The sequence below is a fragment of the Phalacrocorax carbo genome, chromosome 9, assembly GCF_963921805.1.
Source record: "Phalacrocorax carbo chromosome 9, bPhaCar2.1, whole genome shotgun sequence".
NCBI lineage: Eukaryota > Metazoa > Chordata > Aves > Suliformes > Phalacrocoracidae > Phalacrocorax > Phalacrocorax carbo.
Genome location: NC_087521.1, coordinates 20,825,526 through 20,969,704, shown reverse-complemented (window position 1 = coordinate 20,969,704; position 144,179 = coordinate 20,825,526). Strand labels below are relative to the sequence as shown.

The 144,179-nt window shown below is 42.5% G+C and overlaps 3 protein-coding genes across 3 annotated transcripts; 1 reads left to right on the top strand and 2 right to left on the bottom strand.

The window, feature by feature from the left end:
- Positions 1-6,136: 6,136 nt before the first annotated feature.
- GOLGA5 (golgin A5) lies at positions 6,137-24,663 on the bottom strand. The gene is made up of 13 exons (XM_064460610.1): positions 24,491-24,663; positions 23,062-23,677; positions 20,025-20,246; positions 18,762-18,981; positions 18,060-18,183; positions 17,040-17,243; positions 15,696-15,866; positions 14,911-15,039; positions 12,956-13,054; positions 11,078-11,303; positions 9,716-9,821; positions 8,430-8,493; positions 6,137-6,797 (listed from the first exon to the last, which is right to left on the bottom strand). Exons 2-13 carry the CDS (start codon positions 23,624-23,626, stop codon positions 6,717-6,719), a joined length of 2,211 nt encoding a protein of 736 aa, XP_064316680.1. The 5' UTR covers positions 23,627-23,677; positions 24,491-24,663; the 3' UTR covers positions 6,137-6,716.
- A 15,092-nt stretch (positions 24,664-39,755) lies between these two features.
- On the top strand, positions 39,756-65,623 carry LGMN (legumain). The gene is made up of 14 exons (XM_064460609.1): positions 39,756-39,904; positions 45,423-45,603; positions 52,886-52,983; positions 53,838-53,919; positions 54,456-54,541; positions 56,995-57,070; positions 57,551-57,613; positions 58,521-58,587; positions 60,308-60,426; positions 61,092-61,181; positions 61,864-62,061; positions 62,708-62,878; positions 63,993-64,060; positions 64,869-65,623. Exons 2-14 carry the CDS (start codon positions 45,466-45,468, stop codon positions 64,906-64,908), a joined length of 1,296 nt encoding a protein of 431 aa, XP_064316679.1. The 5' UTR covers positions 39,756-39,904; positions 45,423-45,465; the 3' UTR covers positions 64,909-65,623.
- A 6,617-nt stretch (positions 65,624-72,240) lies between these two features.
- Positions 72,241-143,675, bottom strand: RIN3 (Ras and Rab interactor 3). The gene is made up of 10 exons (XM_064460604.1): positions 143,355-143,675; positions 123,361-123,547; positions 119,666-119,780; positions 99,930-100,002; positions 96,819-96,910; positions 90,567-92,042; positions 87,807-88,115; positions 79,246-79,377; positions 75,701-75,864; positions 72,241-73,428 (listed from the first exon to the last, which is right to left on the bottom strand). Exons 1-10 carry the CDS (start codon positions 143,399-143,401, stop codon positions 73,120-73,122), a joined length of 2,904 nt encoding a protein of 967 aa, XP_064316674.1. The 5' UTR covers positions 143,402-143,675; the 3' UTR covers positions 72,241-73,119.
- Between the last annotated feature and the right edge of the window lie 504 nt (positions 143,676-144,179).

Below are 144,179 nucleotides of genomic sequence, written 5' to 3'. Positions count from 1 at the left end.
TGATGAGGTGAATATTTCTGAGTTGGTGCACCATCATCTCGTCCCGCTGCCTCCACAGCGCTGTAAGTGGGCAAAGCCAGGGCAGGGCAGCGCTTGCCTGGACACAGCAGCAACGGGCCTCATTGCTGGCTGTGTTTACAGGCTAACCCGGGCTGCGAGTGCACAGCCCCTACCACAGTGGCAGCTGTACCACTTGCTTTTATTAAAGTCTTTTGTTGCGTAATTATCTCTGTGTGAACCCTTGGGAAGCAGCAGATGCAGGAAGTTCAAACCGATGTTTTCAATAACCTTGGATTAATGATAAATAGTCATGTATAACTGACACAGGTGATCACACAGCTCCGCTTTATGCCTATGGAAGTGTCTGTTCTGCCCGCAAAGCCAGGCCCCCAGTCCTCGGACAACCTTTATTTCCCTCCCTGACCTCTGCAGGCAGAGGCAGGATTTTTAGTGGGTAAACAAGCCCCAGCTGTGCCCAGCCCTGGTGGGTGTTCAGCCCGTGTCCAACAGCAGAGGTGGCATCAATCGTCTCCTCCACAGGCAGCACTACTTTGGGTTCCAGCTTGGAAGCAGAAGTTTGGACAACTTCCCGTACTGTTACCCTGCAAAACCACCATGTGCAATTAGACCCTCTGTGTCAAGGTTAAGACTTTATGGCCACACATGTCACCGATGAATCATCGCATCTTGCTCCCTGCTCTCATACTGCTTGGGATGAGGCAGCAGCTCCTGCTCCCGTGACTGCAGGACTGCAGGACGGAGTCACCTGACCTTGCGATGCCAGACTGGCTGCCTGGGGTCTGGCAGCAGCCTCCATGGGGCACGGCTGCACGCTTGCCGACCAAGATACCTTCCACCATCTGCACAGCTCTCCAAAGAAGGGGTCTCAGATGAGCTCTGTGAAAACAAAGCCTTCACTGGTTTTCTGAAGTAAAGGCTGGAGAAGTTCATACGTGAACAGTCTGAGTGTCCTGTAAAGTTCAAAGTCATGTCCCACTAAGTTAGCAGGGCCCAAACGAACCAAGGCTTTCCAAAACAAAACTCAGGCTCCTTCCTTCAGGTGCATAAATACATATCTAGGAGATCCCGCCTGGGAAAGTCTCGATCCGCATACCCAGTTGCCAGAAACTGGTAGGCAATTCAAGCTGAGCTGGCTTTATTGTACAGGGAAGCTTTGAACATCAGCATGAAACGCTGGGGAAATACTAATTTCTGCTCTTTGTTTCATCTGCTGCATCTGTGCAACCTACCAAGCAGTTGCAGCAGGAGTGAAACTGGAAGGCTCCCTCCCAGCTTGCCAGGGATGCTGCAATGGAGATGGCATGCTCACGGGATCTCCTCGAGCACCTACCTGTTTGGGCAGAAAACTGGCATTTCCCAACTCTCATCCAGCAGAATGTTTTCTAATTACAAACTAAACACTATTTGTGAATCATTATGTTTTCTTGCCACTAAAGCTATCAATGCAAATGCTTTCAACAAGCTTCTTAATTTTTTTTAAAATAGAGCAATTTAGGACTTAATTATTACTTGAATTTGCATAAAAATAATTATCTCTATTCCAGGTTGCTGTGATACACTGCTGTTCAGGCAAGATTTTCTTTGTAAGTTTTTGAGAAAACTTACCAAGTACATTAGCACTGGAGAAAGATCTGTCTTCAATAATGTTCCTCTTCAGTATGAATGCCAAAACAGACTCCTTTTCTGTGGGAATAAAACAACATTCACTCTATCCCATTCCTCCAAGCCCAGATCTTTTCTATTTTGCTACAACTGATTAATTACAGCTTTGGTAGCTATAGCAAATGAGAACATAATTTTCTTATCAAAGACCTTTATCAAACACACCTGCTTGATTTTGCAGAACATTTGGAGCCCATCCACTTGCTGCTACAGTGCTCAGACTCCTGCTTATTTGTGTCCTCCTCCAGTTTCTCTTCAACAAATGTGGATTCAAAATAGAGTTTGCCTGATTTGAACTGAGCATGCAAATGTGAAAAGCTGCACATGCAACTTCTCTCTGGAAAGAGTTACATTCCAGCAGAGGAAGGGTCAATTTTAGACAAAACACCCATCCATGCTTCTCATTCCTTGTTTGGAGAAGTCCAAGTCATGGGACAAAAAAGTTATTTCTTCTCTTATCTTTTATTTTCTCACAAGAAGTCTTTTACATGAGAGTTGACCCATCAGACTTTTAACCACTTCATTAGCATAATTTATTTAGCATAAATCAGGAGCTCTTGGTTTTTCCTCCAACTTGAAAAGTGTCTTTATACCCCCCGCCCAAGCTTTTCCCTCATTCACTTATGCCTTCGATCTATTCAACAGTCCATGACTCCCCCAGCTCCTCGAGCCACCTGTAGCATTGGCTACTTTCTCTGAACAGCTTGCACTGACTCCTTGATATACAAGCATTTAATTCAAGCAATACTGGAAGGAAGCAACATCAGGTAGGGAGAGCTCAGAAGATTATTCCACTATTTGTGGAATTCAGTGGTGGGGCCTGGTTCTGCCAGCAGCCTAACATGAGGTACTATAAGATACAGATTAAATACATGAGTGAATATTTGAAAGGAAACTATATATCTAAGAGGATTACTTAGACAAGTGCATGCACATGGATGCCTGTTAGAGTAACACAGATAATTTTGGGAGCTACTGTTCATCTCTCATAATTTCTGGTTTGCTGATATCTGTCTACCTGTTTCCAAGTCAAGGCTTTCTAAACTCAAGCCATAGGGCAAGATGGTAACACACAGAGGAAAGCAATTGAAATTCTAATGAATTTCATTTAAAAATGTATTTTATTAAATATTTTATGCAGTATTACTCATAAAAATTGTCTTACAGTTTGGTGGTTAAATATATAGAAACACATCCACAGCAAGTCTCACAACCAGGCTGCAATCAGTCAACAAAGAAGAAGGGAAGCAAGTAAAACCATTCTCTGTGGTAAAGCAACATCTGTCTCACATATACCAATGAGAAATTAGTAAATTAATTACCATGCAAGTCTGATTTCCCCCTTGTTAATGTTATCTGCACTCATGCAATAAAGTCACTTCCTTTCTACAGGGTCTTAGCATACAGATGGCTGACCTAGTACAGTAAATAAGGCAGAGAAATCAGATATCAGCAAACCAAAGTGGCAAAGAAGAGTTTGTTGTCATGCTAGGGCTTGGACTATTCACAAAGTCCTCTTTTGCAGAAACCCAGCTTTGGTACCAAGTGCATCTGTCTAATTGAATGTGTACCAAGATGACCAAGATAATTTTCTGAAAGAAATAGGCCTTTTCTAGGCTGCAAAATATCAGACAAAGAGTAGTCTTGCTCTTGCTACCCATCCTACCCCCCTCCGCAGCCTCCTCCACCTGAGCAGCTCCCACCCTTGCCTGCCATCTCTGCCAGCTGCTCCCCCGAGGCCAGCTGCCGGCCATCCCGGAGGGGACATCTCCTCTTACTCCCTTCCAGAAAGGTGGCATAATGGACTCTGTTCTTCTGACCATAGCATGTAAATTGCACATAAATGGGGAGGGGGGGAAAGAAATACAAATAAATAATCTGATGCTCCCTATCAACCCTCTCTTCCTCATTTTTAATCTTTTTTATTCTTCCAAGGTATATGCTTGGTACCTGGAGCAGTTTCAGTCCTAGCAGGAAAGAAATGAAAATGGACTTTTCTTCAGCCACACAATAGTTTATTGTGCTCTCAAGGCAGTGAGATACTGCAGCTGGGAGACAGATATTCCTATTTTCTGTGAGTTATTATGGCCATTTATTTCTGGTACCAGGCTACAGAGTGTGGAAAGATAGGCTCAATGTTGGTAAAATGTTTTTGAAAACCCTAAATTGCTATGCTGGTCTCTGAAGTCAGGGTAGTTTAGCTGTCCAGTGGTATGACAGTCCCTCAAGAACAGACTCGGGGCTTGGAATATCCTCCTGCCACTTAAGATATATGCTAACGGAAGCTTCTTGTTCGCTCCAAAGCCATCTGTTCAGTAAAGCCACCTCCTGACACCATTAGGAGCTGCTTGGTGAAATGGTGTCCTTATGTCACCTTTGACCTGCGGCTGTGGCACACTTCGCAAATCTCTACAGATGATGTCGGAGCCCAACACTACTAATCTGAGGCAGGAGGTATATCTTACTGTTCAACTCAAAATTTGACATTTATATTCAGATAGACTCCATCACATGCTCTTGTGTGTTCTTGCACTGCATCATGTGCAGCTTATTAAAATGAATTATGGATGCAAAACTCCAGTGTGTTTAAACAAAAGCTTTAAGGAGCAGTTCTTTGTATTTCTTGTGTAGTTCTGAAAGAGTTTAACACTATAATAAAGGATTTTCATACCCTTCTATGCTTTCGAGAGCTTTGAAGGTGTTTACGTAAACTTTAGTATACCATTTAGTGTCACAGTAGCATTTATTTCCTCAGCCCATGATACTCTCCACACTGAACAGCCCTTTCTCTGGCAAGTAATTGCAACTATAAGCTGCCTCCTTCCAGGCTTTTTACTCAGTGAAAACACACTGATTCACAGTTTGGTGGTTAATATCGCACCTTTTTAAAATCAGAATATAATCAGGTACTCAAACAGCTATGCCCTTCTTTTACAAGTATTAAAAAAAAAAAGAGGGAAAATTAATAGATGGTAAAGACGTGAACTGAAATTGCAACAAGAGAAGTATGTTATACATCATTTCATGGACAAGGAATAAAAATAGAAACATCAGCAACAGCAACACACAGAGGTCAAGAATGCAAAGCTGATGTTACTCCAGTGCCCTGACATGAGAGGGGTCAACACTAGCTAAGCCCAAACTGATACTGGAATGCAAGAGCCTAATTCAAAGCCAGAAGTCAGCAGGAATCTTTCAGTGCTTACCTCTGTAAAATTACTAGCATAAAATCTGGAAGAACTGAAGAAAAGAATACTAATCTATGAAAAAGGGTTCTAGAACTACTGCAGTGGCGTAGTAAGTTATGAAAAAAGAAAACCAAAACCAAACCCCACACAAACAAACAAAGAAAAACCCCAAAAAGTATCTGTGGATTCCAAAACGTGACCTCTAAGAAAAAAAATAAAACTCAAAAAGGAAGGAAAAATCCATAGGGAGAAAGGAAGCAAGAATAGATGTGCCATCAGTGTGATGTCCGCAAAGCTGGAAGGGGTTTATACCACTAAGAATGTTCCCCCCAGATTGTCACAGCATACTGGCGTATCCAAAGATTCAGTGGTTTGGAGGTTTTAAATGAAAAAAATACATGTGTAAGCAAAAAGATTGTACAAAGGACCTTACCTGATCTCCTCCGATAGCAATCAGCTCTCCCGAGGGTTCAGAAGTGGCTTTAGTATCAGAACTTAAAACAGGCAACAGGAATTCGGCAAAGTGCAGCAAATGTGACAGGGCAGGGACACAGTTTACAGTAAATGCTGTCTTTTATTACTTAGTTCATCAAAACATTTCAGTTTTCTCTGCAAGATCTGAGCCAGAGCAGTGATACAGTCACTTGCCTACTGCAACATTTCCATAGGAGTCAGCGTGACAGGCTTCATGCGCCAGACTGATGCCTACTGTGTTCAAGTCACATGAAAACTGAACTGTATTCTTAAGACCAGGAGTGACAAATTGCTTGTAGTCATCTTTTCATTACGCAGCTTTGAGCGCCACACAAGAAAACAAGACATTTCTTAGGGAAAGAAGGTGACCTTGTATTATTGTGTATTGAGAATTCATAATTATAGAATGCCACGGTCTAACGACAGAACTGTTACAGCAGGTTTCATTTGGTATTATGGTGTTTACAATAAATATTTGATGAGGTTTGTTTATTAGTTTATTTGGTGTTTAGAAACAAGAAATCTTTGATGTTTTGATAGATTTTGTAGATAAATAGCTTTAAGTACCCAAGTATAAGATCTGATTAAGTCACGTAGTAATGAGACAGGTATAAGAAAATGCAGTTAAAATGTATAAATTTCAAGTGCAAAGAGAAACACCATTATTTCTAAAGAGTTTGAACCTTCTTTCTCAAAACCATCTCCTTCTCTGATAAAGCTAAAATACAAGCCTTTAAATAGGCAGTGCCACTATTCAGCTGGTAGAGAAGATACATCTGTTGCACTAGAAGTACAAAGCTAAGAAGAATGCATAATATTTTATTTTTAAACTTATTTACAGAGAGATATTGCACCAATCCATTGTCCTTTTTTCAGTTTAACATGTTAAGGAAAAGCCTACAATTTACAAAGTTAAAAACAGAAGTGCAAAAGCAGACTGAAAGAAACCAGAAAGAATAAAGTTTATTTCAATTGCTAAGTACAGTTTATTACCTGACCATAGCCCACATCCAGTATGATCTAAAAGAGCTTGTATCATATATGTCTGTAATTTCAGAAATCCTTGCATTTCTAAGTAGGTGCCACCCTTATCTTTTACACTAACCAACAGAAGGTCTACGTAAAACGTAAAGGCCAGCCATAGCTTAACTTAATAGCTGTATTTCTGTAGGAAAGTGACACTCCTTTAGGTAAACTGAAAAAGCTACATAGTATTATACACGTATTTGAAAAGTAGTGATAAAACAGGCTTGATGGTTTTCATTCTTCCTAAAAACCACGAGGAAAAGTTTGCTGATACTGGAGGACTGATTATTCTAAAGACCCTGGCAGTCCAAATTACATTAGCACAGCATGTGGTCTTGTCTCAGTCTATCTGCCACTGGGACTGTCATGATGCATTTCTGGGGTGTAGGTAAGTAGAACAATCATGACCCAGAGGTGAAGCAATGCCTGGGAAAAGAAAAGAAAGAACTAACTTATCAGCACTGACAATCATCGTTCACAGCAGCAGTAAGTATGAGAGCTCTCAGTGAGAGCTAATAAAACCTAGTTTTGTAGAAAAGTTTTGATTAAATATTTTTCATATTATTCAGATACTCCTAAAAAAAGAATTCTTATTTGCATGATGAAATGTAGAGTCAGATTCTGAAGAAGCCATTTGCAGAAAACTAAAGATTTTACACAAACAGCAAAACTAAAGCAGCCTGGTTTCCTACAGATTTATGTCCTCTGGCTTAGTTTCCCTCCAATCCCCAGTAACTGCAGCTGTTCTCTCTGACATCCAGCCCCCAGCAAGTACCTTATGTGATCCGCCTACAGTGACTGGTAAGCCACCACGCCTGTGCCAATTCGCTGATACCATACTAAACCGTGTAAAACAGCTGAGTTGTGCTTTCCTTACCACAGGCACTGATCTGAGGCATTTTTATTAACATTTAAGGAATGCTAATTCTTATTCAAATTTGGCTGAAACTATCCAATTAGAATAGAAGCTGCTGGGGGTGCAATGAGGGAGATAACTGACAGAGTACCTAAACCATATTTCCTTTAAAACAACAAATCAAGTTATAATTGTCATAATTAAGGTTCAAGCTGAAAAATGGTAACTGCCCCTGACTGCCCAGCACATAGCTCCTCTGCAACCATCATTGAGTTTCACTTCAGACAGCAGCTTAGGTGGTAGCAGTCTTCAGTGCTCTGGTACAAAGCATTTTATTGATAAGTCTAAGCCACGAACAGGAAGAGAGACATTAGGAATTAAACAGTCCTGTTCCTTCCAGTACCTAACAGGCTGGGAGAAGCAATTGGAGGGGGAAGCTGTCGTTTCCTTTATTCATGTGTGTCTGTCTGCTTTATATCCCAAAATAGCGACAGCTGTTCTCAGAAACTCTGTTCAGAAGAACCATTATGCCTTCTCAAGCACCATTTTTTTTTCATTTCAAAGACTCAAAGGCTCAACTAGTGGAGTATTTCCAAGCAGGATAGACTGCACACCGACCTTACCAGAGCTCACACAAACTGACAGACTTCTGCCCTCCAGTGGAAAACAGAGGAATTTAATTTTTATCAGTTCCAAGTCTGACAATCTCACCTGGTATGGATGAGCAACTTTTTACTATTTAAGTCTAGCAAGAAAAACTTTTCCTGCTGCTTTTGCAGCTACTAGAGAAGTGTGATTATTAGTCACTGAACAAAAGGTGAAACACCAAATATTAAAAAAGCTGCAACAGATGTAATTTTCCTAAATGCAGTGCACACAGGTGTGGTAGGTTAACTGTGGCAACAGGTCACTATGAGTCTGTATTTCAGTACTAAAACTCTACTTTTACAGACTTTTAAATGGTAGTTACGTAAATGTCTTTAAGATTGCTAGGAAAAACTGAAAACTGCCAAGCAACGTGACTCCAAAACACTGTTATGTAAGTACTATTTAGTCTGCTTTACAAAAAAATACACTGAGTTGTTGAAGTTAATTATATAGCCTTTTGAACATCAAACATCTTGCAATTTAAGAAGTATTATATCAACTGGCTATAGAAATCTTGCACTAAACTCCTTACTCTCTAAAGAAAGTTTACTCACCATGTAAATGATTACAAAGACTCTTGCTATGGGGTACCGCCTTAGAAAGATTCCCAGCCGAATGCTACACAACAGAAAAACAAAACATTCAAGTTAGCACTAAGCAATAAAATCCTGCTCCTCTCATTCCAGTCGCCACAAACTCATAAACATCAGCTGATGTGACACACATGGCTTTGTTTCTGACTTGAGTTTTACTTCATGTATTCAAGACATCAGATGGAGTGAGAAAATTCAGAATTCAGACCATAAAACATATTCTAAGTTTCTCTGTTATATGCTAGGGTCAGAGTTTGTGAAAGAGCTAAGACTCAAAACTTGTACAGGTATTTTAAAACTCACAAATATGCTAGATATATGTCAAATTTTGTTCTCGAGAGCCGTCATGAATCTTTCAAAAAATTTAAGCAACTAAAACCCTGGATTTCTTTGAACAAAATGATAGATCACTGCCATGCTTATGTTTGATCAGATGAAAAAGAGACAGGTTTGCCAAGTTTACTGCTACAGTGCTACAAAGCATGCTGCATTAGATGTGTGCTCAGTGACATCTGTTAAAAAAACCCCATGCACGTACTGAAGCAAGTATGATACTGCCAAATGAAGTTTAGTATTAAAACATCACATATAACAGCTCCCAATCACTGAAATCCTGATATTCGTCACAAGGAAATTAAAGTACCATGGAAGCATAAAGGATTTTTCTATCGAGGTATCTTGCTTTTAAAGCATTAAGAAGTATTTCCTGATTTTGTTTTCTATTGGTATTTGATTCAAGTTTCGGAGCAGGCCTTTATTGTGAATATTGACAATTAATCTAACTGCTCAGAAAAGGAATCAAAGCAAGTCTTTTGCTGGATCCAGAATGATTTTTGTTTACTAATTCCTCAAACAGACTATCTTTCAAGGTAAACAGCTGCCCTGGGTCAGAACCAGAATCTTGTCTTCATCAGGACACCTAAACAGGAGTAAAATAATACATATGATGCTCCCCCACAAATACACTTAGTGTTTATCACAGATACAGTCAAAGCCTCTGAAAGTAAAAGAGGTCAAAGATGGAAATGAAAAACATAGGGTTTTTTGTACATAGTTTAGTGATTCTCTTGTTTCAACATCTACAAGAGCCTTGTTTAAATAATTTACTAGAATTTGCAAAAGCCCAAGGATATTAATATCATAGGAAAGCACAAGTGAGCTTTTTACAGAGAAGCAATTCAAAACAGAAGGTGTGCCACTTGAAAACTGTAAAAGGATTCCACCAATTACAAGATGTATTCCCTTACCTAAACTGATCTATGCTACTGGCAGCTTTGCGAACTCTCCCATACATTCCTGCCATGCTAGTATCCACGTCACCGAACAGGACAGGAACATTACGCATACGAGCACCTATTTGAAGGGAGAAAAAGCAAAAAATCTCATTAGTCTAAAAGCAGCTAGGTTGTTGTTTAAGTAAAACAAATCCATAGCAAGTAACAAAGGTACATAAAATAATATAAAAATAGTGAATAATCTGATTTGTTAGTGCCATTTTGCTGGCGGCAGAGGAATGTGTTTTGAGGGCAGGATTCTTGATAAACTTACAAGCCAGTCTAATGTTTCTTCGATTTTGTTTTAGTTCGCTAGATGGACATCTTGATATTCAATTTATCATGTAATAAGAATTCTATTAGGTGTGTAAAATGATGGGTTTGATACTGTCACAGTCTCTCCATTTGCTTTTAATTCTCATACAGTAAAACTTCAATACCATTTCTGACACTAACTTCTATTTTCCAAAAATTTCTACTTTATTTACATTTTCACTATGCATCAACTTTTTTTAAAAAAAAAAGATTCTCAGATATTACCTTTGTGCAACTACACCTAAGCTTAATGAAGTTACTTAAAAAACAAGCCAAAATACAATGTATTTAAAATTTGCATGTTCTCCTGCCTTATTTCTTTAAAAGTCTTTCATAAGCAGAGAAACAAAAGTCCAGATTGTCATTTTACACCTCTTAGTAATTGTCCATTGCTTTTAAAGTTACTTACCATATGTACAAAATTACAAACTTTGACTCTGAAAAGTAACATCTCAAAACCATGGATCAACTGCTAAGGTTCTCCTAGAGATACAGAATGATCGCTACATAGTACACGCAAACCAACCTCAGCAGAAGCACCATATTTTAAGCTGCTTTTCAAGAAAAACAGAAAGCAAGGAGGAAATTGATTTCAGCCAGAACTCTGATCAACTCTCAAAAGGAAGTATCCCGTTCTTGCTCACCTACCAAACCCTTTTTAGAAAGGAAGGCTTACATCCTGCTTCTGACATTCAGTTTAAACACTAAAATACAGATTCATTTGCACCTGTGACAGGATTTGTAAATATGATTGTTCCAATAGTGCCATAGTATTGAGAATTAAAGATGAAATTGGCTTTATTAAGTTTACTTAAAGTCCTTTACACACAAAAAGGAGCATCTACTTAACTACTTTTTACTATGCTGGCTGCTATTGACAAGGTCTCTGGCACAAGCTGCGTATTTTCAGCATTTGTTTTTTTCCTTATGAACTCAGACTTTCAGGGAAAGGCATTAAAAAATATAAAAGCCCAAACTGCAGGAAGGACAGAGTTTTAAGTATTGTATTTCCTTATTTACCTTCAGCACCATCCATGCCTGCCATATTAATGGAAGGTCCATTAGTACTAGTGCCTTGGATAGCCTTCAGCTGTTGCTCAAGTCGTTCCAGTTGATAGACAAGTGAGTTTTTCTCTGTGCTCAGGCTCTCTAACATGGTTTGCTTCTGAATTAGTGTTTCTGTCAGCTGATGAAGACGGTTTTCTAATTCTGTCTGACTACTACTACTTAGAGCCTTGTTTGTGAGCTGAAAAACAAAGCAAAGACAAAAATCAGAATAAGTTCAAAGTCTGACCAACTGACCTATTACAAAACACTAAAAAATCCAAGTCCTCCAAGAACCAAGTTACTGTACCTCATTTTTATGGGATAACCCTTTCAAAATGATCACTAAAGAGAACAATAAAGAAGAAACTTAATTTTGACAATTGCTAAAACAAGATTTTACATGGAAAAAGAAACTCTATGTAAAAACGTATTCCTATGTTTTCCACCTCTAATCATATGAACATTTCTGTATAATCATAAGTATGATCACAAAAATCAGTGCTATGTCTCAGAGCTGTTTAAATGGTAGGCAAGACAATAGCAAGATAATCCAGTCTGGCTATTATACTTGCAACTTCACAAAACGAGTACGTAAAATGTTTTCAAGTGAGGAAGGAAAAACTCAGTACAAACTGGAAGAATCTGATGCCATTCTACAGGAAAGCTTGAATGAAAATGGTGAAAATGCAGGATACGTTGCAGAAGAATTGAGGAGCACTGAGGCAGAAAACATGATTGTACTATCAAATAGAAACTGCAAGGACAGCAAATCAAGACATGGATCATGTCATTTAATTTGCAGAAAATGTTTAAAGTAAATGGGAATCTCCAGATTAGCCATATGTGCAATAGCTTGTCTATTCGCTACAGCCTTGGACCTCAGCCACTTGTAGCATCGTATACCACAAAGACGTAGCTTCAGTGATGAAAAAACAGAATCAGCAGGAACCAGAGGCAGTGAGATATTGAAAATACAAATTAGATACAATGCACCAGGGCAGGTGCAGGTAGTCCTGAAGCCAATATTACCAGAAAAATCATCCATCAACAGACTAAAGAAATTTGTATCACAACACAAGAGTTTCCAAATCTGATGACACTGTCACTGTACAGCTGACCATAGTTGACTCTAGACTATCAATTTCTCTACATATAGACTACTTTTCATTAAGCTACAAAAATTTACACAAAACGAGGCCTATGCCTTCATGCTGCCCAAGGAGGCTGTGGGGGCTGACAAGTATCAGAAGGTTCCAAAAGGGATTAGATTGATTCAAGGAAAATAGGTCCACAAACATACTGGTGGGACTTAATAGGGACTTAAACACTAAAGTCCCTAATTCAACTGCCGATGCTGAGCAGGTACGAGGGAGTGAAGAAAGCGGCCAGGCTCGTATGCTGGCCCCATTGCCACTGTCCAGGATAGAACAGTGGGCTAGATGGATCACTGAGTCTGTAGGACATTACTTATGTTCTTACGCCCACTTAAAAGGATCTTTGCAGAAATCATGATGACCTAACCAAGCACCAATGACTTTTCCTAGTTTTCAAAAAGAATGTGGATCCAGCAACACCCCATCAGGTCTAGGTGGGACACAGATTGATTTTTTTTTTCTTTCTCCCCTGAAGACAAAAGCACATGCAATTATAAATTAGGTTATTTACTACTTCATGGTTCACTTCTTGTACCCTCTCCACTTAAAACTCTACTCTGTATTGAAAACAAGTACACTGTAACTCATTAGAAGAGAAAATTTATGCTTCTTTTGTACAGTTTTATTGAATTAGTAGCTCTCATCACTGTTCTCATAACTGAGGGTGATAAAGTTATTTTCTATCTGCACACAGTACCTGATTTCTGAGCTTCTGAATTTCTTCCTCTCTGTCTTTTATTCTGCTTTGCAAAGTACTCTTTGTTCGATACAATTCTTCTTCAGCATAATGGAGTTCCTATAGAATGTATCACAATCACAAATAAAAGATTTTATACATATGTATTTTGAAAGACATTCTCTTATCTAGAGTTTCACAGCAGAACACAAGAAGGCAATACACTGTGATCAGATATAAACTAGAATTTAAGCTTAGTTAAGTGTCTGGCTAGGATGGGGGCTGGGAGGGAAGACAGCTGAGTATGAAGACAACCTATAAGACTTAAATTCTTTTGTAGAGACTGACCTAATATAAATATTAAACCAGACTAGTTTACTACGAGTCACACAATTTCATTGGGAGCATGATTTATCTTCCTTATACTCTCACTGTTTATTATATTGCTATCTTGAAACAACATCAATATTGTAACTTAAACAATTAGGAAATACTTTAAGGGGGAATCTGTACTCCTAAAATAAACCCAGCAATCCAAGAAAGTTGTTTAAAAACCCTTGGCATATCTATCTATAATTTTGTATGACACAGATCTTTAAAGTTTAGGATAAATTAACATAACAGATGTTAAAGGGGAAGGAATATTAGTAAGGGACAACTTACTGAACATCAAATCTAGCCCTAGATTTTGTTACTCCCATTATTTAGTGGCTATTTTAACTTCGACTTAAAGATCTGCTGTGATTATCTTTTAAATTAAGACAGTCTTCTAATCACTGTATCTCTTCAGCTGTCAATTGCTACAGAAAACAGATAATCCTATTCTCCCTTGAAACCATCAGATGTACAAGAAATAACTCCTTTACTTATTTCCCGTCTTCAGTCTCAGAAACCTTATGGCAATAATTAAAATAATGCCCAGATACTTAATACAACTAGTCTGTTGTATTAACACACACTATTACTTTAAAAGCACATGTAAATTTCTCATCAAAAGGAATACTTCAGTTTCTGTAATAACCGATAGTGCCTTTTAAAAAAAAATTCACCTCACTTTTTCTATATGTAGTATTGATTTAAAGTGTACCCCTCAGAAGGGCAGGAGTAACAAAATACCATCTACCATCTGCTTTGAGATAATAAACATCAGCTATCCATCAAGAGCAGACCTCGACTTCTGCCTTTTAATTAGTTCAAGCTGCTAGCATCTCATTAAAATGCAATTTCTGGAAGGACAGATAATCCTATAAGATAAATTGTTCCTAGCAGATACAGTGTACTCTCCTGCTTTCCTCATTGTTAATTCTCTTTACACGAGCTTTTTCTTACAGAGAAATTTTTTAATAGGGTACAAAGCATTTGTCTGATTTCTACTGAATAATAAGTTTGTTCACATGAAATATGAGTTTTCCTATTTCTCCCTCTTTTTAGCACAAAACTGCTTAAATCAAGGGGAAGTTTGCTTGTAAAGATGACATAATCTGACAAAATTAATACAATTCTATCAGCAACTTGTCTTACAGAGCAGTTTGGAAGTAACAACATTTAGATTCAGAATTGAGTAATAAGTGGTTTAAAAAACCCCTATGAATTCATACTACAACAACATAGGCTTACTAGGTACATCTTATGTAGTAATTGAGCAATTGAGCTCTTATTGTTTGACTGTTCCCCTGCTGAATAAAATTTAAGATTATGATTAATTTTGTGCACTTCCTAGGGTCATGTTTATTCTTTAATGTATCAGTGAGATCTCTGTTTATCAGGAGTATCCAGAAAGCCCTGTCCATTGCTTGGTACTGGTTGCACTTCACTTGGCCTAGTGATATTCATTAGGTTTTGGTGATATCTTGGGAATACTAGACAAAAAACAAACTAAATACTGTATAAGTTACTCTCATATTAAGCCAAATGCTTTACAGATGACATCACATGGGGCCTAAAATAAGACCAATCCACTTTCAAGAATTCCTTACCTGTTTTTGCCGCTCTAGTTCAGCTTCTGCCTCTTGCTTGGCCATTTTATGTGCTGCTATTTGCTCTTGTAGGTCTTGAAGCTGCTCTCTCACTGACTCAGCTTCACTTACCTGCTGAGTCTCCATATCCTGAAATGAACAGAAATGTTACCATTTCACTGATATTCAAGCAATGTTGCAACCTGTCATAGTTAACAGCAAAAAAAAAAGTTGTATCTGTAATATTGCTTCAAAGAAAAATGAAGGTGAGGGTGTATTGAATAAATGACATTTAGCCATTTTATACAGAGTATTTTTACTAAAATCGTAATAAAATAAATGCATTCTGTGAAAATGAAAAGCTTCCACTTCTTCCATTCTACTATCTAAAGGCTAAAACTGTGTAAACTAGTCTTGCATGCGACGGCTGGCTTGAGTCAATTCTGCCAGCAGACGACTTGGATTACAGCTGCTTCAAGGATTAGTAGCCCTTGCAGAAGGATACAGGTGATCTCTCAGAAATCACCATGCTTGTTTGGAAAGGAATGCTTCCCTCATAGGAGCACACAGTAGTGAGGGAAGAGAGAAGTGGTATCTATAGTATTCCTCCCACATGACCTGAAGTGGTGAGAGAGAACACGGGAAGAAATTGGGTATCAATAAGCACTTGCCTCAGCTTGAGCAAAAGTTGGCTTATTTTAATACTAGGTCAAATAAACACTAGAAGCAACAGCCCTAAAGTATACAAGAAAACTGTCCTTTGTGAATGGTTAATTACAAATACATGTGTACATAACCATAGCTACCTGCAGCTCTGTTCTCATCTGTTGTATTTGCCCCATTAGTTTTTGTATTTCTTCTCTCTGAGAGTCTCGCTCATGTCTCAGTTCTTCTAATTCCATTGTGCTTGCAGTGTTGCTATCCAGGCCTTCAATACCAGAGCCTTCTTTTAAGCTGTTTATCAACTTTTCTTTTGACTGAAACAATAAATCGAAGTATTATTTATTGCAGTATTTAACAAGTGTTCAACTAAAATATGCCAAAATTACTTTGCTCTAGAATTCAAATGTAAACATACAGTAAAAGAACTGCTTTATCTGATCTTTTAGACAAGTTAATAATGACCCTACGTATTTTGGAATGAAAATGCCTCCCCTTACTGATAACTTTTCTGACTTCCTGTATGCCATGAGCCTGTGCTAACTGAGGAAGAGTACAGCTATTTTCTTTAGAAGTGCCTGTAATGTTAAACATGCCATGGATAACAATTTTGGCTTTCCAGCTCCCATAAGAGCAAAGAAAGAGACTAACTAACAAAGACTAAAGACAAAACTGACCCCCTTTCAGTCCATCCTTCCTCCTGTCAACAAAGCCAAATAAGAGACAAATATACCAGTAACTATTCTGGGAAAAAGGATGAACCATTTTATTCAGAGTTAACCTAACGTTAGCTTGACATTGACTTCTGATCTCATGCATTTTGTATTTATCAAGATGATTTAAAACCTGTCCTTGGATATCAGACTAAATTAATTATTCTAAACAGACCCCTTTATCTTCAACTTTTGCTAACTTATAAACAAGACTAAAATTGACCACGTTTGGATTTGGTATCTTTGACAACTGAAGTAGCATAGAACTCTGCACGAAAGACCTGATTTTACCATTGTTTATATAATGCTGATCATGTGCAACCTTTCAGAATATATAAAAATATTTTCTTTGGTTTACACATAGTATCCATTATATGATGTGCTTTAGCCTCAAGCTGAACAGAGCAATATTCTTGACTCCAGAATACTGGGTGTGGAACAAATTGTAGATTGCATCTATTCATCTGTCTGCCTATGACTGGACTCTTGGATGCGGAGCACGCTGACAGGTATCGCACAGTAAGTGCAATGGTTCACTTGGATTTTTCTTTAAGCGCAGGACCTGAACTTACATTCCAATTTCTTAACTCAATCTGTAAACTGAAATTTAGAAAATGCAGACTGGTAGCTGTTCTGTGTATGTATTATTATAGATACACCCCAAAATATATTACAGGCCACACAAAAAAAACCCCACAAATCAGATTATTTGAAGCACAACACCTTAAAAAAGTTAAGTGTACAAATCAAACTTGATTTCTTTACAGGAATGCTTACTTGGAGTATGCGAGTAGCTTTCTGCTTATAGTCTGTCAGTTCCTGTTTTGCAGATTCTAGGTGGTTTTTAGTTACTTTGACTTGCTGCTGAAGCTCATCAGCTCGCCTCTTCTCATCTAAATACTTTCTTTCTGCTACAGTTATCCCTTCTGCCAAGTTCTGACGTTCTGCTTCCATTTTACTTAGACGAGTCGCGAACTCATTCTATTAGCAACAAAGAAACAATACTTTGCGTTTAAACACAGTCTCAACTCTAACCTAGAAAGGAAAAAAGAAAGTTTAAAAGCAACTACACATGATACACCACATCATATCTATCACCTCCAACTTAAAGATGAGGAAAGAAGCCCTGCTTGCTTAAGCAAGTGCTAAATAATATCAGTAAAAATATGCATTTCTTTCCCTCACCAGACAAAGCGAGGGAATAACAATCCTCCTATCATTTATGTTTATCTGGTAAACAAAAAGCAAGCTTTCCCCTCAAGAAATATTATCGAATGCAGTCTGCCATATTTTGATGTACTTTAAAAAACCAGATGCTCTGATAAAGATTTTCAAAGATACTATTATACATAACAAAGGCCAAGCTAAGTGTGGAAAGCAGTTTCTAGCAATGATGTACTCACATCTTTCCCACAGAAGTAATCATCCATATTAATACTCTTAAGATTATATGTTAAAATTGTGTAACAATTTGTTGTGTAACAACATAGCATGGAAAATTGAACTGATTACTGATTTAGTTTTAAAGCACATTTTAACATTGAAGTTAGCATGAAAAAAAACAGTAAAACTCATCAGCATTAATCCTCAAAAACTTTTCCATCACAAAGCTTTCAAAATAGCATAAAAAGTAAACTAGCATCACAAGGATACTTAGTGCAGCAGACAGCACATCCCTCCAAGCACTTAGTACCCTGAACAGGAACTGAAGTTAAGGGCAAGAGAGAGCAGTTTGAATCTCACAGATCTGATCTCAAAAGTAGAGTGTGAAACCCTTCCTTACTCTTCATGTCTAACCTGCATTTGTTTGTAACTTTCTTGCTCTCGCTTGAGTGCGGAGTCTGCATCACGCAGCCTCTCCTGAAGAGTTTGAAGGGCTTGATTTTGCAAACTGCTCCCTTCACTGTGGTCTTGTATTATCCTGAAAGAGCAGTAAACATATTAATTGAAGAAGAAGAAATCTAGTGTGATTTTCAGGTAGAAATACAACTACCTGGTTTTCAGACCAGCTTTGAAAATTTACCCAGGAAATTATTGTATATGGCTGGCTACAGGTGTGAGACCTGGAGTTAATGACTCATGCATCTCCTCCCTGTCCTATATTCTACAGTATCCAATGCCAATTCGTATCCCAGCACTGAGATAAGTCAGAAAAGTCTTCATTTTTGTTGATAAGCAAGTGTATTTTTCAAGACAAAAACATTTTTCTTGCTATCTTCAGCTTCAGGCCTCTGACACAACCATAAATACTTCATACAAAATGGATTTCAATAATTAGGTGACAACTACCCCTATTTAATGCTCATTTGCCCTACTCCCACTGGCAGCTATGTTATAGCGGACTCGGGGCAGACTTTAGCCCTCATATTTCATATCTTGATATGATCCCTTTCCCCATTAGTTTATACATTTTTATTCTTAAAGAGACTAAATTATCTGCCTTGCATTTTCAAACTTATTACTGTTTGCAGAATTATGAAGTATAAAATTATGAAGTACCGTGATTTTTCACTCTGCAATGCTTCCAAAGCTTCTGTCCGAGCACTTAAGAGCTGATCAGCTTCTTGCAACCGTACTTTCAGCACAGCTAACTGTGAATCCTTGGCACCAACAGCTTCTGTCAGATCATCAACTCGAGCTCGAAGTTCTCTAACCATCCTGTCACTCTTTGAATGGTCAACATTCCACTTCTCGACCCTTTCCCGGGATTTGTTCAATTCTACAAAACAAGAAGTCTCTTTGAAGTTTATAAAAGTAGGTATGGCCAGGCCTTGTAAATGATCAGGATGCACACATCACATTTTTTGAAGAAAGAAATTAAATACAACCAAGAAGTAACAAGTGCCATACTGGCTGTCAGAGCACAGCCCATAAAATTTTGCAAGTCATCTCAAAATAGGCATTTCTTTCTGTGTCACACTGTAGATGATAAATTTTACCTGCCCCACCCCTGGCAACGGCCTACTGTCGAATACCCCTGTGCAAGCAAGCCTTTGGAAATCTCTGCATAAAGCACCTAGTTCAACTCAATGTGACAATAAGCTCAACCTAAAAAAAAGTAGAAAAATACACCAGTGTTGAAATAATCCCTCAATACTTACAGCAGCTTCTGTTTTTAATCAAACATCACATATTAAACTTCAAGAGAAATGCAAATTCTCTGACTCGCACAGTTACTTTGAAAAAAATTCGGTCCTTCTGTTGTATGCCTAACAGCAGGAGTTTGCTAAAGGTTTTATCATTTACATGTTTAATCCATATTCACATTTTTTATATTTGTCATTTCACCTGGTTTTGAAAAGCTAGCAAAGACATACAAAAATACTACATTTTATATTTTTACTGTCAGTTTCTAGGCATCAGAGATTATAGCCTACAGCCAGATAGTCAGATTTTGAAGTATTTAAAGGAAGTTACTAATTTTAAAATAAGTACTTTGCAATAGCAATTAAAATGCAGGAAAATTATTTTAATACTGATAACAATTACTAACACTGTTTTAATAAGATATACATTTTGGAACTAACTCGGCTGCACCATTTTAATCAGCATTTGTGTTATCTTTGTGGTTGAACAAGCCTTTTAGTTTCTGCTAACTCATTATTCTGAAACCAAGAATAATTGTGCTTGGTAAGTCATACATGCAAATTTAAGGAGAAAGATTTTATTATAAATATGAAACACTAACACAGAAACAGCGTTGTTTTCTAGTTCACTAGCATTTTAGTAATATGTTATGGTTGAGTTTCCAAACCACAGTACCTTCTTGTGTTTCTTTGGACCTCTGAATTAACGAAGCCATTTCTTGATTTAAAGACTGAACTTCATTCCGCAGCAGCTGATTCTCCAGGCGAAGATTGGATAGCTCATGTGATTTCAAATCATCATTAGCTGAAAGGCTAGGATTAGTTACTGCACTTAGTGATGAATCCTTCACGCTGTCCCCTTGTGCCCCCAGTCCAGAATCTGAACTGTCTGGAGTTTCTGTACAGAGAGATGCAAGTTAGAACTAACACATGTATCTGTAAGTTGCCTTGACATAAACAGCAATTCCATGTTCTGCACCAGTGGTTAAATGCATAATATAAAATAATAACAATAACAACAACAATAAAACCAAAATAGTTTATATTGAAATGGAACATGGAGCTGCTTCTCCCAAGGGACTTGCACAAAATAGGACTATTTTACAGTTTACATGCATCATGCAGTGTTTTTGTTAATCCTGCAAGACAAGACATGGAAGTTACAAAATTTCTTATTACATTAATGTCAAATTTAAGAATTCAAAACATTAATATTTTCTATTACTATGCTGCCCAGAGATGTCTTCCAAAGCTGAGAGAGTAACAGAAGAGATTAAATACACGTAGCAACTAACTAGGGGAATTTTTAGTATAAGCTCATTCTGATACTCCATTAAGATGTTGGTTTTGAGGATGTAAATTTTATATTTATAAAATCTGTCCCAATGACTATACTTAGTCATTTTGATATCAAACCTAAATATGTAACTCAGCCACATAGCTACATGTTTGAATTATCTTTATGTAAAAAAGCATTTTAAGAATAATTTCAGTCAAAACATCATTTAACTGGTAATTCTGTATTAATAATTCTCTCAAAATATATTTTCAAAAGCACTTTTACTAGGAGAAATCAAGTTGCAGCGATTTGAAGCAGAACCATGATCTCTCCTTTCTCTAATGAAAAAAACAGAAGGTAGATATACTCTGCCAAACTGTTAAAAGCTTTCTGCCAATACAAACTATAGTTCTCTAGATCATGGAAATCAAAAGACAGATTTTTGGTTTGGTTTTTTTGAATCTTAGAAGCTCAGTGAGAACAGTAAAGGAGCTCCTGGCAGTATTCTGAACAACAGTCCCTCACAGGGAAGGAGGAACCAACAGCCTTTCCCCATCATGCACAAACCCACACAGAGGGTGCTGGATTAATCCTGTGAAATTGATACAGCCATTGTAACAGCCTTGATTCCAGCATGCAGATAGTTGGAAGCTTTACAGCAGTGTTAAGATAAAACAACATGGTACACAATGAGCAAACAAGCAAGCGATCAAAAAAAAAATTAATTCTGAATTTAGTATGTCCCAAACAAGTAACTGCTGAAAACCCAGGGGGACAGACAGCAACTAATTCTATGTAAGACTGCAGTTTAGCTGTCGCAGTGCTATTTACTTCACTTTGTGATCACCAGCCAGCCTACTCCACCTTCCTTGTTACCATTGCAACACCCCCTATCACCCAGAGCCATGGAGCTGGGGCAGACTATAATTCTGAACACCACCACACCGACCAGCAGCAGCAGTGACAGCAAGATTTCTTCCACATTTTCTCAAACCCATTTCCTATTCAAGCAGTTCTAAGTAGTGTAATTTCCTTCCTTTTGATTCATTTACACCGTTTCCAAATTATCAGACAATTTAACCTCATTCCTTTGTCTGGAAAACTCAGCAGATTAATGAAGCTAATGAAGCAAGAAATTAGCCATTTATAGCACATTAGATTATATCCATACCAATGCACAAAGTATATGTTTTTTGTGTCTATAGCTAATGTATCATAAGCTACTTCAACATATGCTATACAGAACATTTAAATGACACAGATATATCTATACAGTCAACTTTGAAAGCAGCATGCTCAAACTCTATGTTATAATTGTGTGCTGCTTCATTTGGCAGCCCGCAATGCAAACTCTAGTCAAAAATCCTCAGAAGAAAGTTTAACAGGCCATACTAAGCAAAACAAGTATCTTCCTTAAGCACCAATGAGCAAGGCCATATAGCCAGGTCTAACATATTTTAATTATGATTAGTAGTAGTAAACCTTATTGAAAAGTTACAGACACAGAAATACAAAGATATTCACATCTTTGGAAATGATCCCTTTTTACATCTAAAACTTTTCAGTGTCCTTAATGTAGTAAGTAAAAACTGGCATTTACAATGCTTTACACACCCTAAGTACTGAACAAATAATGAAGTATAACTACATTATTAAGAAATAATATAACCATTTGCTTCAATTTTATAGAATAAACAACAGCAAAGTAGTACAGCAACAGCAAGGATTGAGTACAGATTGGATAGTCTGATAGAGAACACAAGCTTCTGTGACACTTCCCAGTCACGTTCTTCTTTGCATTGACTTGAGAAAAGCCCCAGCTTTTGACTGCCTGGCCTGGAGGCTCTTTGAGGCATCTGGATTTAGACTGCAGTAATGAACTACTCCTGGCAAACCTGAAGGCTTCATCTATCTAGCTCTCTTGTGCCTGTAGCTCTACACCAGCCTATCCACATCCAACTTCCCACTCTCAGGACAAGCAAGTTTGACAGCTTACCCGTCTTCCATGGCAGAACAGAGGAAACCTCACATGGCGCACTGGGCAACAGCCAGTGAAAGTGACTCACACTCCTACACAGCAACAACAGGTAAGGGCCCCTGAGTGATCAAACAAATGCAGCAGCGCCTCTGCTTCTAAGGGGGCTGATTCAAGGTTATGTCATAGCTCAGGGAGGTCAAGGTAAGCAGTAGCAATGAGATAGATTGAGAATACAAAAGATTTAGGTGTTAATTACGCAGTTTGTCAAATTAGCATGGTATCTAAGATTATCACAGTGATGAAAAAATGTTAAAGACCCTGCTGTACTCCACATATTTGAAATACTACTACCACCACCACCAAATGTTTCATGAAGTGACAGTAAATTCATTACCTAGCCTTACCCTAGACATACTTGGGTTTTAAATATCTCTAGGTTCAATACTATTTAACTACCATTGCTTTGGCTCCTGATGGAATTATCTTCAGTAGTTTTTGCACTCTGTGTACTGGTAGACACAGAACTAATGCTTGAAGTCCGAGAGTGATTTTGAAGAACAGGTGCCTTGCTCTTCTCTTTTACAGAGTCCATCCTTCCATTAGGCTCTTTCTCTGAACTGTTGAGAAAATCAAATAACAACTCATCATCAGGTTCCGACTTTTTTCTTCTCACAAAATGTGAGGCAGCTTTGGGTGTGGAAACGTTTTCTACTGGAGAAGCAACCTCTGAAGTTGTCCTACGTGCTGGTTTAACATTTGCTGTTCCTGCTAGAATTGTGGCCTTTTGATGTTTAATATTACCAGCTGCTGAGGAGATGTAGGCTGCTTTGGATGATGCCTGATATTTCAGTTCTCCAGTATGCTGGCGCAATTCAGAATACTCATTGGCAGAATCAAAATTCTTATTATCATAAACTGCGCTACTTGTTGTGTCTTTTTTGCTCAGAGCCGATGCAGCTCCTTGATCAACCCTGTTGAGTAGATCCTCTGCCTTTCCAGCGAGATCAGCAAGCCAAGACATGATGGATGTCTGTTGATAAACTCTATAAAATTAAAATTTCAGGATCATATGCTGAAAAAGACAAGAAAACAATTAGAAGTCAGACTGGTGTTGATAAGGCAAGATGTATGGGTTACCTAAACAACTGCTGTGTTAACCTATTAGTGCTGTAATTATTTTAATACTTTTCTCCTACTTGCTTGGTATTTCGCTGTTTTGGTAACTGATGGAAATAAAAAAAATCCACTTCTGAGGAAAACAGACAAAATCAAGGCTTAGCTATCAGACCACCATATCTGTTCCTGGTATCAGCACCCACTACAGAGCCTCCAGCCTGCTAGTTAACCTGCAACACTAACAGAAAATAAAGTCTACTCGCACCTGACAAAACCAAACTCAGTTGGAAAAGAAGTGGTCAGATGTTTGCTACAGGCACAGATAACAACAAAGCCTTAGATGCTTGGTCTGCAGATGCTTGGTCTGCAGATTCCTAATCTGGGCCAGAGAGAGGAACTCCTCCCCAGCAAGTGTCCCTTCTGTGACACCAACAGGGGAGACAGCTGCATGCCTTCACTCGCACCAAGACCTGCGAGACTACACAGGCGACGCGTGCCTCCATCCCAGCTCCCGGGAAGGGCTCCTTCAGCCCAGGGCAGGCTTGTGGAGGGTTCCTCGGCCGAGCGCACCCACAGTGGGAAGGGGGAAGCGCAGAGGGAGGCGAGGCCGGGCGGGAGGGCGATAATGTGCAGGCCAGCCGCTGACCCCCCTCCCCGCCCACTCTTAGACCGGCCGCCTGTCCCCGCCCCCACCCCCCAGCCCGGCCCGGCCCGGCCCCACCCGCCGGCCCTCAGGAGCGGCGGAGGCCTCAGCACAGCCCGGCCTCACCTCCTCCCAGCGCGGGAGACCCCCCGGCCCGAGGAGAGTCGTGGCGGGGCAGGAGGGGAAGGGGGGCCGAGCGGCAACGGTCACTGCGAAGCGCCGGGCCGGGCCCGCCAGCGCAGCCCCATCTTCCGGCAGACGTGGCCGGCTTCCGGGAGGCGGCGCGCAAGCGCAGGAGGAGCGGTGCGGTACGTGAGGCGGTGGTGCGCGACAGGCCCCGCCCCCCCGGCGGGCGGGGCAGCCCCGGGAGCGGGGTAGTGGAGCGATGCCCCGCCCCTCCCTCCCGGTACCGGCCCGTCCGCGTCCTGCGTTTCTGCCGAGTGATGGCAGGAGGAGCTCCGGCCCCACAGTGCCCGGGGCTGCGCCGTGGCTGTTGCACCCAGCCGAGCGTGATCTTGCCTTTCCTGACGCGGGGTTTAAGGGCGGTGGTTTATAAATGGCTGCTTTACCTGACAGAAACTGCCTCGCTGCCTCTGCCCAGAAACGGGGTGACCGGCCCGGGGTGTCCCTGGCCCGCCCCAGGCCCGAAAGCCCTCCTCCTTGTCCCTGTGCCCCAGGCCAGGGCGTCAAACCGTCATACAGGCCCGCTGGGAAAAAACACCTTGGCCTTGATAGTGACAGTTACAGGAATTTTGACCAGAAGAAACTGCATCGGGCACTTAATTTCTGTTCTCCACAACCTGGGGAAGATGTGAAGGGAATGACCTGATCCTCAAGGGTAGCTGCAAGATACCAAGGAAGGTGGGATCCTGCAGATACAAATGCCCTGCCCAACAAATACAAATAACTAAAGGTGTCCTTTTAACCTCCTGAATTCACAAAACTTTTATGAGAAGCTTTGATGTTCAGGCTCACCGTTACCCTGTTGGTACAATCTTTCCCGTACATTTGTCCTGTATGATAATACTAGTATCACCTTGTTTCTGCTGAAAAAAACTTGAAAGGTGCTGTGCAGGCACAGGTAACACTTGGGTTAACAGGTAAATATACTGAGGTTGTCTTAACTTTTTTTTCAGATTAAGTTCACATAAGGTATCATGACTAGTGTTAGAAGATAGTTGAGGTTCAACACAGGGGCTTCCCACATCCTTACGGAGTCCTTTATAAAAGAATATCCTGGGACTAGTAAAGAAATAATCCAAGCTCTAAAGCACCAATTTTTTCACTCTTTGGTTTCCCTTCCACAAAAACCATCAGGTTTTTATGGGGCCATTTCCTGATGACCCATCCAAGTGGGCCATTTCCTTTTTCAAAGCTCTGTGATTTAGAGGTTTGTGTTACAAAATAAAGGGCACTTACCCAAGCTGAAACCAACGGGCTTGGCAAAAAGAACATGCTCAGCACTCTTTCTGCATAGATTTGCACCATTGGGCAAGTTTTGCCCCCACCCAAAGAAGAAAGAAAAGACTTTAAAAATTACTTTTGTTAAGTGAAAACTACTAATGACCTACAAGGAATAAAATACTGCTCCAACAGTGAGTGATACTTATGAATATTTATTATCATTACTTACATACAAGGACCATTTAGGAGGAAGGAAGGATTCTGACTTTTCAGACGGATATACAGGAGACTTTTACTATGGCTTTGTGTGTACGGGGTTGAAGCAAACAGCAAATAACAAAGCTAATTTTGGAAGAGTTTTTATAGAAGGGTAAGAAGAAAAGAATTCTTCTCCTGTGATGTTGTTTCATCTGTCTTGAAATTACTATACTCAACTGAAAGGGCATGTGGAGCCCCAGACATCTATTTTGCATTTTAAGCACATGATGGTGAGCGAAGAAGAAGAAAACAAAACTTTTCGTGGAAGGCTATCTCGTAACTTCAGTTGGAACAGATAGTTTCAGGAATACAGCTCATGTCACATGCAAAAGATTAAGAACTCATCTTCTTTCACAATTGCTCCAGTCCTAAAAGCAAATGTATAATACAGCAAATTCTCTTGACAAAAAACGAACTTCACATTTATTTACTCGTAACAAGTAAGTTTACTCTGACTTAGAGACAGTATTTTCAGTAATTTTCAGTCACTGTTTCAAGTCAAACCCTTTTGGTTGATGTCAGATTTAAATGTGAGAGCTCAAGATCTCATATTCTTGTCGATATCCATTCTACTATTTACACTCTCTCTCAAATGGGGTGTTTGAATGAAGACACTTGGTGAGCACTGTTTAGAGAGTCCCGCACTGTGGATATCCCCATACTTCTGACTGTTACTTCTTTCCCTCTCATCACCTGTGACTCAGTGTCCCAAACCTGTGGTACTTGAACTCTTTCAAGGTTTATGGCTGTTACCTCTCTTCTGTAAATGCTTACTCTTAGTAAGGATAGCTGTTAAAGTGTACAATATATTAGGTTAAGGTGGTTTTGTTGTTGTTCTTTCTCCCACCCTCCCCCTTTATTTGTTTCCTCAATCAATCTTCTGTGCAAACATATTGCAACTAAACTTCTACTCATGCCTGAGGTACCAGCAAAAATGTGAATGAAGACAACTATTACAGCTCCTGCCACTTCAGATACTTCTCTGCTGAGGACCTGTTCTTCTCCTGAATTTCTGACTATAATGCTGAATGCATTGTTGGTGGTTTACATCCACATTTCCCCAGAGATCTAGATGTCATCTTGTCAGATCACACCTTACAAGTATTCTCTGGTTAAATTCACAGGCATGCTGAATGTTGTTATCAGGTAGCCTCCTCTGGTCTACAAAAGTTTCCTTACATCTTATCATGGTAATCCTCTTCCTATGGGGTACCCACAAGGTTTGGGAAGATCATGGAGAGCTCCTGGGTAGGACAAAGACCCCAAAATGTTTTACTACAGGTATGAATTATCAGTTATCATTAGGCCTCATTGGGACTTAAACCCAAGGAGGAGATATTAGCTCTGCTGCATATTCGGAACATTCTCACAGCACTAGTACTGGCATGAGTTAATAGAAAATCCATCTTGCCTCATGACAGATTAAGCAACACATTGGAAATAATAAACATTGGAAATGAATTCACAACCTTCAACTGCTATATCATGGTACTCAGCTGCACAAAATCATAATTTCATTTTAAAAACCTTCTCCTACACTAAGAAAAATAGAGTTCAGGACCCCACAGAAGTCCAAAAAATGTAGAGTATCTTCTCTTCATGTAATATGTAAAATGCTAACAACCAATGCCACCAGTGTGGGACGGGAAGCTCATCTAGACCACTTAAGTTAATCACAACATCCTAGAGCTAAAGGCATTCGTGGTATCACAGAATCACAGAATCTCAGGTTGGAAGGGACCTCAGGGGTCATCTAGTCCAACCTTTCTAGGAAGAGCACAGTCTAGACAAGATGGCCCAACACCCTGTCCAGGCGACTCTTAAAGGTGTCCAACGTGGCAGAGTCAACCACTTTCCTGGGGAGATTATTCCAATGGTTGACTGTCCTCAATGTGAAAAATCTCCCCCTCATGTCCAATCGGAATCTCCCCAAGAGCACCTTGTATCCATTCCCCCTTGTCCTCTCCATGGGACTCCGTGTAAAAAGGGAGTCTCCATCTTCTTTGTAGCTGCCCCTTAAGTACTGGTACGTGGTGATGAGATCCCCTCTGAGCCTCCTTTTCTCAAGGCTGAACAAACCCAGTTCTCCCAGCCTATCCTCGTATGCCAGGCTTCCCAGTCCTTGGATCATCTTGGTGGCCCTTCTCTGGGCCCCTTCCAGCCTGTCCACATCCCTTTTGTATAGCGGGGACCAGAACTGTACACAGTCCTCCAGGTGTGGCCTGACAAGCGCTGAGTAAAGCAGGATGATGACTGCTTTATCTCTGCTGGGGATGCCCTTTTTGATGCAACCCAGCACCCTGTTGGCCTTCTTGGCTGCAGCAGCACACTGTTCGCTCATGTTGAGCTTCCTGTCCACCAGGACCCCCAGGTCCCTTTCCACAGAGCTGCTCTCCAGCCAGGTGGATCCCAGTCTGTGCTGCACTCCTGGATTACGTTTTCCCAGGTGCAAGATCTTACACTTTTCCTTGTTGAACTTCATAAGGTTCTTGCTGGCCCACTCTTCCAGCCTATCCAGATCTCCCTGCAGAGCAGCTCTCCCTTCTGGAGTGCCTACTTCCCCACTCAACTTGGTGTCATCAGCAAACTTCATCAGGCTACATTTGATGCCGTTATCCAGATCGCTTATAAAGATGTTGAATAACATTGGGCCCAATATTGATCCCTGAGGGACTCCACTAGTGACAGGCTGCCAGTTTGAGAAAGAGCTATTTACCACCACCCTTTGGGTGCGGCCTGTCAGCCGGTTCCCCACCCACTGCACAGACCACTTGTCTAGGCCATAACGCATCCATTTCTCCAGGAGGAGACTGTGGGGGACCATATCAAAGGCCTTGGAGAAGTCTAGGTAGACAATGTCCACCACCTGCCCCACGTCAACCAGGCAAGTCACTTCGTCATAGAAGGCCACCAGGCTTGTCAAGCACGATCTGCCTTTAGTGAAGCCATGTTAGCTTTTCCCAATCACGTGCTTCATTTGAGTTGTGATGGCCCCCAGGAAGATTCGTTCCATAACTTTCCCAGGGACTGAAGTAAGGCTGATGGGCCTGTAGTTACCCGGATCCTCCCTCGGGCCCTTCTTGTAGATAGGGGTAACATTTGCCTTCCTCCAGTCCTCTGGGGCATCCCCCGTTCTCCATGACTTCTCGAAGATTATGGAGAGTGGCCTTGCAATGATGTCAGCCAGCGCTCTCAACACCCTTGGGTGGATGTCGTCAGGGCCCATTGATTTGTAGGGGTCAAGCTCCTGTAGTAGTAATTCATATACTAACTCTTCCTTCACTGATGGTGGGTCAGTGTTTGGATCAATCGGCAATTTTGTTCCCAAAGCCTGGGACCCTACAGTGCTGGTAAAGACAGAGGTGAAGAAGGTGTTGAGGACCTCTGCCTTTTCGGCATTGTTGGTGATTGACTCTCCTTTTCCGTTTAACAGTGGGCCTATCTTTTCCTTCTTTTTCTGCTTATGGTTGACATGTCTGAAGAAACCTTTCCTGTTATTTTTTATGTCTACAGTCAGTTTCAATTCAAATTGGGCTTTTGCTTTTCTAACTGCGTCTCTGCACTCTCTGGCCATGCCCTTGTAGCTCTCGGCGGATAATCCTCCACTTCTCCATCTCTGGTATGCTTCCCTTTTGGATTTGAGTAGACACAGAAGGTCATGGCTGACCCATGGGGACCTCTTGTTCCGCTTACTTCCCTTTCCTTTGTAGGGGATAAACTGGCTTTGTGCTTCCAATAGAGAGTTCTTAAAGAATTCCCTGCACTCACTAGCTCCTTTGTCTTCCATGGAAGCGATGGTATGTTATATGTTATATGGAATATAACATACCATGTTATATGGAAGGTATGTTACAGGATTATTTTTTAATTGTTATAGTACCATCTGTTCAGATTTCAACAGGCAATGGCACAATTAATTTTCATGTAAACCAATAAGGAAGAGGAGATTTTTTAAGAGATTGTATTCATTACACATTAATTCTAGTTTTATTCCACTCGTTTGGTCTTCAAAACACATCACAAATCCCGTCAGTGGAAAGTTCACCAGTGACTCTGAATGTTCAGTGAAGTATTAGATCATTGAAGACCAAAGTGACATGAACAGATCTGTTCCCAATGTTGGAAAAAACCAAGAAGGGCCAAAGCCAATGCCCTAGATTATCTCTGTTTTTACAGGGGATACAGACAAAGCATTTTTCAATCCAGAAAATATGCAATTGCATCACTGAATCTAACAAGCTTTTCTCTGCATTAGTTAGAGTCTGAAAACGTTTTTAGGAAATATACCCACAGCAAAGACATATAAGCAACAAGTGGAATTCAACACACATTTTAACAGTGCTATTCCACTCTACAGCCATCGCATGGTGCTCATTTGACTGAGTCATCTTATAGATGTAATCTAGTTTAGATGAATGAATGGTTGGAAAGAAGTGTCTTTTATTCAATATTACATTGGCAGACTCCTAGGACCATGTATGAACTGCCCACAGCCTCAGAATTAGTGGTTCTTGCAGATGACATAGTTATTTACCTTGAAGTAAATTCCGTGGCAACCCTCTTTCCTTATTAATGCAAAACCTTAAAAACTGGGATCCCATATTGGTAAAGGGATTGGGTGGGAGTGGAGGTAACCCAATCCTGAAAGTCCTACATAGATTTTATATTGAATTGTTGGTTTATAGAATCATTCCATAAAAGTAATCATGCTTTATGTGTAACCTGGAAAATACATTTATTCCCTCTGAGCGCTCTGATAAAATGTTGTAACCCCACTACAATTTTTACCCATATTTGTTACCTCCCAGTACGGTGAGTAATCTTTGTAATTGCCTGATCTTCAAGAAGACATAAAGTGTACATCAACATTATTAAAGTTTGTTCCATTTACATTTTCACACTTCCTGATGGTCTCAGAAAATGTTTCAATTTACAAAATTAGGAAAAATAATTAAGCAGAAAGTTCAGTGGTTTAGACCCTGAATAATACAGAAAAATCTGGAGTAGTGATATCTTTTTCTTTGGTACTTCTTTGAGGTGTGTATTTTTATTCCAATAATTGACGTTCTGAGGTTGCAAGGATTTGCAGGGTGGCAGGGAATAAAGAGGAAAGAAAGAGAACTGCCTGTTTCACTGACCTATTTACAACGTCCCGTATGTCTGCTGTATTGACAGCTGCTTTCAAGAACCCTGTAACTGCTAGGCTGAGTAGTGAGAATATTTAATTCTGTCACAAGGGGCATACAGGTTCATTAACCACCACCGAAAACTTTACAGGTGCCTTTTTAGTTTAAAGGTGCCCTCCCCAGAGTCCAGGCCTGATATGCTACATGGGCTGCTGCACAGTTTGAGAGGTTCTGGCTGCACTTCTCTGTCTGCAAACATGAAAAGTTTCCTATCTAGCTGTAGATGAAAAGTTAAGACTCTCTGTACAAAGCCTTTAGATCCCTATTCATATTCAAAGTAGAAGTAATTTTTACCAATAAAATGCACAGATTATTTTTTCCTAATATAGCTCTCATTGTAAGGAGATTTAAATAACAAAGCTAGAAAATATCTGGCACAATAACTATATCACAGCAAGATTAAGTAACTTCCTCAAAATTCATAGCAAGAGAACAGTTGTGGCTTTACTTTTGATTTTTTTTTTAATTAAAAAAAGAGGCAGTTTTTGCAGCTTTTAAAAATGACCATTTTCCTCTTTGACAAGATTCCCAGGTTTTTCGTTGTTCATGAAGAGAAATTGCTAGGAAGCACAGGCAAAACATATACATAGTCACACAACTTGTACTTAGAAAGTTATTGATTCTCTTTTCTAAGTATATTGAAATAGGGCTTTGGCAGTTATTTTCTATATTAAAATGTGCTGAAAAACATGAAATTACAAAATACAGTAACAAAAAATATAAGTTGGTCATGTCATATTAATTCAGCCTTTGTTAGCATATGTGTTGTGATATACACAACTATATATCTGGACTAAAGTCTTTGCTTCATGCAGTATATTGAAAATATACCAAATATCAAGGATTGGAAAACAATGTGAGAGTCACTGGGTGAGTTGTCATTTAAGGTTTTATTCCATTCTCAACACTCAGTGTGTGGCCTCACTGCATTCATCACTTAGATGCATCACTGAATAAAACAGCAAGAACTTCCCCAGAAATTTGTATGACTGTTGTCTATGGCTGTGCAAGGGCAGAGAAATCACTTGCTGTAGGAAAAGCTAACGTGGAAAGTTACAGCTCTACGCTATCTGCCCATGTCCCCACATGTACTTCATGGTGAATTAAGGTACCTACCCTCTTCCTTTAGCTACCTTGCACGACCTCACTTACACTTCCAAGCAAGCCCGCATTCACTCAAGCTGTCACGTTAGCCCATGATAGAAGGTTCACACACCCACAGCCCCTGAGGCAAGTGGTGTTACTATTTTTACGTTCCAGATAGGGAATTGACGTACAGTGAGGAGAAACTAAAGAGGAAGTCCAATGCAACAGACCGAGGCTAGAACACGTAGCCAATTCACAGCTGGTATATTTGAAGTTAGACCACTGCTCATTTACACCCTGGAAAGGTTGCTCTGTCTCCACTGTTGCATTCTCACTTTTGCATTGAAATGAAATACACAAAGTTAGTCTGTGCTTATATTCCTTCTCCTACAGTATAAATCAACTGTATTATGCACACACATACATTCTTGCAATCTTTCTGTTGTTATTGCTTTCCTTTTCTTTCCTGACTCCTATTTCTTTCTTTTCCTGTAATAAATCATGATGAAGCTTTTTTCTGCAGTGTCCTCACTATCTTATTTCCTTTCTCCACACACAAATGACGGAGCAAGCATATTATTCTTATAACAAGAAACAAAGCCAGCCCTCCTAGATGCTGCCAGAATTATCAAAGTAAGAAGACCAAAAGTGCCTAGTGACATTTAAAAACTAGCAACTTTGAAAATATGAAGTCTGGAGAGTAACATCGCATTTGAGGATTTGGGGATTTATTTACATTCAGCTGTATGCCTTTCTTTCTTCATGCATTTTCATGCATAATTTGTCGAAAAGAACTCAAGATGCTCTAAAAGGGTAGAGGTGTACCTCTTCCAAGAGGATGCAATTTGATGTAAAGAATGAAAGACCAATGGCAGTTCTCTTCTTTCTTTTTAGATACTTATTGAAGCCTGATAAGGCAAAACATTCTTGTGAAAATGTTTGCAAACAGGCTTTTTTCAATTAAAAGATTTTAAGTAATTGAACCCTTTTGGTGTTCACATCTATTTTATTAGGCTCCTCTCTCGGTTACCAACTTGATATTGAAGACATTTCTCCTTTTTCTTTCTCTCAGTGAAGATATATGTTTTCCCTTTTTGGCAGTAGAACTGTGGAAGACAAGTTTAAAAGGTCTTATCTATCATGAAGGCACCTAAGTTTGCATGCAGCATGTCCCTAGGAGGAGTTTTTGCTAAGAAACTGTTACCTTCTGCATATATGCCCTTACTCCTGCAGGTGAAAACTCAGCAACTCCAGTGTAGTATAACTGCCCAAGATCTTCCTAACCACTCTCGGCTGAAATGGCCCTTATAGGCTATGAGAAGTTTTGAAAAGAAGGGTAACAGATATGAGCCCACCATAAAATTCAACAGGCTGCCAGCACAAAAGGCAAGGGCAGCTGGTGATGTGAGTTTGGCGTGGAAGGTCTCCACTGAGCCAATTTGGCAATTTCCTGGCTTAACTGTGAATTACATGGATTAATCCTGGAGCTGTAAGTGTATAGATTGACTGGACAAGCCTGAACCTAATATGGAAGGAAGTGTATTTTAACCAACAGAGAGAGTAAAAAGCACTCTTCCCAACTGTGCCAATGGGTTATTCAACTTTTTGGAATCTGAGTGCAGATATCCACAATGATACTGCAAACATATCACATATTTAGACATTAATTGTGTGCAGGAAAAACATCATTATCAAGGGGATGCATGCAGTGAGGTTTAGGAAGTATGTCAGTTAGATATGAGCATTCCCACGATTGCCTGAGATGAAGAAAGAAGACAACAGAAGTTAAGTTCAGAGAATTCTGTTCTGGGTGTATACACTTCATAATTGGCATTTGCTTTCACAGTTTTCAGTGGATACTTTATAGGCATGAAAATGCTGATGAACTATATTTGCAATAAATAACATCATTAAGCCTACTGCTGGCCATTACCTTATTCCACAATTTTTTAAATACATTCCCCACTGTGGAGTCACACAGGTTATTTGGAAGTCTGCAAGGACACGTTTGTAGTCTTTTAACCTTTAGACTTCTTCGCCTTTTCCCTCCTCTCTGTTTGTTTTCTCTGGTACACAATGTCCTTCCCTTGAACTTCCGGATCATACGCATATTTGAGGCTATCACCTCACACCTACTTTATTCTACTCCAAACCCTTGTTTTTCCATACAACTCACTTAACACTTGGCTACAAAGGTAGAAAGATGTCATCTGCAGAAAAGATGCACAAAGGGATAGGAGTCTTTTTCATGTCTTCTGTAGGATAAAAAATGAACCCTAAACTGAGTGCATTTAGCTTTTGTGATGAGCCTTTTCTCAGCTCTCTGCACCAGCATATGTTCAAGGAAGCATTTCTCCATTTGAAGCTGATGCTGTTCTGTATGTGTAGGTTTGGACCCGACTGTCTTGCACTTCAACTCTCTGGCATGCTTATTCTGACTTTCCCAGGTACAAATATAAAACTGTTACGCGCAGACAGATCCTAGATTAGGATGTCTCTGAGCTGTGACTTTTCAACATCTCTCTCTCTATGTGTTCCTATTCCCCTGCTTTTGACACAGATCAGGTTAGAAGTATATGCCCCAAATCCTGTGCACCAAATTTATACTTCCACCATAAAGAAAATTACCAGGTGTATTTCAGTCATATCTTTACTCTTCCACTGAGTGTCAGGGCTGTGCATGCTCCTTTTGCAATTATGCAGAAATCAGTGACTTACTTCTCCTGGCATGCTTTCATATTCTTGCTTATTTATTTACTTTTTGGAACAGAAATGGACACAAAGTCTCACAGAGTAAACCTCAGCTCCTCCTTCCCTGGCAGGGCTCTGCCTTGAGAACCAACCTGATAGAAACAGTACATTTCCTGGGAGATTGTTGTCTTTCCCCAAAAAGCCCACAGGAGGAAGGAACAACAAAAAGTATCTAACATCTTTTAGTCTTGGAAGAAACTGTGTTTGTATGGCCCTGCTTGTAGGCTTCAATGTGAAGGACCATTCCTAGACCAATGCTTCAGTACCTTATAATTGGAAAATATTTTCCACTCTCTACAGGCACCTGTTGCATTTTAAGGCTGTTATTTCTTGTTCTGTTTTCTGGAGACATGAAAATACTTTTACCTTCCTCTTGCAGTGTCATGTTAGAGTGTCTCTCCTGGATCTTTGCTTGTCTATACTAAATTGCCCCAGGTCTTTCAATCTTTCCTCATAAGCCATTTTTCTACAACCTCTAATTGTTCTTTCTACACTACAGTTCATTCAGTTATTTATTGACCTGATATACACAAAACTTAACTAGGAACCACTAAGTGCTGAGGAGCTCTGCATGTTGTGAGGCTCTGATCTGCAGATCTTTCCCCCAAGTTGGAGTGTTTATGCTAATGAATAAAATTAAAGTATATACAAATATATGCATAGCATATAGATATACTATATCAAGGTACATACATATAGATTTTTCTCTCTAAAAATAGATCTAAAAGGAACAAACTGGTAATTTGCTCTCACTCTTCTCACCTTCCTCTGCCTTCCTCTAAAAAGGGTCATTGTGTTCACTGTTTTTCCCTAGTGCTGTCTCTAGCCTCTCCCCTCTACTTGCCCACCTGTTTCTAAGAAAAATACAGGAACCCACTATCTTGAACACTGTCAAATGCGGTTAAACCTGTCATAAGAGAAAGCATGTACAAAACTGTAGGGATGAGGTTTTCCCTCACTCCCTCTCAAAATGTATGTGTATATATTCTCCTAGTGATGTAAGTGAACTGAACCTCAGAATCCTTCTGGCTCCCAGACTTGCTTAATCTCTGTTTATCTCCATGATGATATGCTTGCCATTAACTGTTTTTCTTTCAGAATTAAGGTCATTTCATGTAAGTCTCTTCTGATCATCCTTCCAAAATAAAGATGAACATTGCCTTTTCCTTGAATCATTTGATAGCTAAGATCACCCTGTTATTAATCTGTTAGTTTTGCTAAGATGAGAACTAAATCTTCCCTCTTTTCAAACGTCTGGGATAACCATGTCTGATGTCTACCTTTAGTCAAACAGGCAGGCAGTTAGGCAGGCATTGTTACTAGTCTGACAAATTTAATCTCATTGCTGGTGAAGATTTTGAAAGACCAGGCTCAGCACATTGTTTTGTTAACCATGAATCTCTCCGATTCTTTCTCTTACACAGTAGCTACTTTTCTTTTTTTCAGAATTTCTTGTTTTTAACTATTTGCTAATAGTTATCAAGTTAGTGCAACTACAAAGAATTAGCATTCTTTAAAATAGGTCAGGAAAGCTTAAAATTACACAAATATCTGCAATCTAGGACTAATGTGTAATCTATCATTTAAATATGGATAAAGAATCCAGTGTTTAATAGAACGTGATGATCTTGTAGAAGCAGTTTGTTGTTGTGTCGGGGCTGCAGGCAGCTGACCATGCTGCCTGGGTACAGGGTGACTCAGGAAAAGAGGAGATGGAAGAGCAGAGACTGCCTTTTATCTCCCCTATTCAAGGCATCATCCTGGTAAATATTATGCAAATATACAAAGGGATTTTTATGGCAAAGGACTTTAAAGCCTAAAATGTCCTGAAACAAGTGACTGCATGAGCAAACCTGTAGTTGAGTGCCTGAATAAACATCTGGGTATCATGATAACAGTATATTAATCAGCTCTGGATCCAACACAACTAGTGTGGTTTTGGCCCCCTGCATTCTTAAACATTGTACTGAATCAAATCATTCAAAATCCTCTTTTAATGGATAAAATTATTTTTTCTCTTCTGTTTCCCAGATTCATCCATGTGGGACATGTTTATGGATTCATCCTGTCTTTTCCTTTGAAAATGTTCAATAATGTTTGGTGACAATTTTTCCAAGTAGTAGAAAACATTCTTTTAAAAAATTCCCTACAGAATTTATAGTTTTACAGGAGTGTTGTGGTTAATTAGCTGGTTTTTAATCTAACAGTCACCTGGTTCACATTCACTTACTATAAAAAGCGCATAACCCCTGCATCTTGCTCCCTCGTACATGCCCTAGGTGAGCTTGAGTCATGATTCCAGTCTATTTTTTTTCCCAGGTAAAAATGTCCTTGACTCACTAAAAAAAATTCTTGATCTCTTCAGATGCTGTTAAAGGAGAAATGTACGTGCAGTCCAGAACGGCTTCCAGTACATAAATATCTTTCCTGGCAGATTAAAAGCAAATCCAATGACTTTTCAGTCCAAATTTCATCAGCTGTAAGGTTAGTAGCATGGTACCATAAGCACCTGTGTTACAACACATCCAGAGTTCTGCTGGAAATCTGGAAAACCACATTGGGGAAACGTGTGCTTTACCAGAACTACCTACTACCGTGCCAGCACTGTAAGCCAGCCCGATGTCAGCAATGTCGGAGGTAGGAGTGAGAATCCTCTCAGAGCACTCCTGGGAAAACAGGATAGAGCTAAACTACCCACACTTACCATACAGCTGCCCTGTGGTCTGTAGGACTTCACATCCTTGGTTGGCAAAATCTCATTATTCAGAAAGAACCTAATTTTCACATCTGAGGTTTTTTTGTTCTCATTTGGTCAACACTTTCAGAGTTCGCTGGCGTCTTAGTTCTCATTTGTAGCATGTGGCTTTGGTGTGTTGGTGGAACTGCATTCAAGAGAGTCGAAGTTTTGTTATGAGACATGTGGTGATGGTTACTTTTGCTTTTCAGTGCTGTCAGAGCAAGGAGCAAAACGTTTCATAAATGAATCATGCTTTTGCCTACTTATGCGCTTTTCTCTTTTAAAAAGATTGTATGTATGTTTATTTACATAGCCATAAAATGTGTTTGTGTGATTGACAGAGCATTATTTCTTTCTTCTCTTCCATGGTAGCAGTGGCTGCAAGGATCATGCTGGATTCCTGTTGCAGGAGATCTAGCCGCTTCTGTTTGAGACTCCCCACAACTGTATCTTGGCAATCTCTCTGCTTACTTCAGCCCACATACCCAGCAACACCATTCATATCTTTGCTTTACACAAACTTCCCACCCGATTCAGGAAGGCTTGCTAACTTTCTAACGCCATCAAAGAAGTAATTACATTCAGTAGTAAAAATCTGAATATTACTTGAGTGTCTTTAGTACCTGTCTGATACCTTTAAGTGAGATGCAGGATTCCTGTAGAAGTCTTCCCATCTATTATTTTTTCACAATGAGGAACATCCTGCTGATGTTTAATGAATGTAGAATTTCTACACAGGCTATTTGGTAATGATATTAAACTTTTTAGAAGTGACAGCTGACATAAGGTCTACTTACCTCATGTAGCCCAGTGATGGCAAACAATGTGAAAAACACCTTTGGACTTGGATGACGGGTCAGCAATGCTCTTAACTGATATTAGATAACTTTAAGGACTGGAGGATACTCAAAACATAAGCATAACCCATCTGCTACTAAGCTTAAATCAAATTGAGGGGTGAGGAAGGTTTAGGGCTTGTTTTTTCCCATTGGATGATCAGCGTGATGGTCTTGGTTGGGTCAAAAAGGTAATCTCTGAACCAACCTGAATTTTAACAGCTTGACTGTGTCAGGAGGCATGCCAGGTTAGTGGGGACTCCAGCTTCTACAACGTGATCATTAACGTGTCATGACCTTTTACATGTATGATCATAAGCAAAGCTGAGATCATAAATGGTACAAATTACGCAGAGGTCAAACTCAGAGCAAAACTATGACTTTCTGCAGATGTTCAAAAACAGAGTTGGTCGGAAACAAAATGCAAACTTGTTTGTTTTTTTTTTTTAACTGGTAGTCAGCACGCAAGGGGGAAGCTGGCGTGCTCCTTTCTGTGTGGTTTATTAGGCAAAAAGCATGTGCCTCTACTTTTCAGAAAGGATCCTTGCTTTTCTTTCTCACATTAAAAATGGAGCAGACTTTACAGCAGCGTTTCTCAGGCTTTTTCGCAGTACATAACCGAACCCCGCCAAGCCCTCTCTCCACTGCTAGGTGCGGAGTCCCGCACGGTACCAGAGCCAGCCCTGCGCAGGGCGGGAGCAGGCCGGGGCAGGCGCCAGGGCTCTGCCGGCCAGCTTGGCTGAAATACGCAAGGGCGATGCGGGAGCATTAGTTTTCTTCCGTCACTTCACGAACTACCCTTTGGCACATTCCTCCACCTTCCCGTTCCGGGCCTCCTTGCCTCCACCCTGCCCTGAAACAGCAGGAGGACAATTCCAACGGGAAAGAGGAGCCGGCGCTGGCCCGTTCCCGCCCAACGCAGAACACGCACGAACTGCCACGGGCAGGCACGGCCCGGGGGGCTCCCCGCGGCCCCCAACCCCGCCGCGCCACCCGGGCCCCCCGGGCCCCCCGGCCGGGCGAGACGCGCTCCGCACGGCTCGCCGGGCAACCGGCGGACTACAACTCCCGCCGTGCTTTGCGCGCAAGGCCTCGCGGCCGGCTGAGCGGCGGGGCGCGCCGGGCTCGCTGGGGCACGTAGTGCGGCCGGGCGGGTGTCCGGCCGCTCCGCAGCCATTGGCCGCCGCCGGTCCCCGCCCGCCGCGGCCCGCGGCGGCTTCGCCCCGCACGGCGCCTGCCGCAATCACAGCGGCCGCGGCGGCGACACCTCCGCAGGCGCGCGGTAAGGGCCGGCGGGGGCTGTGCTGGGCGAGCCGCGGGGCCGCGGTGGCCGGGAGGGCTCTGTCGCGGCCGGCCGCCGGCGGGGAGCGGGCAGGGGGTACGCCTCAGCGCGGGGAGCCGTGAGGGGGTGCCGGCCCGGCTCCGCGGCGCCAGGGCTGGCCGGGGTACGGACGAGAGGCCCCGTCGGCGCCAGGGGAGCGGCCTGGGGGCGCCGGTTTCCCTCCGCGGCTCCGAGCGCTGCCGAGCCGCTGCCGCTCGTCCCGGCGCCCCGTTGTCCCCCGGCCGGCGGGGGCTGCTGGGGCCCCACCGTTAGTCAGCGCTGGGGCGACGGCTCGGCGGTTTGCCGCCCCCCACCCCGGGTCGCGGGCGCGCGAGCCCGCCGTGCCGCCCCTGCCTTGCGGGCACGGCTGCGGAGCGCCGAGCCGCCTCCTCGGTGGTGCCTTCGGTAAAAGGGGTTTGGGCACGATTGTCCCCCCTGTCACGGAGCCCTTCTGGGAGGGCTTCACCCGGGGGAGGCGGCAAAGGGGCTCCTTCGGGGGCATCGCTCAGGGCGGGCGCGGGGAGAGAGCGGGGTCTGGCACAGGCGGGGGCAGCAGCACAGCTTTAGTCCCCAGGAGTACGTATTTAACGGGGGCAAACGGCGGAGTAAGAATGTACGGGTCTTCTGCGAAGAGCTGACGATGCCCGAAAGGTGCTGCACCGGGCTGCAGTTGTTTCTAGCTGGTAGACAACCTTGCCGTAACAGGAAGGTCTGCTCGAAGTCAGCAGCACCACTAGTTCCTGATTAGGATGGGACAGGACTGTGTTGGGGGTCCGTATTTGGGGGTTAAAACAAAGATTGCAGAGAAAATCTGAAACGCTAAGATAAACCATAGTAAAAGGCATGTGGAGTGCAGGAATCTCAGACTTTCTGCGTAATCACTTCGCCAGAATTTCATTCTGTCCACGCTCCAAACGTTTTCATGTTTATTGAGCAGAAATGCTTACCCTCGTCTGACTTATTCCTCTACCCTCAATGCCTCCCACCCCAAATCATGCAATGTAATAAAGTGATCCATGCAGTGTTGCACTAGTTTGTTTGGGGTTTTTTGGGTTTTGGTTTTTTTTCTCTACCATCAGAATGATTGCAGAGGCTTTCTGTGTGTGTTTTATATTTTAATTTTTATTTTTACTCTGGTGAATGGTGCCATCTCTCTGCTGCTGAGAAAGACAAATCTGCAAACAGGAGAATGAACTTTATTTAAAATGACACTTAAATACCTTTATTCAACGTCTTTAAAATGTTTAAAACCATTCTGAGTTAAAATAATTACAAATTCTTGTTTTTACAGTAAAAGTGACTTGTACATCTTCAGCAGCTACACTAAACTATTTTAATACAAGTTCTAATCAAATTAATCTGATTCATAAAGTGGTTACTAGTAGACTTTGTAAAGAATTGTTTTGCAATAGAGACCACAATCTCCTTCAAAATGTAGCTTATCAGAGTTTACATTGATAAAGAGTTTTTCTTTCTACCATACAAGTACGTAATGAAAATCAGACTAATTCCACAGGGACTTAATCACGGGTTTAGGTGCTTCAGTTTGTGTAGCAGCTGGCATGACATGTAGGCAGAACATTGCTGACAGAGACTGCAGACGTTAGTTTCCTGTGAGGAGGGCCATCCTGAGCCACGTATTTTGTGGAAATCCACATCTCAATATTCTGGCGACAGGGAATATGCAAGCACTGTGTGGGAAAAGGAATTGTGACTCGGTTCTGGAAACTGAAAGTCTAGTGGTCATAAGAAGAACAACTGGAAAGAAATAGATACTTCCAAGAAAAAATGGAATGGTCAGCTGATTAACTTAAGGCTGTTATTTTTCCCCAGGATTACTAATAAGTCACTTATTTCACATGAAGGAAGAATGGCTATATGGCTTCTGTTTATACAGCTCTTAGAGGCTCTGCTTGAGGTATTTGGAGTTTAAGCTACTGAAGTGTCAACATCATTCTAAACTAGTGGAAAATACATTGATCAGCTCAGACTCCTTCCTTTAGGGTGGTATCCTGTTGTTCTGAGATTTTTGATCTTAGTGGACTGTTTTCCCAAAGGAAAGTTGGGAACTCGGGGAACAGGCTGTTAACCTGAAGAATTGTTCTAGCAGCAGCTGGCCACTTCCAGATCTGGTCTTTCTTCAGCATCCCTCTCTTATCGAGTCAGATGTGTGCTAGCCATGTAATGGGAAGTGGTCAAGGCACCTCTGTCAGGAAAAACAGGTTTTAAGAGCAGAGTAAATTGTTCTGGCAAGAGCCACCTGGTTCTGGCCATGCTTCTTCCAGGGACTGTGCAAACTGCGCAGTAGCCTACCTGTGCATGTACATGCTCTGTAGATCTGATGCTGAACCCCCTATGTCTGTGAGATGTGCCTTTTTCCTGACATGGTCTCCAAAGCAAAGTTAATTGACTCTTCTACCAGAAAGTCTAAGCAGAGCTGATCAAATCATCTCATATTTTTGGGGGTCAGCCAAAGCTCTAAAATGATCTTGTGATAAATTCTTAGCTCTTCCATGTAATCTCGCTCTGCACGCCTTTAGGATCACATGACACATCTTTGATTCCTTTCTTTCAGAAAAAGGCTTTTTATGTACCTGTGGTAAGCTGGTCAGCTGATCTGGTTTCTCTTTGAATATGACCTGAAGATATAGCATGGGATGGATAGAAAAATGTCTCTTCCCAACTGTAGGTCAAGAACTCATTCAGTGTAACTCAACACAATCTTGTAAATTGCCTGCCTGAGCACTCAAAGTCTTTCTTTAAAACAAGTAGAAATATGGGGGGTTTGGTGTCTGTTTGGTTTGGTTTGGGGTTTTTTGTTGTTTTTTTTTTTTAAGTAGTTGGAAACAAGCAATGAAAGATCTACTCCCACTGTACATGTGTTTAATGGTTAAACCTATTTTAAATGCTGCTCAGAGAACCTTGAGGAGCTGAGCATTTATTAATCATGGCTTATTAGTGCATTGTGGTATGTCTAGGGTTTTTTCCCCCCCTTCTTTCTGGTGTTAATTTGATTTAGTCATAGTATAGGGAAAGACAGATAAGTGGGATTATGTGTCATTAATTAGTATAAAAGAGGAGGTTTTTTTTCTATTCTAAATAACCCATGACAAAACCTGTGGTTTTCTAATACAATGCAAAAGTTTCATGGTGTTTGTTTGGTAGGTTGGTTGGTTTGTTTTCCCCTGGGCCCTCTGCATCACTCACAACTTTGTCTCGGCAGAGGATCTGGATATCTGCTTACCACGTGGGAGACTGTTCAACCCCTCATGGAGGGGCTGCCTGAGGGCTTGATAACTTCAATCTTTGTTCCTGTCCTGGCCCTGAGTTTTTCAGTTCTGGACCTGTGTGCAGGCAGAATGCAGGGTTGGTATCTCATACACCTGTGTCCTGCACAGCATGGTCCCGTGCAGGGGTCCTGGCTGGGGTCCTGAGAGCTAAAGATCTGTGTGAGCGTAGTCTGGAGTGTGAACTTGTCAGGAAAGACAGTCCCATCAAACTGTTTTCAGTTCAGGACTTAGCACTCCATAGCGTATTTTTTTTTCTGAAACTACTTTAGTCTCTGTTGCGTGGTATATCAGTAACTGACAGCTGGTGTCAGTGACTGTTTCCATGTGATGGATGCCTGTCTGCTAGGATCTGCCTTGGAATTAGCTATCACGTTATACAGTGAACAGCTGGCAGCAACACAGGTTCTACTGAAATATCCTGGATTTGAATTAATGATCATCATTATATATCTTGTCACTTCTTCAGATGATTAAAACAAATAATGTACTAATGACTGTGTTGAAGATACACTGTGTTTACAACATCCACAAACCCAGTCTCTTCAGTTGTCTATAGCACAGCTAAGTTGCAGACCAAGTTGTTTAAAACTTTACAAAAGTTCCACAATATGCCATGGGCCAACAAGCCTATTCATTCCCATTGTACGGTTTCAGGTATATCTAACACCTGAAATATTAGACTATCTGCTCAGACTTACTGGAATATGGAGATTAATTTCGTGCAAACAGATCCCTCAAAGCTCAGAATCTGTTTCATGAGAAGAAACTTTCTTCCATGTTCATTAAAGCATAACTTCTTGTTTCTCCAACTAAAATCATACTTACATTTACATGAAAAATACAGAGAGAAAATAAATGGTTCAAATGATTGCTGAAGAGCTGGAGATCTTTTCACATAATGCTTACTTCTCTATTTCTGCCTCCTTTGAGTGGCTGCAGATGGATGGTTTGGCTGTGAGGAGCTGAGGCTGACTTAGATACTGCTTAGTTATTTGGTTTAGTGTTTAGCTTTGACATTGTGCCTTGTGACCATGTCATATGCCTTGGGAGTTTCCAGTTTTTATTCCAGGGAAAGCCATGCTCATGTAGACTACTCCACCTCTTACTGTACCACCTCTTACATACATATCAGCAATGATCAACCTCCAGAATCTCTTTTGTAAACAGGCCAGTGTAAAATCCCATGTCTCAGAGCATGGAGAAGTTGTGTAATTTTTGTGCATGTGCCAAGAGCATGCAATTCTTCAAGGGAGTTTGCTTTATGAGGACACATTGGATGCAGCAGACCTGAGACTGTGACCAGTATACATATCACCCTGCCCTGCCCCCCCCCAAGCCCACCCCCCAAACCCAACCAAAAGCAAGCCTTTGGTTAGATATGGCCAGATTGTTTGAGCTGCGTGGGCTCAAACCTCCTCTCTGGTTCTGCTTTTCTGAATTTGACATCCACGGCTCTGACCTGAGCAAGCACTTAACCGTTGTGCAACAGAGACGACAATGCTGCTCTTTCATGTGGTACCAGTTCACATTTGCTCTCCACTAGTATAAGAAGTTGCACAAATAGCATGAGGCTCTCACAGTCTGCACTTCCCCCCAGCCCCAGCAGTTAGGGCTGTATCTTGTGCAGAACAGCAGCACGGCCTCTCTCCACCCTCTCAGGCTTTGCAGGCATGGAGAGCTTTTGTGACACTGACCTTCCAGCTCCCAAGCAATTCTCCATGTCTGTGTATCATTGTGCCTACATCACTTGGGATTTGGCTCAATAATAATGGGCTAATTGCCAGTGAGTGAGAACTAAGTAAGCAGAGACCAAGAGACTAGTATTAATCTGAAAAAGTTTTGTCTGTGAAACACTTGATAGTGATGCTTGTTCTGTATTTCAGGCTTATTCATTAGCATCTATTTTAGAGAAAAACAACCAGAGGGAGCTGAAAGACTTGGTTGTCCTATTCAGAATTGCTTTCAGTTGGATTTAAAAAGCTGACAGAAAACTCTTACAACTAGTAGCAGCTTGGTGCTATAAAGGAAGACATGATCCAAAATTGTATTCTGGAGTGAATGGTCTGTAAAACAAAAAAACCCCACAAACAAGAAAAGCTTCTGGTTGTGATATTACTGATATTTGTTCTGTATTTGTTTTGTTTTTGACTAATGTCTTCTCATCATCTTCTCTCAAACTTCTTCATTAGGGATTTTTTTTTCTCCCATTTGTGGAGTAAAGAAAGGAGAGAGATGATACTGAAAGCAGTTGTGCTCCTGGGCTGTGCTCTGAGCATCAGCACATTCCCCATGGAAGATCCTGAAGATGGAGGCAAGCACTGGGTGGTGATTGTTGCAGGTTCAAATGGCTGGTACAACTATCGACACCAGGTAAGGACCACTGGTCCCTCATGCTGATGCTGGCCACGCTCCGAAAACTGCCTGCTCTGGGGTGCAGGAATCAGAGTGAATGGCAGAAAGAGGAGAAAAGGGAACAGGAACTCCTGAGTTTGACATGGCTGTCAAAGCCAGGGTGTTGTGGAATTGTGGTCTGAGTGTCAGGATGGACCAGATTAAACCCAAGTGACTTAATTCTGATTAAATTTAAGACTTACAATGAGCAGACTATGGCATTTTTTCCCTTTGGGGAATTCTTGGGCAATCCCTTAAACAGATTAATCTACACTTAAATGCAGTCTTTGCTGTAACCTTGGAACTACCTCTTGCTTTCCTGGAGAACATGATCCCTTTAATTCTGATTTATCTATAGATTTGTATATGTCTAAATGTTAGAAAAATAATTTACTAGACTATTATTGGTAAAGGTGAACTCTAACAGAGATTGAAACACTAGTGTACAAACACAGCATTTTAGAAGTTAAACTGTATTAAATATACTGTGTACATATATCAAGCTGATCTGCTGAGCACTGAAACTTTTAAAGTATTTATTATTTTTAATGTAACTGCCTGTAAAATCTGGAGAGGCTTCATCCTCTCTGTGTTGATTGAGGAATAAATGAGCTTTCCACGTGTTGGGCACACTGGGTTTTATGTTTATATTTCTCTTCCCCAGCAGCTCATCAGTTTGTAACTTTTAGTGCAGTGATGAGATTAGAACTATGTGAACCAGACTGACAACCTTGTTGCATCTGAAGAAGAACCTGTTACCAGCAGATGCTGCCTCAACACTTTGACAAACCACTTTTAGGGATTTTGCCTGCTCCTTGCACTGTAGCTATCACCTGATAACCATAGTTGGGATATTGCAGCCTTAATATAAACCATTCATATTTCAAATTAAATCTGAAAAATGAGATTTTAAGAGTTGAAATCAGAAAACAATTATACAAATGGTAGTGTTCTACTTGATCACCTACCCCCCCAGGGTGTCTAAATATAATTACTGAGTTGTGCTTTGGTTGTTCCTACTGTGGTATAACCAGTCTTGCTGGCTCCCCTCCACTCTAGGAGGAGTTAATATTGCAACATTCATTCTTTAAATAAAATTACATTTATGAAGCTGTGGCTCATGAGAATTACTTTTCTACAGTTGCCCAAGCATAGAGTTTTTAACTTTTCTGTCAGTGAGCCTTTGATGGCAAGTATATCTGCCAGGTAAAATTGAGTTATGAAGAACACAAGATGCACACTTATATATATATATCGAGCAATAAGTCTTTTGAACATGCCAGTTTGACAGAAGCAAATTAGCTTTTCAGTGTGGTTATGTTTTGCAGACAGGTATTAAGTAATTGCTTTTCAAGTTTAGAAAAATTATAATGGGATTTCTTTAAACACCTTAATTTTGAAGATAACATCAACTAACAATGCAAAATGTCTGCAATGTCAGATTGTTCTGAATTTCAATCCTAGAAATTTCTGTATTTTAACCTCTACTGCTTCATTTGAGTACAGTATTAACATTTGGAAAAAAAGAAAATTAGAACTTTTCATTACTTTGATAGGATTATTAGTAATCACTGTCATAAAATAAAAGAGTCTGTGTGAAGGATCTTTCAGAGTGGGGCTCAGCACCTACTTACCTGTCTTGGGTGAGACAGCGTGCCTCTAACTTGTTATGAAAAGAATCAATTCCCAGAAGATGCAGTGCATCAGCAGCCTGTGCTGTCTTGCCTAGCAGCCTTTTGTGGCTGACCTTAGGGGCCTGGCAGGAGTGAGCACCCGTGGTGGGAAGGCATACTGTCAGGCAGACAGCTTTTCCATGACAGTTAGTCATGGAAAATCCACGGTGTGTAATCCGTGAAGTGTAATCTAGAGAAGGATGCCCTGGGTACCAAAACATTGGGGAAAATCGTTCCCAGCAAAACTGGCTGAACTATAGAATTTTAGGAGAGTTATACAGAGGAGGAAAGGTACTACAGATGTCTCAGGAGTTATAACAGATTTGTTGAAACATTATGCAGACCGATCACTATGTCTTTGCCTGTGTCAGTACTCCCTACATTCCAATGGTGGAAGCAAAAGCACTGTAAGTATTTAAATTTTTTGCTCAAGTCACTTGCAGTGGAACCAGGAATAGGACTCGGACTTCCAGTTCCGTGCTTCAACCATCATGAAAGTCATTCCATAGTGAACACATGTAGAAACACATGCCATTTTTCAGCAGAATAATACCTGTACTGTCAAAAAGCAGCACTCCAGGACTGCAGATTTGTATAATTCTTTGCTTTCCAAGGGAGAAACTGTGGAAGAAAATATGTTGTACTTTTCCTCCTGCCTTTATGACCTACCCTGTGTACAAGTGAATTTGTAGATGTGAATGTTCCTGTAAGTAGTTACTCAATGTGATGGGTTTTTATTACTGGACTGGTTGCTATTCCCTTCATGCAACTATAAGCACTCATAATATGCCTTTGTTATTTGAGACCTCAGCTGACACATCTCTGGGTTTCAGTTGCTCCGTTCAGCTGTTCAGGGTACAGTTAAAACATGATGTTGCATGTTTGTATTACATTTATATTTTTTGATATATATATATTACATACATATTTTTGAGCTCCAGTCTGCACACAACCCAGTCAAAGCATACTCTGCTGCCTTCCAGAAGTTACCTGACAGCAGGATGTGTTCATCTGACTAAAAAAAAAAGAAAACATGAAAGGAGAAGAATAATGTTACGCCTTCCAAAATGTCTCTAATGTCACACATGAAAATTCGTGGGGAAAATAGTCCATCATTGTATGCTGTACAGACCTCATGAACAGTAAGTTTGTGAAGACCGTGCAGACCCTGTAAATGTTGAGTTTGCACCTGTAACCTCAAGGAATCTGAAACTCCTTCTAAGACTTGTAACTCAGCTGTCAGTGGTCAGGATCCACTATCAGTGGTGCAGACAAGGTGAGGAAAAAACCCACTGTTTGCATTTATCTATGAGTGAGATTCACACCTTGCAGGCACTTGTTTCCTCTGTGATGGTTGAAATGGGACTCTTTCCTAATCAGGATGATCTAAACTTGCTTACACATTTATCTCATGAGGTTCCTAAAATAAATGTTAAGTGTTTTGAATAGTATACAGCCTAATGTGATAGGCTTAGTGTCAGTGCAAAGCTAGCCTGTATATGGCCTTATGCTTGTGGCTTCTCAGTTCTTTGGTATTTTACCCATATCTTAGTGTTTTTGATTAGAGTTGCTTGGGCTGTGGAAGGACTATCGATGCACTTCTCTCTGCTCCTCAGCAGTTATTCTGACTTCTCTATAGCAGCTTTTTTATTACCAGACTGGCTGCTATTCTCTAAATGCAAGCAAGCACTCACAATACATACCAGAAAGAGTACTCCCCCTGTTTCTTGGCAAAGCGTCTCAGCTCTCTACAGTGCAAAGAGCTAGATGATATATATCTGGGAAGTTTAGTGGCATACATGAGCAAATACAGTGCTGAATGCTACTGGTAGATTTAGAGAATGAGCCAACAAACTAGTTCTCCTTAAGAGGAATAGAATTTTGTGTATACTTCTGCCTCTCCCAGGAGATGATTGCACCAGCTAACTCAAACCTAAAGCTGGCTTCACAAACAGACCAGAAAGACAGACAGACCAATACTTTCTGGGTACTCCAAAAGCCATAGTCAATGGAAAAGCCTGATAAGAAACACAGTCTTACTAAAGGTGGAGCACATACTTGAGGAGAAAAATAGCTGAAAAAAATCTGGCAAAATTAAAATGTTGAAAACAAAAACATTTGAATTTGCATATGTCGGTCTGTTTTCAGTTGTTTTTAGTATTATACTTATTAAGCTGTATGGGCCAGGAACTGTATTTATTCAGAATTTTCAACACTACCAACCAGAGCAGTATTTTATTCCAGGACAGTCCTAAATTCTCCAGTCTTGCAGGTAACAGACATTAAAGATGCCTTGGTTATTTGGCTTTAATCAAAATTTTCTCACTGTGCTTACAGAATTGTAACTGAAGCTATGGGAAAACCTTTCCTAAGTTCTTAGTATAGTTACAGTTTTTGGCTGATTCAGTAATGTGCGTTTAAGCAAGGGAATGAAACACGGCTGGCATTTCAGACCTATTCTTCTACCATGCTTACATATTAGAGTTCATTCTTTTTTAGGCCATGGAATTTCAGTGTACCTGTAGTAGGAACAGTACCACTTTGCAATGAAGCTGATAGTTCATTATACATGCTTTTTAGCCATGAACCTAGCAGTCATAAGACCAAAAGTAACCAATTTCACAGAAGTCCAAGCTTTTTCCCTTTAGGAACTTTTTATGCATGCGTGTGTCACAAAAAAACCCCCATGATTTTTCCAAGGCCACCCTCACCCCCAACAGAAGTCTGCTTGAAAACTGTGTCACTCAAATGCTTAAACAGCTGTATGGCAGAGGAAAGTTGGGGTGTTGTGTTTTTTTTCCTTTTAGAACTTCCCCCAAATATACATTTTAGGAGACAAAATGCCCATCCCAGGAAAATGGGAATTCCACCTCTGACCCCCATGCTCTCAAAATCTAGGAGTTAATTGTATAAGCAAATTTAAGCATAGATCTTCTGTGGAAATTTGCTAATGTAGTAACAGGTTTAGGCTAACCTGGGGATGGAAAGTCTGAACCATGCCATTAGTGCTGTCCATTTTGGAACTGGCATGTGAGGTCTGTTGTGCAGTAGCAGCTCTACAGCTACACCTTCTCCTATTCTTCTGTGCAGGGCAGCTGCTACCCACCCTAAATTGTGGCTACAAGAGTGTGATTTTAATTGAGTGATGATTTATCCAGTTCATAGCATTCTTTTCACATAGTAAACCAACAAGAATAACACCAGCGAGAGATCTGGAACGATATTAGCTGTCTCTTTTAGGGTGGTTTACAGATTAGCTATGCCAGAAATATTTCTGGAGAAAGAAGGCTCAAATATTTGAGCAGTATTTGAGAGGCAGTTACATATCAACAGGAAATCCTCTAGATTCACATACACCTCTGTACTCTAGCAGCAGACTGTTTCTGTTCTGGGTTTATAGAGATTTTCTTATGTGTATGGGAGGGAAGAGGAGGACCATGTGACCAGCAGCAAAGGTGGCTAGTCAGGTCTGCTAATTCTGTGCAAAAACCCCCAACCGTTTACTCAGAACTGTCCTACCAATGGAGTTTTAACAGCAAAACGTGGTTTTGTTGCTCTAGCCTATGCTGGTGGTATTTTGCTACCAGCAGGTACAGTTCCCTTAGCAAAAGCCTTAAAAGGCTGGGACAATCCCCAGAGAGGTGTAAGTCAAGGTTCAGGGGGATTGATTACATTGATCTGTTTCCCTCCACACTAGCGAATTTAGCCCATTTAAATTTACCACCAATGTCTACTTTACTGTTTGCTGAAAGACAGGACATAGTGAGCAACCAGTCAATGAATCAGAAGGAGACAAAAAGAGCTGATAATATGTATTTTCAAAGCTTAACTAATTTGGGGTAGTTTGGTATTAATTAAAAACACCTCTGAAGTCCCTATTGGCCAGCCATATGTCTGTGGGAGCACAGATACTTGCTGGTTGAATATGTTGATATTAAATCACTATAGTACGCCTAAACATTTCCACGTGTGCTAGCCTATAACTGTTTCTGTCATCATAACAGAAGTGTATTATGTCTTGAGAGTGAGAGGGAATCTATGATCTGCTCATCAATCAGTGTAGAGATGCCCTGATGGGTGTTTTCTTTTACTGTTCCTTGGGTTGCTTCTGAAAATCAATTACATATTTAGTCAAACTGGCACTCTGCTGTTACTTATCAGATGTGATGCCTTTGTAACTCTGACCTCTACCTTTTGACTTGTTGCGGCAGCAGCTGGTACAATGACATGCAAGGAAATGGAGAACTATAAACAGTGGAGATTGTCTGGGATAGGTGGAAGAGAGCATAGGCTGACCTGCATAGTAGGAAATGGAAATGCTTTAGTAAGGACAGTTAATTGTTCGGTGTTAGTCACGTGAAGAGATTTTGCTGCAGGAGAGTTCATTACTGTTGAATGTGCTTCACCCATCACAGAATCTTGGAAAACTACCCTCTCTTTTCAGCATCAGCCACATTTATTAGACTAAGGTTTATAAAGTGACAGGATTTTACAGTGTCCTTTCAGTTAAAATTGTCAAAATCACTAACACGCCTAAGTCATCTGAACTTATGTAGGTTCCACTTCAGTTTGGTTTACAAACTAGAAAATTAGATTAGTTCAACAGAAGTAAGCTTTAAGGCTTGCTTCTTGCCTGCATTTGTAGAGTGCATTTGTTAGAAGAGATTTCTTCCATTAAATCTGCTCAGCTTTTCTAGCATGCGGTAGGTTGTAGTTCTAGAGTTTAGGAATGATTGTTGATATCCCATTAGGTCATTCACAGACTGCAAATCTAAAAGAAGATAATTATTTGGGTTGAGATTAATAGTTATATATTCTGATAGAGGTTTGCTTTTATTGCAATACGACTTTGATGAGTACTGTTATTTCCGCATGATGGGAAGATGGTTCTGTAAGAAAATCTGCTTATTCATATCCTGTACAAGTCAGGAAAAGAGTCTGAATAGAAATTCTGCAGTTCTGTTTTCCACTGAAATCTGTTTTCTTGCCCTGAAGTTGCTTCAGTGTTACTCTACAAGAAATATGTAATGAAAAAGGAAATTTTCCTTAACCAAAATTCTCATCTAGTAAAACAAAATTTAATAAAATCTTTGCAGAGATGAGATTGGTAAACCATGTGTGGTTAAGCCAAGGTCAATCTTTGATGCTTAGTCATGCAGGCTTGGTACAGAACTAATTGAAACTGGTGGAAATGCAGCTCTCGTTTTCTTCTGCTTGGCACACTTTGGATTTGTCTGTCAGTGCACAAGGTTTTCGTTTAGATTTTCTGACAGAACACAGAACATTGCTGAGAACCTTTTGTTAAATTTTGTTATCTGTACCAAGTCTGAAGTAGCGTTTGGTTTCTGTTTAAATAAGAAATCAAAATAGGTGAATGAGAGAGAGATTTTAACCATAGCCTCTATTACTAATTCAACTACAAACATTGAGTTTTGGTTTAACCTGTGCATTTCTGCCCTCTAGAAACCCTTAATCTCTTATATTTGAATGCGGTTTCTTTTGGACAATAGCCTGCAAAACCATTTTTCTTCTGGTCTCAAACATAAAATCTCTGTTAAAGCTAGTAACGAAAATCTGCTTAATTTCAGGCAGATGTGTGCCATGCGTACCAGATCGTACACCGAAATGGAATTCCAGATGAACAGATCATTGTCATGATGTATGATGACATTGCTGATAATGATGAGTAAGTGATGAATGTGCATTAGTCACAAACTATATGGTTACTACAAAGGTGCCATAGTCACCAATGTGTTTCAAGTTTGTGGTAGTTTTGTAAGAAAAGCCTTTAAAACCACCTGTGATATGCATAGAGATGTTTTATCCATTGCACAATGATTCTCCGTTGAAATGTGCTCATGAGCTTTCTAAGCCTTGCTCAACAGCTTAGCATCTGTTGTGGCACTGAGTACTGCAGAGCTTCATCATTATGGGAGTAAGTGATCTTAACTCCCAGGCGTAACAGTTTACAGCAGATAAATAGCCTAAACCCACAAACATAGGGAAGTTCCATGTATGACTTGCAGGGCTTTTTTGAAACGATTTTATCAGATTAATTCCCAGAATGCACATTCAACAAAGAAGTGTACACATCCCATTCTTGGTGACTGTCTGGAGCATATAATTGCTTTCTGTATGAAACAGTTCAGTTATACATCCTCTAATTCTGAGACAACTAAAGCAGAAATCAGCGGGCTTCATGTGCACAGCAGCACTGGGAGCAAAGACGAAAGGGGACTAAAGGCAATACCGAAAATAGAGAGATGATAGTGTAAAAGACCACCTGCCTACATCCTCAGATTAATCAACACGATCTGAGGTGGGATACTTGAAGGTACTCTGACGGTAAGGCGAGCATATATAACTGACTGAAGTGAAAGAGCCTTTATATTCTGAGATCACTTTATGACACATGGTGCAAGTACCCGTACTCTCTCTCAGGCAAGCTGGCCAGTCAGGACAGTTTAAATGGTTTCCTGGTTGTTCTGTGGTCATTGTATGTGGCTAATCCTTCTTATTTATGTTCTGTTTAACTTTCAGAAATCCAACAAAAGGCATTGTCATTAATAGACCTAATGGCACAGATGTGTATGCTGGAGTGCCCAAGGACTATACAAAAGAGGTAGGAATGAAACACCATTCCCCAGGGAAGGTTCAGTATTAGCCAATGTTCTGAATAAATCCTTTCAGCCTGTAGCTTACACTCCAAAATGCACATAGTGTAAAGCCTCTTGCTTGTGCACCTGCACAGTGTGGCATGAATTCTGGTGTTCATAAGATGAATGTAAACAACAGATGCTTTCAAGTGAAGCAGGGGTCATAAAAGTAAACCTTTACGCAGTTTCTGTGTTGGCACGAAATGAAAGAAGGGGAAGTCTTGCATTCATAAGTGTTGTAACTCAATCTGAAGAACAGATGTGTAAGACTAATTGTTTCATTAAATCAGATCAGTAATCCAATTCCTTGGTGATTTCACGAGTCAGTTCCTGAGTGAGCCATCAGTGGCTAATATATTTATATAATGATAGATTGAATAGGATGGCCAGCTAAACTTGCCATCCATGCATGGATTCTGACTTTCAGAAGCCATCCTTGTAAATGAAGATTTTATTGTTGTTTTTATGATCAGATTTAGCTTTCATCCTCTTAAATCCCTAGGATGTTACTCCAAAGAATTTCCTTGCTGTTCTCAGAGGAGATGCAGAAGCAGTGAAGGGGGTGGGATCAGGAAAAGTACTGAGAAGGTAAGAGAGATTTAATTTAGAAAATAATTGCACATGTAGTTCCACAATGGTACTGTTTTCAACAAAAGAGGGTAAGGTAGAGCAATTTGAGAATCCAGCAAGACTATTGATGGCAACTCCAGGTCATCCACATTAGAAATACAATGGTGCTGGTTTCTTAAACTATCCAGCACCAAGAAGCAACTGCTGATATTTGACTGGTGTGGAGTGCAGTATTGATTAAGGTATAAAAGCTCTAGAGGATAGTGTCAACTGTATTAAGGTACTTGTTATTTAGACTATTGTCTTTTGCAAGAATGGCTCTTCAAAGAGAATTTTATTAAGGTTTGGAGACCTGTAAGAAGGGTTTGCTAAGGCTTGGCTTAATGTACATGAACAGTTGTATCAGTCAGCTGAAGTGGTGAGACTTGGCAGTCAGTGGCAGAGGGACAGGGATAGCTTAAACAGCTCAATAGCTGAAAGAATTGCATATCTAATCCCAGCTGTGGTCTTTGTGGGATACGTAAGGTTACTGAGGTTTTGAATGTAATGAAATGGAATTAAAGCTTATATTTGATGCAAAGAAATCTTTGCGATTGAGAAAGTAGTATAAGCATTTAACCTTGTAATTGATGTATTATGCTAAAGTTACATAAATGATTTTAAGTTTGACAATATTCTAATATATGAACAATAATTGTAGACTGGCTAAGTAGGACATAAAATCTATAATTAATGGGTGTAGTTTATAAAGCCTTATATAATTCAGATGATTCAAGAGTAAAAGCAATATATTTGGGGGCCTAATTAGAAGATCTCTTGGAAAGATACCTCATGTCAGTTGTTCCATCTTGCTTCTACAGAGTTTGAGCTATGAAAGTATGATGCCTGTTTACTAAGGTGTGTTATATTTGTAACTCAGTACTGCTGGTAAAGAGTTCTATTGTTATATTTTTCTGTGCGCAGCATTTCCTGTAAAACCTCTAAGAATTAAAATTTGACCATTTGGAAGAACTAGTCTAGTTCATCATCAAAAGCTGAGATAGAAAATGATATATGCAAGGCATATAAGCAAAAAGTTAATAAAACACAGTTACTAGATTGTTCTCTTCTAGCAGCTGGAATGAGTCAAGAGGTGACTATGAAGCATTTTTCTTTAAAAAAAAAAGGTACTTCAGAGCACACCTCACCTGTGAAAGCTTGATGTTAGAAGTCAAATAAGGGAGTGGCTGTGCAGAGGGCCAAAGACTCTTAGCTGCTCAGGAAGACAACTTGAACCCGCATAAAAAAAGTCTTAGTTATTTACATTCACCTTGGTCAAATATTTTGCACTTACGGTCAAGAGTGGGAGCCAGAAAAACAACACCCAACCCTTCTTTGTTAGGCTCTGTGGTGTAAATTACCAAGTGGCCTGACTTCCACTATTGAGCGGGACAAGAACTCAGTTATCCTCTGCCTAAAAGGCTACAGATTGTCTTCCAGGTTGTTCCCTAACCAGCAGGTTATTGGACAGGCAGAAGGCTGGACAATGTACCCTTGAGCTGCTGCAGTTGTATCTCTTTACAGTCAGGAATGAGCAAGAGCAAATACAGACTTCTGGACTGCTGATACAGAGGAAGAGAAGAGGGCTTGGGGACTCCTCCCAATCTGTTCACATTGTTTTATATTTAATTATCCCTGGATACAGTTTTAAAAGCAAAATCCCTTTGCAGATCTGGCTGTTAGGAGAAGACCTTAATATCACCCAAAGATGATCTATTTGGTTTAAAGTGCAATAAAAATCTCCGGCAAACTGTGCACTACACAGATGTTAGGGAATCAAAGCCTGTAAGCGTGCAGTGCTCAACCAACTGCAGAGTAACTTAGTTCAAATGCCAGTCTAGCCTACAGGTGAGTTTCTGTATGGATCAGTTCTTCATGGAGATGTAGACTGGCGCTGATTTGGCTAAGTATGGCCATACAGGTCACAACCAGGTAGTAAATAAACATACCTGAGGGTCTTATTAAAGAAGCTTTTATGGTTTTATCCCTGTGCTATTGGTTCATTGGCGTAACATAGTTATAAAAGTACTGCTTTTTTACCAGACTGCTACAGATGCCCACAGTGTAACAGATTCTTTAGATAGGCATTAAAAAACAATATTACTCCTGCCAAACTCAACGTAGCAGCCCCTGCCTAACCAGCAATCAGTGTACAGTTTGAAACATGAGTTATAGTTGCTCAGTTCCTCGTACCTGAGGGACTAGGCTGTAACCCTGTTTTCATTCCTCTTGCAGATGCTAATCTTCTCTCATAAGCACCCAAAGCAGTATGCTTTGGGAGCAAAAAAATATTACCAAGAGGAGGAGGTGCTTCAGCTGTATTATTTTCAAATATTGACTTGTCTTGGCATTGAAAAGCAGATGATGTTTGTTGTAGTGAAGATCAGGCTGGAGTTGTTAGAAAGAATTTGTTTGCAATTTTTTCATTACAGTGGTCCCAACGATCATGTGTTTGTTTATTTCACTGACCATGGAGCTCCAGGACTTCTGGCTTTTCCTGACGACGATGTAAGATTTCGGGGGGTTACTTTGTCATAAAAACCATCCTTTTAGTGACATATTAAATAATAAGTAATAAATGTAAAACACAAAAATATTTGATGCACTGCCATATTGGGGGCGGAGGCAGAAAAGAAGGAATAGTCTTCTCATCACCCCAGTCTTGATTTTTTCCAGTTTGAATCTGGAGCATTCAAGCCGAAATTAAGTTATGTCATTTAATATTTCATTGGACTTTGGTGGTCCAAGCAGACTGTTTCACACAGGTATGACTTGGCTTTCTAGTGCACTATACATATCATCTGGGACCATTACTCATCTTTTCTGGAGTGGTAAATACTAAAACGTTGTATTCCAGAAGGGCAAACACTGGATATATTTCAGGGGAAATAGTAAACATATTCACAACAGTTAGTATTTATTCCTATTAAATGAATTCTGTGTCTATTGAACATCAGTGGTTTTAATATAAGCCTTCTTACTTTACAGCTTCATGTGAAGGACTTGAATAAGACTATTTGGTACATGTATCGTCACAAAAAATACCGGAAGGTAAGCAAGCATATCAGAAGTTGTGAGATTAAAAGAGCAGCTGGCATGGAAGAGAGAGATTTGTCTTCATTTTGAGAATTCTTTAAAGCAGGAGGAAATTGTTGCCATGCAATGAAATTTGGATTAGGATTTTTCACTTATAAGGACTGATTCTCTCCAAATTTTCTCTTTTGATTTTTAGTTTACTGTATATTTGCAGTCAGTGTTGAAATGTAGTATACTGCCTTTTGATAACGGTATATATTCTGACCAATGGTGGAGAAACAACATCTGTAACTACCGCACCCTCATAATATGTACCCGGCTTGTCCTTCCTGTGCTTTGTTCACTTCAGACTGCAGTTACTACAGGAAGTTCATATATACCTCATGTTCCGCTTACAGTCACTAATATTGTTTAAGAGACTGTACCTCTTGTCAGAAAATTCTGTGCACTTATTTCATCACAAGTAGTTTTAAGCAGAAAAACTAATATTTGGAACATTTTGGTAGATTGCCTTTTTTAACCAACCTTCTGTGATAACCTGTCTACTACAGCTGGCTGTATTTAGGAAGACTTAAATGGCCGTTGGTTCCAGAAATACCACATTCAGTAGTTGTACATTGCTGTGCCTAAAGAGCAACTGTGTATTTGATTTGTGCTTTTTATGTTAGTTGGTAGATCCCTGTGGTTTCTATAGAGATTAATAGCATCTTTTCATTGTGATTATGTTTCCCTTTTCCACATAGTTTAGTTCCCAAAAACGAAAAATTGACCTATTTGCTTTTGTGTGTTATTTTATAGCATTATGGATAGCTTTTATTTCAGGGATAACAGTACAGGCCGACTAGCTACAGCTGAAAAAGCACTGAAGGACTTTTCTCCATTTCCTCATGGAATTTCTTAAGGTCGCTGATTTATTTTATAGATGGTGTTTTACATTGAAGCATGCGAGTCTGGATCTATGATGAATCATTTGGCTGATAATATCAATGGTGAGCATTCATGTAACTTACTGAACTTCATTGTCACAACTTGTCACAGGCAGGACCTAAACAGACACTGTGTCCAGGATAGCTTCAGGGCACATTTATGTACAGTTATAGCAGGGGAGCACAGAATTAGAGGAAGTAATATTTTTCCATTTATGGGAAGTTGCTTTTTAAAGAATTAGTGGAGTTTTATAAAGACTATCAGGTCTTTCAGTTTCTTGCAAATGAGAAGCTGAAAAAGTATTTCTTTTCAGGAACTATATGGTTGCCCTTAACAGGTAGCAGTTAAATTTCACTGACGTTTCTCAGCCTCAGCATTGCTAACAGCAGGTGTGAAGTTCCTGGTGTCAGTTTCATTGAGTAGAAAAGGCGCTTTGGAGACATCATTGCCAGGCAATTTCGCTATATTTATTTGCACAGTAACCCAGGAAGTGGAACTCAGATTTTTTCAGGGTTTCTAAGCTCTCTGCTGCAGAGCTGTGAGCCCATCCTCAGTTAGGATGAGAAATCACAACCATTTCAAACTCCTGCTCCATGGCAGGGAGGCAGGGTGCTCTGGCTTTCTTCTAGTTTTGAAGCTGTGATTCCAGGGAGAACCAACCACCTGCCTATCCATGGCTTCTTGGGTCTTTGGCCTTGGAGTATACTGTCTGGCACCCACCTAGACTGCTTACAGCCCTGTCAAGGATTTACAGAAAGCGCACACAGAATGTTTCATATTGACATGAATTTATTTATCAATTATCAATTTATTTATCAATTTATTTTGATTGCTCAAAATAAATGCTCAGTGAATCAGCATTTTTCAAAGTTTGTTCTATTAGAAATTTCCAGTCTGAGAACTCTGGTTTTACTGCCAGCTCTACCACAGACTTACAAAGGCAGAAAATTGACAATTTATGTATTATACAATGAAGCTGTCTTTTGCAGGCTTCCATGATGAGCTACAAAGCTTAACTGATTACTTAGTAAGCATTTTAAAGGATGCTAAGAGCAGCACTTTACTACAAAGACAAGATTTAACACTTTTTTTGGCTTTTGAACTTCAGCTACACTGAGTAGAAACAACACTGTAGCTATATAAAAGCATCCCTAACACTTTTTCACTTTGAAACTTGGACTTTCAGTTACACAAGTATGCTGTGAGTTAACTGTGGCAAAAAGCCAAAATAGCTTTTGTCTTAGTAATACCTGTAAAGACATGTTTACAGTATTTCTCTTGTGTTAGAGATGGCTTACTGGGAACACTGCTTGGGGCAGATGTTGTAGAGGCTTGTTTTGCTTTTCTCTCAGTGTTATCCAAGAAACTATATTACTTAGAAGGTGGCATTTTCTGTAACAAAAGATAATTTAGGTGATTTACTCCAAGTTTGGGAAAAAGTCCTCATTATTGTAATAAAGAAAGTGAATGTATATGTGGTTGTCAGTGCAAAGTGTTCTCAGGCAGTTCTTTCAATAGTACATTTTGCCCTCAGAAGTGCATATTCTTCTTTAAACACCCCAGACCACACATTTGGCAGCAAGAAAGGAGCTCTTCAGTCAGCCTCAATGCTGTTATAAGAGAATGATTAACAGGCTTCTTTCCTTCCTGCTATTTAGAAGTAAATGATGAAAAGCCAAAACACTTAGGCAAATATATCACGTTCAGCAAGGTACCAAATCATGATGGGGGGTTAAAAAAAAAAAAGAGGAAATAAAAAAATACTTTCTATTTCTCTTACAGTTTATGCAACAACAGCTGCCAATCCCAGAGAGTCATCTTATGCGTGTTACTACGATGATGAAAGGCAGACTTATCTTGGGGACTGGTACAGTGTGAACTGGATGGAGGATTCAGATATGGTAAGTTACTTTGATGAGGTTTCTGCATTTCTGTGCATGAAAAATCACTAAGCTTTTAAAAAATAGTTCCTTTACAGGATTTGTGAAAATCTTTGTTTCATGTGAGACTGAAATGAACAAACTGAATCAGTAAAAGTATTTATCTACTACTCAGAACCATATATAATCTTTATTTGTTTGGGCCACTAAATTTATTTCTGAAACTAACTTTCAGAAGCATTGTCTTTTTTGGTTATAACACTAGAAACTGTCTAACTTCTAGTTTCAAATTCACATAATCTTGATTTTTAGGTCTGAGATCCAAATTTGTTAAACAAATTGGGCAGTAGGTGTAGCTCTGATTCAGGGATCCTTAAGCACTGAACTGTAGCTGACCCATTTATTAGCGTAATGGAAAACAGTATTAATGAAACAAATCTGGGATTTGTATGCTAGCCCATTCTCTTCTTTCCCATTTGCTGGGAGATTAGGAGAGCACTAAAAGCAACCTTAGAATATGCTGTCAAATCTTCCTTTCAATTTTTACTTTTTTTCCAAAGGTTGTGTAGCTCTTGCCCTGTACTTCCTTCTACATACTGGCAGCTAAGACCCTTTCCAGGTTTCCTTGCATTTTTAGAATAGCTGAATTTAAGTATCTGTGACCACATGGAAGTTTCTTCATGCAGGAGGATCTAAGAAAAGAAACACTTCACAAGCAGTTTCAGCTGGTGAAGAAACGCACCAACACCAGCCATGTGATGCAGTATGGAAACAGAGTATGTATGAGTGGGCTTCCTGGTCAGATACATCTTAAAACCTTTTGTGCCTTATACTTTCATACCTTAAAAAAAAACACAGGAAAAAAAATCACTGTAAACTGGCAGGGTTGGTTTAGAAATTTAAACTGTTCATCTCAGAAGACAACTTAGCATTTAAGAGACAATGATCCTGATGCGAAAGGAAATACAGCCTTGTATTATATTTTAATTCAAGAAGTCGGGATATGAATTTTCCTCCAAGCTCTGCCAGTGATCTAGCATTTCACTTCAATCAAGTATAAGAAGGATATTTACCACTTCCAGGCATATTATGAATATTAATGAAATGTTAATAAGTGCATTGATCCCTTGAATGGGATGAGCTAAGAGGCCACGTACCATTTATAAAGTCCTATTATTCCAAAGATTAAATATTTGTTTAAAAAAAAGAAGTCAGGTTACTTAACCTGATGGTCTTTTTCCCCATGGTGAGTTTTTGAAATAGAAGTTCCCTGATTTTTGGCAGGCTTGACCTTGTATTAAAAACCCAACACATGTGCACACACACATTTACAACCCTATAATCTCCTTTATTTTCTCTAATAAAGCAAGTTTAGAGAGTCAGGTTGCATGGCAAAGCAAAGACAGTACCTACTGGAGGGGATTCACGGTTTCCATTTGTTTACTTTCTAACCTTTAGAGCATCTCCTCCATGAAAGTGATGCAGTTTCAGGGCATGGGGAAGAGAGCTATCCCCATTTCTCTGCCACCTGTAGAACACTATGACCTGACACCTAGTCCTGATGTGCCTTTTGCAATCATGAAACGAAAGCTGATGGCTACCAATGATGTTCATGAGGCTAAGAAGATTGCTGCAGAGATGAAAACACACATGGAGGTAAGCAAAAGAAAAAACTTGAGCTACACATCAGGTCAGATTCGCATCCATCATAAGCAATGGCAGAAGTAACACCCCTGAAGCCGATGGGATTGCTTCCAGTTTTTGCAAATTGCACCAAAGTTACTCTTCAGACTGGTAACCTCTAGTTGATGGTTTACTCTTCCTTTAAAATCCAGTGGTCTGTTCCACAAGGCACATTCAGTAGCAGTTATCTGGGCAAATATAAGTAAATGAAAAAGTCAGTCTCACGGCTTTTATTGCCAGGAAAATTCCTCATCTACATCCATAGGGATTCTTGTTGGGAGGACTTACTCTTCGGCATCAGAGAAGTGATCAAGTCTCCCAAATCAAATAGCTCCTGCAGAATGGTACTCAGTATTGGTGTTGCTGGTGTTTTGTTTCTCTGGCAGAACACTAGGACAGTGAGTGATTTCAGGTGCCAGGAGTCTGTCTTTGTCTTTCTAGTTTTCATTTGTGTGTTAACAGAAAGGTCCAAAAGACTGTGCTAAAAATAAACAGCAAAACTGGGTTCCTTAAGGAGCCCAAGAGTTGAGGGAGGTTTAAAGAACGAGAAGTTTCATTCAAAGTCTTCAAATTAGCTTTAGAAAAAGCATGTTTTAAGTTCCTGCTGTTTTATGTGCAGGTGAAAGAATTTATCCAAGAATCCATGCGAAAGATAATCACCTTAGTAACAGGATCAAAAGAACAGACCAACCAAATTCTGTCAGAGAGACTGACCATCAGCAATTATGATTGCTACCAGGCAGCGGTGAACCACTTCAGAGCTCATTGCTTCAACTGGCACTTACCCTTGGTAAGTCAAGCATTAGATATAACCTGATAAATATACCGGTAAAACAGGCATAGTAGTCATAAGCATGTCTGCGAAAACAGCTTTTAGTAAAAAGCTAGCTTGGGGGCAGTCATATGGCTTAGTTTTGGAGAAAGGGTAAGGAAGGCTTTTGGAAGCAGGAAACCACTTCTACTGCACCTGTAGATAAGCAAGAAGATTACTAAAAATACTTTATTAAAAACAAAACCAAAAATAATCCCTGATTTTTGCTAGTTTGTGTTGTCCCTTCATCAACTCCCTCCCCTAAAATCCCAATATTTAATAAGTCATGTTGTATTTCTGCCTGAAGCATCTCTAGTGGCAAAACAGAAACACAAGCGCCACCACTGTGAACTCATAATCCTGGGACATTCAGATTTCTGTATTATGATTGCGTGTTGCATACTTCCTTGCAATAGCCTAGCTGCTGCTCCCGTGGTCTTGTTGAATTCCTGGGAGCCACTTCCCAGTTTAGGGGTTTTATTACTGTCTACTCTCCCTGGGATCCCAGCTGAGGACCAAATCCTGTTGTGCTAAGCACTGTTTAGACAAGAATAAGAGAGGTCAGTTCCTATTCCAGAAAAAAACAGTCCTGATGCCAGGCAAGATAACCTAAGCAGGCAGTGGTGTGTGGTGAGAAGAGTCAACAGCAAATTAATTGTTTTTAGCAGAAAGCAATGGGATTACTTGGTAGTCAGCCAAGATATAAGTACTGTATACAAATCAAAAGCAGATGCGCTCCTTCAGCTGGAACTTCTAATCAACCAGGCTATTAGGAGGCCACCTTGCTCTATTAAACTTTTAGTCCCTCTTTAGTGTTTTTTTTTGTTTTGTGTTTTTTTTTTAATGAAATTGGTTAGGTGGGTGAGCCTTGCCTAAGGGGCCAGTGTGCAGCAACAGCTGAATTTACCTAATGAACTTCAAAAAGCAAAGTGCAGAGAAGAAAGATGCATTTAGCCTAGTACTAGATTGTCAAGATCATCAATTAAACACCTTGAACATTAATAGGATCTCTAAATTACTTCCAGAGTTCAGTTTGGATAAACAATATCGGCTTTTCATCACTGGAGTTATTAACAGTGTTCATTTATTTCAGTATGAATATGCACTGAGACAGCTGTATGCCTTGGTCAACGTTTGTGAAGGAGGATACCCCATTGACAGGTAATGAGGTTCCCAGACGTGCTGTGTAGTTTTATCTGTGGCTAAGAAAAGCAGAAGCTAATAGGCAAATGAAACCTAATGCTAAAAGCTTCTCACCTTTTCTGCTCTGTTGACAATTTTGTCAGTAAAGTTCTCACTCCAAAGCTATGAATGCTTATTTTGGAAGACATATCATTATTAGTCCCCTCCCACTCATAATGATCCATTTCCCCAGTAACCCTTTAATTTCCTTGTTGAAGACCCTCAAGGGAAATCATAACCAGTCAGAGGATCCCACTGCACTGTGCAACACAAAGTAGCATGACCAGTGCAGGTGTTGCCCTGAAACTCCAGTATGATCTTACACGGAAGCAAGGTTGGGAACTGCTGTATTTTCTCTGCTGCCCCCTCAGCTGCTGGCTCAGAACACCACAGCACTGCTGGGTTCTGGTGAGGAAAGGGAATACGGTGCAGGGACGTCATCTATGAGGGAGTGGTAGGAAAGCAGGGAAATAATGGTCCAGGCTGATCCTTATGGTGGTGCGGTAGGGGCAAGGGAAAAACAGTGTTGAAATTCTGTCTTGGGAGTTTGTGGTAGAAGATGGGATCCTCACTTGTGAGTCAGGCAAGAGGAAGAAAAAGGAGAGAGGAAGGCAGGGGGTAGGGAATGGGAAGGTGGACTGGTGCCTTAGGCAGCATGCCCATGCAACCCAGAAGGTGAAGAACTGCTTCCCCCAGTCCTGGTGGCATCACGCTGTTGTCAGTTTGGGAAACAGTTTGAGAGCAGAGCACCTCAAAAGTTTCGCATCTTTATTGTTTTCTGTTGCAGAATACGCCTGGCCATGGACCAAGTGTGCCTTGGGTATTGATGGAAACACCAGTCCCTAATATAATCCTTACTACAGTGATAACTTTTCATAACTGTAATAATCCAGACTTTACATGCATGCAACATGAAAAGAGTCAACCACTGTACTGGAACCGTGCTGGGAGCTGAGCCACATGGCCATGCCAGCACTCTCCCCTGCATCCCCACCTGCTGACAGCCTGCTGGTTTGACAGAGGCATTTTGGCAGACCACCTGGAGCTTTCAAGATGGATGATTCTTTTCAAAGCACAATGCTCTTAAGTGCTCGGGATGAACACTACAAGCCACCTGTCATTGATTGCTAAATCTATGCTAAATTTAAACATTTAGTCATTAATTCTGGAAAAAAATTTTATACTATTGCTAACTATGAGCCTTTTAAAAAAAGTTAATGAATTCCATTACAGTGACTAATTTGCAGAGTGGTTAAAGAGTGAAGAAACCAAAGCTTGTTCTTTAAGCTTTAACTCCTTAACAGTTTGAAGAGATGAATTGCATTCAAGAACTATCAGATGTGAACACCACTGTTAACTGTGAACAGTAAAAGTCTCTGTGGGTAGAAAGCACTGTTTCCCAAAGAAAAACAAAAATATCTAATGCTGTAAATTTAGCACCAGTATGCTGTAATTAAAGGTATATACACACAAACCTGTGGGAAGTCATAGAGTACAGGATTGTCTGTGAATAGAAATAAATTTGATGGTTTCATCAACCTATAGGGCAATGTAGTGTTAGACATCTTGTGTCTTGAAAATGGATGAGAGCAAATTAATTTTATGATATTGCATTAAAGGGTTATCTGTTCCCTGTAAGGCTTTTATAAGACAGGTCATCCCCCAAAAAACCCTGAACCAACAAAAACCAAAACAACCCCCAAATCTCAACCCAAAAGCAACAACAAGAAGAAATATCAAAAGCCCAAAATCACACTTGAAGGCACCACTCCTTAGAGGCGACTCAGTAAATAACAAGCAGGGGAAAAATTAGAGGTTATGAGATGACTCAAAATAGTTTCAGGTTGTCCATAGCTTTTTACATGTGGAGACAGGAAGCAAATACTTCAGGCTTCTTTCCAAGGTGTTAAAATATGCAAAATTACCTCATCTGTATGGGAAAAGAACAAACTTCAGCAAAAATTGGACCAGCATCTCCAGAATGGAGAGTGTTCTGGGTAGCTCTACTCAGAGGAGAGAGGTTGTTAGGGGTATAACTGAAACTACTTTTCTATAAAGAAGAGCCAGATAAAGCCAGGAGCATTAGCACTTCCAGCTGTCTGCTGAGAGAGGGAGATCAATCCCAGAGCACAGCTAGTGTCAAGATTTACTGAATTAAGAAATGGAAGTTTGCACCTTGGGGGTTGTTGAAAGTGCAGATATGTGCTGCTTTTGAGTTGCTTCTTGTTTCTTTTCAGCTGTAAAGCTGGGGGTTTTAGCAGAAATCTAAAAATAAGAGTATGAAATTCTTGAGTGCCTGAATGTGTTGCAGGTGTTCCCCTGATGTCAGGAGGAGGGGCTGGGCACACAGGACAGCATTTAGGCAGCCTGGCTGCTATCATGAAGCAGTGTACTGACAGCCCCCAGTCACTTTGAAAGAACAGGAAAAATGACCCCCTCAAAGGCCTGTTTGAACATATACATTAAATCTGCTAAGTTTTACACGTCTCTGCTTTTAGAGTTGTTCTCTGCCCTAGAAATCCAGCTGGCTTCTCAAGCAGTTAGCATCATTGGTTTTAACAATTTTCTTCACCCTTTAGAAATACCCATTTTCTTCTGAAGTATTCAGAAAATACTTTTGGTCTTCTGGGTTTTCATATCTAGAATGCAGAGGGGAAGAAAAAAAAAGCCCTCCAGGTTCTTCACAGATGGTATCACTTTACAGCCAAGAGTCTCCAGCCATACTAAGTAGGCCTCAAAAAATAACTATCAGATGAAAAATCAAGCACAAAGATGAAAACTGCTAGCATGTATTTTTATTTGCACACATTTTTATTTTCACATATTACTGATGCCCAGGTGGCACTTGCACCTCACTTCCGTCATGTGCCCTGGCCCTCCTGTAGGCCCTTGTAGCTCTGAGGATGCAAAGCTGAAACATGAAAGAGTAAGATTTTGTTCTGTCCATCTTCCTCCTGTAAGAGTGATTTACAGACCTTCACCATCCAAAATGACCCATGGTGTTGTTACCCCTTCCCTCAGGGATGTGCCGAAATGAAAGAGGTAATCTGCTGTGGATGTTACTGCGCCCACATATTGTCTGAGAGGCAGCAGGTTCTTATCCATGCGCTGCAAAAAGCATTAACGTGCTATTGAATTTCCAGTTCATATCCAGAGACCCATTTTACAGAATCACGCAATCACAGAAGGGTAGGAGGTGGAAGGGACCTCTGGAGACCACCGTCTCCAACCCCCCTGCTTGAGCAGGCACACCTAGAGCAGGGGGCACAGGACCGCATCCAGGCGGGTTTTGAATGTCTCCAGGGAAGGAGACTCCACAACCTCCCTCAGCAGCCTGTTCTACTGCTCTGGCACCCTCACAGGAAATAAGTTTTTCCTCTTGTTTAAGTGGAACTTCCTGTGTTCCAACTTGTGCCCATTCCCCTTGTCCTGTTGTTGGGCACCACTGAAAAGAGTCCAGTCCCATCCTCTTGACACCCACCCTTCAGATATTTACAAATATTGATGAGAAACGCCCCTCAGTCTTCTCTTGTGATGTCTGAACAAACCGAAGTCAGCCTTTCCTCATAAGGCAGATGTTCCAGTCCCCTGAGCATCTTGGTAGCTCTCCGCTGGACTTGCTCAAGCCGTTGTAGGCATGAAGGTTTCCTTTGCAGTCATTCGGGGAACAGCCCCGCAAAAGAGAAAAAAAACAACCTTCACCTGCACTGATCAATACATTTGTTTTAAGACCTCTAGCATCACACTGGCTTAGTGCCTGCATGGCAGGCTGTTTATTTTGGGATGGTAATAGAACCTGATGAGAAAATATTTTTAGGATTGTGCAAGGTCTGTCTTATGCCAGAGTATCTTGTGGTGTATTGGGCAAGCGCAGACACGCTTGCTCTTCTTGCAGGCACGCAGCTGCTATTCCTAGAATGCTGGGGTACAGGAATGACTTCTGCAGACTATAGAAAACTGTCAGGTTCGCAGCAAATTGTTATCACCAGGCAGAAGAGGGCAAAGTTGAGGCTGTGTAATTTACAAAAACCTTTCCTGAGCTGAACAGTTGTGTATATCTGTAACCCCTGGCAAGACTTGTTTACACCGGCCAGGGCTTCCTGTCCTCCTCCTCCTCTTGCTAGGAACAGAGTTTAAGGTCCTTTTTCCCAGCTGTTCTGTGCCAAATCTGCCAGGTGTTTCTACCCAACATTCTGCTGCATGCAGCAGTCACTGCTTTTTCCTTTGAGAGGACCTGGAGGGCAGGAGGCGTGATCAGCCTCCATAGTACAGTGTAACTTATATGGAGATTCCAGTAAGCAGTATTATTTTAGCTCTGTCCAAACCAAGTTGCACCTTCTCTCACGAGGATGGCTTAAGGTAAGTGCTGATCAGCTGTGCCCATCTCAGGGCAGGAGGCTGAAGGCCTTGTTCCTATGCTCAGCCTCTGCCCTGTGAGAACAGGGATGGAGAAGCAGCAGAGGGAAAGGGCACTTAAGCTAAAGTTCTGATTAAGCAGCATTTTGTGCCACGAGGTCAGGCAATTCTGAATCAGAGGCCACTTCCTTTCTAGGGACATGATACTGGAAAAGAGGCAGGAGACAACAGAACTATTACAAGTCTGTAATCCCATGCACCTCAGGCAGAGTTGGCCAGTATCCCACAGTAGCAACACCCATCCAAGGAGGGACTCTGGTGGGAACAGGGAGGGTCTTAGCACCAGCTGGATAGGAGGAAACTGGTTTTTGCAGTGCAAGGCGTTGAAGTGCTGGACCAGAGCCTCAGTGAGCATGTGGGATCTCCAGCCCCAGAGACCTGCAGCACTGAAAGGCTGGGGCCCTGAGCAAACTTAGGAGGCAGCCCCATGCGAGCAGGGATTGGACTGGTGACCGCCGGGGGGGTCCTTGCCAGCCCGAATCACTCCACAAGTCCATGGAAAAAAGGCAGTCTTGGGGCAGGTTTTGAAGTACAGCTGGTGACTGATGCATGATGAGGCCCAAAAGCTCCTGAATTCAGCAGGAAAACTGCCTTTGCTTTCAATGGCTTTTACTTTAGGTTATACATGACCTGCCAGTGTAATTATTTCAGTGAATAATTGACAGATTGTATCACTGCGTGCAAAGTGGCATTAAATCGGCTCCGTGCACGACATGGCCACACAAGCTTTTTGGTTTTTATTTGCAGAAGTTGCCAGGTTCAGCAGGTCTCCCTCTTCCTCTCTCTCATGCTGCAATCCATTCCTTGTGAGTAAACGAACGACCATTGCACAATATTTCCCTGCAAATGTGTGTTTGAGGCTGCCTTGGCTGGATTGCACAACCCTACTTGATCAAAGTGTCCTGAGACACTCCTGTCTGCTGATGGCTCATGTGAAGGCCAGACCATGAGTCACAGCGTGACCATCTTGAATAACCAGGGGAGGCCACAGAGCACCAGACTGGGCTGCTTCCTCCTCGCCTGGGCTGCAGCACAACAAAGCAAATTAATAAAATCCCATGGAGCAGTTAAAAACACCCATTTCATTCCCACATTTCACTTTTTCATTTCTCACCACCCACAATGTTAGCTACCAGTCCAAAGCAGCGCAGGGCCCTGGGCACCAGGGTCCAGAGGGAGGGACATGCTTACCCCCTCCAGCAGTCTCCATGCTGGGGACTCAGAGCTTTGCCAGGGTCACCAAAACAATAGCAAGTTTGTTCCAGACAGGCTGTTTCTGCATGATCCTGGCACATGCAGAGCCTGAGTCCCACTGCTGAGCTGTGAGCCTGGAGAGGCCGCAGCTGTCTCTGTCCTGGGTCCTCTAAGGTCCCATCATTTGGGTCATCTCCCAGTTTGCATTCCCTGACAAGGGACAGCTGTGGTAGAGCCCTGGAGGAGCCTGTCACCCCTGTACCCCAGAGACATATGTTTAGCAAAGTTGTTCTTGGTAGTTTATATGTGACCAAACAGGACAGGTGCCCCACAGCCTCTAAGCAAGCCCTGCTCTACACTGAGCCCCAGCACCGGGCTTTCCTTCCAGGCAGCTCGTGGCCAGGCGCAGTAACTCACATTACTATCAATAATGTCTGAGATCAGGAAAGCCATGGCAAACTTTGCAAAGCAAATCAGAGCTTTGCACTTGTTATGCCAGAGGAAAATGTTGCTTGTGCAATTTGAAAGCCTTTGTGAAAGCCTTTGTAAAACCTACAGAAATTCAGCTGGCAGTCCTTGCATTTTGAAAAATGGGGTTTGCAGCTCTGATTTTGGGACAAGGCTTTGTAGATTTTCGTCTGAGCCCACTTAGATTTTATTGATTTAGCACTGTCACAGTTTCCCCAGGCTCCACTGACCAGCCTATAATCCGTGGCTCCCCCTTACCCTGAGGTCCAGCTGCTGACTCAGACATCTCAGGACACTGCGAGGTGCTGGAGCACTTCACTTCATCAATCTGTTGCTTGACCCTGACCGGTGCAAAGTCCGGTTGCTCTCTGGAAATATCCAGCAGAAGATCAGTCCTAGCTTCCTGCCTTGCATGGTTTTACTTTAGCCTCATCCCCAACAGATTACTTTAGGCTCATTAACTGTGAATGTTACAGTATAAAGATAACCTGATCAGGCCAAGGATTTTGGCAGACATGTATGTCTTTGCCCCTGGGGCTTAAAATAACTTACAGCAACACTAAGCTGCTGGTCAGACCCCCCACATCTCTGGGTCTGGTGCTGGGGATCCCCAGTCCTGCCATACATGGACCCCCTGCAGTGTAATACCTGGACATAGGTGCATAGCTGTATCCTGAAGGATGGACATGGGGAAGCTGCTGTTGGGGCAGAGAGGCCAGCAGCTCCTGGGTCACGCTGGGCTCCCTGGGCACCTGACACACTGCTAAAGCCAGGAGTGGGACAGTGGGGAGCACCAGAGGCAGCCCCAGTCCTGGGCATCAGGCACCTCCCTGGGGATGGGGACAGGCTGAGGCTGGGCTGGAACAAGGCTATGGGGAGCTGAAGACCAGCCCTGCTGCAGAATCACTGGGGCAGGAGCTGACAGCCCTGGTAGGCTGAAATGGGACCCTGGGCCATGGGACGGGTGGGGTACCCCTGGGAAGGCAGTGGAGGCAGCAATGCCTGGGAGTGCCCTCAGGTCCCTGAGAGCAGCATCTCCTCTGTCAGACTAGAACTGGAAACCTGTGTCTCAGGTTTGGTCATGGCATCCCAAGTGCCACCCAGAGAGAATCACAGGCTCCCAGCAGGAGCACACTGCCCTGCAAGAGGCTAATCGCAAGGTGAGGGAGGGGTTCAGCTCCACCAGCCTACGTGTGTGCTGCCCAGAGGCAAGGCAGAGGTGCTGACAGCTGCACATGAGCAGAAATAACCATGAATTTGGAGTCATCTCAGTGCCAATATCACACACTGAAAGCTCTGCACATGATGTCCTCAAAATCAAAATTGCTGTTATTCACTGTTCCTCATTCTTGGTTGTTGTCCCTTCCTGACAAGACATACACGTAGCCCAAGCTGACAGATGCACGGCACTGTTTTGCTATCTGCATGCAGATTTGGCCAGTGCATGCTACAGCTGGGACATGTAGTAACAGATGTTTCAAGCCCCTGAGACTGAGAGATTGACCAGCTACATGTGATGCCATTTTACCTCTTGAGCTTCAGGAGTAATGCGGGGATGGACCTTGGGCGATTTGGCCCAAGGTGTCCCAGTTCTTTTTTGAATGCTAATGGGAGGAAACAGCAGCAGCTTTGAGCAAAATCCACAATAAAACACCTTTTCTTTCTGATCAGAGGTTTTCTAGGCCTGATTCCAAGTTTTTGTAGCTGCAGTGGAGGTTACTTGCCTCCTGCATGCAGACAGTCCAGTATCTTGTGCTCGCAGTGGGAATCTTGCCTGAATGAAGGCACCCAGAAGACATGGATCTGTCTTGCAATTAAGGCTCCCGCTTCCATTGTCCAATCCTGAAAAATTGTTTTCAGATTTCATGAAATGCATTTTTGCATTGGTTCAATTTAGGTTTGCAGGGAAATTTAAGTCTGCAATTACTGAATGACTGAAATCACATGTAGAAAGGAAAATTAGCAAGTTCTGTCTGCATCAGCCTGAATTTATTGAAGTAATAACCTGGTGAGACTTATAGATATGAATATGCTAGAGAAAATGACATCTGGGTAAAAAGGGACAGATACATAATTCTAGCTCTTTTTGACTTTCAAATTTTAATCTGGCTTGCTACACAGGGCAAATTATTAAGTTCTTTACAAGTGATTATTTTAAAATAATTGCACCATATCACACATGGAAATAAATATAAAATTAACCAGACACTATCATACAATCAATGTGATTAAAACTGCTGTACATGTAAAACTGATGGTGAAGACACTCAATCTTTAAGAAAAATACATTGATGAAAATGCCTATGCTACCTGATTTCAGTGACAAATAGATGGCAGAAAATGTATTCTCAGTGAAGGTACAGGATCATCTTGCATAGTCTATAATTACATGGATTTCAATGGCAATGACATGTGTAGACAGCAAGACAGAGGTGGAGTTCTGCTACAGGTGGCAACCCTGTGCCACTGCATACATCAGACAACACTCAGTTTAGTCACACTGGGTGAACAGATACTCTAAGTTGTAAACGCAGTCTTACCTCCAGATAGCACTGAGGTGCGTGCAGACCTTTCACAGGCCTTGTGCACAGAGGTGATTCACACCTGCCATAATTTATTATGGAGTAAATGTCCACTTTTCTGCAAGCTCTCTGGATTTTCTCCACTGTCCGTTTACATTATGCGACATCGGCTCTTTGCCAGCAGAAGGTTCTGAGGTTTGACACTTCAAGTTTTCCAGAGGATGAATGTTCTCCTGAATGCTCCTTTTACTTCTGCAAGTGAACTCTGCTAAGAAATGCCCTGTATTCAGACAGCATCTACAATTAGCACATCTGCCCTGTGTTGAAGGCCACACTCCAGAGATCTTGAGAGGTCTACAGCTATCAGAGGATCTCATGACATAAACTATCCAGCCCTTCCAGGATGACAGCAAACACAACTAAAGAGCAGCACAGCCCTTAGAGGAAGTCTGACTCTTTGACAATTGGAACTGGTGGGTTTTTATGGTCTATTGGTTTATAAATAAAATGGAAATCTTTCTTGGTTTCACTCTTCAGCAGGGATGCTTTGATATGGTGAGGAAGGACATCTTTGTCCAGCTGCAGCAACTGGTCGTCAACATAAACAAAGAGTCCATAGTCCTTGGGATGGGAGACTTCAAACTTTTCAGCACACTGCTGGCTCAGCTGCTCAGCTGTGGTGGTGTTCCGGGAAGCAAGTGTTCTTGACTGAGCACCAATTTCCAGAAAGGAGATAGAGATGAAATCCTGAAAAGAAACATGAGGATAGATCTTGCAGTTAACACAGTCACTTGGGACCAAAGGAGACAGAATTCAGCCCAAAGCTCTAGCCACCTAGAGCTCCTAAATGCTCCCAAATATTCTCCAGTCATCCTCTAATGCCCACTTATTCTCCTACCCTCTGACAATCAAGCTCTGAATCAGCAAATACTTAAACTAACAAACAGTTAACCAAATAAAGACATAACTGAAAGCTTTTTTTCTGATTTTGGTGAATATCATTAACAAGTAGTCTGTGACAGTTTCTTCTCCCACCTTTCCACAGCTCCTGAAGAAATAAGGTGCAAAGAAGTAACAGACCAGTATAACAAGACAAAAACCTCAGCCATCTGGCCTGAAAATCCCATCTCACAGAAATACAAAAGGGCCTGCAGTGCGGTGACGCTTGTAACTCCATCATCACCGAAACAGCACCTTGAGAGTGTGTTCTCCAAACTTCCTTTCATCAGTAAGGAAACAGAAGCAGAAGTTATGTTGAGGAGGCTGATTTGCTAGTATCCTGTTTCAGGCAGTAACAACTGTTGGGAAGACTTTCTTCTTGTCAAACTCATGAGGAACTGAACCTAGAGAGCTTTGGGTCACAGTGGAACCTGTGTGTTCAATTTGTATCTGTAAAGTTCAAAAAAATTCCCAGCCATTTTGGTGAGAAACTACTCAGAAGTGAGATTTGCCAAATAAGTTGTTTCCAAAATGCATTTATGTTCATAGGATCATAGAATGGTTTGCATTGGAAACGACCTCTAGAGGTCTGCTAGTCCAGCCCCCCTGCAGTGAGCAGGGACATCTTTAACTAGATCAGGTTGCTCAGAGCCCCGTCCAACCTGACTTTGAATGTTTCTAGGGATGGAGCATCTACCATCTCTCTGAGCAACCCATTCCAGTGCTTCACCACCCCCATTGTAAAAAATTTCTTTCTTATATCCAGTCTAAATCTACCCTCCTTTAGATTAAAACCATTGCCCCTTGTCCTGTCACAACAGGCCTTGCTAAAGAGATTGCCCCCATCCTTCCTATAGTCTCACTTTAAGTACTGCAAGGCCACAATAAGGTCTCCCCGCAGCCTTCTCTTCTCCAGGCTGTTGTATCACTGCAGATGATTAAGGCAGCCAGAGGGATGTGCAGGGGCATGCTGAACACATCAGGAAGCTGTTTACCTCTGCCAGGATGAGCTTGCGTGTCTCTAATATTAACCCTCATTCAAAGGAATTGAAAACAGCCCTTATGTTGCTGGAGGTGGTGGGAATCTTCTGGAGAAATATGGCATTTTCTTGCTCAGCTGGGTACTTGCTATGAGCTACTGCCAGAGCAGTAGTCAGGATATTTGGTGTATCCCATCCACCATTCACAAGTTCTGAGATCATCAGGGACTGTTTTGACTGCAATATGGGAAACATATTCAACTGCATGCTTTCACAAGGCTACATGGACTGTGTCGCCCCCTCAGCAGACTTTCCTCTGTCTTTCTCCTCAGCATTCACAATTTTCAGGTTTGCACTGTGAAGGTTCTACAGAACCTGAGATGTGGCCTTTGCTGCCTCCCTGTGGGTGACAATTTGATCGCAGGACATGGGGCTGGCATGGCAACCAGACTGCCCGGGCTTGCACCCAGCTTCACCATGGCTGGAGACCCAGAGCACCCATTCCTCAATTGGACCCTCTCCCACTGGTGCATGGGGAGGTCTTTGCTGGACTTTGCACAGCATGGGCTTCAAAGATAACCAGATGTTGTTGGGTCTTCCCTGCTGCAGGACAGGAGAAGTCAGGCTCTGGAAGATGCTTGTCTGGCTGGCCCTTGGGGTGTCTTAGGTCCTCCTACAGCTTTATGCCATCTGGGAACAGCACCTGCATAGTCTGCTCACATCCCCTCAGCTCAGCCCATGATTTCCCCAGGCTCTAAGAGTGATGGAGAAGAGGGGCTCCCTGCCTCCCTGCCACAGCTCTCCACATGCGAAGGCTCCTAGCATGCCTCCTTCGAGAAAGAACAATGAAATCACTCTGCAGTCATATTTAAAATTATATCATTATGAGGGTACTTCAAGAATTCAAACTGCATTTTGTAAGTAATATATATTTTGAATGAGGTAAGTTTTTCTAAGATCTTGCACCATATGTATTCTTGTATTTTAACAGTGATTTGGGTTAATTTTGTTTTAAAATAATTATCGTATTAAAAATTAGTAAGTATGGGGAGAGCATGTTCATTTTCCAGGCCTTTTCCCTAGAAAATAATGCCAGCTACCTGCACTGATGACCGGGAAGCCCGGGCCTTGTTCAGTGTCCTCCGTCGCTCCCAGCGATGAATGGAGTCCTGCACCTCCATGCTCAACTGCCGTGTGACGGTGATCTTGTCATAGCTCTTGATGTGCTCCAGGGCCCCATAGGTGGTGGTTAAATAATATGAGCCTGCAAAAGGAGAAGGTCTTGTATGAACATTACACCAGCATGGGCTTGCATCTTGCCTGTTTGTGCCCATGCAGTGGGAGCTAACACTTGCACTCTGTGCCTCACTGCAGGAAGTGCAGGCATGCCTGATGTTAACCCAAGAGAAAGGAGACCTAATGACCACTGTCCTCTGCCCCCTTCTGCTTCACAGCAATGTCATTGCCTGGACTGCTGAGGCTGCAGATGCGAGATGTAGAGGAGGAAACACAGACTGAAGGGAAACTACTACAAAAATCTGCTTTCACAAGTAAACCCAAAGCAACAACTTTGACCACAGATGGTTTATCCTTTGGGACATCGCCATCTTTTTGTTGTGTTTAACAGAGCCTGTGCAATACATCTGTAATTTGGGCTCCTGAGCAGCCACCATAATGCACCAAATAGTAACAATCATAGTGTACTCTGTAGGAAAAGTACGAGGCCTGGATTCAGCCTCTCCAACTCTAGATACGTTGCTGAAATGCTTAGAACCTGGGTCTCCTGTGGGCTCAGCACCACTATAAGATGGCTCAGACCTGCAAGGACAAGTTACCTGCTACTCTCTCCATCTCTATCAACTAGACAGGAAGCCCAGATTCTTGACTGAGAGTATTAATGGACTGTTCAGAGTCGTGGGATAAATCTTGGTAAAGCAGAGAAACGTGACAAAGCAATAAAAGCCCACAGCCAGTCCCTTTTCCCCAGAAACTCCCTGACTGCTGTGCTGTTGGTTGCAGCGGTAATAAGTAACCAGCTGCAGCAGCAGCCAGGGAAGCAGCTGGACTGTGATAAGATCAGGCTTCATCAACAGAGATGAAAATATGCCCTCATAACAGGACAGAGTTGAATATGAGGAAGCTGCTGCTTTGGTTGTGGGGCAGCCCCATGCCAGGGCATGGCCCCAGCGCTGGGTTAATTAAAGTGCTCATTTTCCCAGCTGCCTCCTAGGCTCAGCTCTGCTGACAAGAGAGAGGCTGGGCCCAGGGTTTCCTCTGAAGAGAGGGAAGGAGTCAGCCTGCACAGCTGCTCAAGCAGCAGCACAGTGTCCCAGGAGCAGTGGGGATGGGGACATGCCCCCTGCACCTCTGGGCGACAGCGCACCTGGCCTGAAGCAGGGCAATAGGCCAGGCCTCAGGCTGCCGCCCCAGCTGCCAGGAAAATGGGAATAAATAAAAGTTGCCTGTCAGCTGGGCAGAGCTCCCTGTTTTTAACAAGTTTCATAATAATTGCAGTTGCCTCTAGATGGCACTTCCACATCACCGAAAGCTCGCACCAGGCAGCCTGGGGTTTCGTAGCCCTTCCTCAGTCTCTGATGAGCTCCACAGTCATTGTGGCTGGTTGCATAACTGGTGGCTAAGAAAGCATTTTAAGAGCAGTATTTTTAGACCACCGTTAAAGTATGGTGTAGGAGAGGAGAGACCAAGACACTGCCATTTGACTTTCCATACTCGGGTAGATCTGATGAGGAATGCCCTATAGCTATGTAGGTCTGCATACACCAAACCCACTATCTTTTTCTTTACTGTCTCCCACAAAGTGCTTCTGAGAACAGGCTAACAAGCCTGCAAGTGCCACTTTTCCCCTCTTAAATATAGTTACTTCTCTCCCTCGTCTGTCATTCAGTATTTCTCCTGCACTGGCAGAGTCAGGGGTTTCTGTGATGGGACCCATGACCTGGTGTATCTGTTCCTTCAGATTCCAGGGAGGAAGATCTCCCAGTCCCCCACAACGGGAATTAATTACATCTTCTTTAAGAATTATTTTTTCTTCCACTTTCCAGTATCTTTACTTCTACACAGTCATTCCCCATCATCTGTCTTTGCCTTTGCCCCAGTAGACAACATCACTGTTGTTATAAAAGTAATTCAAATTACATTTTTAATTTGGAGGCCAGATTTAAGTGATTTTTTTGTATCAACCTGACATAATTTCACAGTTTTCTCACTTCTGCTTTCCCTTTTTCCCTTTTACTTCTGTGCTTGAGTCACCTTTTGCCATTTAGCTTTGAAAGGCCTAACTTAGTTTAACTTTTGCCCATTCCCATTTTAGACCTGTGCTTTGCCATCTCAGAGCTGTCTTCACTGAGATGTTCTTTTTTTCCCGGTTCCCTGTATTTGCAGTTGCACCCAGTCTCCTCTCAGATGTGATTATTCAGTCAGTTTGATCTGAGACTCCCTCACAAAATTCTTCCCTCTTTGACTGGAGTACACATTTCACACAGTCATTGCATCTTCAACAAGAGAACTTCCAGCCAGCTTTGCCTTTGATACCCTGAGCTCCTCAACCCAGCTGACTTCAGTAACCAGCCTGGTAGTGTGCCCTTTTGAAATGAAGAACCTGTGGGCAGCAGAGTCACCAAAACCAGCTTATTTTTGTCAGCAAATGCTGTGCTTAGGCTGACATTTTTTTCTGCTAACAACTCTTTTCAGCAGGAAAATTAGCCTGTGCAGAAACCCCTCACTAACATAATTGCATTGCTACTGCTCATTCTATTAGTACCTACTTTTGCCCAGCTCTGCATTGTGCTGGGATGACATACTCTTAGTTACAGACTTATATCTCCATTTAATATATAAAAAATTAGTCTGCTGTTGTTCATCCAGGAATCCTTTCTAGACCCTCAGTACTTACCAAAACAAAGTCTAAAATAAAACCCATTTTATTGGTTTAGAGGCTACTTGGTGAAAAAATTATCTGTGTTCCTAATTCAGAGTTCATATCCCTGTCACTGTTAGTAGCATTTGCTTCCTAAGCTATATCTAAGAAACTAAAGGCTCACAGTTCCCTGGGGTATTTATCCCTCTAATAGCAAAGGTCTTTATTCGCATCCAAACCCACTACTCCTCTCTAACCCAATTTTCCTTTCTCTGCCTCGCTATGATACTCAGCCAGAGAACACTGTCAAAGGGGTTAGTCAAAATTAAGAGAAGAGTGATCATGAGAATGATGTGTGACCCTGGGCATACAATGCAGTTTACAAAATGTGCTCTTTTCTCTTTGGAATAAATTAAAGCATCTGCACAATGGATTGCAGCAGCAGTTTAATTTTAGGCAAAGACCTTTTAACTTTTCAGCCTTTGGGCCAAGGAACACTAGAGGCTCTGTTTAGGATACTAATCCAACAACTCAGTTCTCATTTATGCTGGGGTCATGCCTTTCTTGCTGTTATCTAAGGGCACCGCACTGGCTAAAACCAGTTGAAGTGTTTGACAATAATTTTAGAACCTCAGGTTTGAAAAGCTTGGCCAAAGCTTACCCACAAAGCCTAGCCAGAGCCTTGCTGCCCCATTTTCACAAACACTGAAGCGAGGTAAATAATGATATCCAAAGTGAATATCCCAGGAGCAAACACTGTACTCTTACCTTCCCCTAGCTGCAGAGCAGGGTCCATGAGCTCCATCATATACTCCACATTCAGAAGGACTTCAGTCAAGTTGCTGCGGGCCAACACATACATGAGCACAGGGAGGAAGTCATCTGCACCATACGGCTTCCCTGAGTAAAGAGAAACACAGAGTGGTCCAAATAAACTCACCACAAAGACACATTACCACATACAGTGACAGCTTCTCACCCAGCATGCCCCTTGCAGACTTTAATTTACATTATCTGAAGAGTTAAAGCTTGAAAGCATCAGCAAAGCAAAAATGCTGAGAAAGGGAAAGTTAGTTCACTCAAAAAGTAAGTAAACTTACTTCAAGCCCAAAATATGAGCTTGAAAATTTTATGAGCTCCATTTCTGCCATTCTTTATTAACTGGAGAAAGAGAAACTTAAACTTCATGGGTCACAGACAAGTGACAGTCCTTGAAGACTGCAAAGGGTGCCAAGCTCAGCCCTCTGATTTGACACTGCCATCAAGACTGCTGTTCAAGTTTGCAATATTAGCAGCAAAGTTGTCTACATGCATTAGGAATAATTAGTCTCTTAGTTTCACTCTATGTGTGGGACCAAAGAGCAGAAAATAGAATTTGAGACAGTATTTTTTAGGAGTGAGGACTTCTGTGTTTATGTTCCTTCAGAAGGCAAAACATCACAGTACATGTTCCTGATTAAAACCATCTCCCAAGAGTTAGGATCTAAGAGGAAGCATCTTTCCAGCCATGATGTCTAGCTAAGAAAACAAAAAGCCTTTCACATTGGACTTCGACTAGTTTTTGGACTTGGTGAGAACCAGGTGAGAACCAGGAACAGAACCTCATGGGCTCAAGATTTCCTGTGCTTAAAACATTTATATCAACAAAGTCAAAGAAGTGATCTTGTAGGTAATTTGTAAGAGCTCTTTGCGATCTCTGAGGACAAAAAAGCATACATGTTGACAGTCATCATTATAAATAATTACTACTTAAAATAGATTCCAAACAAGCTTTGCTGCATAAACCACAAAGAACACAAGGATAATTTTTCTTATTTGAAAGGTGCTTTTACTTTCCACCAACATGTCATAAATTCATCATGGACGACCCATAATAAAAAATTGCTTAACAGTCCTATCTTCCCAAGATTCAGAGCTGACCATTACTCTTTACCTAAGCCCAGACTGCTCTCATTCTGAATGTCCTCCCTCAGACCATAGGCAGTTTTTCTCACCTGAGCACTTGGATGTGTTGGTTTCATGGGCCATGTGTGTCTCACTTGAGAACTGTTTGCCCCACCTGAAAGAGTCAAAGCTGCCCTTGGTGTAGCTTCAGTGAGATTATGCCCTAGCCTATTTTGGCTCATAGTCCACATACTCTTCCATGGTAGGGCATAAATTCCTATTTCTCAAATGTTCCCACTGACTTATTTTAAATCTTTGCCATGAGTCAGCTTTCCTTTTTTGTCATTCATAGCTGACGCAGATTCTCCACTGGCAAAGAAAGATATTCTTCTGAAGTCTCAAATAAACATGAGTTTACCCCTGATTTAAAAAAAAAAAAAAAGCATGGCTTTAAAATAAACCCAGTAATATATCTAGTGAACAGACAGTTGATCCAGTTAAAACAAAGTGTTGAGGATAAGAGATTGTCAGGGCTGTAATTCAGACTGTTTCTGACAGAGTCTGCACATGCCACAACATAGACAATTTATTTAATGAAAGCTGGATTAACACTTTCAATCCTGTTTGCTTTATTATAGCTGCCTTGAGTTAAATGACACAGCCTTAGGTCTTCAACCAAACTGTAAAAGGACTTTGTTGTTTCATTAACATCTGGATGGATATTTTGTTTGTTTGTTGTTGCCTTGGCTTATATCTCTGTGAAAGCTTCAGCTCTATGAAGGGTCCAATTCATTACTGTCATATATATTACCTTAATACAAGCAGCTTAGTATTACAGCTATTTAATATTGTCTAGCAAAAAAGATGACACAACTGAGACATGAAAATATACGAGAAAAACTGCACTGAGAAAAGCCCTGTTCTCCTTTTGATCTGAACAAATCAGATGCCAACGGAGTTAGTTCTGTATAAAACTAGTGTAAAGTAAGATAAATATCAAAGAGTTTGCTAGGCTCATTTTTCCCCCTTTCTTTAAAAACTTTTTTGTTATGATGTTCAGTAGTAGTTACTGACCAGTGGCATGGATTGGATGCTTCTGATTTCCTGAAGGCCAAGGGATTTCCAGTGCAACACCAATAAAATAAAATGTCACCAAAAGAGATCACCAACCAGACAACGAACTGGCCAACCAATGCAGAGTGGAAACAGCACTTGGAACTAAACAATTCCATATCCCCAGCCATCAGCTTCTAGCATCAACTGAAATGAAAGTTAGAGGACACTTCTCAAGAACTCCTACAGAATCTCTCTGTGTATGTTTTATTGGCTGAGAAGTGGTGTATGTACAAGCAGGCACTGAGTCAATTATTTTTCATTGCAGTCTATCTCATTTCTAAAAGCTGATTTAACTGCTCTGCCCACCAACCCTTGTTATAAATGTTTCTCAACTTTAAGATTTCATAGAAATATTATTAGACTCCCAGCTGTTTATATGGCTTAAATATGAAAATCTGATATATAGTTTCCTTTTGATTAATAAACTCAGAGTAGGGATGTCTGACTGCAATAATGGAAGGAGTACTCATTTTCCATATGCTGGATGCTCATAACCTGCATAAATTGCTAGACATCATTTTAATCCACTTGTGGGAATACGAAGCCTTATGCTTAAAGACCCTCATCTGCAGCTAAAACTGAAGTCAGCAGGAGCTGTAGGTGTCAACTAGCTCTGACTCCATGTGTTGCCACAAACTTCCAGCGTTGCCTAGGGCAGGTCAGGCATGATATATTGTACTTACTCCTTGTAGGTATTGCAACATCTTCTCTCCACTGACTGCACATGCAGCCAAGGACAGAAGCCTGATAGGACTCCGAACCTGCTCTTGAATGTCACAGCAGGCACAGGGACTAGCTTAGACATGTACAGCTGTCAGACCAAGTATGGCCCTGGGATGCCCTGTACCTCAGTCCATCCATGGCAATAATAGTGTTCAGGTCAGGTGCTGTCAGCAATTCAAATATGACCAGGAGCAGGAGGCACAAAGATGCATGAAACAAGGCCTGTGAACCAAGACACCCAGGAGGCTGGTGCTGCACAGCATCCTGCAACCCACATGCTCCATGTGCCATGAAAGGCATCAGGGGGCTAACCGGTGTCCATGTGGGAGCTGCAGCAGGGATGCAGGCTGCTGCCTCCTCAGCTCCACTTTCAATCTGGGGCAGAGCCAAGCTCCTGGATCTGCACATCTAGCTCCATCTGTGGTCTCTCTCAGAGGGGTATATTTGCAGCTGATGGAGTTAAATCTAGCTCTGACCCTGCCAATGGTCTGAGTGACACTGGGACTGAGCTTGCTTGTTCAAGGTGGTGTTGTCCTGTTCCAGATACAACTTGTTTACTTTATTTCCCCTTCTTCCCTGCAGGATCAGGAAACATTTATTTCATAAATATCTATAAGAAGCTTAAAATAAGCCTTCTCTTCGGCCACAAACTCATCCTATTATGTTTATAGCAAAGCAAATACAACGTCAGAACCTGGCTGGGATGCAGCACTTGAATAGATGGGTATTAATTAAATACACGCTTTAAAGTAACTGGAATTCTGCCCAAGCCTCCATAAAGGAATTACAGCCTATTTTCATGCATTTCTTTTCCCTCCATTCTGACAACCACGAGACAGTGATGATGGCTATGCACCTTGCTCTAATATTTTACAAACACTGGCATAATGTCTGGCAGCAGCTCTCCAGGAAATATGAATTTTAACCTCAGTTTATAGCTGGGAAACCTGAGGTACAGAAAGGTTAACTGAGATTTTTTTCAAGATCATAAGAAAAGATTGTGACCATCCTTCCACTCACTAGCATTTTGCTGTCTCTTGTCTATCCCATACTATTTCAGCAAGGTTTGACTTATGGTCTAGTTGAATTAAGAGAGTTAATACATGCAGGCAGCAAGAATCCACTTCAAAAACATGTCTTTTATAAATCAGAGGAATTCATTCCCCTTGAAAAAATTTGAACTGGCTCTTTAATTCAAATGTAGAAATTGCGCTAGACAGAAAAAGAAAAGCCTCTAGTCCATCAGCCTTCATTAATAGTAACTCAAATACAAATATCCTCTTCCTAAAGATAACAAAGTAAAACTGTTATGTATAGCTTTATTTTCCTTTTCAGAAGAGAGGTGTGATAATGAGCAGTGTGGCACGATTGCTCTGACTTAGTTTTAGGAGCTTCTAGCATCAGTTCTACACTGGCTGCTTAAGTATTTGAGGCCAGTGTCCTTTTCACAAGCTCAGCTATCCCACTGAAGACACACTGCTTCCCGTCCATGCCTTTGTCAACTGCAGAGCCATACAGGAGTGCATCAGGCAACTAATATCTGGCTGCTCAATTTAATCCTAAAAGTTAAGAACGAGAAATATTCCAATGGAATATATGTCCTACCTATCCTCTTTTTTCAGAAGAAGACTATGCATTAGCCATGCAAAACTGTGCAATAGAAATTGTTAAACCAGCCGTTTTAGGGCCAGTCACCTAGCCAACTCCATCACTAATACAGAACTGGTTTTGAACTGTATACTCCAGCCCACTGTGCAGTTCAAAGATACTCCAAAAATGAAGCTTCATAACCTTAGGTAGTCCACAGTTAAAAATGCTGCAGTAAGAAAATTGTTCCTCAGTTCATTCTTCTTGCATCTCCTTAGAAAGCAGTCTCCCCATCTTTCAAACTTCCAACTTAAGCTTAAAGTTTTCCATGCCTGGTCTTCCCTGCTCATGGACTGACCAAGTTTGGCCTGTTTTTCTCACGCAGTTTTTCTTCATAAACCAATTCCTAGCGCTCCTCTATTTTTGCTTTTCCATCAGTTGTGTTCCATAGAGTGGCAGCTCCCAGGTAGCACAAGGCTGGGTGCTCCAGGCTCACCACTGCCAGTACACACGGCACATATTCCAGATTTGCATCTTGTTTATCACTCCACAAGTGTCACTTGTGTTTTTAATAGACCCAAAAACAGAGATTCTCATTCTACCACACAATATACCTTTGACATTTTGTCTGAGGAAAGGTATATCTGAAAGATAAATAAGTTTTTTTCTACATAAGATTACAGTGCTTCTATATAGATCAGCTATGTGCCCAACTCTCCCCGTGGGTATTGGGGCATTCCTTCCAAATGTAGGAGCAGTAAGAGATTTGGAAGCTTACAGATCCCCATAAGTCCTGCTTCATACTTTTTTTAGTGCACAGATGAAAAATAAGCCACAGAAAAAGAAATGCCAGCAGGGGGGTGGGTTTCCAAACTCTTCTTTTTCTATTCTTTTAATGCATATTATTCTTACTAATGACTCCTAGTATTTTTAGCAGGCAGGTTACATATTTTTAGATTGTAGGTTACATTCTTAGAAGCGTATGTTGCCATTCTGTAAGTTTGCAAAGAACTTGGAAACCTCAGTGAGATACTGCAATGCTATCATAATTGTCCTTTTGGGGAAGATTCACTTACTAATATCACTGCCTACACTGTACATGTGAACATCTGAACCAGTACCCCTGAACTCCTTTTATAGCCAGCGATGAACTAATCAATATCATCAGTGGAGTTCACCATGAGTCATCTCACCCTAAAGCACACACCTACATCAAGCCAGATGAATCAACTGAACTGCATGGACTAAGTACCCATTGCCTATAATGAGAAGTTAGATATGATAACCATCTGTGGCCACCTACAGCTAGATGTAACTTGGGATGAGTCCTACTTCAACATAGATCTCTATCCTATAGTTGTACTCAGAGGTCTGCTGGGAGAAAGGTGTATTGACAGGCACCATGAACTTGCCTTCCTGATTCCTTGTGATGAATCAGATCCACTAGCTGATTGCCTTCAACTTCAGGGAGAAATGTCGGTTTAAACCAACTAAGAATCCAACCCGCTCAGTTCTAAGTACCAGGGAGTTAAACCACAGCCAATTTTTCAGGCAGATTTTGTTATGTAGTACAAAGTACAATCAAACCAAATAAATCCTTCTTTATTAAAAAGGCTGACTTCAAAGTTTCATGACTCTTTCAGCAGTGCAAAGATGGGCACTACGACAGGCACAGATATTCCCTAGTAAGCCTATCCCTAGTTTTAAAGAAAACTTGGTACCTGTTGGGACACCCTGGCCAAACCTGGACTACCGTACATGGGTCTCAAAATATTAAAAAACTTGTGTTTTCATATGGGTCTGAACAAAAAGGGTGCTTGATTTGGTATTTGCACTTTGCTTTGAGATATGAAACCATATTCTCAGGTCAGTTCATCCAACAGTCAGCCTAAAGTGAATAAAGACCTGGCCTGAGCTGCCAAATTGCAAATGAAACCAGACAACATAAGTAGCTATCATGTTACTGAACAGAATTTTTCTGACAGAGGCAGACTGATTTTGGTCCTGAGGCAGAGGGAATGACTAGTTTTGAGTTCTACCTGCTCTGATCTTGGAAGAGGAGGAAACTTTCAAATTCAGCAGTGAGTAAAAGGAGCTAAAAGAAGAACAGACTATTGCACAGGAAGCCGAGCATGACCTCTACTCTTCCTGTGCTCTCAGCATTGCCTCAGGGCTGGCTGAAAGCAAAAGGGGCCCTGGGCTGCTACTCTCAAGATGGGCAGAGAGTAGAAGGAGAACTCCTACCAGCTGAAATCTGGTTTGAGTAGCCTGCAGCATGTTCTTCTGCACACCAACAGCTGGGAATTCCCTGTCAGAAAAATATTTCAGTTTGTTGAATGCTTGTCTTTGCCAGGCGGAAAATCGAAGTGATCTGGGGTCAGTTCATTCTGTTGAAAAGGTTTCACACATTTCACTTCTAAGTGGGTATACAGGACATTTCACTCAATTTCTCTCTGAGTCCACTGTCTTCTAGGAGTTAGACTACAGCATTCTCCTCCCCTTAATCTCTTTTTCTGGTCTGAATTCATTGGGGTACATTTCCTTAATGCCAGGCCAGTTTTCTTCTGACCAGGCCCTCATATGCATCACTGAGCATATATACTGGAGAGGGAACTGGATGCACAGGGCTGAAGTCAGCTTCTGATCTACACCCTGGTTGCAGTAGTACTTAACATGAGAAAACAGCTGAGCTGGCCGAAATGAAGCACTTTGGTTAACATAGCAAACCACAATGAAATCCTCTGATTTCATGAATGCCAATCTTTCAAAACATGTAGGGGTTTTTGAATTATTTCCCTGACCCCTGATTTCTGTTACAGAAAATGACACAACGGCGTTTCCTGCAACAGAGAAATTCCAGCCCTGTGACAGATACGTAACTTACCACCAGCATTGGAAGGAGACTGTGTTTCCTATGTGGGTTTTACTGGGGCATACGAGTCTTTGATCTACACCAAATTTACTCTCAAACTTAACACAGCTGTTTTAACAAAGTTACAGCAAATTCCTCTACATATGTCCAAATCTTCTCATAATACTTGAAGACAGTCAGAGGTCGTATCCACCCTGCAGCTTAGTCTCAGCCCTGGGGTGGCTTTTTGCCCTGCTGTTAATGTGTCTGGTCATTGAACCTTGCTGCATACTGTCCAAGGGATGACCCTGAGGTGACACAGAAGGGACACAATTCCTATATAAGTGCTCCAGGGATGTTGTCAGTACAAAATAAAGCAGGACCGCTAAAAGCATCTTTGGAGATTTTGAGTTCTTGAACAACTGCAGGTTGTTGCAAATTAATATCTGGCTTCTCTCCAAATTTATGTGTGGCTGGTCATCAGCTTACCAGTTTATGAAGAAAGCTCTTACTGGCAAGGCAGATTCCTGGAGGAAGGGGCTTCCTGGTCTATCTGCAAAAATGCATCTTTTCTGCAGCCCAAAGGCTTAATGTGTTCGTTTAGCGGTTGGCCTGAGGCTCAAGTTATATTTACACTCAGAGCACATAATTCCTCACACTGAAGAAGCGCAGTAGTGGCTTTTGGAATTTACTGGAGCATCAGGAATTAGTAGCAAACAGTACTAGCATTCTGCATCTCCTCCTCAATTTAGGCAAAACTTTGTAAAGGCCAAGTCAAGAGACTTTTCCCAAAGACCCATTCCTAGAATTTATCATTGAGCTGCTACAAGTTGGGACAGACTTCTGAGGACTTATGGAGAGCTGTGTGAAAACCTGTGCAAAAAGGACATTACCCATAAAACACACCCGTATAGTCATCTGTTTTTCTGGAGTTATGCAGCTTAAAGTTAACCAGGTAGCATTTTATACCTGATATTAGCGCAAAGGACTTCACAGTCACTAACCAGCCCATTCTGAACACAGCCTATGTACAGCTGATACCAAACACACCAACAATTACTGTTACCTCCAATCTGAATATTATCACATCAACTGTATCATAAACCCTGTTCCTTTGATACATGGAGAAGGACCAGTGAGAGATACCATTTCAGTAGGAGTGCTGTACCTGGGTTTCCCTGAGCCATGGAGTCATAGATGAGCTTGCAGGACTTCAGCAAGATGGCAATCTTCTTTTCTGGGGAGTAGGCCTTGTTCATGGTTGTGAACTTGTGAAGGATCTTTTCCAGCACAACAGTTTCAGGCACACTGGTCGTGACGCCTAGGTCAGTGGTAGTCATGTTTTGTATCACAAGTTGGTTCTCTTTTAGCTGCTGTAAAGATCCATCTTTGTTGTGGATTTCTTTTAAGTAAGTATCAATGGCTTCTTTTAAAGGTTTCAGGACGCATTTGTACAAAGCCGTCTCAGCAATCACTTCTACATAGAGAAGAGAGAACACAAAAGTCCATGATAAATAATCAACACAGTAGTACAGGTGCAAGTAAGACTCCTAAGAAAGCATGTGATCGGTTATTCATGCACTACTGCATAGCTGTGAGTAGGGAACAGGAATTACATCCCAGAAAGTAAACATTTCATTACCAACACCCTCCAGAAGTTCTGGATAGGCTTGAGAAGAACATCAGTGGGCAGACTCTGCCACTGGAGCCATAGAAGAGTTCCTGCTACAGCAGCCCCTGCTCTTTGAATCCTGGCTGACCAGTGCAGTGCTGTCAGGCAGCAGGAAAGCCAGCTCTGGGAAGAGACAAGGATCCTCACCTAACTGTGCTTCTTTTCACAGCCCTGCCCTTACAGATGCCCAAGTGGGATTCATCTCATATTCATTCTGACATCTTCCTCTCACCTGTTTGAGATACTGAGATGGGATGAAATCAGTTGCACCCTCAAAGTGCCCCTTTCTCCGCAGTGACTGAAAAGGGGCTGTAGCCACCAGCTCAGTGGCAGACACCAGCATCTGGTCAGAAGTTTCTCACCCTTCCTACTCAAGTGACTCTAACTTACTGATACTTCAGTAACCTCTTACACCACCTGTGGATGAGGAAATTGTGTGGATTGAGCGCTAGCTTAATATTCAGGCAGAGACAAAAGGAAGCATGAGAGACTGAGAGAGAGTCTGTTGTCTGACTCCTAGAAACCAGAGGCAGGGCTAGAGGGACTGCAAGGGATCCTCTTGTCACCCCTGCACTGAGGCAAAAAGTCACTGGCAAAAAAGTTCATCCACTCAGTCAGTGCGGAATGAAACAAAGGGCAGTAACATTTGTGTATACAAAATGCAACTACTTTAAAGAATCAAGAGAATCAGTCAGCCTAAAGCAGGACAAATTCAAATGGTAAATCTTCCGTCGTGGGATTTCCTGTCCTCCCCAGGAGAAGACAGTCTTCCCTAGACTGACTGGGCCATATCATCCTGTTAAGCAACTGCCAGTGAACAGGGCTCGATCTAACCAGGTGTGTCTGTGTGAAGGTGGGGGGATCCTTGCACACACACAGCTCTACCAAACAGAACAAGGACACTTTCTGCTTCCTCTCCACCTTCCCTAATCAAGATCCAAGACAGACTTCTCTGTGCTGACACACCCTCCACTTTGAAGAAAGGGCTTATTGGGACAAAAATTGCAGGTGTTACATGACGTGCATGAGAAGTGAAATTGTAGCTCCCCTCTCCTAGCCATGGCAAGGGGCTGGCAGCAGGTCTGTTCTGTGAAGGAAACTGCAGGATCATGTGATGCCTTTGCTAGCTGAGAAATAAGTCATCAGGTCCTGCTGAGACTGACAGCTGAGTGCCTCTGGGTCCTGGCTCACCACTTAGCTGGGGCCCACCTAATACTGGAGCTGCAAGATCCCCTGGAATCCCTGATTATTTCTGTAGTTGGCTATGTTCTGTGTCAGGGGTCTTCAAGCTCCCAGATTGCTTTAAGCCAACTTGGGGTGTCTCATAAATAGCTGTGCATTTGTTCTCAGGTCCTCAAGAAACAGTTTTAAGTCACAAGAGCATGTGAATGCATGCATGCACGCTTTTTCTGGCCATATGGCTTTGACTGGGATAAAAAATGCTACAGCTCTTTGTATATTCCCTCATGAATGTACATTAAACAGGCCAGTCCATTTCTTAGCAAGGAGGGAAGTAGCACATTACTCCCTCACAGAATATTGAATGAGAAGCAACAAAATAATCTGCCAAAAATATTATTTTCCTCCCCAAAGGCAAACTATGTGCCAAATAGAGGTGAATGCTGCATTTTGGAGCCAGCAGTGGTCTTGCAGCAGGCAGCACTTCTGTGCCTCTGAGATCTGAGGAGCACAGAGTGGGATCAAGTGATTCCTCCAGTCTGCCACTCAAAATAATCCTAGTCTTGTCTGACACAGTGACTGACCCTTAATCTGGCTGCCACATGCAGGGACTTCTCCATCCTCACTGCAGAGTGTTGGGCAGTGGACATGGAAGGCCATGGGGAACACAGCTGTGCAGGGGGATGTTGGCCTTTTGTGTTTCCAGTGAACACAGTTCTGTGTGTGTGTGCCTATGTATACATCCATATGTACACACACACACACAAATTTGTATGTGTGTATATGTATATGCATATATACATACATATACGTCTCACACACAAAAACACACATCTCTTCTGCTTAAACTATTCCCTTTAAAGCATTCATAATGGGATTTTCCCCCTCATTGGACTCCCAGTTTTCAGAACTTCTCCTGCAAGTGCTGGCAACCACAGAGCACACTTCAGTTCACACCCCTCAACTTTTAGGAGATGGTTTATAATTCTGTAAAGCAGAACCTGTGTCTGCATAATCCAGTCTTCCTCCTTACTTTCCCAAATTCTGCCTGAGGATAAGTAAAGCACAGTCACCTACCTAACTGTTCCTCGGTGTAGGAGGCTGGGTCTATCAGAGATTTCAACTCGGTGCTCTGAACTAAGTAACTCTTCAGCTGTGTCATCATCATTCGGATTTCTTGGAGCATCTCGGTGCTGGAGCTTTGCTTTGCCATCATCTCTAGACTATACACTCTGTAGTCCCGCACCAGGTTGCCAAAGTATGAATCCTTGTCCTGTGCCAGCTCCACTATCTTCTTCTGCAGCTTCCTGTCACTAGACAAAAAGACTGTGAAGACATTGGACAGGCTCACAAAGGACAGCCTGTTCTTGGCCTTGCCCAAGATCATGGAGTGTGTTTTTTTACCGGATGAACTACTTGGCACCTCCAGGTCATCCTCTGTGCTGCTGGTGGAGTAGGAGTCTGGCTCTGATGCTGATGCCTGAGCCATGGCACTGCCTCCTGGGCCCTCTAGGGAGGAGTGTGAACCTTTCAGTTCAGAGCTGATGGATTTGCGGTCATGTCTCTGTTCAGTCTTGGTGTGTGTGCAAGTGCCACCACCTTCCACTGTAGCTGAGCTGCCCTTGCACAAAGCCTGTGCCGTGGCAGTGGCCGTCTCTGCCACTGTTCTTTGCTTTGACTGGCACGAGCTGTGGATTCTTGGTGCATTGGAAAGCCTCTTCCTTCTTGGTGGTGGGATAGGAGGTGACTTTCCTTTCTCAGTGGCATTGCTTTGTATCTCGGGCATGTCTTCCTTCTTCTCTGCAGGTTCAGGCTTTGTCTCCTGAAACTGTGATACAGCCCTTTCTGGAACCTCCCCAGGCATTTCTACAGCCTTTTTGCAGAGCAACCTTTTATCTCTGCTCTCTGTACTTGTGTCTTGTTTTCCTTCTGTCCGTTCCCCTTTCAGCGTTTCACAACTTCCAGGCTTACCCACACAGGTCTCCTCTGAGGTCTTCTTGCACGGCCAGCTCCAAGAGGGGACAGAAGGCTGGGTGCCCTTCCTGGGGCTTGCTGCCAAGGGCTTGTTGACTGGGCAGCTCTGCTTCCCTTCTTCTTTATTGTCACCGCCCTCAATTTTCATTTCCTTGATGCTCTTTCCTAGTGGCTGAAGAAGCAGGTCGTTTTCTTCACAGGCAGTCATGGGATGGTGCAGGAGCTTCAGAGATTTCTCAACGTGAGTGAGAGAAGGTGGAGGTGGAGGTGGTCGGCGGGGAGACTTCCTTTCAGTGAGTGTGGTGGCAGAGGGGAGATCGGCGCTCACAGCATGGCTTTTAGGAGGAGGTACCTCTGGAGGAAAAGGATTACTGCACTCTTCTATAAAAATAGGATTCACGAACCACAGCCTGTCATTTCCTATTGACAGCTCAATTTCACATGAGCAGTGGTTTGTGCTACTTGCAAAATACTGGGTAGATCTTAAACTGTCTGCTGGGGCAGTGCTGAAAGCAGAATCTTTTGCAGGGTGGGACAACTCCTCTCCTCTTCTGTGGTTTAAGGAGGAATCCCAGAAATCTGTTGAAAGAAAGAAAAAGAAAGAAAGAAAAAGAAAGAAAGAAAAAGAAAGAAAGAAAAAGAAAGAAAAGAAAGAAAGAAAGAAAGAAAGAAAGAAAGAAAGAAAGAAAGAAAGAAAGAAAGAAAGAAAGAAAGAAAGAAAGAAAGAAAGAAAGAAAGAAAGAAAGAAAGAAAGAAAGAAAGAAAGAAAGAAAGAAAGAAAGAAAGAAAGAAAGAAAGAAAGAAAGAAAGAAAGAAAGAAAGAAAGAAAGAAAGAAAGAAAGAAAGAAAGAAAGAAAGAAAGAAAGAAAGAAAGAAAGAAAGAAAGAAAGAAAGAAAGAAAGAAAGAAAGAAAAATTAAATAATGCTTTGAGATAATTTTAGCTGCTAATGGTATGTAGAAGTCCTACTTCTTGTTAAAAGAATGGTACACAAGTTTTTACACCTGTGCACAAAACAGCGTGAAGAAGGATTGCCTGTTTCATGTGTGTGAGATTCTTGAAACCAGAGGAGACAAGCTCAGAAGTTTCAGCAGAATCCTCTTTCCTGCCAGTTTTAGGACACTTATCTAGTGAAAACTTAATGCTGTGCAGCCTATGCAGTGTGAGCAGGAAGGTACAAGTAAGAAATATGAGTGACTGTGAAAAACAGGGGTCTATGGCTTGTTCAGTGATTGCTGCCCTCCAAATGCAAATAACTGGATACCTGAGGTGAGGATGTGAAGACCCCAGGTGAGTTCTGTCTCCCTCTTGCTGACCGTGGGAAGGTGCAGGGCTGACATATATACAGCCTGGACCCAACATGCACTGGGAGCACAAGAGACATCAGATGAAGATGATTCTACTATGCAGCAAGCTCATGTGGCAGTGTCTGTTCTACAGAGGCCCTGTCCTGCAGTACAACCAGCCTGGAAACATATGATTTTAAATACCTTCCATAGATTAAAATTACCATTAACATCTATAGCTGTGGATGATGATTATCCATAGCCATGCCCACTCTGTTTTGCACCTTGCTTTCAGACTGCCTGCCTGCAGGTGTAAGAGAGGAAAGATGGTGCAAAAGACTGTGTACACAGGAAGGTTGTATACTGAAGGACTAAAGAGTAGTTAACTACTTCAGTGCCATCAACTGTGACTGGAAAAGGAAGATGGTTCTTCAGATGCAAGTAGTAATTTCTCTATGTCACAAACCTCTTATTAAAATTTGTCTTTGGATAACTGCTTTTTAAAAAGTGACCAAGATTTGTATATCTTTTGAATAGATTCAGGATCACATTTAACGTTTTTCCCTTCCCCCAGAGCTGAGTTTTCAAACCTGCTTGCTTGAAGTCCAGGGTCCACTACTGAAAGCATCAGGAAACAGGATCCTGCAAAACCCATGTGTTCAGACCAAGGTAAAGGGTATAAACCTCTGAGGGTATTCACTAGGTGAGGACTGTATAGATGCCCACAGATTTAGGGACAAGGGGAAGATGGGAAGTTCTGAAAACACAAGGATGCAGATACATAACTGCTATGTAAATAAAGTAAATAACTATTTCAGCATGCTTGGGTCCTGGACACAGAGCTGACACTGAAAGCACACTCTTTTGGGTGGACTTACAGGGGATGTGAACAACGCTGCCACACAGCACCCAAACCCTGCCCCATGCTTGGTGTCAAGCCTGTCTCACTGCAAAAACATCACATGCTGGGCACAAGAGTGGATGGATGGTGCTGCACACATGTGGGATGGCCCTTAGTGCAGAGAATGCAGTACAGCTCTCAGGACGGTGCTTTCAGCTGTGCCTTGCCAGGGCCCCGTTCTCCTGTCGGCTGCACCAGCGTAGCCCCACCGCATCACAGGGAAGGAGACGCAGGGCTGAGCTGCCCAGATCCCTGGGCACGGTCTGCCTGTGCCTCTTCCTAAAAACCAGCACCCCAGAAAGACTCAAAGGGACTTCTAGTTAGGAAGGTCATAGCAGAACTCAAAACAGAGCAAACAAACTCTTCAGCTAAAGCCAGTGCAGAACTCAGGGGTGAAACACATTCAGATAAAATCTCTCCCTTGCCCACTGCATCCCCAAAGACAGGCCACTTCTTCCCATTTTTCTCCCCAGTGTAGCTGTGACTTTTGATGGCTTCCTGCTTGCAGCCAGCTCCATGCCGTTGCTGGCAAAGCCATCTTCTTTCTGCTGCCACTGTGATCTGCCCTCTGCAGGGCTCTGTTGTTCCCCCTCAGTGCCCTGAACCCGCTGCTGGCCTTGCCTCCCTCTGCCAGAAATGTGGTCCCCTGGGGCACACCCAGCTGCCTGAGGGACAGGGACTGTCCCTTCCCTCCAGCAGGTGCAAGTGCTGCAGGCAGGGCAGGGCAGCCAGGCTGACGCCTCGCTGCCCCTGCACTCCCTCTAACCAAGCCTTTCTATAACATAGGCACAGAGTAAGCTATACACAGGTGAATTAAAAGACTGTCCATTCCCATTAGGATAAAATAGTCGATTTAGCCTCTCACCACCTAGGCTAGTGTCCATGGCTAATTTGACTTCATAAGCATGACACCAAGTTTTCTCAGGGAGGCTGAGGTTAGAACAGCTTTATTCTCTGATTTCCTATCATAAGAGGGAGGAGAACAAAACAGCTTAAAATTAAAGTATAGCCAGGAACAGCAGCACTCTTGACAGAATTTGGGAGTAGACATGCAGATGCAACCGCACCTAATCGCATCACTGCCAACCCCCTCACATCTGAGACTGTCTGGGGTATGATTTCCTTTAAACACTCCAACTCTACTGGGTATCAGCAAATGCAAGACTGGACGTTGCTTGTTTAAGTCAGAATATAATGTGGTGGAGTCTCATGGGCTGAGGAAATGGTGAGTAAACCAATCTACAAAGGGGAAGTTGGTTATTTTTCTCAGCAGTGGTCAGCGTAAGACACTGTGATGAAAATGCAATGCTCCACTCAGACTGAAGGACCAGACGAGGTAGTCTTACCAAGGGTTACACTGCTGCTTCAGAGAGGGTGTTTCCTAGCCCAGCCACGCTGTCTCATACGGCAGAAAAAGTATTTTGATTGTGCCATTGCTGTCCTGGCTTTTCCTTTAGCCTACACTACAGGGGGGATAATTAAGCAGTTCTTTGAGACTTTGTCATGTCTGTGATGGTATGTGCAATTTGTGCAGTGCAGTCATGCTACTTGACCTGCTAAAATGCCTTCTGCACCAGCGAGGTCAGGACTAGAGGGCCTGCAGTACATCCTCTTTGACAATATACATAACAGCCAGATCCTTTGTGGAACAATCGAGCTCAAAAAACATATCACTGAAATAAACAGAAAGCAACATATGAGAATTTCAAACAATGCTAGCTTTCCTTTGTGACTGCCACTTAGGCAACACTTGTTGTTTGTGTACCCATTTGCACCCATTAAATTTTTGTTCCAGGAAGCAGTAAAGAGCATCACTCATTACTTCAGCCTGTTTGACTTTACTGAAACAGCATGGCACTCCAAGAAGCTGGCATCTTTTCCCAGGAAATCTTTACACAACAGCAGGTTTTCTTCAGTTGTCAAAAATTTTCCTGGAATGCAATGTACTATGGCAAGCAAACCTCCAAGCATCACCACTTTTATGTCCACCAGTGTACAGAGAGAAGGAAGAAGACTACAACCAACGTTGCTTTGGTGCTTGTGCTTTAGTTAATCCTTTCTTTCAGAAGTTGCTGGAGACTGTTGCCTGAGTCAGGATCTCCTCTGCTGGCTCAAATTAGATGGAAGATTGGAGAATCACGATACACTTCTTACATTTTAATCCAAATGTTTGCACTTGTTATATTAAAATTAACAATATATTTACAGCTTGCTATCTCAAGTTGCGAGGAAGATTTCTTTAAGCACTAAGTGCTGGGTGGACACCCATACTCAAAGATGCTTTGACAAATTGGAACATATTCAAAATAGAGGATGCCGAAAGTGTTAGAGGCAAATGTGATGGTCAAACTCAACAGAGCTGCCTGAACTGAAACCAGTGGGGTTTACCCATGCCTTCTGGGAGGTATAATGCAGAAGATCCAAAAATAGATCCCCAAAGCTCCACGGTGCTCTAGTGAGTATCTCTAAGTAAGCTAACTTTTCAGTTTTCAACAGCTGAGGGAAAAACTGAAAAGCAAAGTAGCATGAGAGTGTCTAACTGTAATAGCTGTCTTGAGTGGAGTGTGTTAAACGGGAAGGAATAGGAAGGAGACCTCCTTTAGTTAACAGAACTCCATTTCCCAACTCTGTCTGATCTAAAATTTGCTCATTTGGTGCTGTCACTAAAAATAACATTCCTTTTTGTATCTGATTAATGTGAGGCAAGAGAACATACTGGGCCACTACACATTTCTGTGCCAACTAGAAATCCCACAAGAGGAAGCAGAAATCTCAAAATTAAAGAATATCTCACTTCTATCAGCATTGCCCCCACACATCAGAAGGGGAAATTGCAAAGGTGTTTTCCTTTTTTCATATACCTCAGATGCCAACTATTTCCAATGTGTGTAAGCTATCCTGAGAGGCTGTGCTGCACTTCGGTTGTTGAAAGCCCCATCTTATACAGTGAGACTGCAGGTCCCATGCCCTGCACAGAAGTCCAAGAGGAGGTTTACATACAAAGGGGTGAGTGGCCTTTTTCCCAGTGTGCTTCTATAAGCCTAAAGATCATAAATATCTTCTCTCTTGCGTTCAGGCCTCCTCAGCTACTCTGAAGACAATAGTTCATCTATCCACCGGTTGCACTATGTCTGTGTGAGGCATCATGGTTCTGCTTTGAGGGACTTACCTATCCCCAGACTAGAGATAATTTCAAGGTCCTGAAAACTACTGGCTTCTAATATAGCTTGAGGCAGCTTCAGGGTGAAGGGCAGCACATCTCTGTAAAAAGAAACACAGTGAAAAACCAACAAAAGAATAAACCCCACAATTGTTAGGAAATCTGGATTTTACTGTTGGTTTTAGTGACTGAATTTGTTCACAATTTCAGCTCTGTTCTGCAATGTCCTGGATGTTGTCAAAGGAAGATCTCATGGCCAGTAGGGCATCATGGACATTGTGCTGGCCTGGGTTGCTCTGATTTCACAAGAGATCACCAGCTCCTATGGTGATGCTTCATGCCATGCTGCTGGCTTAATCACTGCACCTTGGCTTCCTCCTCTGAAAACAGCAGGAACACCTCTCACCTCAGGGGAGGCCACAAAGGTTGAAATACCTTCCCATGAAAAGTGAGGTGTTGCAAATGGTAATTACTGTAATTAGAAAAGCCATTTTTTCTGGTGTGGAGGGGATTTGGAGTCCTTTTTCTTTCTATTTACCCCTGTCTCCCCACCCTGCTTCCTCTTTTAACAATCAGTGTAAGTGTAGGGCACAGGGACACAGCAAGGCACAGTGGGGTTAGGGAAGGAAGACCCCTCCTGGGGAAGGGAAGCCCCTGGGTGAAGCAACTGACAACGATGAAGTGCTGCATGATACTGAGAAACACATATATCCCTCTATTCTCTGTTCTCAGTCTTCTGATTGCTTGGTTTCTTGAAAGATGCTGTATTTTTACTAAAAGAAAGATGCACTTTCTCAGAGGATGTTAGTCGGGTTTCACTGAAACACAAAGTCTCAAATAATTTAACGGAGCTCTTGTGCTGGTGGTGAACTGTTCAGGTTTGCCTCTTGCCCAGTGACAATTTGCTAAACCTGTTCCTACCTCAATTCCCATTCTAACAAGGACTAGAAAAGCCAGTAATAATAGTCCCTAAAAGGTAGCAAGGAATGGTGCAGGGTCTTTTTACACATAAAAAAATTTAACAAAATGTTCTGCAAGAAGCAGGAAAATATTTTAGAAAAAGCTGCCCTTGTGAGTAGGTGGTCTCTACTACACAAATGCACACCCCAAAAATGGCATGTGACTGCAGAGCCGGGGAGGACCAATCTGTTGACATATGAATGCATATTTTTGCGCTTATTAACAGACACATATCTTACTGATGTACTGTGTACTCCATGGGTTCTTTGTGCACCACTAAGCACTCGTCACACTGTTTGACATAAACCTATGTGGTCCCAGGATTATTTATTTTTCATGCAGATATCAGGTTTAAAAGAGGAAGAGGGTCCATGGACCTTCTGCTTTCTTTGTTTGTTATTGTTATATACATGAGTAGTTCCCTTCTATTCTTTTTTCCTTTTTTTCGATAGAAAAATGCATCTAAAAGTCAGGAAACAAGAAGGCATTGCCCTAATAGAAAAAAAGTCTGGTTTTATTCATGGGGCAGCAGCTTGCAGAGAAGACACCGAGTCACTTGTTACCTACAGGTGCTATTTTTGTGATCTAAGGTAATCTATCCAGGCCAAACTTTCTTTTGAGAAGAGCCTGTCAGCCCTGACAAGCTGTTTCCAGCTATTTATAGATAACTATTTACTACAGCCCTGAGAACAGGTCTCCCCACTCACCATCACAGAGGGCTCCTACAAGCTGCCAGAACACGGTAGGTCAGTGCCTAAGCAGCCTTTTTATTACCTACTTCTCTCAGAAAATTTTTCCCTATTTACCTTGTCTTTTGACAACAACCTGAGAAATCACATGAACGATCTGAATGTGTATTTGACATCCAGAAGTAACATCTATAACAGGAACAAAAAGAAAAGCTTTTCTTTCTTTCTGGGACTCTTTCTTAAGCCATGATCCTTCCTGCAGGAAAGCAGAAGCGAGCAGATTTTCCCTCCCACCAGCCATTTGACTAGAAATGCCCAATTCTTGTTTTCATTTGGGCTCTTCTTTGCTCGTTTGGTAAGACAGAAATATTTGTATGTGGCTGGGTTTATGCCCTTTCTATAGGGTCTATACACATCTAGATGGCTAAATGTCTTTTCACTGATGGGGGTGAGACAGAGCATGGTCCCTTGTGTGTGGGTAGGAGTCCTGGCCCAGCAGTGTTGAACTCAGCTGGCTGCAGGAGCAGCCCCCAGAATAGTGCAAGTATTACTGGCTGGGTAAGTTGCAGCACGCTGTACCATACCATAGATAGACTGTTCCTACTACGTGACCTAACCAAGTCACTAGCACGGCTGCCTTGTAAGCATATCCTGACTCTGCTTTCCCCTCTCAAATGGCAATAACTACTTTAAGAGTCATCTAAGTTTATATAGGGGAAGTCAAAAGTTTACATCAAACTCAAAACCAGGCCTGCTGCAGCATGAATGGGGTAAGCAGGTTGTGGAGGTGTTGCTGCAGTGTGCTAAGCACACACACACAGATTAGAGGAGACTGCAGACCCACAGGTTTAATGACACAGAGACCTGCATCAGCTGCTGATCAAAACTTGCTGTAATGAAAATTACCTTACAGGTCTTTCCCGCCTCTGTGCCCACTGTGTTTGGCATTTCTGTGCTGAGCAAACAACTAAGGTCTGTTCTTTATTTTATTTTCAAATTTTGACCTAAGAACAGAAATTATTTCAGAACTACTTGCCTTTTCAGATTCTCCGTAAGTGACTAAGTGTTCTGAGTCTTCTGCAGGCATCAGTCCACTAACAGGTTTGCTAAGTCACTGCCAGGTGTATGCTTAAAGCTGCTTTTATTAAAAGGTGGTTAATCCAGGAACCTTTTTCCTCCCTGCCCTCCTAGCCCCAGTCCTGTGCATCGGTCCTTTGTGGGTGCAGCCCTACGGAACTTCCTCAGACAAAGCTTCCAGCTTCAGGGACAGCTGTGGTTATGGTGCACCTGGATAGAAACTAGGTGATCTGACCCCATCGTAGATAATAGCACCTGAAATACCTCCTACTCTGGCAGTTTAGAGGAAACCAGAGGAAACAGATGGGCCTGTGCTGTGACTGGACACTGGGGAAAGGCAGTCCAGAGGGGAGAGCGAAGTGACCCCTCCACCGGAGCAATTAATCCAACTCACCTACTGACACAGTAGAAGGCAACCAGTTTGAAGACATCCTCAAATACAAGGACAGATCCTTCCAGGTACAGAACTGATGAAAAACAAAAAAGACAGTCAGCAACCCTTTTCTTTGAGCTGTATGGTAAAAAAACCCTGGTGGGTTTGGCTCACACATTGTGTATTCTGCGACTGTCCAGTATTTGCATGGACTAATATGAAGAAGCATGAAGAGCTGGCTTCAGACAGCCAAACACAATGAATTTCTTCACGGAAACACTCAGGAAGAAATGTTTCATCCAGGCTTTCTGAATGGTTAGCTCAAGATATCAGAATGTTGTGATATATATAATAGAAACTATAGAATAGAACTATAGAATGATATATAATAGAACTATAGAATAATAGAAACTATGGGAAGAAAAAAAACCCAGGTCACATCCAAAGGGTTCATTACAAGCCCATCTATGTCTGAGGATGTGCAGAATCCTGGGGCTGACCTTGTGACTCTCCATGTTGGAATCTAGTTTGGTCTGGATAGACAAAGCGCTTTGAAGTAAAAAAAGTAGAAATTACTATTTCATTACTATGTGTGTGGGCTTTGACCTGGGTCACGCAGGCAGTGGGAGCACAGCCTGTTTGTATCTCCCACCTTCTCCTTCCCATTGTGTTATACAGCAACAGCACTTTCCTTTAAGTGGCAAAATACAATCTATACCACACTGCAGAGTTCTTCAAGATGACCTCCTTTATAACATGATATTGTGTAGTCCAAATCTTACATGTTAGTATAGAGATTTTGACTCCTAAGCTAGAAAGAATTCATTGGCTAGCGGAGAAAATTTCACATTGACTGATAACCCAAGGCAGAAAGATATGAATCTGCAGAAGAGACATGTCCATCATTGCTTCTGCTTTATAGTCTTACAAATTGTCTATGCCCTGTATATACATAACACACCATCACAGAAACTGACAAGTTTAAGGAAATCTGCAATGTTTTCTCAAAAATACCCCCTTACTGGTGGTGGAGAACTGGAGCACCAGCGCTGCACCATTCCTGCCACAGGAGCATGCTGGGAATCCTCAGGGAGCAGCACCAGCTCAAACCCACATAGCCACTCTGCGTCTTTCTCCGCTGTTTTCTAGGCCACAGTTCAGAGCTGTGGACACAAAGCTCAGCTGCTTCCTCGGTCTGCCATGATTCATAGAATCATAGAATGTCCTGAGCTGGAAGGGACCCACAAGGATCATCGAGTTCAACTCCTGTCCCTGCCCAGAACAACCCCAAAATTCACACCATATCTCTGAGGGTGTTGACCAAGTGCTTCTTGAATAGCATCAGTCTTGGTGCTGTGACTGTCTCCCTGGGGAGCCTGTTCCAGTGCTCCACCAGCCTCTGGGTGAAGACCCTGTTCCTAATACCCAGCCTAAACCTTCCCTGGCACATCCTCCTACCATTCCCTCAGGTCCTGTCATTGGTCACCAGAGAGAAGAGATCAGCACCTGCCCCTCCTCCTCCCCTTGTGAGGGAGCTGCAGACCGCAATGAGGTCCGACCTCAGCCTCCTCCAGGCTGAACAAACCAAGTGACTTTAGCCCCTCCTCATACGGTTTCTCCTCTAAACCCTTCACCAACTTTGTGGCCCTGCTCTGGACACTCTCCAGTAGCTTTATATCCTTAATGTACTGTGGCGCCCAAACCTGCACCCAGCACTCGAGGTCAGGCCACACGCAGAGCAGAGCGGGACAATCCCCTCCCTCGACCGGCTGCAGTGCAGGGCTTGAGGCACCCCAGGGCACGGTTGGCCCTCTTGGCTGCCAGGGCACGCTGTTGGCTCATGTCCAGCCTGCCATCAACCAGAACCCCCAGGTCCCTCTCTGCGGGGCTGCTCTCCAGCCTCTCATTCCCCAGCCTGTATGTACATCCAGGGTTGCCATGCCTCAGGTGCAAAATCTGGTGCTTGCCCTTGTTAATCTTCATACGGTTGGTGATTGCCCAGCTCTCTAGTCAGTCCAGATCTCTCTGCAAGGCCTCTCTGCCCTCAAGAGTGTCAGCAGCTCCTCCCAGTTTTGTGTCATCAGCAAACTTAATTAGTATTCCTTCCAGTCCTGAATCCAAGTAATTTACAAAGAGATTAAAGAGTACCAGCCCCAAAATGGATCCCTGCAGAACCATGCCAGTGTCTGGCTGCCAGCCCAATGTAACCCTATTTAGTATAACCCTTTGAGCCCGACCCATCAGCCAATTGCTCACCCACTGCATTATTTGTTTATCCAGCTGTATGCTGGACATTTTGTCCAGAAGGATACTGTGAGAGGCAGTATTGAAAGCTTTACTGAAATCCAAAAAGATCACACTGACTGGCTTCCCTTGGTCAACTAGGTGGGTGACCTTGTCATAGAAGGAAATCAAGTTTGTTAGGCAGGACTTTCCCCCCATGAACCTGTGCTGGCTGGGACCAATGACTGCGTTGTCTTTCAGGTGTTCTTCAATAACTCCCAGAATAACCTTCTCCATAATTTAACCAGGCACAGAAGTGAGACCGATGGGCCTATAGTTACTGGGGTCATCCCTGTTGCACTTCTTGAAGACTGGGACAACATTTGCCAGCTTCCAGTCAACTGGGACCTCTCCACATTCCCAAGAGCATTGAAAAATCATTGCGAGAGGTCTCACTATGACATCAGCCAGCTGATTCATGGCCCTGTGAAAGGTCTCCAGCTCCTTGCCCTGCGTGCCTGGTTATTAGTTCTCCTACAAAGCAGGGCCTCTGGCACCTGCAAGAGGGAGACATCCGCCTGACACTCTCCCCCAGCTCCATGCACTGGCTCTTGTTCTCCAGCCAGCAGAGAATCCCAAGGGAAGGAAATGCTTAAGCTTGTCTCTTGTTCAGCTTCTCAGTTCATTCCCCAGACAAGGCATTTCCTTCTTTTACTTCTCCCTTTGTCCTAGCCCAGGCCCTGCAGGTTGCTATTTTGGGCTGAATACACCAATGTAGGCATTTTTTAAAGAGGCAAATGCCATATAATTCTCAGAAGTCATTCCTAACATCAATTTGCGTTGGATCAGCATGAACAGATCAACCTTAGTGTGCACACTGATAACCAGACTGCAACGTGGAGTTTAAAACATACTTTGAGGAAAACAATCCCTTTTCCTCATTTTTCTCCCACAACTGGAAAAACAAATATTCAGCAAGTTTTGTCTTTTTCCTTAGTAAGAATCATGTTTCAGTCAGGGATTTTCATTAAACATCTACCATGAAAAATTCCTATACTTTGAAATCCATCTGCTTCACAGCTCTGACACAGGAAACAAAAATAAAGACAAAATGCAGTGTTGTTCCAGAGAATTAACCAAAACCCAAGAGTCTGAATTCACTCAAATCTCCAGCAATTAAATAAAGCCCTTTGTGTGGCTGATGATTTTAAGGACTTTTTTCTGTTAAGACCCACATGTTCACTTTGGCAACCCGAGTTGCAGGTGTACGTAGGAAAGCAGGCTGCACCTGTACATGTTTACAGACATGAGCAGATCGCTTGGATAGGGACTAATGATTGTTTCTGTGCCAGGAAGCTCTGCCACTTGGGAGCTTGAATTTTAGACAAAAGAATATTAGTTCGAGCTCCTCAGTGACAGGAGTATCCACACAGAAGTGCCCTGTCATCGTACAGCTACTCCTCCTCCCATATATACTTAAATAGGATAAAACACCAGAAATCACCAGGAATTACATAGCTAAAGCAGTCTAGGTACAAAAGCTGCTGGAGCTCTGGAGCTTAAGGACAAGAGTTTTCAGCAGGTGGTATATAGAAACTGGACTGTCCCTGGTCGGCTCTGAGAAGTCATAGAAGGTAACAAAATCAAGTGTATTTGTCAGCAGGCTGGAATTCATCATAGAGAGATCCACAGCTCTGCTGGGACATTTTTGGGAGGCCTGCAAACAAACAAGAATAGAGAACCACTGCTTTAGATGGATCGTTACTCAAGGTACCAGCACCATCAGGACCAATACTCCGCCCAAAACGTATTCTGAACAGTGACAGTGTCAAGCAGCCTGTGCAGACCGGGACCCACTCTCAGCACGGAAAGCCTTGCAATCTCCTGTGGGGAAGGCCTTCCTTGGGAAAAAATGTAACACTTTTCCTTAACATGTTTTTATCTAGACACCTGCTGACCACCAACAAGCATCATGATAAGCAGTTCTTCCTGACACCTTCGCTGTCGGGTGGCAGATGATGGGTTCAGTACAGGAACATCTCTTGTGGGAACAGCTGTCATTTGCTTGTAGAGACCATTAAGTGGGTCCTGCTGCATGTTTCTAATTCTTGGAAAGATGCAGAAAATAGCAAGTTTGTACAGCTAAAAGGGCTCTGCTTACCGTTGGGTACAACATATCTCTCCCCCAGTGCCATTACTGCCCTTAAGGCACCCTGCTCTGAGAAGACAGTCGGGAAGAGGTGCTTTTCTCTGGCTGCGGATGTGCTGTGCGTAGCTGGGGACACTTCACTGACATCAGCACTGCTGCTCAGGGACAGATCATGATGTTGCCATTTATAGGAACTCATGACTTTTGCAAAAGCTAAAAGCAGATGCTTTTCTGCCAGACTGCTGTAATCTTGCTGAAAACTGCAGAGGCAAAATTCAACTCTCTTGGGCTTATAAAACTACACCCAGGGCACCTGAAGAGCAAGAAAATCATGACATCTCACCAGAACAGTGTCAGGATGTAAGAATATGATCAAAAGCAACAGCAAAAATAGGCTGGGTTCTGTGAGCCAAACATATCACCACAGCATATTGAATTTTACCTGATATATGGAAGCCCACAGAAAAAATGTCACCTTCAGGAAATAAAAGGGGAAATGTGTAGATCAATGGGCAATTTTGAGCAATCTGAAACAAAGATATCAGAACTAATTGAAATTTGTTTATGGGTGAAGGAAGCATTAGTAACACAAACTAGTGGTTCGCTGGTGACCATACTCTGTTTTGTGTCCTTTGTGCAACTCAGTAAGTGAACAGGATATGGCCAGGCTATGAACTGCTATAAATATTTATGATTGCCTTATGTTTCCTTTTACTACACCAGCATGCTCTGAAGCATGTCATCTTTAGGCACTGACTGGAATTTGTCTTCATGTTTCCTGTACTCTTTATATCTCCCCATCATTTCTCCATCCAGATGCCAGTATTTTTGCATCATACTGTCCCTGGGCATTCTGCATTTCTTTCTGCTTTGATTTTCCCCCGCAGAACTGTGTTTGCTAGTCCTGGTGTTCTGGTCACGTGGACAAACCATCCCAATTTCCATCTTCTTACTGCTTACATGGGCCCATGGGACCCAATTACTACAGCTTCTTCTTGTCTAATGGCACTGTTAGCACTATTCACTGTTTTTGATATCTATGTAATGCTTCAGAGACATCTGAATTCAAAGATATGAATTCCTTATTCTGCAGCAGTTGAGTTAACAGAGGACTACTGAGAACACAACCATACTCAGAAGTCCTGCTTGGGTGTGCTTGAGATACTCTTGTCTTTCCAGATTCTGGCAAACTATGAGATTTGTCATCACGGGAGTGATTCTACTTTTCTATTTCTTTTTTAAGATTTAAGATTATAACTCCACAGACTCCTAACCAGACCTTTCATTGATGTTTCCCTTCTTTCATATAAGTCTCTGGCTTGATACCACAGTTGCCATGACTTTGCCTGCACCAACCTTTGCAGTAAGCACCACTGGCCATCTTTGCTGCTGTTCTGCTACCCTCCGCCCTTTACTTGCTGTGAAGATGAGATCACTCCAAGGCAGAGGTTACCGACTTTCCTACTTCTAGATGTTGATGTTCCTAGCTGTTATGTGGGCTGGTTTAGCAGTTTCCTCCCCCTGGGGAATGAGCCCTGGGTATTGTAACAGAGGACTGCTGTGACTACTGTAACCCTGGTGCTGAGGCTGTTGCGTTTGTCATGATAAACTGCACTTGTTGTATCTGCTGTGCTTTACAGAGATGCGTGAGAACATGATGTAATGCCTTCAGGTTATTGCTTCAGTTCCCCGAGCACATGCAAACCTCCTTCTGCCCCTTCTTCATGCACTAGGCTGGTGGTCGTATTAAGAGAAAGAGCTTTAGCTGGAAAGAGAGGAATTTAGATTACCTTGGTGGAAGTCCTTAGGTGTTTACAGTGTCTTTCTGCAACAGCTCTGTTTGAAAGTTCCTAGTATCTGCTCCTGATGCTGTTGTATTACTTCTTGATGACTTTCTGGATGGTGTGCATGACCTTTAAGTGCTATGTTCTTGTAAAACACTGTCATTGTTTATCGGTTTTCTCTTGTCAAGGACTTTTTATTTCTTCTATAATATGCTGCCTCTGCCTCTTCCATCTGATGTCTAAGCTTTAGCTTCCTTTTTGGTTGCATAGTCCTAGACTGCCTAGAACAACCCAGGTCTATTTTTTCTTTCTTGTGTTTTCTAGTGATTCTTTCATGAAACTGTCAGTTGTTTATCTTTTTTCCTTTCATCAAGGATGGGCAGAATCTTCCTTGGTTTGGACTTCTGCCAGTCTTCTGTTGTGCATCCAACTCATGCTTTCTCACAGAATTTCAATTTTATGGTTTCCTACAGAGTTTACTCTTTCTGTCCATGATGAAAAAAATCACTGCTGGTGGCAGTTCCTGGGAAATTGAAACTAATGAATTATGAAAGTGATGAAGTGTTAATAAGCTTGGGTCTGGAGTGTAAGAGAAATCTATTTTTAAAATACGTTTTTCACAAAATACAATTGTATTGTGCAGAATGAAATTAATGTCGTCAAAGAAGATGCAAAACACAGGCTTTTGCACTCTTCTCAGGCTGGGGTTGAGTGGAGGGGACACTCAGAGTTGACTGTTTCCCTGTGCACCATGTGCATATCCTGGTGCTAAGAGAAAGGACTGTCCTCACATCTAACAGCCACAGGGTTCTTGGCCACTCCATTGTACTTTGGCTCATCCACATTCACCCAAGCAGATGGGCAGCACCTTGGTGTCCACTTAGATTTTATGCCTTCAGTTCAGCAAAAAATCCTGCTGCTGCCTGGTCTTGTTGCCTCTGCTGCAGGATGCTTGAGCAGAAGCATGTTACAGTCATTTTGCTGCTCTGTTTCCTCCTTATTGCAATTAGTGTTTCAGCAGGGGTTGAGAAAGTGGCTCTCGATGGTACTTCAAGCACAGCTAACCCAACTACAAAGAAATGTGTTACAGCTCCTCAGTGCTTTCCATACAAGTTTCCATGTGGACAAGTCCCGGCAGGCCCATGGGCACTGCCAGCCATTTCAGGGGTTAAGAGCAGAGCACAGTCTGGTGAATGGCTGTTTGGTTTCAAAGCACTTGCTTTCTTTGTCAGATCCTCACCCTCCATCTCCTTTTCAGTGCGCAGATTAAGACCTTAAAGTCTGTGGAACTTCCATACCTGGTTTGCACTGTTTCTTCAGCCAGAGGCTGGGTAGATCCAGGACTTCTTCCCAGGACCAGATGGCAACATGAAGTTTAGCTAGAGTTTTAGATGTAGCCATGCAGGGTCTGCTTTCACACAGCAGGGGTGAGGGGCAAAACGTGGCCTTTCGGAAACACTGAGGACTGAGAGGGCTCCCAAGGGCACCAAGAGGAGTAGGGTGACATGTTCGATTGATGTGATCCCTACTGTAAGCAGTCAAGCACTGTGGGATTGTTGCTGGAGAAGTCACATTTTCACAGGTGATTCAGCATCCACCCATACATTACAATGGCAGTACAAGATTTATGCTGCCCAGCATGGTGATTCAAACTCTCAGGACTCAGGGCTATGACTGACGGACAAACTGAATATAGATATTTGCAAGTTGCTCTCAGAAGGCAAATCTCTTTGTTAAAACTTTGTGAAGTAAATGAAGCTTCCAGATATATAAAGGGTCTCCCCTGTGCCTCATGTAACAGGAAAGGACGCTATGATTTGAAATGCTGGGAGTTTAGTTCTCAGCAACAATGTCCAGGTTGTATATAATCATAAGAATCGATCCTTATGTGAAAAACGTATCTTATTATACAGACATATTTTATTAAGAACCATTTTTTAATTTACTTTAGAGAAAAGTTTATTTCTCTGGCTCTGAGATACATAATGAAATACCATAGAGTTGAGGTTAATCATATAGAAAAAGGAAGTTTTCTGAGCATTTTAGGGGAAGACAGCTGGTACCCAGAACCACATTCTGTGTGAGACACTTCCAGGAAAAAAATACCCATGCTTTCCAAAGCTTAGTGAAAAGGACTAGAAAAGGACTAACCCATTCTGAAATGGCAGAGGTCAATAGGGTAGACAATAAAAGGAAAAAAGGGTATTTCTGCTTCTAAGAGCTGCAATCCCACCTAGTTGCCAACTTGGCAGAAGAAGGTCCTCTGAGTAGGTTAGACTGCACTGTCACTGACTTTGAGGGTCCTACCCAAAGGTCAAAGCATGAGGTCCTTACTGCCCTCATTTTACTTCGAGCACTATCTTTTTTACCTCATTTATAAGTCTACACTTTTGTTTTTAAGCTTAAGATCTTCAGATAGCAAACAATGTCCAAGGGCAAAAATGATAATTTGTTCCAGTTTAGCCACTGAAACAAGGGCACTGGTACTGGTTTAGAGTAGCTGTTTTAAAACCAGTAAGCTTTTTGGGTTATGTTTAAGGTACTAAGCAGAGAAGAGTAAGATAATATTATCCTAGAACAGCACACATAGTCTCTAGCTCTGATTACACACAGATTTTGCGTTATGCCTCTTGGGAGCAAAAAATAAGGCACAAAAAAGCCAATGTGAGGATTAACAAAGCTAACAAGACCCTGAGGGCTTCTTTCCAATAGGCTTTCCCTACAATCCTATCAGTTTAAACCTAAAGTAAAAATGAAAATGTTTGCATGGAGAGACGGGAGGTAACTCTTCAGGATGAGAGTTTAAAAAAAAAAGAAAAAAACCACCCGCTATAAGCGACTAGAATGTTTCCAAAACAACTTGTAAACCACACAGAAACCTGACACTGTGACATCTTGAAAAAGCAGCTGCACAAGTGTCTTACGTTTTAAAAGCGTTTTATGTTTTAAAAGTGCTTTATGTTTTAAAATAAGCAGTGCATCAAAGTGAAGTGGAACTCGGCTGAAACGAACAGGACTTGGTGAGACTTTCTGCTTTGCTTGTGCACGCCTGCATTTAGAAAAGAAATTATGAACTTGCACAACAGGTTATAAAGTGTGTCCTCATACCATGTTTTACAATATCCCCCAAGCACTCTGTTGCTGTTCTTGCCAAACCAAGATTCTAGGCTCCTACTTCAGAGTAGTCTCCTGAGTGGGAACTCCTTGGCACTAACTCAATTATCATCGTTAATAATGATGGGGATAATGGAGAACTCATCCTTGCCAGGTGGACTAACCTTGGGAAGATGTCTAGGTTAGACATCCTTAGAGGTCTAGAAATCATTCAGTGTCTATCTCCAATCAAACCACAGACGGTAGACCAGACAATGATAATGTCTCCTGTACCCTTATAACAGTCCACGCAGAGGTGGCCTTTGGCTTTGCATCGCCTGTAGAGGCACATGAGATCAGCAGAAAGCAACAGCAAAACTGCACTCCTTAAGGTGGAGGCCAGGGCTGGGAAAGAGCTGCCCAATTCTCCCATGCCATGGGGTGGACCGCTCAATGTTTTTTCGTGCCAAGAAGCTGCGTAGGTGATGGTAGACTTTTCTTGCTAATGACAAACATGCATAAACAGGGGAAACTGGCCCATGCTGAGACCTGGGTGATGCAGGCAGATTGTTATCTGTGTCTGAGTGAGGCTAATCTGAAGATAACTAGGGTAGCTCTACATCTTCAGAGCTGTCACACAGACACACCATCAGCAGCAACAGGAACCGCTTTAAAAGATAACATTTGTCAGTCTACTCTCCTTAACAGCAAGTTGTCTACCTCACTGGACAGGAGTCATTTACTATGGGAAAGTAGGATACTGGCCTGCATGCCCAGAGGCCTTCTAATATGCAATTAAACTGCTTAAAATTTGAAGCTTAAGGTTAAGTACATATTCAGCTTTTCCAGCCTCCCCTGCTAAAAAAACATAAACTTTTATTCATCAACTGGGTAATCCTTGAAAAAAGTAGTCTTGGACAAGTCCTGCTGCTGAAATGTATGATTTGCTTAATTGAGATGGAATTAGGGAAATCAGCCATTTTGGGCAAGAGAAAGGAATAGGGATCTTCTCTCCCAAGGGCTTTGATAACTCTGTCATTATTTTTTCCAGCACATTTCTGCATACAAAAAATATCTGAATAGTATTGTTCGTACTTCAGTGCTGAACAAAGCCAAGTACTCGGCAGACAAAGGGCCTCTCTGCAGCCCTGTAAATACAGTACTGGCTGGGAGCTGGGCTTGTTCAGGGCTAGTGGTGCACGGCTGGCCAAGCCCCTTCAGCAACCTGTGCCTCAGCTCTCAGTCTATAAAATGCGTGCAATAACACCAACTGAAGGGTTGGTGAGACCTCTGTCACCAGTCTGCCACCCACCCTTCCCAAAGTCACCAGCCACCCCCATATCATTTTCTTCTCCTTCCCAGTTATTTCACATAACCTAGCACGTGGTAGCACCTCTAAGGAGCACTGCCCCACCACACCATCCTGCTTTCATGTCGCTACATCTGCGCTGCTCACTCCTTCCCAGACATAACCTGCATAAGGGAGAGGAAGATGGAGACCAAAGGGGCATAAGAGCATGGACACTGCAAAAGTGCTTCTCCTGACAGAAGTCTCAGCACAAAGTTACAGCCTGAACTCACTTAAAACCTGGTTCCTGCCTCTCCTAGGGACAGTGCTCATACCCTTTTCCATCTACTTGTGCTCATGATGCTGCAGGACCCTAACTACTAGTTACTGGGACCACTGATGTTTTTGCCTTACATATATATATATATGTATGTTTTCAGTAAAATCACATTCTGTAGTAAACCTGAAGATGAAGATGCTTAATGACCTTCCCGGCTGGTAGACAAGTCTCCAGGATGGTTCATGAGGTGGTTGCCAAGGCAGTCCCCTCCTTGTCTGCTTTATCGTTAAATAGCAGCATGAGGTATCAAAACAAAAATTAAAAAAAAACCCAAACCCAGAACTTCATCTTTTCACTCTGTAATGTCAGATTTTGCCTCTCATCTATTCAGAGGAAATCAGCTATAAATAGTCCTACCCTGCTTTTCATGCCTTAATTTACTGTATTAAGAATTCTTTCTGATGTTGAAAGCTGCAGGCTTTCCACTCAAGGAGGCCAACTGTTTCAGTTAAAGTGACCATTTGAAAAAGAACTGTGGTACCATTACAGCGATAACATAAATAACCAGATGTACTTTCTGATGCGCCCTTCTGCGTGCCCTCTGATGAGCCAGAGGTTATCTTGAGAGGTTCAACTTGGGAAGGATGGGATGTACATTTACTCCTTGGATTGTCCCACTCCAACTGAGAAGTCCTTTTAGCACCTGTGCAAAACCAGTCCAGGAGTCTTGCAGTGCTATTAATTCCACACGATGAAGTCTATCTCAGCCTGCAGCAAGCTCAGCTCTGCCATATGCTGAGGGGCATATAATGGCTTCTATAGGGCATTACTGGGCCTTTTCAAGCACACTGAGATACCTCATACAAGTTAATTCAACTGGAAAACTGCACTGATTAAATAGACTGAGCACATTCTCTTTCCCCTGTACACAAGGTATCTACCAAAGAAAGGAAGGTTATTGGTTTTGGCGAGATCACAGGTGAGACACTAACCAGGAAGTATATATGGTTTATTTCTTTTTTCACCAACATCCCTCTGTAAATCTTTGCAGTATTTTTCCCAGAACTTGGGTCTTAGAGAATGGGAACCGCTTTTGCTGCTCTACTGAGACACCACTTCTGAGAACTGCTGTCTGTTCTGAGATTGCCCATAGACTGAATCAGTCTCACTGGTTGGTTCCCCCTCCTGGGATCACTCAGGCTGACAGGGACCCGAGGAGGTCTCTAGCCCAAACCCCTGCTCAAAGCAGGGTCAGCCATGAGGTCAAACCAAGTTGCTTAAGGCTTCATCCAGCCCTGTCCTGAAAACTTCCTGTGAAAATCTGCAAGTGCTACCCAAATAAATGGCTTCATCTTAGAAGTCAGTGCCATGAATACCGGCACTTACTTCAGTTCATTCACTTTAGCTATGAGGTGAAAGATCCCATATTTCTGACCTCAGTCAGTACCACAGATTTCCACCTTTTCCATCTCCATTCCAGTTCAGAAGGGATACAAAATAAATGCAATAAAAATTAATTTAAAAAATGGGAGATTGCTTTCCTATAGGTTGTTTTCCTATATCTTCTGTTTTCTGACTCTTTAAGATATTTAACGTTACACCCTTAGGATTTCTCTGCCACTGTGAGGGTTATTTCTCTTTCTGGAAAAAAAAAATTCTGTTTATCTTCACTCTACTTCCTGATTCCAGCAGGCAGGGTGTTCGTGAAAAGACTTGCAAAACTGAGGAAGCTATTGCAAGAGCTGCCAACACTTCCACAAATATATTCATATCACAAACATCATCTACGCAACTGGCCACTCTCATTAAAGGAGCTAAACTGTGAGTAGGCTGCAGTAACTGAGCTATCCTCCCTTTTTTCCCATGACCTCATTTATGCAGTACTTCAATGCAGTTCATATGGGAAAATATAACCTGACTGTGCTGTACCATGTTAGCAATGGGGACTTTGGTCTCTGAATTTGTTAATCCAGCCTCAGCAACATGCGTTAAAAGAAATGTTAACAAGATAATACAGGGAAATCTGCCATAATGGACCATATCTGGCCATAGTGGCTAGACTGCCAGCAGAGTGCAATAGGTAAGTCCATCATCAGCATCTGAAGGTGTTTGAGCTAACAAAGAGCATCTACTGAGTCAATCTGCCTCCTCTTCCCTGCCATGTGCTCACTCTGTGATGCCCTCACATAGCACTCAGACCTACCAACCCATGCAGGGACACAGGCAGGAATTTGTATCCCTTGCACCTGAGCTCTGCCGTCATGCCAGGCATGCTCACAGCCCTCACCTCAGGCTGGCTGGGCTGTAAAGACCAGGTTTTCAGCAGCTTTGTTTGCAGTCTTATCTGCAAAGATGAACAAAGTCCATCCCTCTGTTAGTCTGATGCCCCTCTGTAAACATGCTTCTGCCTGATTGCTGTTGTTTAATTACCTGCTACAGGTCAGTAAGAATGACGGCACGTGCCCTTTTTATCCCGTGCAAATGGCATTAGTCTATAATAAAAACCATTTTTTTCTCCCCATGTGTGGTTGGGAAGTGTAGAAGTGGCTGAAGTAACTTGGTAATGGTGGAAAAAGTTGGCTTTGAGAGCTAAGCTTACTTTCACAGCAGTAGACTGTACCTATTTGGGATTATTAAGGCAATAAAGTAGATTGTGAAATCTTAGCCCTTAAATAATCTCTTCCCTTTTCTGATTAATTTCACCCTTCCTAAAATCGAGTGTTCAAAGGAACACCTTTGCTTGTCTAAACTGCTGTTTCGACTCCCCAGCAAGGCCTGCATTCCTGCTGCCTCTAGACCTGGTGTAACTCTTTCTGTCCTGATGGACAAAGCTCACCAGCAAAGCTGGTGCATGTACAAAGCGGTCAGGTCCCCACAAACTTTCAAGGCAAACCGTTTTCCTTTGATAAAAGCAGTTAGAGAATTAACCAGGCAGGTAAACTGCTGTTGTGTGTTTTACTTGAGTTGTGGTCGTCTCCTAAATCCCTACCGTCTGTCTCAAGCATTTCGCATCAGGCTCTAGCCTGCACTTCTTGAGCTCTGTCTAACTTTAAGAAAGGCTAAATAAGGTGACCAGGGCAGGACACTGGATTTCTTTATCAACATCCTTTTCGCTACCAGACCGTCAACTTTGCAGCAATACTCAGTGTCTGCTCTTAAACTGTTTCTGAGTGCAGTAATTGCCTGTATCTTTTCTGTCAAGGTATATTGTGGGTCCTTACCACAAGCCTGTACCATATAACCTGAATTACAGCTGCTGTCTATAAACCAGACATTGAGTATAATCTACCATGTCCAGGACACTGTGTCTCATCTTTCAAAGGTGGTATTAATTGTGATCTGGACTTTTTTGTATTACTTGGAGATAATTTATTTTGGCTTTTCTATTTCATTGTGTTAAGGCTATTTCAAGACCTCCAGTATGCTCCAGCTCAGTCAGCATTTGTCTCCAGAGAAGCTGGGAGGGTCAGAGCAGGCAAAGTTTTAATTTAAATCTCAGAATTTTCCTGTAATAAACAAAATAACCACACTACAGACACAGCTTCACTACAGACCCCTCCTTCAGCTGAGCATTCATTGATTTTGGGGCCTCAACTCAGCCTTGGCCCAGCACATTGGAAAAGATGCTTCTGAACAGCTATGTCTGGTGGCAGATAGTCCCATACGGGTATGGTTTAAACAAGGAACAAAGATAGCAGCTTCACAACATGGGCTTATGTGAACAGCCTCAGGAAAATAAACCTCCAAGTGATCAAAGCCAGCACAGCAGTGGGGGAGACAAGAGGCAGTAGCGTGATTACAAGAGCGGGCATCCATGGCAGGACCAGGCCAGCCTCAAACCCCTTAGGACATGAGCCCGAGAAGTTCAGTGCTCACTTGGCAAATCAATTCCATAGTTATTTCTATAAAAATTTCTAATAATATGAATAATATGTTCTTCTTTATTCTGTGCAATTGCAGATACTTTTCCTGTTTAGCATAATTTTGCATATTTGGAAAGGAATCACATCCTCTTTTTTGGTACGGAAGAGTTTGGAAAACAATCACTACACATTCCGCACCAAAGCGTATCTGCATGACTCATGAGAAGTACATGGTCAGCTCATGAAATCAAATTATTTTCAGCTATAATTCACAAGATTTCCCAGAAAAAAAAGAAAGCATTACACTCAGTATATGATGCCAGAGCATTCTTCTATTAAAGGACTTTACCTCTATGGCATGTGACTTCATAACTCTTTGTGAAAGTAAAAGCTACTGCCATTATCTGCACCAAGTGGTCTATCATGCTCAGGTGCTTCTTTCAAGCTCTCAGTATATGTTACTTCAAGCATGCACATTTACTGTAAACACTTGATTCTTTTGTTTTTAATACTGCTGCAAGGTCACTGATGTCAGTGAAATGATTTCTGACTGTACACACATAAATGGGAAGAAGAATCTGGACCTGAGGTTTGCTGAGAAGAATGAATGGTAGGAGTCAGCTGAGGAAATGGTGCTCACTTCTTGAGGTATGTGAGGCTAGGGCTCCATTTTGGGATGAAGCAGAAGTCAGGGAGAGCTCTCAGAACTGAAATCACAAAAAGTAGTTGAGATTTTACTGAAGCTTGAGAGATACCTCCCAACACTGCATCTCTAAATGGAAGAAATCTTGTAACAAGCCTTCTCTTTGGGAGATTGCCACTGTTCTGAGTAAGAAGTAAGGGATCCTTCAAGCTGAGAAGCAAAACCACAGAGATCCAAGGCTTTGAAAGTTGCTGGCTTTCTCAACTTTCTGATGAGCCACATGGTAGCTGCTGTTGGGTGTCTACCATACCTGCTGCTGTGACCAGGCTTTAGCCTTCCTGTCTCTGGAGGAATTACAAATAAAGATGAAGAACCAGAAGAAAATTTTTAAAATCCAGTTTCTTCATTCTCCTGCTTTATGATTCTAAGGGCTACTTCACAGAACAGGTGAAAATTCCCCACAGAAAAAAGGACAGAGGTTTCATTTCTTAACCCTCTTACTTAGTGGGTTCTTTGGGGATTTCCATTTTTAAAAATCACAATTAAATCCAGTCTTCCCCTCAGAAAATGATACTTCCCTAAATATTTCATCAAACATCAACAAAGCAGATCTGATATGGGGAAAAGAAAGAGAAAAACAATGATCCACCATTATTTGGCAGTGCAATGCTAGGAAGCTTCTGGTACTTCATTGAATGACCATCTATATATGTGTTGTGGTTTAACCGGCAACTAAGCACCACCCAGCCACTTGCTCACTCCCCCCATGGTGGGATTGGGAGAGAATCAGAAGAGTAGAAGTGAGAAAACTCATGGGTTGAGACAAAGACAGTTTAAACAAAACTGTTTAGGTAAAACAGAAGCCGTGCACACAAGCAAAGCAAAACAAGGAATTCAGTCACTACTTCCCATGGGCAGGCAGGCGTTCAGCCACCTCCAGGAAAGCAGGGCTCTGTCACACATAACAGTTACTTAGGAAGGCAAGTGCCATAACTCCAAAAGTGCCCCCCTTCCCTCTTCTTCCCCCCAGCTTTATTTACTGAGCATCATGTCATATGGTATGGAATATCCCTTTGGTCAGTTGGGATCAGCTCTACCAGCTGCGTCCCCTCCCAGCTTCTTGTGCACCCAGCAGAGCACGGGGAGCTGAAAAAGTCCTTGACTAGGGTAAGCACTGCTCAGCAATAACTAAAACATCAGTGCATTACCAGCATTATTCTCATACTAAATCCAAAACACAGCACTATATCAGCTGCTAGGAAGAAAATTAACTCTATCCCAGCCACAACCAGAACAACATGGATCTCAGGGGCTGGGCAGCAACCTCCATACTGTTATATGATACTGGGGAAAACCTCTTCACATACTATCTGAAAAATAGGACAGGATGAGAAAGGCTTTTTACAAAGTGCTGCATATGGCAAAAGTAAGAGACGGACATCAGTGTAGAAATGGCACAGAGCCATCATGTCACCTCTAAGGATAGTGCATACTTCTTTGTGTCACTTGTGAAGTTGAGATTGCACAGAGTCCTCATGAGGACAAGAAGCAGCTGGCAAAGTGCTCCAAAATAGTAATCTGGGATGGGTTGCAACTTGGATTTTAACTGGAGGGGAGGATCTCCTTAAAATCTGAACTATATATGTCAAGGCAAACTCAGCTTTCAGTTTACATCTGAGTGCATCAAGTCTGTGGAGTCTAATGAGATGAACCAAGGTAACAGGAAGAAGAACTTGCTCCCAGTTCTTCAAACCCTTTAGGAGCTCTCAGAAAGGGACAAACATCTCTCCATGGAGCACATTACACAGATCATTGCTTATGTGTCAACTCAGAAAGGAAACACTGGGAGCAGGCCAGCAAAACCAAAGCTGCTTGTCCCCAGTACAGTTGTGAGGGGGATTCTTGAATGGCGCGGGAATTACAGCTGGTCCTTTTGAAGGGCACTGGAAGGGTACCAGCTCTACTCCACTTCATGAAGACTCAAAGAGCAAGTAGCTATTAGGAGGATTCACCTCTCTCTTTGCGATGTTGGGTGGCAAATTGAAGCCTCCTTTTAGCAAGCACAGAACTAAAAAGGAACTTTCTGAAGTTAAAGACTAGATGCCTGGAAAAACCCTGCCAGTCTACAGTGGTCCTCAGGCTATGCAGCTGGCATGCTTTACACACTCTCAGGAAGTATAACACCAAACTTTAAACAGCGTTGCATTCCACAGCAAGATAATGTCTCTGGGGCACTCAGAAGTCTCCCAACCTGCCACATAGAGAATACCAGAGAAGAGTGAAAGGCACTTCATTAAGCTAAGGCAATCTAGACATACCAGGGTACTTAGCAAGGAAGCTCAGATTCTAGTCTTAACTCTTTTAAAGATTCAGAGAACATAATTCTATTTCCTAAAAAAAGTTTAGAAAGCAGTTAGAGTAATGCAGAGACAATAAATCAAAGCTAATGTATTAAGTTACTCCAAGACATAGAAGATTTACCATCTCCTCTTATGCCAGATACAGTCCTTTGGCTTTACTAACAGGATTTAATTTGATTTCTTCTAAACTCAAAACCAGGCTGCTTACTCTAAATGATAAAGGAAGCAAAAGCATGACTCTTTCCATGCCCAGTGCGTTCCTGTCAAAACGGCGTGGGATGGAGAACTGAAAGGCTTTCTACAGCTCAACGCTGACAGAACTCAAGCTAAAAATAATGTGAATATCCACCATAGGAAGGCATCAGCCCCATGGCTGCTAGGATTGTTGCGCATGCAACGGCACTTCTCCTGCTTTTTGAATAAGAGCTCATTTTTAATTGCCTTCCTCCACTTACTTTGCAACTTGTATGAAAGCAGTGGAAAGTGATTTAATTCTTGTTCCTACCAGAAATTTGTGTCTCTGAACACATTCTTTGCATCAGGTTAGTGATAAATTAGAAATAGCAAGCAAGTAAGTTTGCAAAACATGGCAGAAAAGCCTTTCTAGCTAGGCTAGCTCACAATGAAATGTTTGTTCTACATTTTACTTTGCCTATCCTCAAAGAAATCAGATTTTATGGCACAGGACACAAGTCAAGAAGTGACATTTCTATAAATTACACTTTTAGGATGGGAGGATTCAATTTTTTATCTTTTATCCAAAGGACAATTTGAATCATCAAAAACAATTCACCACCATGCAAAACCTAAGCCCTAGGTCAACTTCAAATAACTAAATAAAGAAAAAAGTTTCCCCACCCTGCAGCTAACCCTTGCCCTTGTATTCTTAATCTGGATACCTGAAGTTGTGGCAACAGGTTTGCTGTTCCTGCTCTCATGCAGGAGCACTGAACATATGCAGCATCTCTGCAGCTGTGTGCTCCAAGGTGCACACAGATGAGAGAGAAAGCTTTACTGGGGGGTATGCAGCAGCCAGGCAGGCAGCTGCGCTTGGTGCAGGAGTGACACTGCAACAGCCTGTGGTTTGTGCTTGCGATTAGGGCAGACTAAGAGACTCACTTGGCCCTCTGGCTTTAAAGTCTGTTTAAAATGCAGAGGTGTGCAAAGAAACATATGTGAAGAAAAAAAATCATTTGAGCAACTGTCAAGAGGGAAGAAATAAGCCGCAACATTGATCAGCAGAAACACAAGTGTTTTAACAGAGTAAAACATATACCCCAGGGAGCTGGCTTTGGAGCAGAGCTCAGTGACAGAGGATTTGGATGTGTTCATGTAAGTAAATAGTGTGAAGTCATTTTGATTAACTCTTTCAAATGCGTGTTTCTATGACTATCCTAAAATTCCCATGTTTACAAATATTTCTTGGAAAGTGAAAATCATATGCCTTGCACACCCATTTACTCCGAAGGCTGCATCAGACATGCTGGCTGTGAACTGGGTTCATTTTTGCTTGCTGATGGCAGACTTGGCTGTCTGATCAGGAACGGCAGCAATACCACCAGCCCCAACACCCAGCTGCTTCCCAGAAACAGCGAGGCATTGAAAACAGTCAAACAGTTCAGGAGTAACCAGTTGTTCAGTATGACTGTATGAGGTCCATAAAAAGACAATGTAGAGGTGTCAGATGCTTGGCTGGCCCCAAATTCAGTGGCAGGAATAGAGACAGAGTCAGTGACTGAACAAGGCTTAGTCCACCAGTGCCTTGCGCTTTGCTCAGGACTTCCACCTGGTGAAAGGCAGTTCCTCTTGCTTGATCAAAGCACTGGCCTGCTAGTATAGGGGTGCTTTATTTTCCTCTTGTGAGTCTGTAAATGATAACAAAAGGTGCAGAACCACAGGGAAGCTGAGGTGAAGCAGCTGCAGGAAATATTAACTGAACTACACCATAAAAGCAAGATCTGCTGCTGGTCACAAGAGGAACCTGCTCATTGCAAGTGAGATTACATTAATACTGGTGGTCACAAGAGGATTCAGGACAATGATGAGAGCAGACCAAAAAATGTAAAGAACTTACTTGATTTTTCTTCTTTAATGTTGTACTCCAGCACACTGGGAGCCTCGTTCTGCACTGGCAGGCGGACTGCAAGGACCATGTTGTTCACATTACCCTCTTTCCTAACCAAGAATATCTGAAAAAGGAGAAAGGAATCAAGAGCTTAGCTACATTATGTGAGCTTCTGAAATTCATTTTAGGTCATTGACGATGAACTTTTTATCAGTACAATCCACCTTTAAATGATCTTATTTTAGCTTCGTTCCACTTGGTTGAACTTTACACGACAAAAATAATGAATAAAGGGACATTTCATCTGGGTGAAATTCAGACCTGCAAAGGAACCAGCAAAATATCTATGCATCACTGATGTCCTACTTAAGCCTGAGGCAAACTATTTCACTAACAGAAGAGTATAAAGCTGCACTCACAATTTGTCACATGATGCTCCTCACATAAGTGTGGACAATCATGGACAATTCACCCTAGAATGTCCCAGTCTGGGTCTAAAGCAAGGAAGTAATCTGTACATTGAAAGGGAAAGGATGCAAGTGTCTACGAGTGGAACATAAGGCCAAAGGCTCTGGTGGCCACAGTGTCTCATGGCAGAGTTTTTTCATGGGGCCAGAAGGTCATTCAGGCTGGCAAGGACCCCGGGAGGGCTCCTGTCCAACCGCCTGGGTGAAACCATGAGGCCAGACCAGACTGCTCAGGGCTTTGTCCAGACAGGTCTGGAGAACCTCCAAGAGTAGAGACTGTACAACCTCTCCAGGAAACCTGCCCCACCACTTACTGTCCTCAGAGGGAGAAAGTGTTTCCCTGTACCCAGTCTGAACCCCTCCAGTTTCAATGTACACCTGTTGCCTCTTGTCCTCCCACCATGCAAGGCTGAGCAGAGCCTGGTTCCATCTCCTCCATGACCTCCCTGTGGGTACCAGGGGGCTGCTGTGCAGTCCTCCCAAAGCTGCCTCTCCTCCTGCTTGAGCAAACCCTGGTCCCACAGCCTCTCCTCAGCAGATCTGTGCCCGGCTCACTGCCCACTGCCCCTGCAGGGCCTGTCCCGCAGAGCTGCCCAGCCAGGCAGTGCCAGCCCGGATCGCTGCCAGGATCTGCCTTCCCAGGGGCAGCGCTTTGCATTTGTCCTTGTTGAATTTTGGAAGGTTCTTGCCAGCCCTGTCCTCCCAGCTTGTCTAAGATCCCTCTGGGTGGCCATACAGACTTCAAGTGTATTGACTGGTCCTGAAATCACAGAGCAGATGTGGTTGGAAGGAATTCTGGAGACCATCTAGTCCAACCCCCATGGTCAAAGACAGATCGACTACAGCAAGTCACTCAGGATTGTGTCTTGTTGGGTTTTTATTGTCTCCAGGGATGGAGGCTCTACAGCCTCTGGGGCAACATCTTCCAATGTTTGATCATCCTGACAGTAAAAAAAACCCTTTTCTTACTGTTTAAACAGAATTTCCTGTGTTTCAGTTTATGCCCACTGGGCCTCACCCTTTCACTGAATACCACTGAGAACAGTCTGGCTCAATCTTCTGTAGACCCCTCCATCAGGTATTCATATGCATTGATAAGAGGCCCCCGAGTCTTTAATTGGAACCAGTGGAACCCCTGTAGGCATTGGTTCTGACCAATGGGACCAGTGAAATTAAAAGAAGAAGAAAAAAAAAAAAGAAAGAAAAAAGAAACAAATAACGCAAGACAAAAGAAAAGGAAAAAAGAGAAAAGCAAAAATAAAGATAGACGAAAAAAGAAAAAAGAAGAAAAAAGAAAAATATCTCAATCTCTGTATTGTGTGAGATCCTAAGTGTGTTTCTAATTAAAGCTCATTGTCAAAGATATTTTTAGCTTGTACCTTGAAGCTGCAGATACAAAGACAAAGAAATCTTCACCTTTATCTGTTCTATGATAGAAGATTTTGGCAGGAGAGAGTCAAGGTATTTTTATAAAAATTGAATTAAAAAATGAGCTAATTTTGGAGTCTGTTAATATTAGAAAGAAGAAGTGTGACTTGATAAAATGATTAATCAAGTACAATGCAGTGGAAATCTATCAAGAAAACATTATTTCTTGGGCAGAGGAATTATTAAAAAGCTTGTCTAGAAGCCAGGACCTTTATCTGCATGAGTCCCGGTCATAAGGGCATCTCCTGTCACTCTCAAGCATCCATTCTAAATGCAGCTTTGGGGCAGCTTCACAACCTTGCACATTACTGTCATCTTGGCCTCCGCCGTTCATGACAAATTGAAAGAGGCCTATTTTAAATGCAGGGCAGCCCCCACCTGTTACATCACAGAAAGTATCTGCGGGTAGGAAAAAGCCGTAGAGGCTCTCCCTTCCCCACGTCCTACCACCCACATGACAGCTTGGTCCCTCTAACCCACCTTGAGAGCCTATTGTAACCTAGGATCTCAGACTGCACTATCTCACACTGCATCAGTCAAGTCCTTCATCTGAAATTAAATTTAAGCAACAGAAGTGAAACCTGGAAATGAATCACTTCTGTATTCCTGATCGGCATGACTGGTTGCCATGGCTCCAAAGGCTAAAATTGGACCATGGCTGTTCAGATGAGAGGGAGGTGGGTTTTCTGAGCTGCACCTAACCCTACTGCCTAGGTCAGGATTGGTACACAAACCAGTCTTTCCATTTTCACCAGTGGTGGGAAAGGTGTGGTGCTGATTCAGCTTCAGGTGGGCTCAGAGTGGGCAGGAGAGCCTGTCTTTGCTGTGAGACACTTCTGATGAATCAGCTCTTCTCCTGCCTGCTTCAAGCTGCAGCTGAAGACCATGCCCAAGGATGGTGTGAGCAGGAGGAACAGAGGCAAGATTTATCCCCAAAGTCACTCAGAGGTGGGGAACAGCTCTGCCTGCAGGGAGTGGCTAATGGCCGGGGAGGCTTGGGGCCATACACAGCTATATCAGAGAGTCACTCGGGTCTCCCTTTACAGTCAGTGCAGAAAACTAAAGAGAATAATTCGCCCAACTTACTTGAGAAGTCTGATTCAGGGTGAGGTGTGTGCTGCACAGTCCAGGTACATCAGGTGAGTCCCACTGGAGGTTGTCACTTGGCTGTGCCAGCTTTTAGCCCTGGGATAGACTGACTCAGCCAAGGGACAGGTCCAAACCTCCTCAGAGCAGCAGTAAGTGAATTCCCCTTGTGCTCTGGCATCAGCTCAGGTCACGAGCACCTGCCCTCCCCAGAGCCGACGAGGACACCTACTCCTTGCCATGCCTTACCCCTGAGACCCTGTGAATGGGAAGCTCCATTTCCTACAGTGCTGTTTTCCTTAAACAAGCTCTTAGCTTTGCACAAGTCTGCCATTTTCTAACACTCAGCTTCTGGGCATCAGATACCAATTATTGCAATAAAACTGACTCCCAGAAGCTCCCAGAATTTAAGGGCCATTTCTTCACAGATTTTTTTAATTGCTCCAAATTAGGATAGTCAACAAACCTATGGGAATGGTGGTGAACAGGAAGGCATCTACATGCTAAGTAAATAAAACCAGAGACAAGATTTCTTGCTTCCCCAAAGCAATTATACGTGTCTTGTGCCATTGTTAGCGGCTAAAGCATCAAAAGAGAATGGAAACAAGAGAGCATATTTGCTAAATATTTTTGCTTCTGCATGAAAAAAAGCACTGCTCTCCTAAACAGCTCCATCAAGGACAGGAAATGTTGTTGTCTGAACCGAAACTGCTTTGGACTTACCCCTGCTGTTTCTTTGCCAAGTATCGCCCCAGCCCTTTCCTGGTTCATGTTCAGCTGAAGCCAGACGGGACAGGTCTTGATGAGTTTATCAAGGATGCTGATCCCTGGAAGTGGGAGGCAGTTTTGCAGGGCAGTGGCCTGACAGAGATGTGTTTCTTTCCCGTCTTCGCTGGTATCTCTGGTAGGGCTGAAACACAGCAAGGGAGTCCCTTGTAAGCAGAACTGCAAATGGAAAACTTGGAGGGAGTAAGGACGGTAAATTAAACACCCAGGCACACACAGAGGCACTTACACACCAGAAGGGTTCCTCAAGGGGCCTCAGACCACAGACGCCTTGCTATGACAGAGAAAAACTGGGCATACAGGCCTCGGCAGACAGATATGCTCTGTCCTAAGGACTATGGCCTCACAGTAATGATGCTTACCTGGGTTTCAGATCACAGGCTTGCAGGGTGCTTTGTGCTGAGGTCTATTGGTTTCAGCTCATCTATCCACACTGCCTAAGTACACGTACCCAGAGGCAGAGGTAAGACATGCACAAGAGGCAGCCAGTGCTGCAGATGGTAGAGCATGCCTATCCCCTGGGCCCTTGTCCTCCAGCTGAAGGGTCAGAGCAATGCTTCGTGGCTTCTAAGGGGGTGATGTGGAAAAGGAATGGGGTCACAGACCTCACCAGCAGCCAGGAATACGCACACACTGAGCCACAGTGTGCATCTGAGGTGTCCAGGGGCCAGGCAGAATTGCAGCTCACTCTGTGGCTGTGCCGCTGTCAGCACTTTGATTACACAGGAGCTGTGATGGACACTGGTGTGGTATCTATTCCCACTCTTGGAGCCTCTCAGAGGAAGCCTGCCAGCAGTAGCCAGAGGCACCATCAGCTGCTCTCGCGAGTTGGCAGCCACCCTCTGCATCCAGCTTCAGCAGCCTGCAAAAAGGCAGACTAAGACATCTCACTGTTTAAAAATAACACAGAATGCTCCCGCTCTGCGCTGGTACTGGTGGTTGCAGAGGTGGATGCTCCTCCAGCCCTGCGCCCAGGCAGCCTGCAGCAGCTGCTCATGGGGAGGGGGAAATCCTCCACCTCTGTTGTCACTCACAGCCTACAGGAGGAGGAGGAGAATGTGTTAGGATGCATTTGGCAGCAAGTTATCCACTAGAGAAGAGGTATCTTTGCTGGTTCCCAAAGGCTGATCTGCAGCAGGAGAAATTCAGGGTGCAGCCCTGCAAACAGCCCTAGGTTGCTCAGCATGACGCAGAAGTCCTGCACGGTGAGAACCAAAGGACATGGGCATAGCAAACACTTTCCCTGCGCCAAGGGAGGGGAATGGGAGGGAGCACCAGAAACCAGATAAACACCAGACAGACCTTCAGGAGGGAGGAAATGAAGACTTAGTTTCCCCCTTTTCTTCCTGCCACATTTGGCCAGTACTAAAGACAGAACTGGAAGCTCCAAAGACATGCATGGGAGATACAGAGTGACAAGAGAGGGGTAATCCTGCAGCATCACATGTTAGCAATGCCTAGTTACACCTATGTCTCAGAGCTTATTCTCAGCTGTACAAGAAGTAAGAATACTGAAATTATGCTGTTGAGAATATTAAAGATCTGGGACACACTGTCCTTTAGATTCCTGTTCTGATCAGGGACACAAAGAACTAATTCTATTTATTTTTAGTCCCTGCACTCTAACGGCAGACTAGTATTAAATGCTGGTTTCTAGCTATGGCACTGATTCAACAAAGTATTTATACATGTGCTTAGCACTGCAATCAGTGGAAACACTTGTGCTGAAAGGTCTGGTCATAAGAGCTCTACTGGATAAGGTTTCAGACTCACAGATATGCTCTTGTCATTCAGTTGATTAATTTACTTTAAAAGTAAAGAAAATGTAGGAGAACATACACAAAATATGGTTTTCTGTACCAGTTTTGCTGCTTAGATGTCAGAGCTGAAAACAGGAGGACTCTCACTTTTGCTTTGGTCTTATTTCAAGTCTTTTTTTCCTTTTCTTTTTAAAGATACAGATCTTAAAGTAGTACATTTCAAATAAGGTCAAACTTAAACTACTAAAAGAGAGTCCCTTCAAAGGCCTAACTTAACACAGCATGCTTATCCCAAAAGTTAGTTTTTATAAAATAGCCTTTCAAATCTCCAAACCAACAGTGAGAGTTTACTTTTAGCAGTTTTTTTTTCTTTTGCAGCCCTACAGAGACAGCTTCCTTAGAAAATACACATCCCTGTGCAGTCCCAGTTGCTGATTCAGGGTATTAGCCCACAGAATCTTGATTTTAATCAATCCATTTTCAAGATCATAGCCAAGACAGTAAGAATGAGAGAACCACGCTTAAAAAAGAAAATAAAAATAAGTGAAACACTCTCCCTTCACTTGTGATAAGAGCCCAGCTCGTCACACAGGTAAGGAAATCTCTTTCAGATGCAACAGCATATGATTTTAATCAGTATCATCTGAACATATACAGTAAAACAGTGGAGGACAGCTTTATAGAAGTTAACCTGATTAATCTCTCGGGTTCTTCCTTTACAGCAGAAACCAAAAGAAATGTCTAGTAAATATGTGAAAGGAAAACATGTGTTGGATGGCAACATTCATACTTGGTAATGGGAAAAAAGTAATGGGCTGAAGGAAAAGAAAGGTGAGTTACAACTAAATGTTCCATAACACTGTTAGCAAAAGCTACTCCCCAGATTAGTAACGCAAGCATGAATCTGATCTTGCCAATGAAGTGTGAAACCTAGCTCAAAAGAAGGCTGGTAATGTCTTACTGCAGCACCACAAGGTGACATGCGTTGCAATACTTCCAGTGACGCTGAATTTGCTGCCCATTAATTTTGTGAGGCAAAAAGAGCCAGCAAAGCACTGGTGCTCAGGAATCCGTTGCCGGTAGGGAAATGAGAGATACCTACAAAGACGAGGAAGTGATACAAACCAGCTTGGATCTGGTGACCACCAGGCATGTAGTGTCACTGGCATGGTGTTCCCATGGGAGAACCCAGGCTTGATGCAGGCAGAAGCACCCAGCCCTCTGCTCCCTCTGACAGGAACATCATCTGGATGGAGCCCTGCTCACAGCAGCAACGCAGGTTTGGCACAAGAACAGACTGGTGAGGAAAAATAAGAGAACTGACCTTCCAACACATGCAACTGCATGTAGGGCCCATCATCTAAGTTTTGGAGAATGGATGAAAAATAGGAAATAATTCTAAACTTAGACATATAAGATAGATAAAAAATAAAGAGTCTGAAAATATTTGTCTTAATGGAAAGATCTCACAATCTGAGTGTGGGGTCTTTCAGTGCAGATAATTAAGGGTAGTGGATGAGGCTTTTTGGCAAAACAGGAACACAGCCCTTTGGGGGCCCTCAAAAATGAGAGCCCTGGTGTGGGGTATCCTCCCCTCAAAAGCCAGCTCAGCCCAGAAGGAACTAAGCAGGCTATTGTACCTGTACAGAGGGAGGAAAGGACACTCAGCAAAAGGGGAGGCTTTGATAAAAAGGAAAGGACAGAAGAGTCATTAATGGGATCATATTAAAATGGGGGAACATTAGGCTACACGCTTCCTGGCAGCAAGTTATAACAGATGATGGGTAAGTTCCCAAGAAAAGGGGAAGAGGATTGCATTGCTCAAATCTCTTAAAATGCCATGTTTAGAGCAGTAGCAAACACTATATTAAGTCAAATCCTGTGCTGGCTAAGAAATGGAAGTGAATGACCTAATAGATCTTTTCCAGCTGTAATGCTGTGACCCATGACACATCAGCTGACGCAGTTATGGCACCCATGCTTGACTTCTTTCCTGGGTACAGCTGTCACAAAGATTCAGATGCTGGGTTGCCTGAGCACTTAATCCAGCAATTTAATCTGGCTCCGCAGTAGCTCTGTAACTGCAGAGAGAGGAGGGAGCCCAGGCAGCTCCTGGGTTCTTGCTGTGCTGCCAGTTGAAGGGATTTGCAGGGCCACTGCGGTGAGCAGCTGACCTGTGCTCACTCAGAATTAACCCATCAGATGATTTCTAAGCTCACAGTTTTCAGAAATAACATGCAACTCTCTCCTCCTCCCACAGCCCTGCAAAACCCTTTGACAGGTGCTCATTTTTGTCAGGTGTGATGCAAAACTGATAAGCTGGCCCTAGAGCTGCCTGCTTTTCTTTTTTTTTTTTAATTGAGTTCTTACTACAAAGTACTTCTAAATCCTGCAGCTGCTCTGCTAAATTGAACTCAGTTGGGATGGAGGGAGCTGTGTGTTGCATACTGACTGGCAACACAGGTTAGTTAAGTAATTACACAGTGATTACATTCACACACCTGCCCCAGTTTGGTAGAAGGTATCAGGTTGCTTGTTGGAAGTAATAATGACAACAATGGTGATTTGAATTATTGCACAGTGACTGTACACTGAAGTAATGACACCACCATGACTCACTGCTTTAGAAATGAAGCGACACACTTTGCAGCTGAATATTCCCAGAAATCATCAGAACTGCAAGGGAATATAATCCACTGAATTTCATGTAGGTGCAGGCCTGGCCATACCTTTGCAATGGACTTCAGAAATATTACCACAAACTTGCTGACACTAAGGGCTTCCTAGCTGTACTATATAGGCCTAGTCACCCGGAATCTCCCCAAGGCAGCTGAGACACACAGAAATTGTGGGCAACAGCAGCAGGGACTGTCAGATGAATTCTTCACTCCTGCAGATTTTCAGCTTCTGCTTGTCACCAGACCAGATCTGAGAAGATGCATCAGGTGTTATTAAAACTGAATCTTAAACTGGAAACCAAATACTCTGTAGTACACTGATAAGTAAAGACTGAGGGTCTTTGCGTTGTTTAAATAGACCAGGTATAACAATCAGGAGCTGGCTTTTTATTATTAACTTTTATTGCTTTTGTTTCTCCCCCTGGACATTAGAAGACATCAAGAGAGAACAGGAACAAGGGTTTGCTGTGCTGTCCTCGAGGAAAGAGATATTCTGGTATATTTATATTTATAGCAGAGCTTGCACCACAGGTCTTAAAATGTGTGCCAGCTGGCTTGCTACTGAGGGTGAAAGATGGACAAATGGCCATAAACTCCATGCACCAGGTGAAGAGCAACTTTGCACCAAAGCCACCTGGTACTGATCAGGACAAGCCAGTTTGTCTCTAAAGTTCACATGTGGAAAACCTTCAAGCACAGCAACACAGTTTACAAGGAACACATGAAGCAGGAGCTGACACACCAGTGCCAGTGGAAGTAGATGGGCAATGCTGGTCATTTCTGTGGTTAAAAGAGAGAGTTGGGAGCATGGGGCTTTGTGGAGATGGCTCAGAAGACGGTGCTGAGATTAAAAGACTGACAAAACTCACAGCCCTGTTTCACATCCCATGTCACAACCAACCCAGTTGGACTCGGTTGCAGTGCTCTGTGCCACTGGTGATAGAGGCAGGTCTCTGTATCCCTTTTTTTCATAGCTACCTTCCTGCTGAAAAGAGCATGAAATTCTGAACCCAGCACACTGGAGAAGGAATAATCGGTTACATGAGTAGCAGCAAAAGTGCAGCAAGGTTTCGTCAGTTAGACCTTTGCTACATATACATAGCTACCTATGCTTTCCTCGGTTTGATATAATTTCTGATTAGAGAGCCTTATTAAGAATCTCTCTTCAGACACATGTAAATTCATGTGCTGTTACTTTCATTTTACTGGGAGGGAAGTTATGCAGTGCCCCAGCTACAGGACATCAAGCTTCATTTTGATTCCATCTTAGATGTTGTCATTTCTTGATGCCTTCTCATTATTCTCATAAGCCAGACCATCTTTGCTCACTTGATCAGTTCAGATCAAACTAATCCAAGATGGAGGAGCATTCATTTACATTCTGGACCTGACTTGGGTCATCTTGATGGACTCTCCTTTCTTTTTTCCAACAGGTGGTAGAACTGAGGCACTGCACCCAACCTAGCTACAGGGAGAGCTCTGTCATCTGTAAACTTCTTGAGTCATTTCATCATAAAACGGAGTATTAGGAAGATGGGAAGGCAGCAAAGTGACACATGGAAAAGCCCATAGCACAACAGCTAACTTTGTGCACCAAATGTTAACACTTCCTCACAGAAAATTCAGGCTTTAATCAATGCTTTTTCAGGACAAAGCCAAGAGATCTGACAAAAATCAAACCAACAAACAGGAAAAAAACACAATGAAAAACCCTAAAGCAGAAAGAGAAGAAAGTTCTTGAGGTCTTCAGAGATCACACCCAGCTGATTGCTACCCTCTAGTCAGAAATAAGAAACATAGCTTCTTGTTGCCTGATAGGCAAAAAGAAAGGGAAAAGATGTAGGGTGTTAAGCAAGCCATAGGAGCTTCCTGCACTGTAAGACTCTCAGATGTACATAAAAATTCAATAATGGAAGTGCCATGACAGGTGCAGTGTGTTCCATGTGGCAGGCCTGCCTGTTCAGTAGTCCTTCCTACCTTGCAGAATGCTTATTTCTGGTCCACCTTGGTGACAAATGCATAGCTCAGGAAGTTGTGCTTCTCAAACTGCGGTCTGCGGACAACCTGTGGTTGGCAGAGCACTTCCTCTTGCTCACTGCTCTCATTTCCACTCCACTTTTATGTCCACCCTTCGTCTGTTTGGTCTTTGATCTACAGTTGATGCTCTGCATGTCCAGACCTTTCCACTCAGCCTGGAAAGCACCACATTTTATAGCCAAGGCAGCAGCTGTTCCAGCTGCCAAAGGTAAGGCAAACCAAGGGTCTCCTAAACACCCTGACACCTCATAGTTTAGCAAACCTCTCTGTTCCCCACCTACTCCACTTTCTGTTACAGGTACCCTCAATTTCAGCAGTGAAGTTTTGCACTCTGCAATTGAAGGCTGACTTCTGCGAGCTTTTCTGTGCCCACCTCTGTGAAGGCTAGCAGGGGTTTGCACACACAGACTGCAGACATTCACCTCTCCCCAGCTGGGCCCTGCCTGCATGGGTTCATATGTTTGCCAAAGTGGAGCAAGTCACCACCCTGCCTGGGAGCTCCACTGATGGGCACAGAGGGATCAGGTGTGGGACAGCTCACCTGCCTTTAAATCACTCACCATCTCACCAAGCCCTCACCTCCCTGGTCACAGAAACCAATAGAAGAAATCACAAAAATAAGCAAGGGTTATTATACTTTTTTTGGGGTAGAGGTGTAATGGCCACTTGTGCAGGTAGAATGCTAATTCACGTGTTGATCCATTAAATAATAAATGGCCACAGACAGTTTTCTGCTCACATATGATACCAGATTGCTGTCTTACACATTACAGGGCTCAGTTTGAAGGTCTGATAGACCAGCAGCACACCAAAGTAACTGTGTGGACTTGTACTGCTGCCTGTAGAGCACAGCAAGGATAGCTGAGCTAGCTTTAAGGGTATTAGCTGAATCACAGAAGTATGCTCTATGCAGAAACACGGAGCTCACTGGCAGAATAACTTAGCTTGTGCTAAGCTCTGGTGCCCTGGTTGCTGCTGTTACCACGTTTAAAGCTAACAGATGTATTTTTCCTCATTACTGCCATAATGCAGTCAAAGGACATGACCTCAGCTTATCTGGATTTTGAACTGAACAGAATCTTGTCCCCGTTCAAAGGTACAGAGTCAGGTCAGCTCTGAAGAAGACTTGCTGGATGGGAGCTACTGATGTTGGGAGGGACACGTAACCACTGTCACTCATCAGAGCGCCAATCCGATGATTAAGGATCATTCTCAAACGGCATGAGTAGCAGGGCTAAGTCGTTCAGGAGTGGAGAAGGAGAGGGTGCTTGCAGTGCTTCCCGTAAACCACCCAACCACAGCAGCTGTGTTACCTGCTTGGGTTTCTGCTCTAGTCATTTGGAGAACGCTCCCATTGCAGGGGTGCCCATCTCAGGTATTAGGGGCCAGTTCTCAGCTCCTCTAGAAGAGCTGCTTTTTCTCCTAAATTAGTCAAGCTTAGTTGTAAAGGCCTACAGTGAAGCAGTGGCAATACCACTGTCAAAGCCTCTTGTTTGACCCTGTCAACAATCTTCCAGCGCAGGAATGCTCTCAAGGAGCAGGGATGTACAACTAAATGTTTATTAAGTTGCTAGCTTCACTATGTTTTCTAGGTTCATTAGGTCTGTCCCTCCATTTACATACATAAAGGTATGTATATTGTAAAGAATTGCATATGCATAAAAACCCCAGACAAAATACAAGGTAATTCACGTTACTGCTAGTACCCAGGTCAGCTCTACCAACAAACAAGCCTTCTTAGACTCACAGCCATGACACAAGCAAAAACAAGATAAAAAACCAAACATAAATTCCCTGAAGGAAAAGGCCTTCTTTCAATGCCTTGTTTTTCCTTCAATCTAGCTGTACCTTGCATTCATTAATGCAGAAGTTAATGCAGATGGTATACGCTGCCTGTGGCCCCACAGCGGACTGAGGCTACTATAGCCTGTTGGTGTAACATGACTTGTCTTGTATTCACCTCACAAATTATACTGCTACCTTTATGTAACCTTGCACATATATATTTTGCATTCAACGATTTGTCCTAAAATATCTTATCAACTTTCTCTCTTACTCAGTCAAAACATACTTTTGCAAGTCAAAACCACTTTACAAGTTTTATTAGCCTCCTCCCTTACTAATAACAGACAGTTGCTGTGTTAAAGATAAGCCCTTCTCCCCTGTATTAATAATCAGAGCTTCTCTGGTTGTTTGTCCTTTGCCTATTTCAAACCCAAAAGATTCTCTTAGGAATTTTAGCATATCTGTGAAACTAAAGATTTTTCTTTGTGTGCAGGCAACAAAGGATGACTTATGCTTCTGCAAGGCCCTTTCACTGCAAAGAAGAGAGCTTCTGAAACGCAGGCCTAGCCAGGAGCCATTTCTGGCAAGGTCAGAGGAGCCAAAAAAAGCAAATTTTCCTTAACAAAAAGCCGTGAAAGTGTTTGCTGGATGATTCTACTTTAATTTCTCTGGAAAGCCTTATGAGGTGCAGGAACTAGAAGCAAATGTTTGGAAGAGGAGAAACAATTTCCTAAGTGCTAAGAACATAAGGAAGTCACAGATCTTCCTCACCCTCCGGTGTCAATGCACTAGAAGGGCCCAGCAGAGCCACCAGCTGGAGAGAAGATAGATGGTTTTGTTTTGTGTCTGAAAAACACGTGAAGTGTTGGAAGCCCAGAGCACCCCGATTTTGACTGCAGGGCCAGGGCTATTATGAGAGTTTTTGCCCTTTCCCAGCCCATCTGGCCAGGAAGGAAGTCAGGAATGAAAACCTGGGGAATGCTTTTCTATATTGTACACACTTAACAAAGAGAGGAAAGGGAAATGGAAAATAAAGAGGAGACAGAAATTCCCGAATTCAAACTTCATTAAGAATATACTGTAGTTTTGCTTAAATAAATCCATTCTGTTTCAAACCCTAGCTACTAAAAATTATTTGAAACTGCATGGCATGTCAGAGCCAAAACCCTGGGCAAAATATTAAGACTAAGGTCAGATTAGTGATAAAAAGCAATGGCTTTCCCCACCCTGTGAGAGAATTTAGTGTAGACATACGAGACACAGAAGATACTGGGTGCTAACCACACAGACTTGCAGTCTTCCCCTCTTCTAAGAAATACCTGCAAACGCTCATCTCAGTCATGATTTGCAACTAGAAATGGCCATTTTGCCAAGGGAAATAAATCCATTGAACTTTCATCCTCCAGTATCTCAAGGAGCAGAGAACAGGCCTTTAGAGGTCCCCTTCTCATTAAGGCATCAAGCAAAGGGTCTTCAAACCAGTCACTCAGCCACTGATCTGCAGACTTACTTACACAGGAGTATTCATATTTTGGATATGTTTTCCTTCCACTGTCAGTGTGAATGCATTTCAATACATGGTGCTGTTAGTGGAAAAAAAAATCTATAACTGTGAACCTACTCTTTGTCATCCTTAAGCCTTACTCCAACAATTTCATACTCCTCATATTTAATTTTGATTAGGCATTGGAGAAATGTGTTTATTTATTGCTTTATGATCTGATAGGATCCCTGCATGCATTCATACTGAGGCAAGGTTAGAGATCTGCTTTCCTGGAAGAAGAAGAACCAAAAGGCTTGTTGGGGTATTTCAGGGATATGGAAAGGTGGTGAAAGGGCAAGGTCCCCTGCCACAAGGATGAGAGAGGTGTTCTAGTTTGCTTGGCTAAGTTGAGCAACCTGCCCTGTGCATGGGCATGGCCCTCATCATCCTGTGCTGGTGGGACAGCCTGGGGCCAAAGGACTGGTTAGTGGAGCAGTGTCAGAAACTGCTGAAATGTCACTGCGGTGGCTGGGAGCTCAGCACTTGACTACAAAACCTGCCAAGCAGCAAGGCAAGTCTGTCATCTCCCACAGACCCAGTCAAACCATTGTTGGAACCTCAGGCTTGTTCATTTTTTTACAGTCACTTGTTCACCAGGGCTACGACATAAATAAATCTTGAGCCAAAGGCTGTGGGTTCACAGCAGTTTAAGACAATCCATAACATGGCTGCTTTGGTCATCTCCTCCCCAAAACATCAGTGCCGCACCCACCCCCACCTCCAGGCTGCCATTGCGTGGCTGACCCTGGGGCAATCTGAGTCAGGGGCAGGAGGGTAGAAGAAGGTTTGTGCTGGATATAGCTCTCCAGCCTGGCTCCCTGCTCAGCTCGGTGAGGCATGAACAAATATTTGACTTGGATTGAGCCCACTGGCACCAGTCACCCTGAATTACTCCCTGGAGCTGCTTCTTCTCCAGCAAGACCAGAGGTCCTCATAGGTGCATAGGTTCCTAAATGGGACACAACAATGAAGCACCTAAAGTTAGGCAGTGTGAATCCAGGCTAGACCTAGACAGCTAGGTCTGATAGCAAAGGGAGATGCCAGAATGCTGGTCTAAGGGGCTAACCCCTACCATCCACCCCTATCACAAGCTGCTCTTCACAATACCCCTCAGGCGATCTCTACCACAGTTTCCCAGCCCAGAGGACCCATCCCTGCTGGGAAGGTAACACAGTCACTTTCCCTTTTGTCTGGAAAGTTTACAAATGAGATCCAACCTAAAACTAACTTCTAATCCTTAGAAAGGATTAGAACAGAAGTTCAGTACAGAATTATACCAAAATGTCCTGTGTTACATATTTGTCCTCTGGACAGCAAAGAAAGTCATCCAAAGCCAAGCTCTTTCCTGCCTGCTGATTCAGCAGGAGAAGTTCGGAGTTTTGCCTGGTTTCTCTTTTTGTGGGGGGTATAAGGAGTGACGAATTCCTTGGAGAGAACTCGGGGGGGGGGGGGGGGGGAAGGATAGAAAGATTCTTGGCAGGCAAGATGAAAGGCTGGGCCAGGTCCCAGGCTGTTGTTTAGTCAAATATGTAGGACAAATTTCTTTTGCCTAGAAGTCTGCTAGCAATTTGCAGAATAGTGTTGCAGGTAGCCAGCAGAGCTGTCAGTCTCCTGACTCTGCTATGTTTTGCTCTCTCTGTTTCCTTGGTGAATTTTCCAAAGCAGCACAAAATTTAATCCAGTTCACAAGGGGCTGCAGCTGCTTCCAGTTCTGCCCAACAGCTGCTTTTACAAGACAGAGGCTTCAAAAGACTGGCTTTCTTCAGAGGGCCACAAGAGCGGTGTACCTCAGCTGTGTGGATTCCCTAGATTTTGCAAGGTTTTCCCAGCATTCAAAAGGTTGGATGTATTCAGTTGGTTTCAACAAAGCACTTGAAATTCCCCAACAGTTCATTAGCCTCGAAAAAGCAAATAGAAAGTACTAACTAATATGGTAGTGAGATAATTTCAAGCAGTAAGACAGGTCTTTCAACCCTACCAGGAACAGTGTTGACCAACAGAGCCCAACAAGTCACCTAGAGCAAATACCAGGAGCCCTAGCCCTTGCAGAACCATTATCTGAGGCAGAATTGCAGCCCTGTCTCAGGGGACAACTCTCAGGGTGTGGTTTCATGCTCCTCCTAATCCAGGGCAACGGCAGGGTACTGCAGAAAGGGAAGTCTCCTGACCCCACTTGTACACGCTCCCAACACTTTACTTTTGCTGCATCTCTTGCTTCAGCTGCAGAGGCTGTGTAAACGCTGAGGAAGCTGGTTCAGCTCTGTAATCCGTTAGGGAACTCATCTACCAAAAAGAAAAGGCTTTCTGAGAACTGGATTCTGTTCCTGACATCACCCCAAACCTAACGGATGGTCTGGGGCAAGCCCGGAGTTTAACTGCTTAACAAGGATCCAGGGGATTGGGCTACAAAGTATATGACTATAATCAAATCAGCTCCATGAGCTCGAGCTTCAGTTTCCCTTTCTAGAGCAGCAGTAGTAGACACCTGCCTTCAGCTGGTTGTTGGGAGGTTTAATATTCATGAAACACCCAGAGATCCCCTCATACATACAGGGCCTTTATATTAATCATACAATAGCATTACAACTAGTGAAAACACCTTGTCCCTTTTAAAGGCACCAGTAATGCAGAAAGCAGAACTCCTTTACTCAGACGTAAATATATTCCCTGTTTAGCAGAAAGGTGATGGAAAGTCTGGGAGAGGCACACAGATCTGCATGTATGTATTGTTCTATGTGAAAAGAGCTGCATTCCATAGCACTCCCTGACTTGCATGCATCTAACAGAATATCTATTTAGGAAAATGTGACTAGTATAACCAGCAATGTAATGCTCACATCTGCTAATCCTTTGCTGCTCAAGTAATCATCTTCACTTGCAAAAAGATTTATACTATTTTGGGTGCAGGCAAAGAGGAGCTAAGCGCTCCAAATCTCACGCAGCTGATATCTTGAGGGAAGCATTGCCTTAACATTCCCACTCCAGCAGAGTATATTGATGCAGGGATCTCATTTCTGGAGGTGGGTAGAATTATTTTACATAGCTCAGAGAGGCACAAAATGGACAGAGGAAAGGCTTGTGGCTACAATATTTACCATATTGGGTGATGCCTGTAGCTTTATTACATTTGCTCAGCTTAAATACCGCTGCTTGCTTGACCACAGCTGCTTTGCAGTGCTGTTTCATCATGTACTTTCACACACACACGCACACACCAAACTTCACAGTTAAAAAACACCAGCTGAAAGCTTGCCTTGCCTCTCTGAGAAGCAAGCACCTGACTACCTGGGATGGATTCTGAACTCAGCCCCTCTCCAACTCTGGCGAGTTACTCTGGACTAACACCAGCATGTGGCTCCAACTCAGCCGTGTGCATATTTTTGTTTTAGGGATTCCCTCTGTCAGGGGGGAGGATGGGGTTGGCCCATGTGTTCCTACATTGTAAGAGCAGATCATGGAGGGAAAGTGGGGTGCTGAGGGTCTTTGCAGAAAACACAGTATACACACAAGCAACTTTGTGTAACAGCCCCACCACCCTCCACGACAGATGGGGTGCAACCATCGCACACGGACACCACTTCTCAACCCTGAATGCTACAGGCAGCCCTCTCTGGCAGGGAAGTACAGAAATGGTTTAACAGCCAGGTTTTAACCCCTGCAGATGCTGTACACCCTTTTTGGCAGTTAGCTCCTATGGATGCCTGCCTGCCTGCTCAGCTGTCTTCTCACTGCTTTTTCTCTTTGTGCAGCTAGAACAGTGCCCGAGCCTGGGTGTGCCCAGCACCATTACATCTCCCACTTTGCATATAGATGCCCCTGTAACCATGAATTCTAGAATACCCCACTGCTGGCTGGCTCTCCTAGAAGAGCTGCACACCCTCATTCAAGTGGTGTGCATGCAGGACAGGACTCAGTCATATATATCTTAAGTGCCTCTTTGAATTCACAGGCACAAGTGCCATTCCCTGTCCCCTGCAGCCCGTGGTTAGTAATTCTAGTAAACTGACCTAGCTTTTAACAAGTCCTACACCTCTGATATCATAGTCAGTAACCCAGGCCATGCCCACCAGGGCTATAAAGGCATCGCCCCCTCTCACTCAGCAAATTCTGGAGAAGAAAGCATCTTCATTAAATCTGTTATGTACCACCTGTGCCCAAATTTTAAGAAAGACATTTTCTCATACTGGCACACAGGCTGCAATGATATTAGAATATTAATGTTTGAAGGTTTTTAAAATTATAAAATACCTAACAAGCACTCCAGACCCCTCCAGCTCAGTAATAATGATCAACAAATTTTCAGCGACAAAAAAATCACTTACCTGTCCACATACAACCCCCCTAAAAGTTTGCAGAAATGTAACTGGGGAAACAAAGGATTGCAGAATTTTTCTCTCTTCATCCTTAAATTAAACATCGCATAGAAGCAAATTATTTCTCCTAAAAGTGACATAACTCATTGACTAGAAGAATTTCTGCTATATATCTTGCAACGCTGAGAAACTGATGTACACACCTCCTCTGAACAGAAAAGTGGTTTATAAGCTCTTCTCTAAACATCAGTATTATCTTGCCTTTGCCACCTTAAAAACTCTTGACAAATTTCACTTAATCAATTCGTATGTTGTTCTGGTGATTGTAGTGCCGCTACTCAGTTATTATTCATATCTGTGACAACTTGTGGTACGGGGAGGGTAAGACCAGCAAGCACGAGGTCTTGACGTTTCAGTTCATTTTTGAAAATAAGCACAATTTACTTAGGGGTCTACTTAACTACTCATCTGTATTGAAATAGCATCCCCAGTCCTCCCTAAGGATAAGGGCATGTTCATTGCTGGAGAGGGCCCTTACCTCAAGCTGGTTCAGTAATCCTGTGTGCAGCTGTGGCAAACGGACATGGCTACAGCGTCCCTGAGGAGAAATCCATGCACAGTGCCACTGCCTTGGGGGCCAGGTCTGGTGTGAACTGGCAGCCAGTCAGAACCCCATGGATGAAGAAGTTGGAGGAGGAGACAGGTGGATTTTGTACTTGGTTACCAGAAAAGTGACTCTGTAGGGACCAGAGCCAGCTGTGAGAAGTTACAGGAGCTCCTTGGAAGGTGCATGTGGGGGGGGGTGGGCACACAGAATTTGAATCCAAAACAACTGAGTGATTTAGTCTAGCTCCTACTTGGTTGTAGATGAGGATTTACTCAGGAGATTCCACTTTAGTTACCAATGGTGAAATACCTGCCCAACACTACAGAAAAAGTTAATCTCAAAATTAGGAGTAGGAAGTAATCTAGGACACAGGCTGAACTGCAGACCACTGCTTAGACCAGTGCATACTCTGAGATCCAAGATTTGCTACTTAACTGCCTTTTTAGCATGACTTTGCATTAACTGTTTCCACTGGTTCTTGAAGCCTTCTTAAAACTACTCTTCTGCAGCAAATTATAGTGTTCTTCTATTCTTGTTTTCTCATTTTTGACCTATAACTATTCAGAAAGAGAAATCTGAAGTCTTCATTGGTAGTATGAATACTTCAAACCTACAAAATATTATGCTTTTTTTTTTTTTTTAAATGACCAAACATCTCAGGTTTGTAACTATGCCTGCTTTAATTCCTCAGAGGTGTCTTCCATGCAAGGCCCCAGATCAGCACAGTGATCTATGATCTAACTGCTGCTCTGAACACCATGGCTCCCAAGACCGGGTCCACCCCAGCACATCCCACACCCTTTGACGGCAGAACCACTGATGATAATATGGCAAGAGGGATTATAACCTCTCCTTGGTCTTCTAGAGAACATATGGTAAATGTGCTTTCCCCTGGTTCTTTCAAATTCTAAATCTTGTAATGACTTCTTAAATATATACATTAATTGTCATTCATTTGTAATTCCTCACAAAGGGCAAACTAAGCAATCACAAAGGTACATACACCCTTCCCTACACAGGGGGAATACTTTTGTGATACAGTTGGGAAAGTGCCATCATCTTCAGGGACATCACAGGGCTTTTGATGACCATACCTATCCTCTACTCACAGACCCATCTGCACTAGAGTTTGGTCAGTCATTCCAAACAGCTGCCTTTTCTTTCTAATTACCCTTCCAAAGAACTATTTCTTTTTAATCCCAAATGCAAAAACCCTCCTCCCTTCCAAAATTATAATGGCTAAAGGTCTGCGATGGACAATATTTCATCCTAGGTTCACTAAGACACTTTGGTTTCTGTGCTCGTTAGCAATCAAAGCAGCCAAGCATTTAAAACTCTGAGAAGTGAATCTTGCTGCAGCTTCTTTTTCTAATGGACTGAGTTTAGGTATTGGCTTCTATGTCTATTTTTAAGGTTGTATTAGAGATCCTTCTGAGTCTCACAAGCCTATACTGTTGATCTCAGAGAGGTTGCCTGTATTTAGTGATGGATGAGTTAAAATATAGTCCTACTATCATTTGGAAAAATGCTATAACATAGATAATCTCTGAGATATCTGGACTATGTACACATGGTTTGAGAAGGGGTGGAACCAGCCCAAATTTGTGCCAAGCAATGCCCATAACTACTCTCCAGGACACACTGTTCTACATATATACCTGTACGCACAGAGCAAGACAGACGCATGCACACATGTGTACATTTTTCAGCCTGTGCTGCCTCTAGATTTGGAGGTCAACAATACAAACCAACACATAGCCATTTAGGACAGGAAATGAAAAACTATATTTATCTGAAACTGTAATAGAAAGGAGGTCTCCCCTCAGCATCCTTTTCTCCAGGCTAAACAACCCCAGTTCCCTCAGCCGCTCCTCATAAGACCTGCTCTCCAGACCCTTCACCAGCTTTGTTGCCCTTCTCTGGACACGCTCCAGCACCTCGGTGTCCTTCTTGTAGTGAGGGGCCCAAAACTGAACACAGTATTCGAGGTGCGCCTCACCAGTGCCCAGTACAGGGGCAAGATGACCACTGCCCTGCTCCTGCTGGCCACACTATTCCTGACACAAGCCAGGATGCTGTTGGCCTTCTTGGCCACCTGAGCACACTGCTGGCTCATGTTCAGCCAGCTCTTAATGAACATCCCCAGGCCTTTTTCCTCCAGGCAGCTCTCCAGCCACTCTTCCCCAAGCCTGTAGCATTGCATGGGGTTGTTGTGACCCAAGTGCAGGACCCAGCACTTGGCCTTATTAAACCTCATACAAGTGGCCTCGGCCCATCAGTTCAGCCTGTCCAGGTCCCTCTTCAGAGCCTTCCTACCCTCAAGCAGATGGACACACCTGCCCAATTTGGTGTCATCTGCAAACTTACTGAGGGTGCACTCGATCCCCTCATCCAGATCATTGATAAAGATATTAATTATAATAAGATATTAAACATTTAAAAAGACTGGGCCCAAAACTGAGCCCTCGGGGATACCACTTGTGACCAGTCGCCAACTGGAAGGGTACTTACGAGAGTGGTTCTCTAGTCTGCTCCACACAGGAGACTGGACTTGACAATCAAAACAGTCCCTTTTGAAGCTAAAAATCTGTGAGCATATGACAGCTGTTCAGTTTCCAGATTCCTCCAGTGCTTGACCTCTTTACGTCTACATTCATTGCATGAAATCTGTCAACTGTGATGGTGGTTTTTGTGCCAAAAAGACATTTCACTGAAAAGATGCACAATCGTTACTCTATTAGGCAGCCTGGTGCCCCAGAAATGAGAACCACTCATCTCAGCTACCTGAACCAGCCATTATCCCAAAGGACTATTTAATATTTGCCTATTATTATCTGTCTCAGCTCCTGTCTGCTCTCCTCATCATCTCCTCCATACATTTGCCAGATGTTGGAATGAAAGCATATACCTTTTCATGAAGCTGTGGTCACCAGGCTTAATCAGTTCACATTTCTCCAGATGTTTTGTGATCTCACCACTTATTAATGTTCCTACGAGTTAGCCTGACTCTAGGTCAGAATTACTGGTTAAATTTCCCTGTTTCCCTCCCAACCCATTTTGGAAGAATTTTATTAGATTGATTTTTATCCAGCCCCTGGCTACTCTTTTCCCCACATTCCTCTCTGAGGAGCTACTAACTCTGGATGCAGATTTGTCCCGTGTCTTTTGTGCCATGTCACATGTGTAAGTCAGCAGAACCTCCTTACTGATTTGCTATATACAGAATAGGCCCTTCAGTCATTACTAGGAATGGATACATGGATACTTTCCAAGTTGTTAGGGTACTTTTATAATAATTTGTATTGTCATAGTTTTTGTGCATGTGAGTAAGCTTTCCCATTTAATTAATAACCTGAAGACTATGGTGAATAAAGGTGCAATCTCAGCAATTGCTCATGCAATTTTTGTGCACAGAATTTTAAAGTCAGGTCCAACTTCTCAATCGGCAGCTTGCCTTATGTTACCATCTCTTTTGAAAGCTACCAATTTCATCTACACACACTTTGTGCAATTGACACCTAATTAAATGTGACCATAACAGGTAATCAGCTAAACATCACTTAGACATGTCTCTAATTCTGTAGTATGTTGGATGCCACAAGGTATGCAAGCTGAAGTGTAATTCTGAGGATCTTCAGCAATATTGTGGCATGTAAACCTAAGTTCCTTTTTATGAGTGGGAGATAGATTGAAAATAAAGACAGTTGATGAAATAAAAGGCCGTTCTGTTAAATTGTTCAGATGCTCATAAACTTATGGACAATGCATGCATCATGCCCATTCATGCTTCAATATTCCTGCAACCACTTGATTTACAGTCCAAATCCAGGGTCTATGGCATGTTTACTTTCTCCTGCAGCTCTAAACTGAAAGCAAACCTTTGCAAGAATGTGGCTCCTTTCAGACAAGCTGAAAAAGAGGTAAAGAGTATAAATCTTCCAGTTTCTCAGTACTTGGCATCTTAACTATCACAAAAGCAGGGAATATCTGCAAAGTGCAAATTCTTTGGATTATCATCTGCTAAATTCCTCTTGCCGGTCTACAGGGATTGGATTCTTTCATTTTTTCCTTATGGCTGCATGATCTTTGTCCCTCAGTGTTTAATGTTAGGTGGAACTGAGGAATTGTACCTTGGAACAGGAGCGTCATTGTTCCATTTAATGTAAACAACTGAACAAGGCAAAAGCAGTGACAGTTGTAATGCAGGGTTCTCACTCCATGTGCATTTTTGGAAACAGTGCTATGGGGAAACTACAGCACACTAGCCTGTCAGCAGCAATTTTATCCCCTTTTTGCCTGAGTATGCTCCGAGTCAAAGGGGACTGACTTGCAGCACACTCAGTGACTGAAAATGCAAGTATCCCATTGCTATCCACCTATACAGCTGCTTCTACCGCATCCATCACAGATATATCTGGGAGCTTTTATTCGTGGCAAACAGGCTAAGTGTCAGACAGATTGGAAACACTCTTAATATCTGGTATTATATGTTTTTCCAAAGGGGGGTGACCAAAGTTTTCAGCAGCTATGTAATTTTCCTGATTGTTTTCATCAGGAAACAGAAACGCTCAGCTTCAGCATGCGCTTTATGATACAACCAAGCCTCGGGTGGATTCTAGCCTGATCCTGGAACCCCAGCAGCTGATGTCCTCCCAATCAAAACCCATTTTCTCTCCCACTACGTTTTCTTGGTGATCAGTCCTGCAAGGTGTAGTGTCTGTTGGACAGGAGTAAGGACAGCCTGGAGTCTTTTCCTAACAGAAAGCACATCTGAAGTCTCCTGGGAGTCTGCAGACAGGGTTTGTGTGTACCCTAGTGTGCTGGAGCTGGAGTGACCATAGGGATGAGCCCTTATCCACTTCTCAACATTTCAGGAGAAACAAAGCAAGCCTCCCAGAAAAGATTTGTCATGTTTCCAAAAGCACAGAATTCCCTGTCCTTTGCCCTAAACTGCAGCTTGGAATTCACCCTTCTTCTCTCCTGAATAGCTAAGATTCAAGCTAAATAAAGGTATTGCAGTTTGTTTTCAGCTGGAACATGTTATCTAAAGGAAATACTGTAGGTTGCAGTACAATCATGCCACACCATTGTGATTGTGTAGCTGATAACTCGGCAGCCTGCTTGCAAATGCAGCCGAGAGCTCTTTGTTAAGCAGAAGGAAAGCAACAGTTGTTAAAAATGAGCACTCACTAAAGATTCAGGACTTACCCTGAGTCATCCCTGGCTCCCTTGTCTCCTGCTGATGTTTTCATCATTACAGCAAACTTTAAGACACTTTCTGTTTCACAGTGGCTTTAGAGTTCCTTGGTAAAGAAAGCAATTCCTTTCCATCGCTGAGAAGAACCTCCACATCCTTAGGTTTTGTACTGAAAATGATATTTCAAGGGGCAGCAGGGGGAGGATGTTTAAAACCAGCTTCAGAATCAGTAGTATCAGAGAGCAGAGGACTAAAAAAGCACTGAAATGAAAGCAAACTACCAAGAAGGTCTGATTTTAGCCTCTCTTATTTCTACTTCCTGTATTTATACGAACGGGGGATTTCAGGAAGAGGCAGTCTTTGGTGGTCAAGGGTGTGTGCGTGCGTGAGTGTGTGAGCCATATTTAGTAGTGAAGGCAGGTTAACATTGTTAGAAAGAATGGCCTGGGACTGTCAACTTAGTTGTTTCTCTAACTTAAGTAAGTTTTGGGGAAATTTGCTTTACAGACTACAGGTATATCAGGAGGCAACAGAGCACGGTGAACTCTGTAAAGGATTTTATAAGGCAGCAAAGCAGTAAGTCTCCATCTGCAAATTCCTGAAGCATGTGTATTTCTATTGCTTGAGTAACTGGAACCAGATGGAGCTTGGAAACCTTTATATTTACACAGGACCTGAGAAAACGAAATGTTTAACATTGGCAGAGGACAGCTTTGCAAAAACATTCCCAGTTAAAGCAAAAGCTAATGATAAGGTTTTAAGACTGCTAGTAAATGAACAGCTACCCATGCTGCGAAGCTCCAGTGCGTCTCAGAACACATGTGACCTGGAGTTAC

What these genes read in the sequence shown, in the direction of transcription:
- GOLGA5 (XM_064460610.1), bottom strand. Translation starts at nt 23,626, where the DNA reads ATGTCTTGGCTTGCTGATCTCGCTGGAAAGGCAGAGGATCTACTCAAC. An exon ending in GTCCAAAGAAACACAAGAAG is followed by an intron (nt 18,982 to 20,024) that starts GTACTGTGGTTT and finishes CTTGTTTTGTAG; the next exon opens with AATTGAACAAATCCCGGGAA. An exon ending in AACTAGAGCGGCAAAAACAG is followed by an intron (nt 13,055 to 14,910) that starts GTAAGGAATTCT and finishes TACATTCTATAG; the next exon opens with GAACTCCATTATGCTGAAGA.
- LGMN (XM_064460609.1), top strand. Translation starts at nt 45,466, where the DNA reads ATGATACTGAAAGCAGTTGTGCTCCTGGGCTGTGCTCTGAGCATCAGC. An exon ending in TGGCTTTTCCTGACGACGAT is followed by an intron (nt 57,071 to 57,550) that starts GTAAGATTTCGG and finishes CTTACTTTACAG; the next exon opens with CTTCATGTGAAGGACTTGAA. An exon ending in TGATGCAGTATGGAAACAGA is followed by an intron (nt 61,182 to 61,863) that starts GTATGTATGAGT and finishes TCTAACCTTTAG; the next exon opens with AGCATCTCCTCCATGAAAGT.
- RIN3 (XM_064460604.1), bottom strand. Translation starts at nt 143,401, where the DNA reads ATGATGAAAACATCAGCAGGAGACAAGGGAGCCAGGGATGACTCAGG. An exon ending in CATTAAAGAAGAAAAATCAA is followed by an intron (nt 100,003 to 119,665) that starts GTAAGTTCTTTA and finishes GTTTTTCATCAG; the next exon opens with TTCTGTACCTGGAAGGATCT. An exon ending in TATCTCTAGTCTGGGGATAG is followed by an intron (nt 92,043 to 96,818) that starts GTAAGTCCCTCA and finishes TTCTTTCAACAG; the next exon opens with ATTTCTGGGATTCCTCCTTA.